This window comes from Delphinus delphis, chromosome 11 (genome assembly GCF_949987515.2).
Source record: "Delphinus delphis chromosome 11, mDelDel1.2, whole genome shotgun sequence".
In the NCBI taxonomy this organism is placed as follows: domain Eukaryota; kingdom Metazoa; phylum Chordata; class Mammalia; order Artiodactyla; family Delphinidae; genus Delphinus; species Delphinus delphis.
Window position 1 is genome coordinate 92,069,721 of NC_082693.1, and position 128,227 is coordinate 92,197,947.

The window sequence follows — 128,227 nt, forward strand, 5'->3', positions numbered from 1 at the left end:
CCTAATTAACCAATAGATCAGCCTCAATGGTTGCGGAGCCACTCACTTCCTCCCCCACCGTAAGCCAATAACGTTTATTAGCTTCCGGCTGAGTCCTGAGACCTTCGGCTTCCGCGTCTCTCCAGCACACCTCCCGGCTGCTGGGCACCCTGGGAAGGCCCTCCCTGACAGTGGGCAGCTGCTGAGACCTCATCACTGCCTGCCACCTGCCACAGACCCAGGGGTCAGGACGGCAGTCGTCCTTCTCAGGGGGAGGTTGAGACGCAGCTGGGGAGCGACTGCTGCAAGGGCGCAGCACAGGGGCTGACACCTGGTCCTGTGCTCTTTCTCCCACGTCTCTGCCAAGATGTCCCCGGCTGACTCAGGCTGCAGCAGTGGGAGTGTTTCCTGGAGGGCAGGGGGTGTGATGCTGCCGCTTCTGCAGCCCCCATTGTGGCCTCTGTCTCCCTGAGGCCATCACTCACACCTCGCCTGGCTCATCCGTGCCTCGTACCAGTACCAACCCCAGCAGGCAAGGGATATTATCTCTGTTTTCAGAAGTGAAAACCAAGGCTCAAGGAGATGAGGTACTTGACCAAAGCCAAGTGGCAAATTCGAGACAGAGCCAGGATTCTAACTGGGCGAGAGGGATGGCTCTCAGGGCAGCCCAGGCAGCACTGGAAGAACATCTAAGAGCATCTGACAAGGTCTGCTACACAACAGTGGTGAGTGCCTGCAAAATACAAGTGGGGAACAAAATCTCCTGGGGTTGGCTTATGCTGGGGTCACCTCTGTGCGCATGGACAGGTGACCGACTGGGAACAGCCTACCTCTAGGATGGGCAGGAGACACTCGCCCAGCTGGGGAGTGGCAGATCCAGTGCCTGAACCTGCGTGAAACCCCAGGCCCAGGGGAGGGGTCGGTCAGTGGAAGCCCTCCACACACAGTGGCCTGGCAGAGGGACATTCATACAGCCCAGGCCCTTGGCTGGACCCCAAGGCCTCCTGCTTCTGAAGGGGTCTCTCTGGCCCATCGGAACCAGATAAAGAAGCCCAGACACCCCGACTAATGGAGGGCAGTACAGCCTGCCCAGGGTAGGCACACGGCCGGTGTTTGATACATGAGGACAGAGGTGCCAGGGAAGGAAAGACGTGACCCTCTCCTTTCTTCTTTCCTTTATCCCTGAAACGTTTGAGCGCCTGCCCTAAGCTACCCCTGAGAGGAAGCCAGAGACAGCGTGAATTTGGCCTGGTCTCTGCCTTCTGGGAGCTCTCAGTCTAGCCGGAGAGCCAAATACCAAAAGAAGAAAGGATAGCACTGTGTTATGGGGCCATAAGGGAAAAGTACACACAGTTTGAAAGGGCCCAGAGGAGGAAACTCCTGCCTTCCTGGGCGATCGAAGCAGGAGTCCCAGAGGAGACGACATTTAATGTGCATCTTCCTGGGAAGAGGTGGGAAGGGCCTGCCAGGCGGAGCAACAGCCTGTGCCAAGGCAGCACAGGTGGGAGCAGTGAGCGGGCTTGCGCAGCTGAAGCAGGGCGGGGTGGGGCCTGGGGAGCCCGGGAGGGTGGGTGCAGTGAGATCACGTGTGTCTCCTAGGCTAGCTGGGGGCAGGAACTTCATCCTTCAGGCAGGCAGTGATGCCATTGAGGGTTTTCAGGAGGGTAGGTGCCCTAGGGTTGCTGTGTACAGGCTGGGTTGGAGGTGCCAGGTGGGCAGCAAGGAGCCCAATCCAGAGGCTGCTCTGTGAACCCTGGGCCAGGAAAGCTTCCACCAAGGGCCGGGCCTAGGACTAGATTAGTTTTGCCGTGGCTTTGGCAGGAAGATTGATGGCCTGCTGCTGGGCTTGGGCTCGGCCCCTGAGGTTCCTGGGTCTGCTTCAGGGGGCTCATGAAATGCTTGGAAGAGCAGCAGATGGTTGTAATCCTTTGGTGGAGAGAGCCGAGTCCTGCAGGGCCGGAGGCAGGCAATGGGGGCCGGGGTAGAGGCTGAGCGAGCCCTGGCTGCTGCCTCATGGAGAATCCACCTGACCTGAGCCTCCTGCAGGGTCTCAGGCCGGGCTCAGGAAGCCTGGAGGTCCCAGGGAGGAGCTCCTCTTAGTTGGGGGAGATTTGAATTCTGCAGCCCTCTCACCCTCCTGTTTGTGCAGACCTCTTAGGGATGGGCCTGCAACATTCATGTCTGAATACCTACTGAGTACAGAGTTCTCCTGCAGGAAAGAAAGACAGAAGCACAGGGGATTGTGGGAGCCCAGAGGAGGGCCCTAACGAGCTTGGGGAGGCAGAGAAGACTTCCTGGAGGAGCTGATGCCCAAGCCAAGTCCTGAAGTGGGAGTTAGGACAGATGGGGAAAGGAGGATGGGAGAATACACACACAGGCCACCCGGGGTCCTCTACCTGCAGTCTGGCACGGCACGAGGAGCCGAGGGCCTGGGACAGGGTACGCGGGAGCCCCAGCAGGAAGTGAGGTGGGAGAGGTGGGGGGGTGGGCAGCCGCAAAGGATTCTGTAAATCCTGTCTGAAACCGAGACTGTACCTTGTCCTGAGGGCGATGGGGAGCCACGAAAAGGTTTTAAGCAAAAGATTGACCTGATCAGATGTACTCTTTAGGGAACTCTTTCTGGCTGCAAGGCAGGCTTTTCCCGGGGAGGGAAAGCAGAATGAGACTGGGGGCAGGGAGACCAGTTAGGAGGCTGGTGTGAGAATCCAGAGAGATGAAGACATCCAAGGCTCCGGCAGTGGGTGGGGAGACGTGGACAGACGGGACAAACCCATACGAGGTGCAGCTGTCGGGACTAAGTGGTGATTAACTGTCATGGGCTAAGCGGTGTCCCAGATGACACCCAGCCTCTGGCTTGGGCTCCTGGGGGTGGCAGTGGGGGTGATGCGGGCAGAGGTCTGGGACGGGAGATGCTGAGCTCAGTTGGAACGCGTTGCGACCAGGGGCCTGGGGACACGGCGGGGGTGTCCGCGGGGCGGCGGTGCACTGGGCACCTGCTGTATCTCAGGCCTTGCACTTGCCTCTGGAAGTTGTGTCTCATCTGCCTCAGAGTTTTGAAGATGGAGAAACTGAGGCTCAGAGAGATTAAGTAACCTGCCCAAGATCACACAGCTAGCCTCAAACAGCTGGGGTCTAAATCAGGTTGGTCCGATTTCAGTTCCACGGTCTTTAGGGAGGAGAAGGGGCAGGTTGGAGTCTTTTGAAGGGGAGGGAGGAACCTGAACATGCAAAGGTGACCTCCACCCACAGCCATCCGCCCTGTGTAGCAAGCGTGGCCCAGGGTGAAACTCAGCCCCGGGGAGGGTGGGCGAGCTGCGGCCCCCGGTACAGCCACGTTATCCAGCACCTCTCCCTGCCTCGGGCCGACGGGAACGGCACCAGCTATCAACTTCGAGCTGTGAACCTGGGGACATAAATACCAATTAACCACCCCGAGGTTTCCTATTAATGAACATCAGTCCTCAGCGCTGATGCAGGGCTCATTTGTGAGTCGCCAGCTGGATCCAAGACGGCATGAGGCCAGAGGGACAGGCTGTGCAGGGGTGGAATTGTTTCTGGCTTAAGAGGACAAGATTGATTTATTGAGGCGTCTGCTTGCTGCCACCTTGCTTCAGAGGCCTGGGCTCTGTGTAGGGGTGAGACTGAAGCAGGAGGAAGGGGGTGAGGAGGGGATGAGGGGCCAGGGGTGTCAGCCTGGAGTTCCTGGGGGTGCTTCGGACGGCTGTGGCGCTGGGGAGGGTGCCGGACTGGGCATCTGGTGGACCTGCCAGGTCAACTCAGAGAGGTGACGTGGTGCACGGGCTGTGAGTCACATCGTTGGGTTTGAATCCTGGCTCCTGCACTTCGTAGCTGACCTGTCTGTTCCTCAGGACCCGTAGAACTGAGCCATCTGAGCCAGGCTGCGTTCTAGGCACACTGCCTCGGGCTGCTCCCTGGTGCTGCCAGCTATATGCGAGGTTTCAAGGGCTCTCCCGGGCGGACCCTTGCCTCCACCAAAAACCCTCACAATCTGGGAATTCCCTGGCCGCCCAGTGGTTAGGACTCCAAGTATCCACTGCCAGGGGCCCGGGTTCGATCCCTGGTCGGGGAACTAAGATCCTACAAGCCACGTGGTGTGGCCAAAAAAAAAACCACCAACCCCTCACAATCCAACTGGGGAGGCGCGACTCACTGTCTCCGCCCCACTGGGCATGCTGACGGCCAAGTGCTTCTATAACACGTGCCGTCCTCTCCAACCTTCAAAGCGGGAGAGTCACCAGGCTGGCGTGGACCAGTCACAGAGACAAGGGACCACTCCGGCCCCTGGTCTGGGGCTTCAGGTAAGACTCCTTTGCTTCCCTGAGCCTGTTTCCTCAACTGTAAAGGGAACTGATCATATCTCCTTGCAGGCACCGAGGTCTCGGAGTTAGCTTGGGAGCCAGCATCAGGGGGTCTGGGCTAATTCACTTTGGGCCCTATTGCTGGGGGGAGCCAGGGACTTCGTTGGGATTATCCAGGCATCAGTCAGTCCAGCTTCCTGACCTCCTAACCCTGCCCTGGGCTCAGCGTCTGAAGCGATCTGGGGAGCTGGTGGGCTTTTGCCTGGAGCCCGTGGTGCCTGCTCTGGGTAAGGCTGCCTCTGATCTCCAGGGTGGAGGTGACAGCTTGCCTCACCTGCTGTCACCAGGGCACATCTTCAGACCTCAGGATCTCCGCAGCCTGGTCTCACCCCTCTCTCTGGCCAGCCCCTCACGCTCCCGGGCCCTGCATTTTTCCAGGCCATCTCCCGGCCCCAAAGCCAGCTTGTGCCTGTGCATCCGCCAGGCCTGGCTCATGCCGCTCCCAGCTCTCCCACCACCTCGGAAGGCCTGCAATAGTTTGGGCAGCCACCAAAGATCAGCAGAGACCATTCCAGACCCAGCTCAGTCCCGTCACCTCATACTGTCCTCTCTCTCCTCCGGGTGGCCTGGTGCAGGCCTTGTCCACCGAGCACACTGTGCAACGTGCTCGGCGAGGAAAGGGCCCGCCCCTCCCTGCACAGGGACAGAGACATTCACTCAGGAAGGTCCATCGGTTTCTACTGTGTCTCAGGAGCACTGGGGACGTTGGCACTTTGGGACCCTTGGCAGAGATTCCTGGGCTGGGCTGGGTCCTGCGCTGCTGTCTGACCCCAAGCGAGTTACTCTCTGCCTGAGCCTCAATCTTCTGCATCTATAGAATAGTGGGAGCAAGGGCACTGGCTACCCCTTTGGCTGCAAACGCTAAATCAAAGGGCTTGTGTAAAGGGCCTGCTGGCACACAGTAGGAGCTCAGCAAATGTTGTCGCCCTCAGTTTTAGGAAACTCTGCTTCTGAGAAAGCTCTAATTTCAGGCGTGGTGGAAACAGCATGAGCTTTGGGGGTGGGTCCAGGGTCTAGCCCAGCTGCCTGGTTGGGTCACCCTGGCAAACCTGCATTTTCTCACCCGTCCAAAGCACCAGCAAGGCCGGTTATCTCACAGCATGGTTGGGAGAAGTTGTGAACATCTCCCAGGCATTACCACCGTCTGCCATGGGCAAAGGCAGGGATTTTAGTTTGCTTTTCTTGTTCCCTGTTGTATTCCTACCTGGAACATTGCCCAGCACATGGCAAGTGCTTGATAGGTATTTCCAACGTGAATGAAATGGGAGGTATAAAGCAAAAGACCCTACCCAGCCGGGGAAATCAGCAAACAGGACTTCTTCTTACTGCCCCCCCAACCCCCTGGCCCCCTCCCTGCTCCCCCCACCAACTCGGTAGCTCCCAGAGCAGCTAGTAACAGAGCTAACTCCCGTGTGGGCAGTTCTGCATCCTGCTGTGTCCAGTTCTCCATCCTGCCCTGCTCAGCCCAGTCTGCTCAGGGCCAACTTGTGTGTTTTCTGACTCACCCTAATGTCAGGCTGACTTTAACTGGCTGGATCTTCAGAGAGATTTGGGATTGCAGGAAAAATCTTGGCCACAAAAGGATCGAGGCAGATTGGCTAGCTGCCTGGCCGTCTGGCAAGTGTCTGATGGCTGGCCCCAAAGCCACCTTCATCTGTCAAGCCTTTTGTTCACTGTCTGTAGGCCAGGGTGGGGCTCATAATGGCCCCCTCGCTTGCCCCAGTGGGCATCCTCCTAGTTCCATGGCTACAGGGCCAGGGACGGGTGGGCGGGGCACCACAGGGATAGAGGATGCTGCAGGGAGGCGCCCCACTTGCCAGGTGGGGATGGCTTGGTCCAGGCCAAGGACTTGTTAGGGGTTAGCCCGTGAGTCTCCGAGGCAGGTTAGTTATCTTAGAAATGCGCAGTCATCTCAGGGCAATTTCACAGTCTCAGCACGCCCCACCTCCTCAGCTCTGCCAATAGAAAGCAGGCTGCCCTAGGGGATAACGGGTCCCAGAAGTGCCCAGGCAGTCCCCAGGATGCCCTGGGCAGGCCTCTCACCTATCTGCTCCCAAAGTTCTGCAGCAAGAGATCCTAACCTCTTCTGAATGTGGGCCCTGCTCAGAATAAAAGCTATAGACCCTTTTATCAGTACCTGCGTACTCTTCCCACAAAATCTTGCATCGTTTCAGGGGGTTCATACCTCTCTAATGGCCCACTAATTGAACCCCTTAGACCTGAGGTTGAGAAACCTTGCCTCAAGGCTCTTTAGGGTGATCAGCCCCGGAGGTGTGCTGGAGGGAGGCCCAGAGAAGCAAGCTCATGGAGTTTGAGGTCCCTTCCCTCCCATCCTGCTTCTCCTCTGCCCCGGGATCTTCCCTGCTCAGCCCCACCCCTGGGGCCAGGGCCAAAGCGGGGCTGTGTCCAGGCACAGGCCCCAGCAGAGCCCCCAGAGGGCAAGCTCTAGCGTGCCCCCTGGGCCTGAGGGGGCAGGCTCACCTGCGGGGGTTAATCGCGTGGGCAGGAAGGAAGGGAGAAAGGCCGCCCCGCCCACCCGCCTGTCCCACTCACAGGTCGCTCCTCACCTTCCTCTGGCACACGGCCAGCCCGCAGCCACCCTGCTCACGGCAGCAGCAGCTTGTGTTGCATGGACACACTTTACTGCTTCCTCTGCCCTCCTCTATCCCCAGTCTTGGGGAGGGTACCGTCCCCAACCCTGGCCACCTGGTGGGGCTTGCAGCCTCCCCTCTCCCAGGGTCCTGGAGGCAGCCCCGGGCCTGCACCTCAGCCCCACAGAGAGACCCTTTTTTTCCTTAGGGTCTAGGGAACAGCTGGGTCCCATGAGTTCAGTTCAGGTCTGATCGAGCTGGGATTTGGGAGACAAGCTCCCCTCCTCTGAAAAGCAGCCAGGATGCCAACTGGGTGAGAGGGAAGGTGGGGCAGAGCCAGAGCAGACAGGGACTGCCGATCTGGAAACAGTCTGTCTTTACTCTGCAGTAGAATGGTTCCTGGGAGAGGGCTGGGCACAGCAGGCCCTCCCTTCAGGCTTCCTGCTGTGGCAGATCCCTTCCAGGAGGGGGCGCCGCCTTTGGCGTGTTGGAGTCCCAAGGGGAATAATGTCTGCTCCTGTCGGGGCAGAAGTGGCAGGGGGTGGCGGGGTGGGGCTTCTTTGCAATGAGTTTTTGGGCCTTCAAACAACACAAATTTATTCTCTTATGGTTCTGGCAGTCAGAATCTGAGATCTCTCTGGGCTAAAGTCAAGGTGTCGGCAGGCCGGCCCCTTCTGGAAGCTCTGAAGGGAGAATCCATTTCCTCGCCTTTTCCAGCTTCTGGAGGCCGCCTGCATTCCTTGGCTTGTGACCCCTTCCTCGAGTTACTCCGATTTCTTGCTTCCGTCACCACATCTCCTGCTTCCTCTCTGAGCTCCTGCTTCCCTCTAATAAGGATCCGTGTGATTATATCAGGCCCGCCTGGATAATCCAGGACAGTCGCCTTGTCTAAAGACCCTTAATTTAATAACATCTGCAAAGTCCCTTTTGTCATTTAAGGTAATGTTCACAGGTTCCTGGGATTAGTACATGGCCATCCTGGGGGACACTCCTCCACCTACTACAACTAGGCTGCAGAATGGCGACCCCCTCCTGGTGTTTCAATGATTGGGAGAAAAAAGGCTGGGGATTCCCTGCTTTGGGTTCAGCCGGGCCCTTCCTAACCTTGTATTTCTAAGGTCTAGGCTTCACCAACCCCCTCCTTCCAACCAGAGAAACTCACTGCCATGTCTCCTTGAAAGTCCGGTGACAAGCCTAAATCTAAGTGCTGGTGAGAGGTGCGGGGCCAGCCCAGAAGCCCTCTAGGCCAGAGGGTGCCCGCCCTAAGCCAAACCCTGCTGGCCACAACGAGCCCACGGTTGGAGACAGAGAAGGGTCTGGGGCCTGCCGAGGGTGCCAGGGAGGCCATGGGACGAGTGAGGCCTGCTAGGATAGCGCGTCGGCCAGAGCTGAGTGAGGCGTGGCTGCGGCGCCGTGGGAGCCGAAGGAAGACGCTGTGGGCTGTGGTCCCGGCCTCCAGGGACGATGGAGACCGCGGCTGGGAGTGGCGCTGAGGTCAGTGAGGGAGCATCTCTGCCTCGCAGCAGCTGGGGGCGAGGGCCTCGGCAGACAAAGTCCCAGGCACTGGGCTTTTCCTTTGTAATGAGAGGGCAGTGGGGCGGGGGAGAGCGGCGGAGCGGGAGGGCAGGGAGCCTCTCTTGCTACCTCTTCTCCATGTTCTGCATCTGCAAACTGAGGGAGGTGAAGCTGGCCAGCAGGTCGGTCACTTCATCCACCTGCGGGATGAAACCGAGGCTCTGTTATGGGGTGCCCCCGGGTCCCCCCAGCAGCACCACAGGCATGGAGGGCAGACACTGTCTCTCCCCGCAGGGCATGTGGTGGCTTCACCATGACTAGGGAGCTGCTGTCTGAGGCTGAATCCTTGCTGCCAGGTGGTCTCAGACCGCCCCAGAGAGAAGGGCCCGGGAAGCTTCAAAGGAAGTGGACAGAGGCTCTGAGGTCCACAGTGGGCGACAGGCCTGCAGCCACGCCTTTCTCCTGCGTCAGAGCAGGGGTGGGCTGGCCCTGAGGCTCCGGCCAGGGCCTGGGTCTGGACCTGCAGCTGCGGCTCACCTGCTCTTTGGTGCTTGTCATCTGGAGGCGGGTGCAGAGGTCATCCAGCCGCTCCCGCTGCTCGTGCCGCCCCAGGCGCTCCAGGTACTCCCTCAGCATCTGGATGATCTGAAACCGGAGGGTGGGCTGAGGGTGTGCTGGGAGGCACAGAGCGGCCTGATGCTGCTGCCGAGGGGCACAGTGGAACAGGTGCCAGCTGGGGTCCGCGTGAAGCCACCCAGGAGCCCTGGTGCTGAAGGCGGGCGTGTCTGTGGTTCGGGCAGCACCTGCCCAGGGTTTGCTCGGGGCCGCAGCTCAGCTGAGGGGGGCGCTCACCTGCTTCACCTCCAGCCGCACGGCCTCCAGGCACTGGGAGTGGCCTTCCTGCAGGATGTTGAGCTTCGACTTGGCCAGGTGCAGGGGCGTGCGGCCCGCTCGGTCCAGGGCATCTACCCGGGCCCCTGTGGGCAGGCAGAGGTGAGCATGCTGGGGGTGAGGGGGAGAGAGGAGGGAGAAGGGGAGGAGACCACTCACCTCCTCGCAGCAGTGTGGTGATGACAGGGACGTGGTTGGTGCAGGCCGCTGAGGGAGAAGAACAGGGACTGAGAGTCCAGGACCACTGGGGCTTGGCCTGGGTGCCCACCAGAGGAGCAGGACTGTCTCTGAGGGTCCCGATGCCAGGTCACGCCCCCTGAGAAGGCATCCCCAAGGCAGCAACTGGGAGGGACTCGGTGATCAAATCCGACTCCCTCCCTGTACAGCTGGGGAAACTGAGGCTTGGAGACGGGACCTGCCTCACCGTGAGCCACAGTGTGAGTCAGCCGCAAGGCGGGAACCTCCCCTAACAGAGCTGCTGCTGAGTCAGCTCAGGTTGTAAAATCAACTCTGCTCAGGGCACAGCCAACTGGTGATGGATGGGGACAGCCACGGGACACAGTCCGAGGGGAGTGTGGCCCTGGGGGCTCAGGCTCCCCCCAGATGACAGCAGAGCCTGCTGGGAGCCTGCAGGACCCCAGGCTCTCCATCAGAGGAGCCTGTCTGTGCTGCAGAGAAGGGTGTCTCGGCAGCTCGCCAGGCACTTACCCAGGTGCAGTGGTGTGTTCCCCAGCCCGTCTCGCTGATTGGGGTCGGCTCCATGGTCCAGAAGCAGCTGCACTGGAAACAGGAAAACCCAAGAGGAGCTGTTGGGGGCTTCTATGAGCAGCACCCTAACCCCACCCGTGACCTAGCTAAAGAGGCTCGCTCAAAGTGGGGGACACTGAAAGCTCACACAGTCCCCCACGCTGTTTCATCCACTCACTCACTGGCTCATTCGCCCCTAAGGCTCATGTGCAGGACTCTAGGGCCAGGAACTGAGGATTCTGGGAGGGCCCCCTGGCCTATGCAGGCATTACGGGACTGAGACTCTAGGGGTTAAAGGAAGTTCTTCCAATAGCAGTGGCTGCTAGTGAAGGCTCTCAGGGCATTTTCTGCTCCTTCCACAGCCAAGCACCATAGTGGGAATTAGGCCAATAGAAGATGCTGAGCACCCCCTCCTCACGAGTCTCTACGTCACATCAGGGGCGGGCTGTGGTATCACCAGGGCTCACCAGTTACCCAGATGGATGTGCAGGCAGACTAACTCACATGAGGAGGCCAATCTGAGCCTCACAACATATACAGAAACTAATTCAGGAGGGACCATGACCTAAATGTGAAAGCTATAACAGTCAGGCCTGTAGAAGAGAACAGGAGAATATCTTCACAACCTTGGGACAGGCAAAGATTTCCTAAACAGGTCACAAAAATACTAACCGTAAAAAAGAAAAGATTGATAAATTGGAATCATTAAAATTAAGAACTTGTGGGACTTTCCTAGTGGCGCAGTGGATAAGAATCCGCCTGCCAATGCAGGGCACACAGGTTCGATCCCTGGTGCAGAAGATTCCACATGCCGTGGAGCAACTAAGCCTGTGCACCACAACTACTGAGCCTGCGAGCCACTACTACTGAAGCCCGCGCTCCTAGAGCCTGTGCTCCGCAGCAAGAGAAACCACCGCAATGAAAAGCCTGCGCACCGCAACAAAGAGTAGCCCCCGCTCGCCACAACTAGAGAAAGCCCGTGTGCAGCAATGAAGACCCAACGCAGCCAAATATAAATAAATAAATAAAAATAAATAAAATTAAAATTAAGAACTTGTGTTCATCAAATGAGAACATTCAGAGAACAAACAGGCAAGCTGAGAAAGTCATTTATATTTAATAAATGATTTATGTCCAGAATATATGAAGAATTTCTACAAATCAATAAGAAAAAGATAGGCAACTTGTTAAAAATAATGGACAAGAGACTTGAACAGATACTCCACAAAAGAGGATACAAAAATGGCCAATAAATACCTGAAGATGTGCTCAACATTACTGACCATCAGAGAAACGCAAGTTAAACCACAAGGAGATACCACTATACTAGAAGGGCTAAAATTTAAAAGAGATAATACCAAGCATTGCCAAGGATGTGGGAAAATGTGGAACTCTCTCACAGTGCTGGTGGGAGTGTATATGGGTAGAACCATCTTTGGGAAAAGTTCGGTAGTACACGCTAGCTAAACATGTGTGTACCCCAGTGACCCAACAATTCTAACACAGATAAGTGCTTATATCCATCAGGTCACATGTACAAAAATGTTCCTAGCAGCTTTGCTCCTCCTAATAGTCCAGACCTGGAAAAAACACAAATGCCCATCAATAGCAGAACAGGTGAACCGTGGTCCGTCACGCGATGAAACATCAGCCAGCAATGAGAGCAAAGAACTACCATTACTCACAACCTTCAGGGATGAGTCTCAAGAATATACTTCCTTTTCTTGTATTTTGGCCGCGCAGCATGTGGGATCCTAGTTCCCCGACTAGGGACAGAACCCTCCCCCATGCATTGGAAGCGCAGAGACTTAACCACTGGACTACCAGGGAAGTCCCTCAAGGATACAATTTTGAGTGAAAGAATTCAAGATACAAAAGAGTGCATATTCTGTGCTTCCATTTATGTGAAATTGAAAAACAGGCAAAACTAATCTATGGTGATCAAGGTCCACGCAGGGGTAAGGACTGGAAGGGGCATGAGGCAGGCTGCTGGGTGCTGAAAATATTCTATATTTTGATCCAGGAGGCGGTTACAGCAGTGTATACACACAGAAAGCTCACTGTTTATAAGTTATACCACGTCCAAAAAAAACTTATAAAAAAGGGGGGGCTGTCCCGCTGCTGCCCTTAGCACTGAGTAAATGCTGCCTGAACGTCTTGAAGGACTGGTCCGACCTCAGAGGCAATCATATTCTTTCCCCTGGTGGACCCCTGGCCCGGTCTGGCAGTGCCAGTTCCACAGGCTAAAGGAGTGAGAGGGGCTGGGTCTTCCTTATATCCAGCACCCGGCTGAGCAGACAGCAGATCCTCCCCCAGCCCCTCTGAAGTGATGCTACTCGCCCAGCCTCCCTCCCTCCCCCTCCCCCTCCCCAGGACTCACCAATCTGGTCATTGCCGTTGCAGGAGGCAAAGTGTAGGGCTGTGCGGCCCTTGTCGTCAGCTGCACAGGGATCCGCGCCATCTTCCAGCAGCTGCTGCACTGACACCACGAAGACAGAGGGAGCAAGTGGAGAGAGTGGCAGTGTTAGCCAGGCTGCAGCCCCAGGGGATAGATGGGGATGCTCAGGGGCCCTTCCAGGCAAGGCATTGACAATGTTTGGGAGAGCCAGTCCCTCCTAGATGCTGGCCCCACGGGCACTGCCATGACAAGGGACTTGTTCTCCTGAGGGCACAACTGAGGGCCCGTATTCTGGGTGCTCAAACTACGTGTCTAGGGATAAAACATCATAGAAGAATCTCGGCCCTCAGGGTCAGAAATTTGGGAGCCGTGGAAGTCCCCGGCGTAGACTCGGGCCCCGCCCCTCTCCCTGCATCTGGCTGCACATCCATTCCAGCTGGACACAGCCGAGCGAGCTGTGGGCTGATTCTTACTTTGCTCCCAGGAGGCAGCCCTTTAGAGTGGACGGAGCACAGGCTCTGCCACACAGACCAAGTCCCAGGCTAAACTAAGCAAAAAGGAAAGGAGTTCATTGCCAACAGCACGGGGCAGTGGGAAGGCCTAGATTTAGGCCCCCATTCACCAGCGAATGGGAGGAATCTCTGCCCTGCTAACCTCCAGAGTTGCTGTAATGAGAATAATGGATGAGCAATTCCTTCCTTGAAAAGTACAAAGCCATTATAAAATGTGAGGCATTGTGCATTACACGTCCACGTCAACTGAAAGGCAGAACTTACCGCCAAACATCATTCAGAGCAAGAAACAAAATGCTCTAGTAAGCCCCCAGCAAAGCTCTCAAGGACTTGAGTCCTTCCAAATGAAATCCAGGTATCTCCTGCTTTGTGAATCTCTCTCATCTCCTCAAGCTGAGTGAGCTGCCCCCTCTCCTGCATCCCCATAGTGCCCTGTTCATCCTGCTACTCTCATATTCATATGCTGTGCTCTTTTAGAGTAACTACGACTGTAGACAGAGCACCAGCCAGGTGTCAGGTACCTGACTGCCAAACCCCTCAACCACTCAGCACAGTATCACATCCATGGTACAGATCAGGAGACAGACTCCAGCCCAAGCCAACAGGAGGCCAAGCTGGGATAGGAACCCAGGTTTCTCTGGCTCGAGAACTTACACCTCTCCAACTAAATACAGGACTTCAGTTTCCTCGGGTTTTTTTTTTTTTTAGAAGTGGTGTTGCTTTATACTCTTCTTCTCCAACTATTCTGTAGGTTTTTTGTTTTGTTTCTTAATATCTTGGACCAAGATATGACTTGCCCTGCTCCATGAATGTTGCTGACTGACTGAATAAATGAATGAATGAAGGTGGTGGGAAAGGGTTATGAGAGTGGAGGAGAAGAAGCTTCCAGTCACCTCTGTGTTCATCACCAAACGAGGGCCAGTATCCAAGAGATAGAGCAAAGCTAAAATAGTCAGTTCCAGTTCTGTGATTTGTGCAGCTACAGTCTTTATGGAAAGCACTTCAGCAACATCTATCAGAAGCCATCAAGATGGGCGTATCCTTTGAGGTAACAACCCCATTCCTGGGAAATTATCTTAAAAATGAAAAGCCAGTGTGCAAACATGTGACTGACTAAATAACTCTTGCTTTGTCCCTCTGAAGGCATCATGTGCGTCCACTACAAATTGTGGTTATAACTGAGGCATGGAATTGCAAGGTGATTTCTACTTTTTACTTTATAAGCTTCAAAAAAATTGTACAGCTACATATTCATTCTATAAATAGGAAAGAATAACGCTTCCGTTTTGAAAAGACAAATGGTTATGAAGACTATGAAAAATGTTTATGATACACAAAACATTATGCGGGCTACAAAATTGTGTATACAGCACAGTTTGCAAGCCCTTCAAGAAACTTCCTCTGTATAGGAAAAAGGACAGGAAGGATATTCACCAAAATATTAACAGAGATTCCTTTGCTGACATTAAGGATGTTTTTCATGAAGATTTTTCTAATTTTCAAAACATTTTAAATGCACATATTATTTTCACATTTAAAGTCTTTTAAATGATTATGAATTCACAGAAAGGCACTTACGATTTAACGATAGCAGGGTATAAACTTTACATCCACGGTAATTGCTAACCTATACCAAAAAAACCAACAAACATGCAGAGCAAGATTAAACAAAATGCTAACCATACAGGAAAAGGAATGAAGAGGCCAATCTACAGCCACTTTCGCTGTCAGAGTCCTGCAAGGGCCTGGTAAATCTAAGAGCCACTTAGATTTGAAGATGGGTGTGTCACAGACTCTGAATGGAAAATTACAGCATTTCCACCAAAATAATAAAACCATCATGTGGACACCTGATTCAAGATAAACTAGATGTGGAACTTCCCTGGTGGCGCAAAGGCTAAGAATCCGCCTGCCAATGCAGGGGACACGGGTTCAAGCCCTGGACCAGGAAGATCCCACATGCTGCGGAGCAACTAAGCCCGTGTGCCACAACTAGTGAGACTACGCTCCAGAGCCCACGTGCCACAACTACTGAAGCCCACATGCCTAGGGCCTGTGCTCCACAACAAAGAGAAGCCACCACAATGAGAAGCCCTCGCACCACAACAAAGAGCAGCCCCTGCTCACCACAGCTAGAGAAAGCCCGTGCACAGCAACAAAGACCCAACGCAGCCAAAAATAAATTAAAAAAAAAAAAGATAAACTAGAATATAGCCAGTATTTTATAATAACTATAAATGGAGTATAACCTGTAAAAATTGTGAATCTCTATACTGTACACTTGTAACTTATATAATATTGTACATCAACTATACTTCAATTTAAAAAAGAGAGAGGGATTTCCCTGGTGGTCCAGTAGTTAAGAATCTGCCTTCCGATGCAGGGTACGTGGGTTCGATCCCTGGTCAGGGAACTAAGATCCCACATGCCACAGGGCAACTAACCCGAGCGCCACAACTACTGAGCTCACGCGCCTCAACTAGAGAGCCTGCAGGCCGCAACCTACAGAGCCCATGTGCCGTAACCTACAGAGTCCATGTGCTCTGGAACCCGTGCGCCACAACTACAGAGCCCACGTGCCCTGGAGCTTGCATGCCACGACTAGAGAAGAGAAAACCCACACGTTACAACTAGAGAGAAGCCCATGCGTCGCAACAAAAGATCCCACATGCCTCAACTAAGACCCAACGCGGCCGGAAAAAAAAAAAAAAAAACTAATTAATAAATCTTTAAGTAAATAAATGTGAGAAAGAAAATAAAAGAAAATAAACCCATTTAAAAAAAAAAGATAAACTAGACTTTCTGTGAAACGGAGGTATAATTAAAATATTCTCTGGCCACACACTCAAGATATTAAAAAGAGAACACATCATCTTTCCTTGAAAAGCTATATAGGTTGCTACCCAAATATTCCACAATATTAAAGTTCATGGAAAAGAGATAAAAGTGGAGAGCGCTGGAAACCCCTCCAGTTTCCAGGCCTGCTCACTATGCTCTGCCAGGGATAAGGGACCCACTCTAGGCCTGTGTTTTAACGCCCAGCTCCCTGAGGGGAACGACCTTCTCTCCACGCCTGCTATAAACGGGCTCTTATCCCTCGGCTGACTTTGAAGATGAAGGTAGAAAACTACGAGCCAAGGAATGCGGGCGGCCTCAGAAGGTGGAAAAGGCAGGGAAACAGATCTCCCTTGAGCCTCCAGAAAGAAATACAGACACTTTGATTTCAGCCTGGTGAGACCTGTGTTAGACTTCCGACCTATAGAACTGTCTGATGATAAACTTGTGTTGTTTTACATTATCTTTGTGGTAATTTGTTACAGCGGCCAAAGAAAACCCATATACCACTTTCCCCTGATTCACAGAAAGAATTGTCAGTGGATACAATTAAAATTTTTTTCCTATAGCTTGTCTTGTAGCTTTGATGCTGCTACTGCCCTGTCAGCTAGCAAATGGTGAAGAGCAACAACAAAAAACAAAGTGGTGTCCTGCTAGGAGCCTCTCCCATGCCTTTCAGATGTTCTGTCAACTAAAGTTTGAGAACCACTGATCCAACTACCACAAGCCCTCAGGGAGCAGTTGAAGGTGGTGGCTCTCCTGGCACTTCAAATTGACTGTTCCTTCCCATTAACCACAAGTTCCAAAAAGCTCCTACTCTGCGGCTGGGTGCCAGGGATACAAAAGCAGACATGGTCCCCACCACCATGGAGCCCACAGGATGATAAACACTATGACATCAGGAAGTACAGGGTGACAGGGAAGCATGGGAAGAGTGAGCATCTGAGCCAGACTTGTCATCTGCAAGATGACTGCAGTTATACAATAAGTACAGCGAGCCTGGTCCTAGGGGTGAGCCAGCAGAATTCAAGCACTGTCTTCCCAGATGTTGGTTACCTGGATTCTTCCTTCCCCGACCAGACCGGGGAGCTGGACTCACTCTGCACACTCACCTGTTTCCACATCGTTGGCATTGGCTGAGTCCCTCAGCCTCTTCAGAGCTGTGAAGACAGTAAGAGTGCCAGTTAAAAAAAAAAAACAAACCAGCAATGGCCATGATGAAGCAAAAAGTGATGGCTTCCTAGCTACCCACCACTCAGCCACAATGGCATCTAAAGAGAAAGAGAGGGCTTCCCCGGTGGCGCAGAGGTTGAGAGTCCGCCTGCCGATGCAGGGAACAAGGGTTCGTGCCCCGGTCCAGGAAGATCCCACATGCTGTGGAGCGGCTGGGCCCGTGAGCCATGGCCATTGAGCCTGCGCGTCTGGACCCTGTGCTCCACAGGGGGAGAGGCCACAACAGTGAGACGCCCGCGTACAGCAAAAAAAAAAAAAAAAAAAAGAGAAAGAGAGGGGCCAGGATACAAGTGACACTACCCCGGGAACCAGGAGAAACCTGAAAGGTGACACAGCTAGTGCAAAAGCCACATTTTGTAGCAAATCCTCCAAGGCCTTTGGAGGCAGGTCTTGGCTCTGCCGCTTGTCGGAGCTGGGTGACCGTGAACAAGTTAGTTAACCCCCTGGGCCTCAGGTCTATCACCTGCAAAACAAGGTTGAGCTCTTTCCTGACAGGCCTGAGTTGTTGCAAAGACCAAATGAGGTGATTTACACGGAAGCGCTCTGTGAGCTGGTTACACAGATAATCTTATATCCTCTTTCAAAACAGACCACTCCCAAATGACTTACTTAAATTTGATGATTCCTATGGAGAAACTTTTTTCTCCACAATGACACTACCTGTATATTAGAGGCTAATAGAAAGCAATGCCTTTATCATCAGAGAAATGGACAAAAATTGCAATTCATATATATAACGATTCCTTACATTCATATAGCACTTTCAAATTTTCATTTAATCTTCATAACACCACTAAGATACAAGTAGGTATTAAAGGGCCCCTAAAAGTCCCCATTCTTAAAACTTTCAGGGTTTCCATGGCATCCATAAAATGTAAAAGACAATATGGTAGAAGTACCAGAGCAGGAGTTCTAATACCAGCATAGCCAATTTCTAGCTATGTGACTTGGAGCAAGACAATTTCTCTGAACCTCAGTTTCACCTTCAGTAAAATGGGAACAGTATCTGGATCTCAGTGAGTTATGACGAGGATCAGAAATGATCAGAAACCACCCAACAGTGTTTGGCACACAACAAAGGCAGAATAATAACTATATATTCCTTACCTTACTTAATAACTCTGGCAACATCCCTGTGAAGCATACCATACCCATTCTACAGATGAGAAAACTAAAGCTGAAAGGTTCTACAGTTTGCCTAAGACCTAAATGAGATAGAAAAGTCCAATTCAGGTCTGTGCACTTAAAGAAGTAAGTTGGTAGGACTTGGCTCTGATATCATAATATTCTCCAGTATCCCATTTATTATCTACAAATAAACACCTGGAGTCAGGAAAAGTTTCTATTCAAGAACTACCAAATGTGAAAAGCCACCGGGACTGGTTCTGAGCGGGAAGACTACTTTTTTTACACTCATGGTCCTTAGCAGCTATAATTCTACTATTGGTACTGAAAGTGGACTCAGGGGTCACTCCAGGTCCGTAACTCAGACGTCGGAGGACACCATCCTGAACGGGCTGGGGAGATCAGGGCCCGATTCTCAGCCGAGGGCCAGCCCCGCCTCCCGCCGCGCTCCTCACCGTGCACCTCCTTGCCCGTGGGCCCGAGCCGGCGGTGGGGCCTGGCGGCGCGCCTCAGCCGTCCGGAGGGGATCTTACAGAGCAGCTCATCGCGGGGCTCCGCCTCCTGCTGCCACAGGACGTGAAGGTAGCGTAGCGGGGACTGGGCCCCGCCGGCCGCTCGGCCCGGGAGCCCCGCGCCGCCGCCCAGCGCAGACCCGAAGTCGGCGAAGGAGAAAAGGCCCTCGGGGCCCGTCAACGGCTCTGGCGCCACCGCGCACTCGCCATCCGAGCTCGAGCGGCCAGAGCGCGACTCTTCGTCCGCGCCCCCGGCGGCGGCTGCCATGGCAACGGCTCCGTGCTGGCCTGGCCGCGGGAGCCTCGTGCTTGTGGGACCGACCGACCCGCTTCCCTCCGCCCTAAGGCTCGCTGTCAGAGGACAAGCGGGCGGGCCTGGCCTGCAACCACGGCAACCGAACGGGGGGCGGGCTCGGGCCGCAAGCGGGGCAGTTCCGGACCAATGAAAACCCTTCCAGCCTAAACCCCACCCCCCTACAGCCAAACGGGAGTGGTACGGGCCGAAGAACCTGGTTCGCTGCAGCGTGACTGACGGATATAAGAACCAATCATAAATTTGAGATGCCCAAGTCTTCGCCGTACGTCCCTAAGCGGAGCCAATAAAACAGCGGAGTTTAAGACACTTTTTTTCTTCCCATTTCTCCCATCGGATCAAGGGAAAGATAACTGGCAGATGCCCTAGCCAGTCATGTTAAGATGATTTGCAGCCAATCACAAAGGAAAGTGAAGAAGGCAAAGGAAAGGGATTGAGAGATAAGAAAATGTGTAAATCAATGACCGTTAAAAAAAAAAAACAAACAACACAGAACTTCCCACAAATACAGAATGTAAGTAGGAAAGTGAGAATATGTTAAAATGTGGGGCTAGCAACACGAACTGTGGAGTGATAGTTCCTAAATGCGATAGATCCCGTTCGTTCTCTCGGTAACTCTGGGGTTGATCACTGATTTACAAAGAATTCTATAATTCAACACCAGAGCGACCGACGCTTGAGTCCGAGAGCCAGTCACTGACCCAGGTAATTCTCTGTGCTAGGTCCTGGACGCAGAATCAGACTCTGTGCCTTCTGAGACGCTCAGGTGGGATGGGAGAAGTCAGAGCCGGAAGCGGAAGTGTACCGCAAACAGCTGATGATGAGCTTAGCAACCACTCCCAGGTGCACTGTTTTGTAGAATTTTCACAACCCTGAATCCCACAAACACTTGTATAAAGTGAGCAAGGAGGACCATCCCTATTTTATAGACGAGGAGCTGAAACCAGAGAGATCACGGACTTGTTCATGGAGGCCCAGCTCTCTTGAGAGGAAGGCTGTGTCCAGGAAAAAGTTGTTCCTTGTCATTCAACGCAGTGAAAATATAATCTTGGGCTTCCCTGGTGGCGCAGTGGTTAAGAATTCGCCTGCCAATCCAGGGGACACAGGTTGGAGCCCTGGTCCGGGAAGATCCCACATGCCGCAGAGCAACTAAGCCCGTGCGCCACAACTACTGAGCCGGCGCTCTGGAGCCCGCGAGCAGCAACTACTGAAGCTCTTGCGCCTGGAGCCGGTGCTCCGCAGCAAGAGAAGCCACCGCAATGAGAAGCCCGCGCACCTCCACGAATAGTAGCCCCCCGCTCGCCACAACTAGAGAAAACCCTGCGCAGCAGCGAAGACCCAACTCAGCCAAAAATAAATAAAGAAAATTAGAAAAACAAAAAGAAAATGTAATCTTTCTCTGACAGTTGAAAAACACTTTCAGATTTTGCAGTGTTCTCAGAACACCACTATGAGGTTTATCATTGTAATGTATGGAGAAAAATGTTTATTTGAACTCTCCTCCTCTGCCCGATGCGGGAGAAGGACATATGCCAACTCCACTTGTAGCTAGAAGGAAACCGAGGAAAGAAATAAACATTGAGCGCGTACCATTTACCAACTGCTTGATATGTATTTTACCATTTAGTTCTCCTTCACAAGAGTCTTAGCAGGTAGATATTATTATACCCACTTTGCAGATTAGGAAATTGTAGTCCCTAGATGTCATATGAATTGTCCAGGGGTACGGGACTAGAAATTTGGAGGACTGGGATTTGAACCCAGAAAAGTCTTCTCTTTCCATCACGCTGATCTCTTTAATGAAGAGCCTACTGGAAATCTGCCTCCAGAAAATTTAAGTGACATCTGGATATGTATACCTCACTCCTGCTGAATGTACCCTGAAATAACTTTATTATTCATTTCTCCTCTTTTTCCATGTAATAACCTCCAAAATAGTCGTCATCCCTCCAGTCCCTCTGTGAAGAACCAAAGGTGTACTTGCTGTCTAAAGTACAATTCTCTTCACATCTCTAGGATCTGCTCGCCCACTGAGCTCAGGCTAAAGTCCAAACCTTTTATCCTAGCAGTCAAGACCCTTGATGATTCTGACCCAGTTGTCTTTGCAATCAGTGTCTTTCTCCTACCAGTGGGTCTTCAAACCATCTGGTCTACAAAGATGTTTGCATTGTCAGAAATCTTTTAATTTAAACAGGATCCCTAAACATCTAGGGGTGGCTGTTACTTCTAATTTTTAAATCAACTTTGTTGAAGTACATAGCCCAACCCTCTGTGTGTTGCAAGAACCACTTGTTATTTTGGACTGGAAGAACGGGATGTGGGTTGAATGTGGACCCAGTTAGCCTCACCAGCAGGATTTTAGACTGGAACTTGGGTGTATGAAGTTGTATTCCCTCAGAATGCCTGGCTCAGCAACTGGCACCAGCATGTTGTAGCTATTTGACTGACTGACTGACTGATTAAATGAATGAATGAGTAAAAATAGTAGCCCAGTGGTTAAGACCATGAGTTTTGTTGGTTTGTTTTAATATATTTATTTATTTATTTTTGGCTGAGTTGGGTCCTCGTTCCTGCGCGTGGGCTTTTCTCTGGTTGTGGCAAGTGGGGGCTACTCTTCATTGTGGTGCGTGGGCTTCAGTAGTTGTGGCTCGTGGGCTCTAGAATGGAGGCTCAGTAGTTGTGGCTCGCAGGCTTTGTTGCTCTGTGGCATGTGGGATCTTCCCGGACCAGGGCTCAACCACTCTGCCACCAGGGAAGCCTCAGACCACCAGTTTTGAAGCCACAAATGAGTGGGTTTATAGCTTTGAGCAAGTGAATTTCCTTTGCTTATCTTCGGTTTCCTTATCCATAAAATGAAGGTAAGAGTACTACCTATATCGGACATCCCTGGTAGCGCAGTGGTTAAGAATCCGCCTGCCAAGGCAGGGGACATGGGTTCGAGCCCTGGTCCGGGAAGATCCCATGTGCCGTGGAGCGACTAAGCCTGTGCGCCACAACTACTGAAGCCTGCGCGCCTAAAGCCCGTGCTCCGCAACAAGAGAAGCCACCGCAAGAAGTTTACGCACTGCAACGAACAGTAGCCCCCGCTTGCCGCAACTAGAGAAAGCCAGTGCGCAGCAACAAAGACCCAATGCAGCCAAAAATAAATAAATACATAAATAAATAAAAGAGTAGTACCTATATCATGTGGTTATCACAAGGACTAAATAATATAATGTGAGTAAAGCACCTAGTACAGAGCTGGGTACAGAATTAGGGCTCAAAATATGGTAGCTATTGTTCTTATTATAAAAAGTTTAGATGCAGGCTAGGGCCCATGCAAATCCTACGCAACTGTGGGCACATAACACTGGCATGAACTTGACCTAAGGGTGCTGCAAGCATGCATACACAAGTCATTTATGTTTGGTCAATCAGCAAATAGAACATGAAGCACTTAACAGGAGACAGAGAAAGTACCTGTAATGTTGCTTTGGGGGAAAAGCTTCTGCCTGGGAATCCAAGAACTTGTGTTCTAAGTCCTACTCTGCTGTGACTCACCTCATGATTTGGGGGCAACTGTTTCCTTTTTTTGGGCTTCAATCTTCCCATCAGAAGGTTTTGTTCTAGGTCAGCTACTGACACTGGCTCAGGCTGGCTTAGGCTTTCCTTTTATTCTTTCCCTCATCCTGTTGGCCTACACAGTATTTTATTTTTTTGCTTTTGTTTTATATTTTATTTCTTTGTATCAACAGGGGCACAAGAGAAAAGATCAAAAAGCAGGTTGTCCCTGCTGTCTCAATGCCACCAGCCGCTTCCTTCCCGTGGCTTCAGATGTGATAAAGAAAGCTGTGGCTTTCTGTAGGTTCATTCACAGTCCTTTTTTTTTTTTTCCAAAATACCACAAATGTACTTTATTTCTTCCCATTCACCTAAAGCAAGTTAATTAATTAATCAAAATAATCAGTGAATTTTCTTTTTTTAATGCCCAAATCACAGTTTATTATGTTTTTTTTAAAAAATATCTTTATTGGAGTATAATTGCTTTACAATGTTGTGTTAGTTTCTGCTTTATAACAAAGTGAATCAGCTATACATATACATATATCCCCATCTCTCCTCCCTCTTGGCATCTCCCTCCCGCCCTCCCTATCCCACCCCTCTAGATGGTCACAAAGCATCTAGCTGACCTCCCTGTGTTATGCAGCAGCTTCCCAGTAGCCATCCATTTTACCTTTGGTAGTTTATGTATGTCTGCTACTCTCTCACTTCGTCCCAGCTTCCCCTCCTCCCCACCCTCCGCCCTCCCACCCAGCCCCGTGCCCTCAAGTCCGTTCTCTATGTCTGCGTCTTTATTCCTGCCCTGCCACGAGGTTCATCAGAAACATTTTTTTAGATTCCATGTATGCTACACAATATTTAAGAGCAATTTGAACTAGTTGCCAACATATAAAAATTGAGAGCTTTAACATAAAACTTTTGATTTCCAGATTCTCTTAAAAATGAGAAGAGGGAATTCCCTGGTGGTCCAGTGGTTAGGACTATGCACTTTCACTGCCGAGGGCTGGGGTTCAGTCCCTGGTGGGGAACTAAGATGCCCCAAGCCGCGCAGTATGGCCGAAAAAAATAAAAAAGAGACAGAAGACATGGCAATACAGGACTAGTTGGCTGGAGCTGCACAGCAACTCTCCTCTTGAGATGGGGCGTGCTGCAGTCCCCACCACTCTCCACTCTCTGTTACCTCCACATTGAGGCCTAAATACAATTGCCATTTATCCTCATACTTTTCATACTTGTGATGTTGTTTTTCTTTTTTTTCTTCGCGCCACACGGCTTGTGGGATCTTAGTTCCCCGACCAGGGATCGAACCCACGCCCCCTGCAGTGGAAGCTCGGAGTTGTAACCACTGGACCGCCAGGGAATTCCCAGTGACGTTGTTTTTCTTAAATGGAGTTAACAGGAAATTAAAATATCGCTTGTCTTTATCAAATGTGGAGTAATGAAAACTAGTGTGGAGGAAAATTATTTAGTGTCTAAAAACATGACATACAGTGATTATGTGACTTCTTAATGTCATGCTAGAGTATTTCTAATAAACCCACATAAGGGACATCTGACTCTCTGGGGAAGTTTAACTTTGACTAACAATTGACTAGGACTCAGTGATGTCTTATAAATGTAAAGTTAGAAGTTAGCTTTTAGGAAACTGATAAAGTGCAATAATTTTTGTATGTCCAATGGAGAAGATAACCCCAAAGGTTATGGTTTTATTATTTTGTAGGGCAGGAAACAGAGTTGGATCTAATTTAGTAATTGTATTTCATCATTCCTTTGCCCATTAACTATTCTCAAATTCTTTTCAAGCCAGCTCTGTCATACTGTTGTTTCCTTTATTAATGATTAAATAAGCTCACTATTGGTAGGAGAATTTACGTTTTTAATCTCTTAGTGGCATTAATCTTTTGTCTATTGTGTAACTTCCAAAATTTTTTGGTTAGTAATTTGTTGTTAATTTTACTTATAGTTTTTTAAATAAATTTATTTATTTATGGCTGCATTGGGTCTTCATTGCTGTGCACGGGCTTTCTTTTTGCAGCAAGTGGGGGCTACTCTTCGTTGTGGTGCATGGGCTTCTCACTGTGGTGGCTTCTCTTGTTGTGGAGCACGGGCTCTAGGCGCACAGGCTTCAGTAGTTGTGGCACGTGGGCTCAGTAGTTGTGGCTTGCGGGCTCTAGAGCACAGGCTCAGTAGTTGTGGCGCACGGGCTTAGTTGCTCTGTGGCATGTGGGATCTTCCCGGTCCAGGGCTCGAACCCGTGTCCCCTGCATTGGCAGGCAGATTCTTAACCACTGTGCCACCAGGGAAGTCCCTACTTATAATTTTTAAATCAAATTTATTGAGGTATAAAGTATATACAGTGAAATCCACACACACACAAGGGGATTAAGTGCACAAGGCTGGTGATTTTTGACAAATGTATACACTTAGGTGACTACCACCCCAATCAAGATACATAGCATGACGATTATATTTTTAACAGTTTGAGAACTGATCTATTGATCTTTTAGACTGCAGAGAGAGGGCACTGTATTTTAAGAAAAGTAAGTGAATATTTATTTGCAGGCAAGAACAACAGTCTTCAATATTCTCTGTGAAAGAAGGCTACAACTTAACATGCACTCAGGAAACATTGTTCTTTTCTATCTAGTGGATTCCTATACCACATCATCCCTAAAGACACTTCTAGCTCTGATTTGTAAAGACTCAGCTACTGGTCTCTCAAGGCCTACATACTCCTGCCCCAAAAGGCAGTGAGCAGAGGCTTCTGAGATCATCTCAGGAGAGGGAAACAAACCAGACAGTACATGAACTACAAACAAACTGGAGATTCTTGGGAAGTGGGGCTTGAAATTTGAACATAGCTGAAGAACCCAGGACGACTATAAAACATAACTAATGGCTTTTCTGAGTCAGAATTTCCTGCCTCAAATCCCAAGCAAAAGAAGATCAAGAGAAATAGGGTAGCTTTTCAGCTGCTGAATCCTCTCAGCCAACTCTCCCAGGTAAAATTATTCCAGGAGCTTTGTTCTGCCCACAGTTTCTTTCCCTTTGAAGTACTGGTTTTCCATTAACCAGGGAGACTTAGAAAATCAAACACCCTGTGATCAAACATTTCATAGTCTACAATGGGGTCCAGCTGCTCTCAGGTCAAAGTTGGATTTCTAAGCAGACTAAATGTGCTGCCAAGCAATGTCCGAAATTTCCATTCAAACGCAATTCTACAAATAGGGAGACCTGGAAGCAGGAACGGTGAGGAAGCTGCTACAATACAAATGAGGTGATAGTGGCTTAGACTAGAACGATAGCGGCAAGGTGGTGAGAATTGAGTCTGGGAACACTTTTTTTTTTTTTTTTTGCGGTACGCGGGCCTCTCATGCTGTGGCCTCTCTCGTTGCAGAGCACGGGCTCCAGACGCGCAGGCTCAGCGGCCATGGCTCACGGGCCCAGCCGCTCCGCAGCATGTGGGATCCTCCCGGACCGGGGCACGAACCCGCATCCCCTTCATCGGCAGGCGGACTCTCAACCACTGCACCACCAAGGAAGCCCCGAGTCTGGGAACATTTTGAAGGTAGAGCCAAGCAAGGGCAGATGCATTGAATGTGTGCTGTGAGGAAGACTCAAGACAAGGGTGGCGGTTTCCCTGGTGGTGCAGTGGTTGAGAGTCTGCCTGCTAATGCAGGGGACAACGGGTTCGAGACCTGGTCTGGGAGGATCCCACATGCCGCGGAGCGACTAGGCCCGTGAGCCACAACTACTGAACCTGCGCGTCTGGAGCCTGTGCTCCGCAACAAGAGAGGCCGCGATAGTGAGAGGCCCGCGCACCGCGATGAAGAGTGGCCCCCGCTTGCCACAACTAGAGAAAGCCCTCGCACGGAAACGAAGACCCAACACAGCAAAAATAAATAAATTAATTAATAAACTCCTACCCCCAACGTCTAAAAAAAAAAAAAGACAAGGGTGGTTCTGAGTCTTTGGCCTGAGGGACTGAAAGAATGGAGTTGCCCTTAAATGGGGAGAACTGTGAGAGGAACAAGGTTGAGGCAAAAAAATCAGAAGCTTGGTTTGGAAGTGTTACGTTTGAGGGCCTATTAGACATTCAGATACTCACATGGGCCATGAGTCCACTTCATGGGTGGGGTCTGGGATGGAGATAAAAATGTGGGGAGTCAATGGCAGATGGAGGATATTTAAACTGGACTGGATAAGCCACCCAGGAAGGGAAGGTAAACAGAGGAGACCCAAGGACCAACCCCAGGGAGGAGGGTCAGTCCACTATTTAGTGATTGGAGAGGAGGAATCCACAAAGGAAAGTGAAAAAGAGTAGCCAGTGAGGAAGGTCCTCCCAGAGCCTTTACTATTCTCTAAGTTAGGGTATGCATTCTGGAAGAGGTAGAAAGTCCTAAATAAATAAATAAAATATATGTTAGATGGTTATAAACAAGGGATACATGTTTCTGGTGACTGAAGCTTACATGAAGAATAAAGAACAGAAAATGACAAAACCAAAACTAGGCAGGAAGGTGAATATTTATTTAGAACAAGAAATCACAACACAAATTGTGGGAGAAATCTTGCAGTTACAAACTGCAATTTGTAATTTGAAAAAGCTGACAACACAAACATCACAAAATCCAGAAACGAATTTAATTTTCTTGAACACGTCCATAATATATTTTTCTTAAGGTTACATTAACTTTGATCACCTCTTTAGAAAACAACAATTTCGTATCATTTTCCACAATGAGAATGGAAAGATAATTTAGTCTTTCGTCTAACATGTCAGATCAAAAATTTTTTATTACTGTATTTTAGAAAAAATTTCTTCTGAGTTCACAATTCTTTTCTAGTAATGTTATGAACATTTGGGGAGTTGTCAAAGTCGAGGGCAAACTGTATCAAATTTTTGTCATAGATTAACTGTAATTTCAGGTAATTTCAAGCCTTCTAGTGCCCTGATTAACCTTAAATACTTATTTCATTGAAGACACTCATTGATCACAGCGGGCTAGGTGTATCTTACACACGGAAGGCCAGCAATAACTATTCACGCTAGAGTGTCACATAAATATATCCTACTAAACTCAAATGTTCCCAACAGGATTTCCTTTAGCTGAATCCCAAACGCCACTAGACACAAGGGGAAGTGTGACAGGGGAGAAATTGGAGTAGAGGAGCACGTTGCTGGGTTACCCTCCTTGCGCCGACGAAGAGTCTCGATGGGTCCTTAAGCTTAGTTCCACGACGGTTATCACCTCTAGGTAACAGACAACGAGGGAACGCAAAGCAAAAACGCGGTACAAGGAGCTGGGGCGTGGCACTGCTATTCTAAATGGCTAAACTAAGGCCCTTGACCTACGTATCGGTTTGTGTTGGTTTGTTTCATAACCCACTCCCTAACTCTACCGTTTCTTCAGGAGCCCAACCCCAGCCCCATGCCCGATTCCGAACACCACCCACAGCGCTCAAGGCTGCACGAGAGGGTGGGTCCCACGACTCTCTCCTCACATCACAGCTGGCTTCATCTTTGCCTGCTCCAACCTTAACGTCCAAAGTCGGCGGGCGCCTTTTCTCAATGCCCTCTCACTGTATTGGACTAAGCCTCAACTTTTACACCCAGTAAGTTTAGACTTTTGAGGGCGGAACGTTTGAAGACTTTTTTTTTTTTTTTGCCGCAGGCAAACCTCTTACAGCTAAATCCACGATCAGGCCCCCCCATATCCGATTTTCCCTTCATGCGAGAGGGCGGCCGAGGAAGCTGTCAGCCATCTTTTGAGTGGCATTACTTCTTGTTTCAACTACTTTGCCCATCCTTTATTACGCCGAAATATTTAATGTGTTTAATTCTAAATTTTTGCGAGTATTATAGAATCACCTTCCTTGTGGAGCCTCTATTTGAAGGAAGAATAATGTATGGGGTTGTTGCTTTCGCCCTTCCAAACATGGCTGCCTTAGATTTCCGGCGGCTCCGGAAGAGCTTCCGGTTTCCCGGCAGCCTCGAGGGGGCTGGACTTCCGGCGTCAAGAGGCAGGCGAGGCCCGCCTTTTCCGTTCTTTCCGGCCTAGGTCCGCGAGCGGTGCAGCCATGTCGTATCCTGCCGACGATTACGAGTCTGAGGTAATCTGGTCTAGAGCGTGTGCGGAGCTCCGCGACAGGGGCAGGGCTCTTTGGATGCTGGGCCCCGCGGGGAGACGGTGTCCGGGCCTCTCCGGGAGCACTCGCGGGCCGCGACCAGCCCCAGCCGGCCTCCCAGCTTGCGCGTTCCTCATGCCGTTGCCACCCGCAGCTCCCGGCTCTTGATCAGCCCGTCTCGGCCCGCCCATCTCGTGTGTCCGGTCCCCTGGTCCTCTCCTTTTCCAAGTCCGGGAACGGAGGCCAGTTATAGGATTCTGTGTGTCTGTAACTGCACTCTGATTTCTAATGGTCTGGGTTCAGTCTTGTCAGGCCCCGCAGATTCCCGCAGCCTCTTGTGCTTTGCTCTACCTTATTGCAGCCGTAACGCGGTATTGTCATTGTCTGTTTATTCTCCCTTTTCTCACAGGCGTGTGAGTTTCTCAAAGAACGAGACTGTGTCTTATCCACCTTTGTATCCTTAGAACCTAGAACGAGCATTTTGGATTCACGAGCTGGTGACTGTCTTGTGTGTGTCTCTTTCGTTTCTAGGCTGCCTACGATCCCTATGCTTACCCGGGCGACTATGATATGCACACAGGTGAGTCTACAGGTTTGTCTGGCCAGCTTCTAGGTATTGACACCTTTTCGGATGTCTCAGAGCAGCTCTGACGGGCACCTGCTTAAAACTCGGTCTTGATGGTCGAGGTTTAGAGTCAGTTACTAGCTCTCACCACGAGAGCTATTAAACCAGGCCTTATTCATGGTCCCCCTCAAAGTCCCAGAGGGAAGGGTTACTGTCCTGACTGCGGTTTCCCTGTTGACGCTATTAGCTGAAGAAAATCTTGTTGTGAAAAATTAAAGTAATTGAAACCAAGTCCAAGTGAAATCTTTTTTGGAAGGTTTTTGATGTTTCCTGAGTTGTTACAGTAACTTGGTTTGATTTAGCACTTATTAAGTGCCATGTGTTGTTCTGGGTACTTGGGGTGAAGTATTTCATTTACCCCTTACAGCAGTTCTCCAAAGACATAAATTAACATCACAGGTGAGAAAACTTGAGGACAGAGAAGTTTAGTTACTTGCACCAAGTCATATGGGTAGAAAATGGCAGTCATTCATTTATTCAAAAAATATTAAGTGCCTAATACTTGCTGCCCTCCGCACAGTTCCCCCCCCCCTCCCCCGCATAGCTGTTCCAGGTCTTGAAGGTACACCTGGGTGCAAGACAGACAGGGTTCTTGCTTTCATAGATGTTAGGTTTTGGTGCGGGAAACAATAAGCAAATAAATAACTTCAATAAGTAAAATGAATAAGTAGTGGGAAAATGTTCTGAGGAAACAGCCCCGTGGGGGTTGGGAGTGACCTGGAGACGATTTATATTTCTGAGTGTTTAAAAGGGAATTATACCCGATTTTATAGACTTGAGTTTTGTTTAGCGGATGGCCTTGCCCTTTTGTTATGTTCTGAATGTGGATTTGAAGTATTTATTGTATCTAATCTCTAGGAGATCCGAAGCAGGATCTGGCTTATGAACGTCAGTATGAACAGCAGACCTATCAGGTGATCCCTGAAGTGATCAAAAATTTCATCCAGTATTTCCACAAAACTGTCTCAGACTTAATTGACCAGAAAGTGTATGAGCTACAGGCCAGTCGTGTCTCCAGCGATGTCATTGACCAGAAGGTATATGAGATCCAGGACATCTATGAGAACAGGTATGGGCCATTGGCTGAAATGATCTCTTCCTGGGTGAGACTGGCTTAGTAATGCAGTCTCTAAAAAGGGGTGATGTTTATTCATTTCTCTGTAAAGAGAGTGCCCGAGGGGTTTCTGTGATTCTTTGGGGGCTAGGGACATGTTATTTTGTTGAACTCATTGCCCAGAACTTGTACAAGGCCTAAAATAATACCATGACTATCAATAATTATAATAGCAATAATGTGTATGATCATTACAGATCAGGCAATGTTCGGAGCGCTTTTTCTGTATTTACTGATTTACCCTTCCCAGTAACCTCATGAAGTAGGTTCTGTTGTTTTCCTCATTTTATAGATGAGAAAACAAAGCACAGAAAGGATAAATCTCATAGCTAGCTAAGTGGATGTGCTGAGTTTTGAACCTGTCCAGTCTGTCACCAGAACCTAATTTCTAAACTGTGCTGGACAACTTCTCAACACAAAACAGGGTGAGCTGAGCTCTGAGTGGTTGCTTCTGGATTTCATTTTATTTTTTATTTTGTTTGCTGTTCGCGGGCCTCTCACTGTTGTGGCCTCTCCCGTTGCAGAGCACAGGCTCCAGATGCACGGGCTCAGCGGCCATGGCTCACGGGCCCAGCCGCTCCGCGGCATGTGGGATCTTCCCGGACCGGGGCACTAACCCTTGTCCCCTGCATCGGCAGGTGGACTCTCAATCACTGCGCCACCAGGGAAGCCCTGCTTCTGGTTTTGAGGGGACGGCCCTTATGTAATGGGCGTTAGAAATGAGACAGGTCAATCAGAGTTGGATAGTCAGGAAAGACTTCATCAAGGAAATAGGGTTGTGAAGCATCTTGGGCATCAGTGTTTGCGTTGGATGCTTGAGGGCTGTTGTGGCATCAGACTGCAACAAATAGACTGATTTGCTTCCATGTTTGGAGAGGGGGAGGAGGCACAGTGCTCCAGGAAGTGGAAGGGGAGGTGGAAAGCTGAGGGAGGGGGGTGGGGGTGTCTAAAAGGTAGTTCTCAAGTCAGGGAACAGTAAGCAGTGAAATATGACTAGAGTTCATGATACAGAGGCAGGAGATGATCCTGAAGAGCTTGGTAGGTGCCTAGCTGATGTAAAAGAAATGTTTCACCTTATTAAGAAAGATTGTGTCTGGGGTGAGGAAAGTTGTAGACTTCGTGGCTCTGGCCCTGGCTCTGTTTCCGTGACTCCTTCCCTTTTCAGAGTTTGGGTACTTATTTATAAAATATGAGGATTGTTTCTTCTCAGATCCTTCCTGTTTTGGAGTTCTAGAATATTTTTTCTTGATTTTCAGCTGGACCAAGTTGACTGAAAGATTTTTCAAGAATACACCTTGGCCTGAGGCTGAAACCATTGCTCCACAGGTTGGCAACGGTAGGTGTGAGTGTTTTGTGTCCTGTGTGTTGGATGGGATCCTATGACTGAGGCTCATTAGAAAGCTCAGGACGATCTGTGTCTGTTTTGGTCGCCGTTTTATTTCCCCAGGGTTTGGTACATAGTAAATTCCTTAGTAAATAACTTGTTGAATGAAAACTGAGTAGATGAAGAGGGGACAGAGGTGTTTCACATGTCGTGAAAACTGAAGTTGGGATTTTTGTCTTGACTGGTTTCCTTTTCCCTCTGTAATTTTTGGGGTCATTACAGTTGCTCCAGAATGGGCTCTCTGGCCTCCTCTCACATTTCACTTTCTGATGGTGTCTTTTATATATGGTGTGAAGTAAGAAGAGCCAACTTCATTCTTTTGCATGTGATTAGCCAGCTGTCCCAGTACTAATTTTCAGAAAGACCATTCTTTTTCCATTGAATTGTCTTGGCACTTCCCGAAATCTGTTATCATGTAAATGTAGAGGTTTATTTCTAGACTGTCACTTTGATTCCATTGATCTATGTCTGTCCTTATGCTTGTACCAACCACACTGTCTAAATGATTGTAGCTTTGGAGTAAGTTTTGAAATTGGCAAGTGTAAATCCTCCACCTTTGTTCTTTTTCAAAATTGCTTTGGGTCTTCTGAGTCCCTTGAATTTCCATGTGAATTTTAGGATCAGCTTGTCAATTTCTGCAAAGAAGCCAGCTTGGATTTTGATAGAAATTATGTGGGATCTGAAGATCAATTTGGGAGAGTATTGCCATTTAACAATATTAAGTCCTGTAATCCATGGACATGGATGTCTTTCCATTTATTTAGGTGTTTGATTTCTTTCAACAGTGTTTTGTAGTTTTTTAACGTACAAGTCTTTCACTTCTTTTGTTACAGCTAACGTTTTTTGAATACTAAACATTAGCATCATCATCGTTACTCAGGTTTAGAACTCATTCTTCTTTTTTTTTTTTTGGCCACACAGTGCGGCCTGCAGGATCTTAATTCCCCGACCAGGGATTGAACCCGTGCCCCCTGCATTGTGAGTGCAGACTCTTAACCACTGGACCTCCAGGGAAGTCCTAGAACTCACTCTTTTTTTTTCTTTTAATTTAATTTATTTTTTATACAGCAGGTTATTAGTTATCTGTTTTATACATATTAGTGTATATATGTCAATCCCAATCTCCCAGTTCATCCCACCACCACCATCCCCACCACTTTCCCCCCTTAGTGTCCATAACGTTTGCTAGAACCCAATCTTAAATGTGTTTCCGTGTTGCTCAGACATTACGCTCTGTTTAATATTTTGCCTATAAAGAATATAATATTATGTATGTTGAGCACAACAGGAGTCCTGTAATACATGTTTTTAAACAGGTAAGGATTCACAGGACTCAAAGTATGAAAGATTTGGTATAAAAATCCCCCTCCCATTTCTATCCCAAGTTGTCTGTTTTTCTCTCTGGAGCCATCTAGTGTTCACCATTTTCTTGTTTATCCTTCCTCTGATACTCTATGCATATATAAGCAATTAGGAATAACTTTTTCCTTTTTTACAAAGACTAGATAGATGCTCCTTTCTTTCCATTTTTAAAATTTATTGTATTTTTGGAGAGTATTCTGCACCTCCAGGATTCCCAAGACCCTCCCCAGGTTTGATTATTTGCTAGGAGGATTCACAGGACTCAGTCCGACAGCTATGGGGCTTTCTATGGAGCTACCAGAGCAGATCATTACAGACTCAATGTCCAGGCATTTTATTGGGGGCTGGTCGTGTAGGCACATCCTCTGCCTAGCATGTACTGAAATTCCAGACTCCCAGAAGGAAAGCAGGTATTCAGTATAAACCATGTTGTCTGCACAAACAGTTTAGGGATAGCAGACCACCCTTATGAGATTGGTGGGAAACCCTCCTGAAATCTAGGTTCCCAGCTGCCAAGCAAGGACCAACTTTACCAGCAGGCCTTTTTAAGGCTAATAGTCTCAGACCTGTATGTTAACTTCTGCACAACATTGATATCCAAAGAGCTCATCCCTGCTTTTTTAAAATTAATTAATTTATTTATTTTTGGCTGCATCGGGTCTTCGTTGCTGCGCGCCGGCTTTCTCTAGTTGTGGCCAGAGGGGGCTGCTCTTCGTTGCAGTGCGCGGGCTTCTCATTGCGGTGGCTTCTCTTGTTGTGGAGCATGGGCTCTAGGTGCACGGGCTTCAGTAGTTGTGGCACTCAGGCTCAGTAGTTGTGGCTCATGGGCTCTAGAGAGCAGGCTCAGTAGCTGTGGCACACGGGCTTAGTTGCTCCGTGGCATGTGGGATCTTCCCGGACCAGGGCTCGAACCCGTGTCCCCTGCATTGGCAGGCGGATTCTTAACCACTGTGCCACCAGGGAAGTCCCCGCCTTCTTTCTTTTTAATGGTTGCATCATATCAATAGGATAAATTCCTTAAAATAGGATGTCTAAGTCAAAGACCCCCATGTATTTGCAGTTTTTTTTTTTTTTTTTTTTTTTTTCTTTGCGGTACGCGGGCCTCTCACCAATGTGGCCTCTCCCGCCGCGGAGCACAGGCTCCAGACGCGCCGGCTCAACGGCCATGGCTCACGGGCCCAGCCGCTCCGCGGCATGTGGGATCTTCCCGGACCGGGGCACGAACCGTGTCCCCTGCATCGGCAGGCGGACTCTCAACCACTGCGCCACCAGGGAAGCCCTGTATTTGCAGTTTTGATCCTGTCATATCGCCTTCCATGGAGCCATTAGTATTTACATCTTGGTTGAGCAACTGTATGGCAAAAATATCTAAGTGGTGAAGGGAAACAGGCCTGAATGAGATTAAGATGAGGTTGAAAGGATAAAGTGGGAGATGAAGTTTCTCGTTGCATGTATTCTTGGGGTGTAAGTGTTAGAATTTTGATGTTGTTTGGTTTCTGAAATCACATTTACCACTTTACTTCCCGCCACAGGCTAAAACTGCCAGAAGACCCCGGTTGTTTGGTGGATTACTAAAGCGCCCCTCTGCCATCTCTTTCAGATGCCGTCTTTCTGATTCTGTACAAAGAATTATACTACAGGCACATATATGCCAAAGTCAGTGTGAGTATCTAAACGTTGCCGGCAGTTTTTAAACTATGCCATTTTTGTCCCTGGCAAACAGTTGCTAGTTTATATTGGTTCAGTGTCCAAGAGTGGTTGGCATGTTTTCTGAGCTTTCTTTTAAGAAAGGATGGAGGGAATGATTGAACCCAGGAAGCTGGGTGTCTGTTTCAGGCAAATGGTACCACTGCATAGCCTGTCCATCCTTTTTAATTTCTTTATCCCCACAGTTCTTGACTGGACACTTATCACATGCACTGGGTTGCAGGACGTCATCCTAAAAGTGTGTTCCCAGGTACCTTCGGATGCCTCCGCTTGGAATGCCCTTGCTTTTTCCCTTCAGTGCATTGCCACTGAGCCTCCTGCCCTCTGAGAAATACATACAACTGTCGCTGTGTGCCAGGCACAATTCTAGGCACTTGGCACACATCTGCATGTCTCTAGTCCTCATGGTGATCCTGCAAAGTAGGCAAACGGAGGCGCAGAGAGGTTGCTTTTTCTCAAATTCATGCAGCTAGTAAATGGCAGAATTCTTTGAAGCTAGGCGGATTCTTTTCTTCCTGATTTCTAAATTTTAGAGTGCCCTAAGTCTCTTAAAATACTGTCTACACTGTTTACAGGCATACCTTGGAGGTATTGCAGGTTTGGTTCCAGACCACTGCAATAAAGTGCATATCGCAATAAAGCCAGTCCCATGAATTTTTTGGTTCCCAAGTGCATATAAAAGTTATGCTAGGGGGGCTTCCCTGGTGGCGCAGTGGTTGGGAGTCCGCCTGCCGATGCAGGGGGCACGGGTTCGTGCCCTGGTCTGGGAAGATCCCACGTGCCGCGGAGTGGCTGGGCCCGTGGGCCATGGCCGCTGAGCCTGCGCATCCGGAGCCTGTGCTCCGCAACGGGAGAGGCCACAACAGTGAGAGGCCCGCGTACAGAAAAAAAAAAAAAGTTGGGCTTCCCTGGTGGCGCAGTGGTTGAGAGTCCGCCTGCCGATGCAGGGGACACGGGTTCGTGCCCCGGTCCGGAAGATCCCACATGCCGCGGAGCGGCTGGGCCCGTGAGCCATGGCCGCTGAGCCTGCGCGTCCGGAGCCTGTGCTCTGCAACGGGAGAGGCCACAACAGTGAGAGGCCGGCGTATCGCAAAAAATAATAAAAAAAAAAAAGAAAAAAAAAAGAAAAGTTATGTTACACTGTACTGTAGTCTGTTAGGTGTGCATATAGCATTGTATCTTTTAAAAATGCACATACCTACCCTGGTTCAAGGCATTATTATCTGTTGCCTGAATGACGGCATAACTGCTCACCTGGTGTCAGTTTCCACTCTTGCCCGCTTACGTTTATTGTCAACCTAGTAACCATGGTGATCCTTTTAAAACATAGTCTCATCAAGTCAACCCCTTCCTCACAATCCTACCGTGACTTCCCATCATACTTAGAATAAAATCCCAAGTCTTAGTCATGGTCCTGCTTGACCTGGCCCCAGACTTCCTTGCCAGTCTCACTTCCTGCATCTTTCCCTCCTTCCCTTGGCTCCTAGCCATACTATGTGACACTTCAGAGCACCTGTCACTCTCTGACATTGTCTTATTTATTTGGGTTTTGTTTGCTTCCCCCACTAGAGGGTAAACTCCAGCAGGGCACGGACTTTGTCTTGTTCGCTGCTCTAATCCAGTGTCTGATCCCCCACGTTGACACGTTAATTGTTGGAGCGTGTATGTGCGTGTGTAAATTAAAGAAACTGCCACCACAGTCTCCTTAGGGTATTTCCATCTAAAGAGTTCCCAGCTTCTCACACTCACTCTCATCCCCCTGAGGATGACTTGACCTGACAAGAGCTCTGGCCTTGGCCCAGGAGCCCCCCACCATCAGTGGCGGTAGGTGAAGGAGTTCTTGTTGCCAAAGTAATGCGGGGGGCCATGTTTTTCTGGCATCCCAGTGAGCTCTCTGACTACCTCATTTGATGGAAAGTAAAGATTCTCTTCTGTCATTGATGCTATGGCTCAGGTACTTTGCAGGCTGGGCTAGTAATCTAGCCAGCCTGTATAACATGGCTTTCGGCAGAACGTGGCATCAGAACCCATAGTATGGCTGGTTGCCACCTCTGATCTTTCCTCTGGTCTGTAGATGAAGATTCAGCAGAAGTTTGTTGACCCTGTGATCTCTTCACTAGGTACCAGATGGGGCAGTTTCACGTACATGATGGGGGGGAGTTGGAGGGGGAGGTTTTCATTGAAAGAGCATTTACTGTATTAGGCACTTTCACTTCATAATCTCACTTTTCAGAGGGATTAAGTACCTTGTCAGACCCCACAGTTAGTAAGCAGTGGGGCTACGACTCCAAGGCAGTGTTCTTTCTACTCCATCACAACATACACCATACATCACGTTGTTCCCCAGCTCAGAACTCTTCAGTGGTTCTGTTGCCAGCCACATGAAGTCTAGATCAGGGGTCAGCAGCCTGCTGTGTACAGGGCCAGATAGAGAGTATTCTAGGCTTTGAGGGCTGTAATGGTCTCTGTCGAATCTATTCAGCTTTGTAGCAGCCATGACAGTACACATGGCTGTGTGCCATTTAAGGTTCTTATTTACAAAAACAGGTGGCGGTGGATTTGCTGACCCCCGGCTTAATTCTTGTTTGGCACTGTAAGACCTCTGCATTTCTGGCCCAGTGTAGCCCAGTGTAGCATTGTCTGCCTTACTCCCTAACCTTCAAGCACCACGATTTTACTTCTTTGCCTTCATTAGTGCTGTTTTTCCTGAAACACCTTCCCCTCACTCTTCTGCCTTGCCAGATCTATATGCCTGGTCTTTAATGGTCAGTTAAAGTTTTTGGTATAAAACTTGACCGTTGGCGTCAGGTATTCGGTGCCCCTTTGAACTACTGTAGCACTTAACTATCTTCCCTGTCACTTGAGTGCTCTCACATGCTAAGAAGGGGAGAGCTGACGTCAATTCTCATATATAGTTGACCCTTGAACAACGCGGGTTGGCACTATGCAGGTCCACTTATGTGCAGGTATTTTCAATAAATATTTATAGTGTTATAGGATCCACCATTGGTTAAATCTGCAGATGTGGAGGGTCAACGATACATTATACACAGATTATACAGAGATTTTTGACCAAAACCCCTGTGTTTTCAAGGATCAGCCGTATTTGTTTTCAACTGTCAGTGGCAGGCCATGAGTAGAACGCGTTTAGATTAAATGTGTCCTCCTTTCTCTGCTTTCTTTACAGGGGGGACCCTCCTTGGAGCAGAGGTTTGAATCCTATTACAACTACTGCAATCTCTTCAACTACATTCTCAGTGAGTCTGAGGTTATGATGAGACCTCGTATGGGCCTTCAGCTCTTTTTAGCAGAATTTTAATGTGCAGGTGGGAAGAGGGGGAAGTCTTGTGGTTCATAGCCCTTTTAAGAGAGAAATTACAAAATGCATTCTGCAGCCTTACTGAATGGGCATATAGTCATTGATCGAATCTGACCTTTCTGTGGTCTCTTGCCCAGATGCTGATGGTCCTGCTCCCCTCGAACTTCCCAACCAGTGGCTCTGGGATATCATCGATGAGTTCATCTACCAGGTATCTGGTCACCCTTGGCCTAATTTGAAATAACTGGTCCAGACAAGGAGCAGCTGTTACCATTGTTAGTGTTGTTGAAAAGATCATGGTGTATAGCCACCCTAGGGTAGTGTGAAATGCCCTGTGGAAGTGGCCTCTATGTTGTGGTGTTTTGAATCAGTGAGGTCTAAGAGCTCCATTCTGACCTCAGAAGTCTGGAGAACTGAGCTCCTGACATTCACCACGTTCTTAACTGACCTTGAGAGGTGATCTGGCAGGAAGAACACAGGTTTCCAGGCTTTGGAGTCAGCTAGGAGTGGGTACTTGTCTGGGGGCTGCCACCTGGTGGCTCTGTAGTGATGATGTGTTACTTAGCTCTCTGAGCCTCACTTTCCTCGCCTACAGGAGAAAAATTCTATATCTTGATTGTGGTGCTGGTGATATGAGTATATGTTGGATCAGAATGAAAGAACATTTTTATCAAAAGGGAAAAATTACCTGTCTCAGAGTGCTGTTGCTAAAAACCGTAAAATAATTGATTTTGGAAAAACATCTTTTCCATGTTTTACAGGGATGGCACAGTTCTTACTAGGTATTTCAGGAGAAATCAGTTTCCTAATAAAGCAGTTATTTGAGCCCCATGGATCAAAGAGACTTTGAGTACAGAGTGCTGATAAGTTGTGATTGGTGAGCTGAGGAAACCTTCCTAGGGCACTTTGAGAAAGAGGCTTCCTGCTCAAGACAGGCTTCAGTCCTTTGTGCAGTGAAGGCCACAAACCACACTGGCCTCATTTGCCCTCTCTGGCTCCTTGGCTTGTTATTTGGCGTAATTTTAGAAGATTGGCTGTCCTGTTGGCTAGCAGCAAGTCAGCGAGGATCATCTGTGCTAAGGTTCTTCATCCGCCTTAAAATAATCCTAATTCCCTGGGCTTAACTGGTGTTCTCTTAAGGAGTTTAAGTGCTCTTGCTTCTAACAAAGACTGGCCAGTGTGGGCCAGGTGTGATTCCACCAGCCAGTCTTTGTGAAAAGTGAGAGCGCTGTAAGCTGCTTAAGAAGAAAACACCAGTTAAACCGCATGGGGTGAGGGGCTCTTCCCCACCGGTCTCTTCTTTATTCTTGTTTTTTGTCTTTTTTAAAATTAAAAAAAAAAAAAAAAATTTTTTTTTTTTTTTTTTGCTCCTTATTCCCCACCACTCTTTCATTTATTTGTATTGATGCAGCAATATATGAACGTGTTGCTATTGTTGAGATTTTTTTTTTTTTAACTGCAGATGAAGTGAAAGTGTCTTCCTTCCTTGCCTTTGCAGAGGCATCAATTACTGTCTGGAAAGATAGTCATCGTATAGAGACCTGCCTTGTTCTTTTGTGCCATGTACATGGTGTACCACTCTTCTGGTGTATGTGTACAGATAAAGTCTATTTCTAGGGATGATTATAAGTAGAATTGTTGGCTGAAGGATATTTGCTTTTAAAATTATTTTATAAATTTGTTTATTTTATTTATTTATTTTTGGCTGCATTGGGTCTTCGTTGCTGCGCGTGGGCTTTCTCTAGTTGCTACTCTTCATTGCGGTGCGCGGGCTTCTCACTGTGGTGGCTTCTCTTGTTGCGGAGCACGGGCTCTAGGAGCGTGGGCTTTGGTAATTTTAGCACGTGGGCTCAATAGTTGCGGCTCGTGGGCTCTAGAGCGCAGGCTCAGTAGTTGTGGCGCACGGGCTTAGTTGCTCCGCGGCATGTGGGATCTTCCCAGGCAAGGGATTGAACCTGTGTCCTCTGCATTGGCAGGTGGATTCTTAACCACTGTGCCACCAGGGAAGCCCCGATACTATTTGTTTATTGTAAATTTGGAAATGTTTTCTCCTGCGCTCTTGGAGGAGGATGATATTTCAGAGTTGAAAAGTAATCTTAGGTCATCTAGAACCTAGATTCTAGGTCCCTGGTTTCCAAACCTGTGTATGCACCAGAAATCAACCAGGGAGCTTTTAATTCTGACAGAGTAACTAGGTCACCTGTGCTAGTCTCTGGGTGACAGATGGAGCCAGCCCAGTGCTGGTCCCAGATAGAAACCCTGCCCCAAACAAATAGCTGTGGTATGTACCCTATATGTGCCTTACACTTGTCCAGGCTCTGTGGTTGGGAAGGGGTGACTCAGACTGGGTTCCTGTCACAGGTGAATTGATGGTCAGCTCTGGAAGGGAAGACACACATGCAGGTACCTGCCCCATCTCTACCACGTATGAGTAGATCTGTCGTAAGCTACCTGATTCTGGTGGCCAGGCTGATGGCACTGTGATGCCCAGAGACGTTAAGTACTTTAGACTATGTTTGACTCCAAATTGAATGTTTTTTCCCACAAATTACCTCTCATTTTAGAGCCTTTTGCTTAGCTGTGGAATAAGTAACATAGTAATGAACAAATCCACAGCTTAATCAAAGATGGCTTTGAAAGAACCAGTAGTGCACAGACTGGTGTAGCGGGAGAAGTGGTAGCAGTAGCGTGTTGTGTGCTGTGCTGTCCCTTTGGCGTTAATGCCACTGCCGCACGTTTCCCTTCTTCCTCAACAGTTTCAGTCGTTTAGTCAGTACCGCTGTAAGACTGCCAAGAAGTCAGAGGAGGAGATCGACTTCCTTCGTTCCAATCCCAAAATCTGGAATGTTCACAGTGTCCTCAATGTCCTTCACTCCCTTGTAGACAAGTCCAACATCAACCGACAGCTGGAGGTGTACACAAGTGGAGGTGAGTGCTGCCTGCCATCTGTGCCTCATGAGTAGAGGCCGCGGGTAGTGCGGAGGAGCGATGGGCTGCTCCTGTTTGGTATTTGGGTGTGAACAGGAGCCGAGGGCTGATTTGGGGGCTGCTGGGCTTGGCAGTCTGTTGGCCGACAGACTGAACAAGCACTTCCTGAGAGCTGCATTTGTAAACACTTCTACTCCCTCTCCAGGGCCTTTGTTTAGATAAGCACTTCTCAAACTTTTTGGTGTGAGGACCACTTTACAGTCTTAAAAGATTAAGAATCACAAGTTTATCTATATACAGATCTTGTTACAGTGAGAAGAGTGGTGTTTTTGCAAACCTCTTTAATGTCTGGCTTCGTAGAAGAGAGCTGGAGTCTCCTGCTTCTTCACTCAGTCTGTGGCAATATGCTGTTTTGGTTGAAGTATCTGTTTTGGTTGAAGTATACTTCTTCACTCAGTCTGTGGCAATATGCTGTTTTGGTTGAAGTATCTGAGGGAAATCTGGCCTCACACAGATATTTAATTGGGACAGGGAAGAGAAACTCAATAGCCTTTACAGGTAGCCTGGCTCTTCTCTGGTTCTGCATCAGAAGTTGACAGCGGGTAGTTTCATACAGGTTAGTTGCAGTGTGGAATCTGAAGCCTTATCAGTGAACTTATACTTTGTTACATTAAAGTTTATTGGTTTATCCTGCAGCTTGAATGAATTTTCTTTACTCATGTGTGATTTTGTAAAATACTGATTCATTGAGCTATCAAGATTTTCTGAAAGTTGACACATTTTATTGTACAGTTTTTTTTGTTGTTGTTGTTTTAATTTAATTTATTTATTTTGGCTGCGCCAGGTCTTAGTTGTGGCATGCGAACTCATAATTGCGGCATGCATGCAGTATCTAGTTCCCCAACCAGGGATCGAACCTGGGCCCCCTGCATTGGGAGCTCAGAGTCTTACCCACTGGACCACCAGGGAAGTCCCAATTATACAGATTTTTGAAACCACATCTGTTACTTTGACCATCAGCCTTATCAGATAGGTCTTCATTGGGGAGCTGGTGAGTTCATAGTGGCAGATAGAAGTTTTATGAAATTCTAATTTTTACTTAAAAGCTCAAGTTTTCATTGGCAGCAAACACTGCCAGTTGTTTTCATTGACATCTTAACAAGCTCACTGCACTCATTTTTGAGAAAATACCCATGTCTCTATTCAGTCTGTGTATCAGTTATTTTTTCAATTAAAAATGGGGTTTTGTGGGGAAAAGGAAGTGGCTGGTTCTTTTATTGCAGGTGAGTGGTGGTAAAGAATACAGTGATGGGCTTCCCTGGTGGCGCAGTGGTTGAGAGTCCTCCTGCCGATGCAGGGGACACGGGTTTGTGCCCCGGTCTGGGAAGATCCCACATGCCGTGGAGCGGCTGGGCCCGTGAGCCGTGGCCGCTGAGCCTGCACATCCGGAGCCTGTGCTCCGCAACGGAAGAGGCCACAGCAGTGAGAGGCCCGCGTACAGGAAAAAAAAAAAAAAAAAAAGAATACAGTGATGACAGTAGAGTTTGGTGCCACTACCCGATTGATGCTAAGTTGTCCATAGTTTTACCCGTGTTGTTTTTGCACCATCAGTGCAAATGTCAACTCAGTGAGAAAGGCAAATAGTATCTTAGGAAGATAGATAGGAACACACCTAAATAGTGTTATTAGGAAGATAGCTTTGATCTCATGGACTTCCTGAAAGGAGGGGCCTTGCCAAGTAACTCTTATTGATGAGAGGGGTCCTCTCATGTTCTTAGGTGTGTATGGTTGGGGGGGGCTGCCACACCCCTTAGGTGACTAGAAATGTAAGCTTAGCATAAGGCCAGGCATGATGTTTCTTGGTATTCTTTCTAAGGCAGTTATTCCCTATTGCAGGAAGCTTTAGAGACTGGCAGTAGATGAAGAGTTTACTGAGGGTAAACTTCAAGGGTCAGGCTTGCCCTCCTTCCACTGCCTCTGCTGAAGTGCTCACAGTGTCCGTGTGTCTCTCTCAGGTGACCCTGAGAGTGTGGCTGGGGAGTATGGACGGCACTCCCTCTACAAGATGCTTGGCTACTTCAGCCTGGTGGGGCTTCTGCGTCTGCACTCCCTGTTGGGAGATTACTACCAGGCCATCAAGGTGCTGGAGAACATCGAACTGAACAAGAAGGTAATTCATTCCCTGTTTCCTCAGGCCCACCTTCCCAGAGCCAGAAAGTCTGTCTGTCTGCTTCAAGAGAGACTCTGATCTATTATTAGGACAGATTTCATGGAGAATAAAAGAGGATTCCTCCCCAGGTCAGTGGAAAATTGAGACAAGAACTGGGAAAACCACTGCAGGGAAAATCTGAACCTGGACCAGGTGGTTCCTCTTTGGTGCTTAACAACACTTAAAATATTCAGCAGTCTTTTGATTCTGTTTTCAGACCAGACTGATGCTGGCAGATTTTTACTTTTCAACTTTTATTGAAGAATTAATGAAAGACTTACTTAGTTCTAAGGTGGCACAGGTAATGATACGTTAGCAGTGGTTGTTTTCCTAGCCACAGAAACTTGGTACGTTTTTGTTTGACGTGTGTGTATCTTATCTGTCCTTTTTCTTATAGGGCTATTTGGAAAAGCAAGGACTAGAAAGCAAGAAAGAATGTGAAAGTGAGGTGTAGATGATTTTAGAGCTGAAAGAAATTTTAGGGTTACCTGGTCCAGTCCTTTTCTGTTACAGCCAGGAAAATGGAGTCCTCAGGTCACATAATCAGTAAGTGGTACGATCTGCACTCAGAGCCTCTGACTTCAGAGCCAGGATTCCTCTGGGTAGTTCAGGGCCTCTGCAGGGAGCTCTCAGTGCTTCCACCTCAGCCGACACTAGGCCCCAGCAATTTTCAGATCCTACCTGGGATGAATTGGTCTTGAGATTCATGGCTGCTGCTTCTGCCTCCTTCCACAGAGCATGTATTCTCGTGTGCCCGAGTGCCAGGTTACCACATACTATTATGTCGGTTTTGCATATTTGATGATGCGTCGATACCAGGATGCTATCCGGGTCTTTGCCAACATCCTTCTCTACATCCAGAGGACCAAGAGCATGTTCCAAAGGACCACGTACAAATATGAGATGGTAAGGAGGCCTCTGACCAGCTGACACACCTGTGCCAACAGTTTTTGGGTAAACGCCTTCCAAAATTTTGCTCTTCTATGTGCTTTTTCAATAGGATGATTTGTTAATGGCTCGCCTACTTAAGTGTTTTCTTCGTTACACCTATTACTTCGGATCATTAACACCCTGATGATAAGGACAGGATTTTTGTTTCACTTTTATTCCCCAGCAGTGCCTAGAGTGTTCACTGGGCTGTGGGTGTTTAAAATCAGTTAGATGTGGGTACTGCCCTCAAGCAGTTTGCCTGGAGGAGGGTGGATTCAAAACATGCATAGAATTGGGAGCAGGTTTCTAAGCAGAGCAGAGGTGTTGAGACTTGGAAGTGTGGTCATGTAGTAGCACAATAAATCATTTTGGCTAGAAGGCAGGAGAACAGTCCGATTGGGGTGTTAGAGTCTGGGGTGACCTTCACGGCCCAGCTGAAGTATTTAATCTTTATTCTGGAGGCGTTAAGTGCCAGCAGAGATTTCTGGGTGAATTGATCATACTTGGTGTGGAACAATTGACCTGCCAGTGATGTGTAGGGTGGATTGGTGAGACCGAGGCAGAGGTACCAGTAAAGAGTCCGGGAAACAACTACAGAGGACCTGGAACTAGGCCAGAAGTTCCGAAGAGCTAGAGGGAGGATTGGAGGAGACATTGGGAAAGTTAGCTGAAGGGTGTAAGACAAAGGGAGAAGTCAGAAGGTCTGTACAGAGTGTACTTGGGAGGATGGTGGGGACCTCAGAAAATCCATTCATCTGACCCTGCACCGATCTCTCCCCCACCCCCAGATTAACAAGCAGAATGAGCAGATGCACGCCCTGCTGGCCATCGCCCTCACCATGTACCCCATGCGTATCGATGAGAGCATTCACCTCCAGCTGCGGGAGAAGTATGGGGACAAGATGCTACGCATGCAGAAAGGTGACCCACAGGTCTACGAGGAACTTTTCAGCTACTCCTGCCCCAAATTCCTGTCACCTGTAGTTCCCAACTATGACAACGTACACCCCAATTACCACAAGGAGCCCTTCTTACAGCAGCTGAAGGTGTTTTCTGATGAGGTGCAGCAGCAGGCCCAACTCTCAACCATCCGCAGCTTCCTCAAGCTCTACACCACCATGCCTGTGGCCAAGCTGGCCGGCTTCCTGGACCTCACCGAGCAGGAGTTCCGAATCCAGCTTCTTGTCTTCAAACACAAAATGAAGAACCTGGTGTGGACCAGTGGCATCTCTGCCCTCGATGGCGAATTTCAGTCAGCCTCTGAGGTTGACTTCTACATCGATAAGGTATGACTGCCCCTTGGGCTAGGTTCTCAAGGCACCCACTGTTCTGGGCATCTGGGACACATCATTGAACAAAATCAACAAAGATTTTTGCCCTTGTGCTGGTATTCTAGTGTTAAAAAAATGACAAAAAGCGTTATAATTAAGCAAGCATGTAGTAGTTTGGAAGTTGCCACGTGCCGTGGAGTAAGTTCGGTTAATGGTGGTGGAAGGCACAGGCTGCAGTATTAAGTAAGGTGCTCAGGGTAGACTTTGTTGAGAAAGTGAAACCGAAGCTAAGACTTGAAGGAGGTGTGGAAATTAGCAAGCAGATACCTGGAGGAAGAGCATTCCAGGTGGAGGGAGCAGTTAGAGCAAAGGCCCTGAGGCAGGAGCGAGCCCAGACAGCTGTAGTGTGGCTGGAGTGGCCTGAGAGGAGGTTGTGGTGGGAGATGAGGTTGGAGAAGAAGGGGGGAGGGTGCTTAGTAGACTGCTGGAAGTCCTTTAGTGGGTGGGAAGCCATTGTCCTGACTTGTACCACCCTAGATTGGTGCTGCCTGGTTTTGAGCTTGATATAATGGGATTATGCAGTATGTGGTATTTTCTGTCCAGCTTCTTTTGCTCAACATTGTATTTGAGAGAATCACCATCCACCGTTGTCCTATGTAGCAGTAGGTCAGTCATGCTTATTGTTCTGTGATGTGTGGTGGGCCAAATTCTACTGCAGTTACTGACCACGGTGTTTCCATTCTTCTACTGGTGGACATTTGGGTGGTTTTTGGCTATTGAACAGTATACATAACGGTGTTTTTTTGGGTTTTTTTTTGTTTTTTGGGTTTTTTTGGCTGTGTTGGGTCTTCGTTGCAGCATGCAGGCTTTCTCTAGTTGAGCTGAGTGGGGTCTGCTCTTCATTGTGGCGCACAGGCTTAGTTGCTCCGCGGCATGTGGGATCTTCCCGGACCAGGGCTCAAACTCGTGTCCCCTGCACTGGGAGGCGGATTCTTAACCACTGCACCACCGGGGAAGCACCTATGAGGCAATTTTTTAAAATATCCTACATTTTTGGTTGCTTTCAGAAAGATGTTGGTCTACAATACACATATGTACTCAACATCTTTTAGGGATACACAACCCTAAGAGACAAATAATCTCACAAGACCTATACCATACATATGTGTGTGTTTATCCATTGCTCACAACTACTTTTTATTTATTTAATTTAAATACTCTTTTTTCACAACGTTGTAAATCAACTATACTCCAATAAAAAATAATTTTTAAAATTAATTTTTGGCTGACAGTTTTTAATGATAAAATTTGCATAACAAACTTCACCACTTTAAAGGGTGTAATTCCATGATTATTAGTTTGTTCACCGTGTTGTGCAACCATCTCTGCTATCTAATTCCACATTTCCATCATCCCCAAAAGAAATCCCTGCCCATTAACAGCATTCCCCATTCCTCCTTTCCCCCCCCATCCCTGACAAATCAGGGATCTTCCTTCTGTCTCCGTGGATTTTTCTATTCTTGATATTTTCTAAAAATAGAATCATGAAAGATGTGGCTTTTTGCGTTTGATTTCTTTTATTGAGCATCTTTTCAAGTTTAATCCAGGTTGTAGCAGGTATCAGTACTTTATTCCTTTTTACAGCCGAATAACATTCCACTGTTTGGGTATACCACACTTTGTTTATCTGTTCATTAGTTCGTGGACAGTTGAGCTGTTCTCACTTTTTGGCTATTATGGGTAATGCTGCTATGAATTTTTGTGTACAAGTTTTGTGTGAACAATATTCTCTTGGGTATATATACCTAGTTGTGGAATTGCTTGGCCAGTTTGGGTAGTTTGTTTTTGGAAGCTCATCTTGCTAAACCAGATCCTCTCATTTTAGACTTAATGGCTTTTTGAAGGCTTGGTGTTTGGCAGAACTTGGCTATCTCTGCCATGAACAGACTCACCAAAAGCAGAAACATGTCTGTTGGGGAAGTTTTTCAATGTTGTTTTTAAGTCATGTTTTTAAATACCAGAACTGTCTATCCCCTGCCGTATCACGTCAGCTAACTAAAGTCCTTTTTGCATTTATTCCCAATGCCTGACATGTACACGTTCTTTGGCAATATCAGTCATTTGCTCCATCCCTCCATCCCTTTTAGTGGCCCAGCTGAACTGGTCCCAACCATCTGGATGGTCTTTAATAAAACACTTCTCCCAAGATTTAGCAACTTGGTTATTACAAATAAAATTTTGCTGTGAGGTTATATTCAGGTTAAATTAATAATATGATTTAAATTTCCTACATGAAAATGTTTTTAATTGCATGTTTTTATTATTATTCCTTATTGGTTCAGGTTTGTCTTTGGCAAATTACTTTCTATTTTTTTTGCCTTTTTTCATCCTTGACTTGAAAAAAATCCTATCAAAGAGATTCAGAAAGTTCTTGGATCTTAACCTAGATTATGTCATAATTTACAAGTAAAATGGTGCTCAACAAAATATTTTGAGCTAAAAAACAATTTAAAATCTAGACTAATTTGCAACTTTATACTCATAAACAGTGTATAAGAATAAAATGCTATTTTAAATGTTACTATAGCCAAAAGATTCATGTTCGTTAAAAAGACTAGAAGATAAAATAAATGAATTAACAAGAAGAAAATAAAAATCAGCCATCTAAACAGAAAGAGCAGCTCTTGACTGGTAGTGCTCTTCCATAGGGGTCTATCTGGCACTTAGCATCACTGCTGTTTGCAGGCCCGAAAGCGGCTCTCCCTCACCGCTCCTGTCTGGTTGCTTTTCTCATAGGACATGATCCACATCGCAGACACCAAGGTGGCCAGGCGCTATGGGGATTTCTTCATCCGGCAGATTCACAAATTTGAAGAGGTGAGAGGTCTGAGAGAGTGGTGTGTGGGCTGGGGACAGAGGTTAGGAACTGGGTGGGGAGTTATAAATTGTTTATTTCTCATTTCTGTTTTCAGGAAAGCCTGAAATTGGCCCTTTAAGTTTCTGAGCTAGACTGGCTGGCTGCTGGGGTTTGGGGAGTGGGGTTGGGCCCGTAGGAGTTGCTGTGTCAGCCTTCTCTGGAGCATCTCTTTCCAAGATCTCCCGCTGCGGGTGGCCGGCTCTCTTTTCCCTCCCTGGTATTTCCTAATATGGGTGGATTCACTGCCTGCTCTGACCCATCCCTCACCACTTGGCAGTTACTCTCTGACTTAGACAGGTCTGGCCAGTTTCTGCAAGCTGAGACCATGAAGCTCTGTTCTGACAGACTTGGTGCATTCCACATCCTGCCCTTGGAGAGGTCTTGTGGGTCACTTATTGTGGCCGTAGCTAGAGCCACTGCGTCTTGGTGCTTTGAGTCCTCCAGCAGAGGTCACTGCTGTGCTGTGGTCCATGCTACCAGACTCCTCCTGCAAGATAATAATAGAGCCCTGACAAGTCTAGTCACCCTGGGTCCCTTTCCTGTCTATAAAATGGGCAGCGCAGTATGGGATGTGTGTTTGTTGAGTGTGAAGGGCAGATAGGACGAGCTGCATGAATTGTGTGACACCATAAGAATGTCAGGTGGAGGACCTAACCGAGCGTTTGCACATGATAGTAGACAACTCATGCTCATGTCAGAGGGGCGGCCTGGCCTGGTGATCGTGCACACTGTAGGGAAAGGTGTGGTGAAAAAGCCATATCTGACTGGGCTTCCCTGGTGGCACAGTGGTTAAGAATCTGCCTGCCAATGCAAGGGACATGGGTTTGAGCCCTGGCCTGGGAAAATCCCACATGCCGCAGAGTAGCTAAGCCCGTGCGCCTCAACTACTGAACCTGTGCTCAAGAGCCCACAAGCCACAACTGCTGAGCCCACGTGCCACGACTACTGAAGCCTGAGTGCCTAGAGCTCGTGCTCTGCAACAAGAGAAGCCACTGCAATGAGAAGCCTGCGCACCGCAACGAAGAGTAGCCCCTGCTCACCACAACTAGAGAAAGCCCGCATACAGCAATGAAGACCCAACACAGCCAAAAACAAACAAACAAACAAATTAAAAAAAAAAAAGCCATATCTGACTTTGCTTTTCTTTCTCTTCTAGCTTAATCGAACCCTGAAGAAGATGGGACAGAGACCCTGAGTATATTCATACTTGACACTACTCAGGAACCTATTTTGATGTCATCATAGGTGGGGAGTGTTTTTGCCACCATGAAGCCTTTACCTAGCTCAGCCATCAGCCAGTCAACTGAGTTGAAGTTTATTTAAATCAGGGAGTGAAATTTTTTAAGTAGGTCTCAATAAAGAATCTTCTTTAGAGTCACATTAGTCATCTCATTATTGTTGGGGAGCATCTGTGGACAAGGGCAACAATATGTAATTTCCCATTTGTCATGAGATACTTTCTCCTGATGCATTCGTTATTGGTGTTTGAATTATTTAATCCCTGGATTCATAAAGCAGTATACAGGACATTTCCATATTCAGTATCTTATCTGCATCTCACAGGACTCCTGTGAGCATTAATGACCTGCCATAATTGGCGTGCATGTTCGTGGAAGTGCTGGGTTTCAGGAAGGAACTACTGAACACCTGCTGCCAGGACCGTGCTGAAAGGAATCCATGTGCATTGCCTATACTTCACAGCGCGGGGTTAGTGGGATCCCCATTTCACTGATGCGGAAACAGACTCGGGGAGTTAAGTGACTTGATCGAGGTCGCATAGTCATAAGGAAAAGCAAAGAGTTGGCTCCAAACTCTACTGTCTTCTGCTCCCAGGTCTCCTGACTCTTCACACTGAAAACTTTGGTTTATGTCGTGGGCAGCCTCTCCCACCCTCAGTGAGGTTCGGAGCTACTGCTTGTCTGCCGGAACCTTCACGGCCAGTCACAGCTGAGTTGTGTCTGTTTTTCCCTCTCTCTGCCATCCCTCCCTTAAACAACCATATGGGATCTGCCATCTTGGGTATTTCTTTGAGATGGCATCTTCCGCATCCCAAAACTGAGCAGCCCACACTGTTATCAGAGCCAATTTCTAATCTTTTCTAACAAAGCACAGATCATACTGATCTATAATAATAACAAACCTTACTGAAACTGGTTGTCTCAGGTAACTCACACAACCTACCCATCAAAGATCAAATGTTCCTGGAGCTGTAGAAACTTTATATTCAGGAGTAAGGCCCTCAGAATGGTCTGAACACTGTTCATGCGTTATCTCACTCTGGAGATGGGTAGATGTGGAATCCTGGTTTTATTGATGAGGAAAGTGAGGCTCAGAGTAATTAAATAGCTTGTCCAAGGCCAAAGCAGTGGGTAGTGAAGGCAGGTCTTTTGTTTCTCAAACTTGTGGTTATACTTTAGAAAGCCCTACCCTAAGACTGGCAGCAAGAGGTGAAACAGCAATAAATACCCCATCAAAATCTGCATGGTCGGGACATCCCTGGCGGTCCTGTGGTTAGGACTCCGCGCTTCCACTGTAGGGGGTTACGGGTTCCATCCCTGGTCTGGGAAGTAAGATCCTGTGTGCCGCGCTGCGTGGTCTATATTAGCTCCAAAGCAAGGGAATATTTCCTGGAACTTGGATGGGTGTAGCTGATGAGGTTGCTACCCCCCACCCAGTGACAGGGTTGCTGTGAATTCTCAAGCTAGGCTTTATGCTGGTTCCTTTTGAGTTTTCTGGTTATAAGGGAGCTTGAGAACATGGAAAGAGCCGCTGGCTTGAAGGCATGACACCTAGATTCAAGTCTGAATTGTCTCACTAACTTACTATGTGACCTCTGGGCACACCTGAGGGTCCCTAGAGCCTGCGGCCAGGCAGAGCTGGGCCTGCTCCAGGGGCTTGGCATGGGGATGGCAGTGGCTGGAGCTGGGTGAACTGGCTTCCTCCTTATCTGGGGTGTCACCTGTCACTCGGGTGGACACCAGTATGGCTCTTGGGGTGGAAGCTCCTGCTTGCAGGAGCCCCATTCCTTGCATGTAAACAAGGATAGTAGAATCTGCCTTACTGGGCAGTCGTGAGGAATAAGTGAGATGCTCAGTTATTTATTTCTCCCCCGTGCTTGGAATTCATAAGCTCTTCTGTATCCTTGTTTCCTAGTAGTTAATGAATGCTGGTCCCCGAAAAGATACGTCTATGTCCTAACCCCTGGAACTTATCAGTGTGACGTTTGGATAAAGATGTGAGTTCAGGATCTCAAGATGAGTGCACCCTGGATTATCCAGGTGGCCCCTAAATCCAATGACAAGTGTCCTTAGACACAGACACACAGGGAGGAGGGGACCACATGAAGACAGGCAGAGATTAGAGTGATGCAGCCGCAAGCTAAGAAACGCCTGGAGCCACCAGAAGCTACGAGAGGCGAGGAAGTGCTCTCCCCTAGAGCTGACACCTTGATTTTGGACTTTTCACCTCCAGAACTGAGAATAAGTTTCTGTTTCAGCCACTAACTTTGTGGTAATTTGCTGCGGCAGCTCTAGGTGTCTAATAGAATGCCTGCTGTGTATCCGGCACATTATAGGATTTTATGCACAGAAGGTTGTATCCTTTTTTCTACAAGTGAGCCAGCCAGGCACTGCTAGGTGAGAGGGAAAAGGAAGTGGGTAAAAAACAAAACCCCTAGAAAACAAATAACAATTTAATTTTTCAGTTATAAAGAAAAAAAGCCCTTGTCCTTATGGGACTTAAATTCTAATGAGTGGAGACAGGTGGTAGAGCATGTATAGTATGTTGGATGGCGACGTATGTTGTGCAGAAAAATCCAGGGTAGGAGTTACCCTTTTGAATTGGATGGTCAGAAGAGATCACACTAATTGGTATCATTTGGTCAGAGACACGCAGGGGGCAAGGAGGCCACATTGCAGATACCTGAAGAAAGTGTTAGGAAGCGGAAACTGCAAGTGCAAAGGCCCTGAGGTCAGAGCATGTTTCGTATGTTGAGAGAATGTAGTGAAAAGGCCAGCTGGAGCAGAGCTAGCAAGGGCGAGGGAGGAAGAGGCCAGAGACCAGTGAAGCTCCCGGTCATGGGGAGTCATATAGGCCTTGTCGAGACTATAAAGGCTGTGACTAAGTCTGAGTTAGGAGGCCGTTCTCCACCAGGGAGGTTACACAACTTGTCCAAGTTCCCAGAGCTAAAGAGGACCCAGGACAGAACCCAGGTCAGCCCAGTTCTAAAGGCTGTGCTGTCTCTGGGATGCCATCCTTCCTCCAAAAGGAAGGAAAACCAAAAGCAGCCTCTTAGTTAATATGTAATAAGTCCAAACATTCATAGAGCTCTTGGTAGCTTTCCAGGCACTTCATCTGTTACCTTGCTGGAGTCTAACGAGTGGCAGCATTGGGATCCTGCCAAGCGTTTGGATCGCCAGGCCAGTGCCAGCCAGGCCTTACTGCACTCCCGCCCCCAGTGCCTGTGTACACCCTGGTTCCCTGGCCTCGTTAAGAATGGCCCATGCAGTACTGTCTCTTCTGTACCCACAACCAGTCCTGACATTTGGCACTGGTGACTCATAGGATATAGACGCACCTGAGCACCCCCGGTGTTAACTTGTTTTGATTTCACCACCAGAGTCTCATAATTCATGTCAGAGTCTCCTGTCTCTGTCACTAAAATTATGCCAGGACAAGGTGTGTTGTGTCTCACCCGGTCCCTCAGCACTCTTTTTTTTTTTTCTGCTTCTTAACAGTAAATTTTATTTTTAAATTTAATTTTATTTTTTTTTAGGTTTTGGGGAAAATATTTTATGTGCTTTTTTTTTTTTTTTGCGGTACGCGGGTCTCTCATTGTTGTGGCCTCTCCCGTGGCGGAGCACAGGCTCCGGACGCGCAGGCTCAGTGGCCATGGCTCACGGGCCCAGCCGCTCCGCGGCATGTGGGATCTTCCCGGACCGGGGCACGAACCTGTGTCCCCTGCATCGGCAGGCGGACTCTCAACCACTGCGCCACCAGGGAAGTCCTTTTATGTGTATTTTATTAATAAAATATAACATGCATTCACTTTTTTTTTCACACACACACACACTGCATTTTATTTTTACAAGAGATAAATAAACTGACACCAAGCATCGTAAGTGGATGACCACAATAAAAGCAACAATGATTGCAATTACCAAACATGAAACACACTCATGCTATGTCATAATATTGGCATTCAGTCCAGTAATCCTCCACTGTAACAGCTCCTTTACTTTGCAGTGAAAATTGATTTGTATATTTTTTGCCTCTGAGTCCTTGTGGGAATTTTTTTTTATTCAAACAGAAAGTCACAAAAATTATAATCATCCTCATCAGTTCACTCAGTCCATGTAATTAATTTTTTTTCATCTTGATCTTTTGTTAGCACTTTTATGAATTCATCAGTTTTCCATTAGAGTTCTGAAAATGCTTATTCATTCAGTTCAGCAGTAGAGTCAGCTACCAGAAACCTGTCCTCGTCAGAGTCTTTTCCATGAATTCCTTGAAGATGGAACCCTTTTATAGGAACATTTTTGCGAAAGCATCAGAGTACACCCAGAACTGTCTGTAAATGACAAAAGACTTAAAAATGACCACGGTTAAAGATTTGATGAAAGTTCATAATAATGCAATTGACAAGGAAATTTAGTTATTTCTGAGATATACATTTTAAAGTAATAACTAGAATTATGACTTATAACATTATACCAGAACATATAAGATTTTTAGAAATTTCATGTAATGTCTGAAACATTTATATTAACATATTTCCATACAAATAACCCAAAGAAAGTTTCGTATTAGTGGTTCTTTTGTTTGTTTGTTTTTTTATACTGCAGCTTCTTATTAGTCATCAGTTTTATACACATCAGCCTCAGCACCCTTCTTACCAGTAGATGGGCCATTTGAGGAGCTCAAGGTCACACAGAGCCAGTGTGTGAGAGCCTGGCTTGGGCCGTTTCCCAGTGTCTTGGCCCGTGTCCCGCGGCAGTGCTGGGCAGCCGGCAGCCCTTGTGAGGGGGCAGGCACAGCTGAACTCCGCCTGGTACAGCTTGAGGAACGCAGGGCTTTAAGCAGCTGCAGCCAGTTCGCAGGGTTTTTATTCCAGCTTGCCTGGAGTGGAAGAAGCAGGTTCATAATCCTCCCACGCATAAAGGGAGTGAGGGTTTAATTAGCAGGGAATGGGGAGCTCTGGGTGGTGCCAGTTACCAAAAGTTCCTGCACCGGCAAGAGAAGGCAGCACAGCAAAGTGTGTGGCTCGGGCTTGGCCAGACCTGGGTTTGAATCCCGACTCCACATACTAGCTGTGTAACCATGGGCCAAGTTACTTAGCTTCTCAGTGCCTCACTTTCCTCATCTATAAAATGGGTAGCATTTCACTTGATTAAATTATATAAAGTACTTAGCACAGCACCTGGCTGTAGTGTGTGATTAGCGAATGAAGTCCATTATTATTAGCTGGCCATGACCTTGGAAATCACAGGCATAGAGTATATGGATCAGCAAGGCTACTTCATGGTGGAGCTGGGACTCGGAGCTTGCAGACTCACCCAGGGGCTTTCTCTACTCCCTGCTCGTTGGTGGACCCAAGGCAAGTCTGTGTAGGGACAGTGTGGAGACCAGTTCACAGAGAGGCTGAGACACTTGTCTAGAGCAGCCCAGCTGTAGAGGAGCTGGGGCTCGTGCAGAGTGGTGGCAGCAGGGGTGGAGAGAGGCTGGAGAATTCAAGAGCCATTTGGGAGGTTACAGAGGGCAGGACTTGGCAGTTGGCCAGATATGCAGGGGCAGGGGCGGGGAGATGCCCAGTCTTCTGGCTTTTGCAGCTGCGGAGACAGTGGAACCACGATTGAGATGGGGTGAGTGGGCAGGTTTGAAACAGGAAGCATGTGAAGGTGGGTAGAGAACTGGGTTCAGACAGGAGTTCAAGGACCCTGTGAGACATCCAGGTGGAGATGCCCAGGGTGTAAGACTTGGGCAGAGGCAGTGAACAGCTGGGGCCGGAACCCTGCTCTTCAGACCCCAAGGCTGGAGCTGGTTCCTCGCCACACAGACCAGCCTCTGGTGGCCTTGGCTTCCTTTCCACAGTGTGGACTGGACTGCAAGCCCCAGATGGGGCTTCTCTTCCCGGAATGGCCTTGGCCTTCGGTGGATACTGACCACCTCCTCATCTGCAAAATGAGGCACTGAGACCTGCTGTTGTCTGAAGGCTGCAGCCCTGCAGTTCTAGAATTCTGGGTAACATTCTAGGATTAAATGGGCCAGGAGCCCCCGTGAATACCTGAGAAAAGGGAGGCAGCAGTTGGGAGCAATGGCCTTTGCAATAAAGAGAATTAGTTGAATGAATGAATGATGAAGGTACAAGGAAGTGAATCAATGGGGTTCATCAAATGAAACGATATAAGTGTATCAATAAGTGATGGTGTGCCTTAAATCCTTTCTAGAAGGCAGATGCATAGAGTGAATAAATGATGAATGTATTCACTCTTCAGCAAATGAAGAGTGTGGGTGTGCTGCACTGGCTCTTCCTCCCGATGGCCTTTCATCCCCGTGCCCACCTGCCCCGCACACTGGAGAGGGGCCGGCCTGGGCTGTGGCTTGGGGTCAGGAGCCAGGCTGTGGGGTGGGGGAAGCACATCAGGAAGAGGTCGAGAGGGAGGCAGGGGGCGGCCAATTTGATCCAAAGCCTGACCAGCAACTTTCCTGATGTTTCTGAGAAGGAGGCGGGTACCGGAAGCAGCAAGTCATCCCGGTTCCCAGCTCCACATTCCTATCAAACCTGCGGCTGTATTCCTGGCCCCGCCCTTGATTAAGGTACCTTCCTCCTGTTCCCACCCCCACTCCCATTTCTCTCCCTGGGGCTGGTGGACCTGGAGGGTGGCCTTCTCCACTCTCTGATCAGGCAGGAGGCCTAGATACAAGTCCTGACACTGCCCTCTTAGAAGCTGGGAGATTTCAGGCAGGTTGCTTAACTCTCTGGGCCTCTGCTTCCTCGTGCATCAAATGGAGTGAGTAGTTCTTCCCCACCCGCCTCCCTGGGCCCCTCTGAGCCTCAGCACATAAAGCTGTCGAGCATGATACAAGTGTTTGCTGTTACCCTTACCCGTCCCAGTTGTGTTGTATTGTGTCACCTGGAGATGAGGTTCGCCCTTGCTAACCTCTCTCTGTTCTATCTACCGGGAAAACAACTCACTCAGAGCTTCTGCAGGAAAGTCTCATGTTCTGTTTCAAATGGGAAGAGCTGCCTTGCTCACAGTTCCGTGTAGACAGTCAGGTAGGTGGGAGACAAACAGTCCTTTTCTAGCGTCTGACAGCCTTGGCAGGTGGTCTGACCTTCTGGCTGACAGAAATCTCTCCAGCCTGACAGCCCCTTCCTTGTCACTTGGTCCTCAGAGGAGAGGTGACCTTCCTGGGGTAGGGAGGCTCAGAAACTGTTTCCCACCTGCCTGCTTTTGACTTGCAGATCGGGCTGGGTTGATACTGAGGGGTAGTTGAGAGGGCTCCAGGCCCCAGGACCTCAACTGTAACCCCAGTCACCCCTAAAGAGTCCAAGCATAAACGAGGGCTGGTTTTGCAGACCCAACTCTAAGTCAGGCCCCTCTGGCCTCCCTCTTCCTCCTTCCTGCCAAATTTCTGCTCCTGAGCCCCACTGCAGAGCCACAGGAACCCAACTTAGGGCCTAGAACATTCCATCTGCATCCGAGCACCAACCCTGTTAGCCTTCCAGTACTAGTCCTGTTTATTGCCATCGGAAGTGAGCTGGGAGTGAAACAGGAGGGAAGGGGGCAGGGCACAACCTTTGTTTTTGTTTTTGTTTTTGTTTTTGCGGTACACGGGCCTCTCACTGTTGTGGCCTCTCCCGTTGCGGAGCACAGGCTCTGGACGCACAGGCTCAGCAGCCATGGCTCACGGGCCCAGCCGCTCCGCAGCATGTGGGATCTTCCTGGGGTTCGTGCCCCGGTCCCCTGCATCGGCAGGCCGACTCTCAACCACTGCGCCACCAGGGAAGCCCAGGGCACAACCTTTGAAAGAATAACATAGCCCGAGGACATGACATAAACTGATTAAAACCAAATGGGTCCAAGAGAGCAGACAAGTCGACTTCCACTAGACCTTGAGCCTCAGTATATGCTCACCGTAACACATCAGCAAGCTAAGGACACATCCACAGGCGCCATGGCAGTTCCAAGATCAGCCATAAAGATCAAAAAGTGGGCAGTGGCCCACTTCCTGGAAATCCCCACCCCTTCCTGAAATAGCTGGAATACTCCTCCCACTCATTAGCCTATGAAATTACCCACCCCTATAAAAACTGACAACCCAGTACCCTGGTGCCTTTCTCACCTTCTGAGATGGCCCACGCTCTGTCTGTGGAGTGTGTTTCTCTCTAAATAAATCCACTTCTTACCTACCACTTTGTCTCTCACTGAATTCTTTCTATGATGAGACATCAAGAACCTGAGCTTCATTAAGTCCTGAAACCAGGTGTGTGATCTCAGTTGGAACACTGTGGGTTTGGGCTGGGTTTGAGTCCCGGCTGCGTGGGTTTGAGTCCCGGCACGTAGGTTCAGGTCCCAATGTGAGGTGCACGGTTTCAGGAGCATTGCTGCCAGGGCTGCCAGGGGCTGCAGACATGGGGCACCTGGGAGGTTCTTGCTCACCAAACTCACAGGTACATAGCAGTGAATGAACTTATAGTGAAAACTAGGTATGCAGGGGTGAACCAGACACGATGCTGGCCTCAGTCCACCAGCGGCACATCCTTGTGGTGAAAGTTCTTTGTGAAGTCAGAAAGAGCCAGACAGCGTCCTGACCATATTTTGACAGCTGTGTGGCTTCGAGAGGGCTTTACCCTCTCAGAGTTTTATCCTTATTAGTAAACAGTGATCATGTGAAGCTCACAGAGTTGTGAGAAACCAGAGGTAATGCACATTAACAAGAAAAACACCACATGGGAATTCCCTGTACGTCCAGTGGTTAGGACCCTGTAATTCCACTGCAGGGGGCACAGGTTCGATCCCTGGTCGGGGAACTAAGTAAGATCCCACATGCTGCGTGGTGCAGCCAAAGTTAAAAAAAAAGAAAGAAAGAAAGGGGATTCTCTGGTGGCACAGTGGTTGAGAATCTGCCTGCCAATGCAGGGGACACGGGTTCGAGCCCTGGTCTGGGAAGATCCCACATGCCGCGGAGCAACTGGGCCCGTGAGCCACAATTACTGAGCCTGTGCATCTGGAGCCTGTGCTCCGCAGAGAACAAGAGAGGCAGCGATAGTGAGAGGCCCGCGCACCGCGATGAAGAGTGGCCCCCGCTTGCCACAACTAGAGAAAGCCCTCGCACAGAAACGAAGACCCAACGCAGCCATAAATAAATAAATTAATTTAAAAAAAAAAAAGAAAGAAAGAAGGAAGAAAACACCACACACACACACACACACACACACACAATGTCTAGCATACGGTTAGTGTCAGTAAAGGTTATCTATCAGTATATTTTTTTTAACATCTTCATTGGAGTATAACTGCTTTACAATGGTGTGTTAGTTTCTGCTTTATAACAAAGTGAATCAGCTATACATATACATTTTTAAAATATATTTTTAAAAATATTTATTTATTTATTTATTTAGTCTGCATTGGGTCTTCGTTGTGGCACACGGACTCATCATTGTGGCACGTGGGATCTCTAGTTGTGGCACATTGGCTCTAGAGCGCGCAGGCTCAGTAGTTGTGGTGTGCAGGCTTAGTTTGCCCCTTGACACATGGGATCTTAGTTCCCCAATCGGGGAACAAATCCAAGTACCCTGCATTGGAAGGCAGATTCTTAACCATTGGACCACCAGGAATGTCCCAAGCCATCAATATTCCTAAGGATTGGAGACTTCCTGGTGGTGCAGTGGTTAAAATCCACCTGCCAATGCAGGGGACGTGGGTTCAAGCCCTGGTCTGGGAAGATCCCACGTGCTGCGGAGCAACTAAGCCCGTGCACCACAACTACTGAGCCTGCGCTCTAGAGCCCGCGAGCCACAACTGCTGAGCCCGCGTGTCACAACTACTGAAGCTCGTGCACCTAGAGCCCATGCTCCGCAACAAGAGAAGCCACCGCAATGAGAAGCCTTGAGTAGCCTGTGCACCGCAACGAAGAGTAACCCCTGCTCACCACAACTAGAGCAAGCCCGCACGTAACAAAGAAGACCCAACACAGCCATAAATAAATAAATAAATAAATAAAATATTCTTAAGGATCGGATCTCACAGCCTAATGGGGAGAGACACATATGCACAAATAAATGCCACACAGTGTGAGCCACTGTTCAAATGCCGTTTCCTCCACACAGCCTTCAGGGATAAAGCCTCAGTCCCCGGACAGGAGATGAGAGGCTCCTTGTGGAAGTGCTATAGCACTTTGTCCATCTCTATATCACCTCCCTTGTCTTGTCTTTCTGTGACTGTTTTTTGTGATTGTTTACATGTCTGTCTCCCACACTGGCCTGCCAGTCCCTCCAGGGTAGGCATGTGGAAATTTCTCTCTGAAATTGGCAAGGATTTCCCTGTAGTTTCCATCTAATTCAAGGCTGGGAATCTGTAAGAAGACCTGGAGTTGTGGCTTCCATCTGGGCCTGTCAGGGAAGGCTTCAGGGAGGAGGTGATGTCTGGGCTGGGCCTTGAAGCCTGTGCAGGATTTGGAACAGCAGCAATACGTGTTTCAGAGGAAGCCAAAAGGGGCGGGGGACAGCGTGGCAGGCTGAGGCCTCCCAACATCCTGTAGCACGGAGAGTAAGGGGCTGGGGATGGGGTTCGGCCCCAGCTCCCCCTCTAACTGCCTCTATCATCCTGGGCAAGCACCTCCCCTCCTCGGCTCCAGTCTCCTGTATACTGAGGGGCTTTGCTAATTACTCCCAAAGGGTCCTTTCCAGCCTGGATATTTCAGTGGCTTCTTTGACCTGCCTCCCCTCCGGGGACAGACCCAGAAGGCAAAGTAGGAGTAACTCCCAGCTCAGAGAGAACCCTCCCAGTGACGGACAGCACATGGTCCTCTCTGCTCTGGAGGGTTTAATTGGAGAGTTGTTTCATTTTGGGGTAAGGATTCAAACTTGCTTGCCCAATCCCAGACCGATTTTCCAGAATGTATATACAGTATGTGGGGAACAGTAGGGTCTGTGGAGAATGGCTTGGCATAGCTGCCTGTCCTCAGACATTGCTGGGATTCCAGGAAACCGAGGCTCATCCCGGCAGGCTGGGACGGGGGCGCAGGATGCTGTCCTGGCAAGCTCAGGGCATGCCTGTGGCGAAGTGAGGACCAGGAGAGCAGCGAAACCTCCCACATGCCTCCAGGCCCCAGCTTCCGAGGTCCCACAATGTTCCTATTGTCCACAGGGCCCTGCTCCCCCAGGGAGCAGCTCAGAGCCAAGGGCCTGGGTAGGGCCCTGAGAGAAAAGCACAGTGGTCAGACCCACATGGATCTTGGAGTCAGAGAAGCTTAGAAAAATGAAATCCTAGAATTAGAAGCTCACAGGTACTGAGGCTCCAAGCTGTCCAGACTGGAAGGATGGTCCACTTCCTAAAGTCCTGCTCCCTCCCCTGTTATTCTTTTCATTATGAAGTTATACTTGCTCTACCTGACTTACCTGGATTTCTTGTCTTCCAGTGACCTGCCGTGGCCCTCTGTGTGAGCAAATCTCCTCTTGCTTATTTGGGGCTGCTTTTGTTTTAAAATTAGAGCCCCTTTCGCTTCTAGCACTGTTAATTAAACTGCAAACGATGTTGTGTTGGTATGAGAAAGTTCATTTGTTTTTTCAAGTGACTGGTTAAGATTATGATCAGAGCAAGAGTCTAAAATTAATCAGCAGCAAATATTGGATGATTCCACTTATAGGAGGTGCCTAGAGGAGTCAAATACACAGAAAGCAGAATAGTGGTTGCCAGGGGTGGGGCAGGGGTGGCGGGCAGGTATTGGGTGTGAGTGCTAATGGGTACAGACTTTGGGGGGTAATGAAAATATTCTAAATAAAATAATGGTTGCACAACCCTGTGAATATACTAAAAACCACGAATTGTTCACAAGAGTGAACTTTATGGTATGTGAATTATATCTCAAAACTGTTATTTTAAAAAGTTATGCCTGCTGTTGTTACAAATTCGGACCATAATGACTTGTAAAAAGTGAATCTGGGACTTCCCTGGTGGCTCAGTGGTTAAGAATCCATCTGCCAATGCAGGGGACATGGGTTCGAGCCCTGGTCCGGGAAGATCCCACATGCCACAGAGCAACTAAGCCCGTGCGTCACAACTACTGAGCCTGCGCTCTAGAGCCCATGAGCCACAACTACTGATGCCCTCTCGCCTAGAGCTCGTGCTCCGCAACAAGAGGAGCCACCGCAATGAGAAGCCCGCGCACCGCAGGGAAGAGTAGCCCCTGCTTACCGCAACTAGAGAAAGCCAGCGCACAGCAACGAAGACCCAACGCAGCCCAAAATAAATAAATACATAAGTTTATTAAAAAAAAAAAGTGAGTTTGCCACACCCCCATCTCACTCCCATAGTGAACCATTGACAGCATTTGGGTAGATTTTTTCCTTTCTTTGTGATGTTTTAAAATTCCATATATCTGCACATGTACATGTTTATATACATAAGTATACATGATATAGATGTTATATATATATAAATTTTGTTTTGCAAAAATGGAATCCTAGTATATCTGTTATTTTACAGCTAGCTTTTTTCACTTCTTTTGAGGATGTATGTCCATGACACTTGTTAAAAAAAATTTTATTGAAGTATGGTTGAGTTACAATGTTGTGTTAATTTCTGCTGTGCGGTAAAGTAACTCACATATATATAAAGTAATACACATATATATATTCTTTTTTTTCATATTATTTTCCATTATGGTTTATCACAGGATATTAAATATAGTTTCCTGTGCTATACAGTAGGACCTTGTTGTTTCCAGGATATTTTTTGTGTGTGTGGCCACACCGTGGGCATGTGGGATCCTAATTCCCCGACCAGAATCTGCGCCCCCTGCAATGGGAGCGTGGAGTCTCAACCACTGGAGCGCCAGGGAAATCCCCCAGGACGCTCTTTTTAACAGCTGGTGGTTTTCTGTTTTCCAGCTGTATTGAAACTCAATTATGCTGTCCCTCATGAACATTTAGGTTGCTCCCAGTGCTTTGCTGTTAGCAAACAATGTCCATCTTTGTATGTGCATCTTGGGGCCCCTGGGATAGTATTTCTGGAGGATAGAGTCCTAGAAACAGGCCTGCTGCATCCCAAGGTGGGCAAAGGCCCACCTTTTATAGATATTGACATTGAACCTTTGACAGGTGACATATTTATCCAGGGTCTCCCAGCAAGTCAGTGGCAAAGAGAGTAGGTGGTGAGTGAAATGGGGCCAACCAGGCATCACCTCCCACACCCAGGAACGCACAGACACAGGTGGACTTCCGGCTCTGAGAGAGAAGCGGCCCCCAGCCCCCGCCTCTGAGCGGGCGCAGAGTCAGGTGGGGACTCAACAGCCAGAGATTCCCAGAGGCAATGATGACATTCTTTTCCCCCTCAGCTTCTCCAGGTCCCCACCATGGCCATTCCTCTCCCTTTCATCTTTCTGAAATTTACCTTGAGATCTGTGTGTGAAAATAAGTGTAAGCTGTAAGTGCTGGTCATTCATTCACTCAGCCATTCCCACCAGTGCTCATTCGACATCAGCTTCTCCCCCCACTCCCCCCCCCACCCCGTGGGGTTTTTCTTCATTCTGCCTTTGCATCTCCCTCCATCACAGCCCTCCTGCAAAGCAGGCTGGCAGGAAGAATGGGAAGTGGAAAGTATGGCATCCTTCCCCAGACTAGTCAGGGCCCTCCTCTGGATGCCTGCTCTTCCTTTGGGCTTCTTTTTCCTTTGCCCCTTATCATTCTGGACGAAGAGTAGTCACTAGCCTGTCTCACTCACCACCCTAGCCAGCACTTCCCTGCCAGGATCCTGCCTCGTGCTATTACTGGGAATAAATTAGAAGGATTCCAACTACCTGCAATGATCTCTCACTGGCTCGCATCCGACTTGCTTTCTTGGGGGATGGGTGTCATTCAGCTCAAATGTTCCCACCACAAAGAGGCCTTCCCTGGAAGCCCCGTCTGTTCCCATGGTTCTCTGTCACAGTGTCTTACTTTATTCTCTTCCAAGCCCCTTTCACCATCTAAAATGATCTCTGTTGCTTTATTTGTTCCCTGCCTGTCTTCTCCATTAGAATGTTAGTTCCATGAGGGCAGGGATCCTGTCTTGTTCACCCTATCTACCCTGGAGCTCCCCAGCCAAGGAGCAGGTGCTTGGTCAATATTTGTTGAATCCATGTTTGAATATAAATCCATGCACAAGGTCTGGAAGGTTCGACTTCATACTGACAACCATGGGACTTCCCTGGTGGTCCAGTGGTTAAGACTCTGTGCTCCCAGTGCAGGGGGCCCAGGTTCGATCCCTGGTCAGGGAACTAGATCCCGTGTGCATGCCACAACTAGAGACCCAAAGCAGCCAAATAAATAATAAATAAATAAATATTAAAAAAACAAAAAACTGACAACCGTGCCTACATCTTAGGAGGGGACTGGGGTTGAGGGAGACAGTCAAGTAGGAACTTTAGCTTTATTTTAAAATTTTTGATAAGGAGAGTGTATTTACTTCTTAACTGATAGTTAAAAAATAAACACATCAAACGAAGGGCCCAAATCCCTTCGTCCTAATCCTGATATTTTGGTATGATTTTGGGCTGGTGACCTGACTTGCATAGCTGTCTGTGGCTTCTGACCTCACCTGTAAACACAGTCCCACCTCCCACCTGAACCCTGGATTTACAGTCTGCACGGCATTTGTCCATTCATTATCTCACCGGATTACCCACAACCTTGGGACGCAGGCAAGGCAAAGATTATTATTCCAATTTTATAGGGTAAGAAATTAGGGTTCATAGGGGTGGAGATGTCTGGCCTGTGGTCACACAGCTGTGGTCATGGAGGCCCTTACCTCCTATCATGATGAGCTGACTCAGATAATGAGTTTCTAAACCCCACAAATGGCTAATTAGGGCCCAGAGGCTGGGCTGGGTGAGCTACTATCATGGCAAAGGGATCAAGGTCAGATCTGAAACTGTCTTCAGGGACCTGAAGGGAGCCCCTTGGGCTGGTGAGGAGAGGAATATAATCCCTCCTGGGCTTTAATGAAGAGTACTGGTGGTCTTTGGAGGCCAAGGTGGGTGTGTGAGCCCAAGTCCCTGATTTAATGAGAGTACCTGGAACCCTCCTTTCTTAGAGTTGCTTTCCCACAGGGACAGGGCCGGAGGCAGCAGCGAAGGGTTGGTGAGGGGCCAAGGGGGCTGGCCAGGCAGCCTGGCTCGTGGCAGCCCCTTCCTAGGTAACCTGAAAGTTGGCATTCTGGGCCAAGATGGTGGCCTCCCAGCTGTGGACAGATCCAGGGTGTGAGGCTGCCCCAGGCTGGCAAGCTGGGGTCCCCTGGGTCATAATTGTATTCCGAGCTGGGACTCAGTGAACCTTTGAGGAGGTGGGATTCCCCAAGTTGGCCTGTTTCCTCCATAATTTACTCACAAAGGTCCAAGGGACAAGCTGGGTACAAAATGTTTTCAATCCATTTTATCACATGTTTACCAGGCACCAGGTATCAATAGTTAGAGTTTATGAGTGAAGACTAATTGTAAGGCACATCTTACTCCTCTCAGCCACTTTGTAAAGCAGGAATTATCCCCATTATTAAGATGTGGCAACTGAGGTTCATGGAGGCACACGGTCACACGGCAGAGTGAGTGGGGAAAGCCAGGATTCGAGCCTGGGTTGGTACACCCCTGTTCTTTCCACTCCTCCAAGGGCTGATGGCTGACAGAGATGAGTAGGATCCCGCTCCTTCCTTTGGGGGGAGTGGTGTGACAGACTCACCCCAGCTAACTATTGCACTGGTCACAGTGATGTCGCTGCCACGGCAGCCTAGTGGGAGCTGATTCATCCGGAGGTTGGGAGAGGCCTCTGGGGAGGGTGGCTACCCCAGGTCTGGAAGGGGGAGCAGGAGAATGAGGCTGCAGAGGTTCCAAGGCCAGACACCCAATGTCCCATTAGACAAGGGCCTGCTTCCCATAGGTCCTTCCCATGGGACCCCAACCCCTCCAACCCTAGTCAGGATGCCCCAGTGGGGAGGGATGAGATCCCTGACCCTACACGGGGGGGGGGGGGTAAGGAAAACTCTGCAGGACCCCTTGTCAGGCTCAATACATCACTGAGTGGACACCTGGACCACTGTGGTGGTGGTGGTGGTGGGGGCGTCCCATGGGAAGGGCCCCGGGGTCCCATGGGTGGGAGCATGGAGTCTCCCGGTCCGGCTCTGGGGGGAGGGGAAGGTGGCAGACAGAACTACCTGTAGGTCAAGGGTGTTTTGGAGTGGTGAGACAGGGTGAATGAAGCTAGTGGTCATCTGGGGGTGCTTTGGGGTCTGCAGGGGAACTGCCTGATTGGCCGGGGGTGGGGAGAATGCCTCCGCAAAGTTTCAGGCCAGGGGAATGTGGGGGATTTGCAGGTCCTTAGAGTGGGAAGCACTCAGGATGGGAGGAAGAGGAGACTTCCCGGTGGGCAGCGTGGTGGAGGAAGAAGTCACTGTGGGGAGGGGCTAGTTTGTGGTGGGTGAGGGGTTCAGGGGCCATCCCAGAGTTCTTTGAGGAGTCCACGGCGGGGAGTGGGAAGGGGTGACCGGGATCGCCGAGGAGAGGGGCGGTGGGGTGCTGGGCACGTGAGGCGGGTGGGGGTGCGGGGTCCGCGTCTGGGGGGCGGAGCCACCGCTGGGTGGGGCGCCAGGCCGCCGCCCCCTCCCCGCTCCCCCGCGGCGGCGGGCGGGGACCGAGACCAGCGGGCCGACCGCGCCCGCGGCCGGCCCACAGCAAGGGGAGCGGGCGGCAGTGAGTAGGCGGCGGCCGGCCGGGCCGGGCCATTCGGGCAGCGGCTGCTCGGGCAGGTCCGGGCAGGGCCGGGCGGGAAGCAGGCAGCAGATCCGGGACCCCGCTCCGGAGCCCGAGCGAGGACTCCGAGGCCGCGGCCCCGCCTCCTCCCCGCCCCGCGCCCGCCGCTAGCGGGTCGCGCCCCGAGCTCCAAGCCGCGCCGGCTGGGCCGCGCCGGAATCATAGCCGCAGCCGTAGCTGGAAGCCGGCCCAAGCCGGGTCCAAGGGTGAAGCCCGGTCCCGGCGGCGCCCGGAGCCGGGCCCGAGCCCCGCGCGGCTCATGGCGGGGCCGCGGGTCGCGCTGCTGGCTTGGTGCCGCCGCCAGTGCGAGGGCTACCGCGGCGTGGACATCCGCGACCTGAGCAGCTCCTTCCGGGACGGCCTGGCCTTCTGCGCCATCCTGCACCGGCACCGGCCCGACCTGCTGTGAGTGCCGGGAGGGCGGGCGGCCGGCCGGGGCGCAGGGCGGCGCGGGCTCGAGCTGGGGACCCCCGCCCCGCTCAGTGACGCGGAGCCGGGGCGGCGGCACGCGCCGCCCCCGGAGGCCGAGACTCCCACCCTCCCGCGGGCCCCCAACGCCTCGCGGAGACCCTCTGACCCAGGGCACCCCTCCCCCACTTGGCCTCTTTGACCCCGCCCACTGGAACACAGCCCGCCTCCCATGCTGGTCTTTCTACTGACGCCCTGGCCCCGCCCACAGGGCACTGATTTCCGCCCAAGGGACACCGAAGCCTCCAAGGCCTTGCCTCTTTGAAGGAGCACCGAGCCCTCCTCGGGGACCCTGGGCCTTTCTTACACTAAACTCTTAAACAGGCACTCTGAGCAGGCCCCTCCACGTGGGGCACTGAGGCCTGTTCCCTCTGTGGGGCCCGCTTGCTTTGATTCCCCCGTGCGATCATGTTTCCAGGGCACTAGCACAGTTCCTGACACAGAGGAATCCCTGGGTTAATAGAGGTCAGATGAATGGATGTAACCCCCTCCCCATTAGGACACAGACCTGTCTCCCCAGGTGTGTTCTGCATGACTCTGCTGTCCTCAGTGGGGCAGGGAGGCTGAATGAATACCCCTAGGGTCTGACCTACAGCCCTAATGGGCTGCTCCAGGGTGTGAAATGGCCTCTTCTTGCCCCCAGGTGCCCGGTGAGGTTCCACGGGAAAATTTATTCAGACCCCAGAACAGTTGACTTGGTGTTTCTATCTCAGCTCCCTCTTCCTTGGGCCCTGGAACCTCTTCATTCATTCATTCATTCATTCATTCATTCATTCATAAAACACTGAGTGCATGTTTATCTGGCAGCTGCCATTCCTTGTACTTCCGGTCTCATCTGCAAACTGGGGACAAGAGTCATGGTCCTTGACTGTCTTGCTTACAGCCCCTCGGACAGGGCTCCCCAAGCCTGACAGGGTCTGGAGTCTGTGTGTCTGTTCCACCTCCTGTGCTCCCCAAAGACAGCACCTGGGAGGCTTTGATGAAGGAGGGAAGGAAGGGAAGGATTGCCTCAAGGATTCGATGGTGTAGATGCATTTATTCTGTACCATGTAGGTGGTGGGGTGGGCCCTGGAGGAGAGGGTTTTGGGGGGTGTGGATGCAGAAGCGAACGAGATGAGGTGGAGATGTAGGTGGGCTGCTGCCTCTTGTGGGGCCTGTGGCACGGGGTAAGGGGGCTCAGGAGCCGCGCCTTGAAGTTTGGAGAAGGAGGGCACCCAGATTGGACCCACGCATTAGAGCGGAGGGCTCAAGGGGTCTTCTGTTTTGGCTGCGGGGCAAGTGGTGAGGCAGGGTTGGCCAGTGTGTGACAGGACTTAGGTGTCAAGCTAAGCCACGCAATGGACCTGAGCCTGCCAGCACAAAGGGCAGGCTGCTTGGTTTCCGGTCAGCTCCTCCATGTCTTAGGTGTACAACCTTGGGAAAATCACTGGATCCCTCCAGGCATCAGTTTCCTGGTCAGTAAAGGGGGGTTGATAATAAGACCTACCTCACAGGATTGTTGGGAGAAATTAAATGGGACAATGAACATTCAATTAACATTAGTTATTATAAGAAGTGTTATTAAGCAGGAAGGGATGATGAAAGAGTCTCATTCCTTCGTTTATTCCACAAATGTCTGCAGGGTTATACTCTGTGCTGGACACTGTGCCTGGTAATGGAAATAGCTACTAACCAACCAAGAGGCAAACCCCACACAGTCCCCCATGGCCTATGCGGGTAACAGATGTATAAGCAGTGTTGGTAACTCCACGTGGGAAGTGCTGTATCAAAGGGCTAGGTTGGGAGGGCCTCCCAGCCGTCACATGGACTTCAGGGAGGTAGTAGGAGCTGGGTCAGGGCTGAGGGAAGGGCATTCCCGGCAGAGGGGCCACCTGAGCAGAGACACAGGCGGCGCTGTTGGAGCCCACAGCACAGGGCAGGGAGGGCTGGGAGCTGTGGCTGGGCCAGAGTGCTTAGGGCTTCCTGCTGGCTAAGGAGGGTGGAGGGGGCCACAGGGAGGGATGTGGCTAGAGTTCGTGTGGAGCGGAGGGGGCTTCCCTCCTGCGAAGAGATCCAGAATCAGGTCCAGGCATTCATTTGCAAGGCAGGCCAGCATCTGGGCTGCCAGCCCATTGCACGGGAGAAAAACCGAGGCCCGGGTCCTATATGAGGCATAGAGAGGACCTCGGTGATGGCTAGGGAGGATCTCCATGAGAGCAGGGCTGGGGTAGGGGCGAGGGCAAGCACCATCTTCTAAAGTGGTTCAGGCTTCTCGAGCTGTGGGCTCATTCCCCCTCCTCAAATCTAGGCATCTTTAAGCTCCCTTGAGGGACCATGTGGGTTTCATGTTTGTGCTCCTCACCTCCCCCAGAGCCAAATAGAACTTCCCAGCCTTCGAAAACTCTCAGAAAATATGTTTCCAAAGCCTAGATGTTGATTAGGGACGAAGGTAGGGGAGGGAGAAGTGGAGGAAAAATTGTAGTATCGTGGGGACCTTTACAGTTTTCACGCTGTTTCCGGCATTTATGCATTCAGCAGACATTTATGGAGTGCCTGCTAAGGACCGGGCACTGTGGAGGGTGTTGAGTGCGCGCCGTGAACAAAATGTGACCCTAGCCTTCTAAGAACACTGCTGGGAGACTGAAATAAACGGCCCAGACAAGCTGCTTTTGTCTCATTCGGCCTCAGAACAAGCTTTTGTTGGGGGCTGGGCTGGTGTCACAGTGTCCCCGAGGTTTAGAGAGGTTGTGTAGCTTGCTCGGGGTCACACTCTTAGGCAGTGGCCAAGCAAGGGGAGGAGTTCGGGACCCAGCTGAGGGGAGAAAGAAGCGGTCTGGCCAGAGGTGGCCAAAGGGGCTGAAGTGCATACACAATCTCCTCCCCAGTCCACTCCGCCTTTTGGCCTTCGGCACCTCCTGGGGTTTGCAAACTACCCCTTCCTGCCTTGGCCCACGTTCACTGTACCTTGATCTCTGCCTGGAGACGTTAGCAGGCAGCTGGGCAGGAGGAGGAGGGCTCTCTTGTGTCTGTGAGGCCGGCCTCTAACAAGCCTGGTCCTCCCCACCAGCCTGGGAGGTGGTACGAGGGCTTCCCCTAGTTTGCAGATGGGAAAATGAAGACCACAAGGACTGCCAACCCGCCCAAGGTCACACAGCCTGACCTGGAAGAACAGGGCCTGGGACCCAGACTTTGGAGGCCGTACTGCCTTCTCCGGCCTCTGGGCCCAGGTCTCAGGCAGTCAGGCTGCAGTTTCCAGCCATAGAAGGACAAGGCTTGGGGCGGGTGCACCCAGGAGGCTGCCGAGCAAGAAGGCTGGGTCTCCTCTGCTGGTTTCAGCCACTCCAGCAGCTGGAGCCAGGAGGTGAGGCGGGGAATAAATAAAAGCTAGGTTACTCCGGCAGGCCCTGCCACTTCTCACCTGTCCCAGCTTAGGAACTAGGACACCCTTCACTGCTCCCCGAAGGATGGTGCCCCCAGGAGTGGCTCAGCAGGGTTGGCCGACCGTTCAGTGCCAGCAGCTCTGGAGAATGTACTATTTCCAGGCTGGTTCAGACTTGTTCTATTCCCGGCCCCATTGGAACAACGTTCCTCTTCGGCCTGGGTTAGGGTTTCAGCAAGTTGGTGTGGCTCTCCAGGTTTGTGACATGCAGTGGAAGGAACAGAAATGTGGATTCCCAGGGCGGCTTCCTCTTCCCGGGGTGGCTTCCTCTCTCTGGGCCTCAGTGTCCCTATCTGTAAAGTGGGGTGAATACCTGCCAAGTAGAGTTGAAATAAATTCCAGACAGGAGCTCAGCCCAGTGCTCCGCGTGAGGCCAGCAATCTGTGGGTGTCCTTGTCGTCACCAGCACTGGTCCTGGTCTTAGTTTTGTCTTTGCCACTGAGTCAGGACATGGCTTCCTGGGGGATAAACTTGAAGCTGGGGCTTTTCAACCCCGCCCCTTCTGAGTGATTTCCAGCCTCTGCTTGGAGGCCCCCAGGGGCCATGTGCTCATTCTCTGCCCCACCTGGCAGCCCCTGCTCTATTAGCACACGTTCCTTGCCTCAGTTTCCTCCTCCACAGTCCCCTCCCCCAACCCTGCTGAGACCCAGGCTGGCTGGGCTGTGGTCACCTCCACTGGTCACGCCCCTGCCCCAGCCCTCTCCTCAATGCTCCTCCCCCACTTTGTCTCTTGCAGAGAGTTTGATTCACTTTCCAAGGAGAATGTCTTCGAGAATAACCGTTTGGTGAGTCCCCCAGACAGATGGAAGCCCACGAGGCTGTGTGTTTTGGGAGGGTGTGTGTCGGAGGGCAGGGGTCTTGCAGGGCAGGAGCTGAGGTGAGGGGCTCATGGACCAGCTCCCAGAGCAGCTGCCTTGCACTGGGGCCCTGGCCGCTCCTCTCCCCACCCCCTGCTCCCCTCTGGCCCACTTGTGCCTGGAGCACCAGACCTTCCCCTTCTCCAGGTCACAGTCACCCCTGCCCTCATCGCCCTCATCCCGCTGAGCAAAGCTGGGTCTGTGCAGAGTGGTGCCCACTGACCCTGCCTCATCTTCCTCTTCCTGCTTGTGACTGCTTCTGTGCACCCCCCATCCTTCTCCCACCCCTGCACCTGCCCCCACCCCACACGTTTCCCCCCCCCCCCCCCCCGCCGCCTCAAACCTTCCCCCACCCTGGCATCTGCACGCCCCCAGGCCTTTGAAGTGGCTGAGAAGGAGCTGGGAATCCCTGCTCTCCTGGACCCCAGTGACATGGTCTCCATGAGTGTCCCTGACTGCCTCAGCATCATGACCTACGTGTCCCAATATTACAACCACTTCGCCAGCCCTGGCCAAGGTGAGAGGGGTGCAGCCCTTCAGGGAGGCTGGCCCTGGGGGCAGGGCATGTGTCACACTGTCTTCTGAGGTGCAAACAGGCACAGGGAGGCAGCTCATCATTCATTCACTCACTGAAATATTAATTGAGTAAAATAACACTGTGCTGGGCCCGGGGGGCACAGCGGTGAAGGAGATCGCTGCCTTCGGGGAGCTCATAGCCTGGCGGGGTAGACAGACAACGAACGCGTGAACCAGTAACTGAGTGAAATAATGTCAGAGGAGGGAATTCCCTGGTGGTCCAGTGTTAAGGACTCGGCGCTCCCAGTGCAGGGAGCACGGGTTGAATCCCTGGTCGGGGAACTAAGATCCCACAAGCCACTTGGTGAGGGGAAAAAAAAAAAAAAATTAATAATGTCAGAGGAGACAAAGCAGGACGAGTTCATCCGCTGTCTGTGAGTTCACCTCTCTGGCACCCACCCTCACTTCCTGTTTGCAGACACCTCCCTGGGGTTTTTTTTCCTCCAGTGGGGAAGTGGTCCTGTAGGGCTGTTGTGCAGCATCTTCCCCAGCAGTGACCTTCAAGGCCTGAGAACTAAGAGGCTGGGGAATTGTGTGGGGTGGGATAGGGGGGTGGGGGTGGGGGGATGGGAGGCTGCAAGGGTATTTCTCGGCCCTGAGTCAGGTCACTGGGTAGCTACTGAGCCTCCTGCCTGGAGAGTCCCCATGTGGGAATCTCTCCTGGGCCTTGTCTTCCGCAGAGAGGAAATGGGCTCAAAGAGGGGAAGGGAGGAGCTCAAGGTCACACAGCAGGAAAACCAAGTTCAGGTGTCCCGACTCCTGCGCTGTGTCACTGCTGTCAGGGGTCCTCTGGGGGTGGGCACCTTGCCCCTCCACTGCCATGTCAGTCCTTCCTCCAGCCTCTGCTCTCCATTTGGACAATCTCAGCCCATCTCTTAAAAGAAAAGTATTCTAGGAAGTACCGATTTTCTTTTTCTTACTAGGAGTAAAACATGCTTACTGTAGAAAATTAGAACATAGAAAACATAAAAATTAAAAGATTAAAATAATCTGTTACTCCCCATCCCCCCCATAATGCTAGACATTAATATTATAATTGAACAAATAACATTATATGTATTTTACTAGAAATAAAAATGAAAGTATTTCTCAACTGCCGAGTGTCTGGTGAGAGGCAGGTGGACTGAACGTTTCTGTGCTGCCGTTTACTGTCTGGGGGACAGTGGGCCACAGGGTCACCTCTCGGCTCAGGGTCCCCTTTGCAGTGAGGATAAGAACAGCATCCGTCTTGCAGGGTTGATGGGAGTAAATGAGGAAGGATGACCTGTGTCTGGTCCTTATTGAGGACTCAAGGTTACTATTATTATTACTTTTTTATTCCATTGGTTAGAATTTAGCTTGCTCACCTAGAATCACAGTTCAGTCGTATCTTCTGGAGGGTGCCCTGTGGCCAAACCCCGATCTCCCTCTACTAAGCTCTTCTCCGGAGGGCCTCCTTCCGGGGACCTGTGGGCTGGGCAGGTGGGGCAGGGCCCTTGGTAATACTGTCAGTGGTGCCCACTTTGTTCCCGGTCCTCACCAGGCACCCTGGGAGTGAGGTCACCCTGGTGGCCCAGCTCCCCGTGTTCTGCCCGGGGCAAGAGCACCCCCTGGGCCTGTGGGGAACTCCTGTTGCTCAAGGCACAGCTTGTGCTACCATACGGCTTGGCCCCTAAATGCAAACCATTTTTATCCCACCTGCTGCTCAACCAGAGGGAAGGCAGCGAGGTGTTCCAACGCTGGAGGCGAAGCTGGCTCTTAGGCTCCCCCAGATGGTCCTCTTCTGTACTTTCTGGGTGAGGGGAGGGATTTCAAGGGTAATTTTGACCAGGCTTGACTTTCACTCTACTGGGTAACTTTGGAAGCTGGCTGTGGCTGAGACAACACCATGCCAACACCGTGCCGTGCTCTCCTTTCATCTCGTGCCAGGCTCCGTGGAGGCCGGTGACCCTGGGCATGTCAGCTGACCCCTGACCTCCAGGAGCCACAGCCTAGTCTGGAACCAGAGTGTGACGGAAGGAAGCCCAGTGGCTGAGGGACTCAGAGGAGGGGTACCTCCCCCCTACCAGGGTGACAGGGGTGGTGTCATCAGGATGAAGCCCAGTTTCTTAGCGGGGCCCCTGAGGGCCTCTCCCCACTTAGCTTAAGCCACTCACTGCCCCTGCTGTAGTCATACTGAATTTCTTGTGCTGCTTTGAATGTATCACATTCCTTTACTGCTAAGCCTTTCTTCTTGGTGATCCTCCAGTCCCTGTCCTCACCCCCCATGCTCTGGCACATTCTTTCCTACTCATCCTCTCACCCCACATTTTGCCTCCTCCAAGCAGCCTGCCCTGATATACTCCAGGTGTTCTTATAGCCCCTTGCCCCGTGGTGAACATATAAGACTCTGGTCATAGTATCTCAATTACTCCCTCTCCCCTGTAGACCTGCTACATGACTCCAGCACCTGGCACTTATTCATTCATTTAACAAATATTTATTTCGCCTCTACTGTGTGCCAGACACTGTGCTAGGTGCTAGGGAGAGAGCTGAGAACGATACAGACTCACAGAGCTTGCAGTCTAAAGGATGGGGGAGGGAGAGAGAGAACAAAGTAATTAATATAATTGCAGGTAAGTCCGATAAGCAAACAAAATAAGGTAATGGTATAAAAAGCAACGAGAGGGGCTTCCCTGGTGGCACAGTGGTTGGGAGTCCGCCTGCCGATGCAGGGGACGCGGCTTCGTGCCCCGGTCCGGGAGGATCCCACGTGCCGTGGAGCGGCTGGGCCCGTGAGCCATGGCTGCTGGGCCTGTACGTCCGGAGCCTGTGCTCCACAGCGGGAGAGGCCACAGCAGTGAGAGGCCCACGTACCGCAAAAAAAAAAAAAAAAAAAAAAGCAACGAGAGGAGGAAGTGGCTACTTCAGGTGAGTAGTCATGGAGGGCTTCTCTGAGGAGGTGACATTTGAGCTAAGCCTTGAACAAGGAGGAGAAGGAGGCCATGTGAAGATCTGGGGAGGAATATTCCAGGCAACGGGGCAGCAGGGGGCCTGTGTGCTCCAGGGGAGTGAGGGGGAAGGAGGAGGTGAGGCCAGGGTTGGGGTGGGGGTAGGGGGTGGGGGGGGTGGGGTAGTGGTGGTGGTAGGGAGTGGGCCCCAAATTTTTGACCATGACTCATGCTAAGAAATATGTTTCCCATTATAATCCATGTTCATGTACACATATGTCACTGAAACAAGTTTCAGGAACCGATTCTTCCCCTTAAAACGTGAGATGCCCGCAGATCTTTCCTTCTAATCCGTCTTTACAGTATTCTGGTTGCAGTGCACTCAGTCGATTTCAGGGTCCGTTAATGGATTGTGACCTGAGGTGCTGGCAATGCTACCTTAGACCACAGTAAGGAATTCGGACTTTTTTTTTTTTTTTTTTTGGCCGGGCCTCACAGCTTGCAGGATCTTAGTTCCTCAACCAGGGATCCAACACAGGGCCCCCTGAATTGGAGGCACCTAACCACTGGACCACCAGGGAATTCCCTGGATTTTATTTTTAAGAATTAGCATAGGGCTTCCCTGATGGCGCAGTGGTTGAGAGTCCGCCTGCCGATGCAGGGGACACGGGTTCGTGCCCCGGTCCGGGAAGATCCCACATGCCGCGGAGCGGCTGGGCCCGTGAGCCATGGCCGCTGAGCCTGCGCGTCCGGAGCCTGTGCTCCGCAACGGGAGAGGCCACAACAGTGAGAAGCCCGCTTACCGCAAAAAAAAAAAAAAAAAAAAAAGAATTAGCATACAGTAGTATTGATTTATCTTTTGGTATACAGGTCTCTGAATTTGGGGGTTTTATTTTAATCACTGGGTACAGAGTAGGTGCTTAGTGGATATTTGCTGAAGTAATGAAGGAGCAGAGTCATGGAGGAGGCGGGTGGGCTGGGCGGTGGGTTTCTTCTGGTTCGAGGGCGTGCAGGCAGGGTTCCGGGCTGCACCTGCCCACTTGGGCTTGGGTGGGGCAGCTCCTCGGCCCCAGGGAGCCAGCCCATCTTCCTGAACCTTCAGGCCGGCGCCATGTGGTTCCTCTTCTTTCCTTCCCTTCACCTGTTCAGCCTCGTGGGCAGGAAGCTACCCGTCCTTTCACATGTTGGGTGCTGATGGTTCTGTGCTTGTCCTGGTGCCTTATTTTATTTTATTTTTTAAAAATAAATTTATTTATTTATTTTTGGCTGCGTTGGGTCTTCGTTGCTGCACACGGGCTTTCTCTAGTTGCGGTGAGCGGGGGCTCCTCTTCGTTGTGGTGCCCGGGCTTCTCATTGCGGTGGCTTCTCTTGTTGCAGAGCATGGGCTCTAGGCACACGGGGTTCAGTAGCTGTGCCTCGGGGGCTCTAGAGTGCAGGCTCAGTAGTTGTGGCACATGGGCTTAGTTGCTCCGTGGCATGTGGGATCTTCCCAGACCAGGGCTTGAACCCGTGTCCGCTGCATTGGCAGGCAGATTCTTAAGCACTGCACCACCAGGGAAGTCCCTGGTGCCTTATTTTTCATGCTGCCCTGTGCGGTGGGAGTCACTGTTCTGCTTTGCGGAGGCCTGGCAGGGTTGGGTAGCTTGCCCTTGGCACTTAGTTTGGAAGGAGGCATCCCCTGCCTGTGTGAAGTGGGAGCCTGGTCCCACTGCGTCGGTGGTCTGCCCTCAGGCGGTAGCCGTGGAGCTCAAAGCTCAGGCCAGGTTGGGCCTCCTGGACCTCCAGGGTCTCCAGCTGCCTCAGAGTCTCTTTCTGGTCTCTTGGCAGCCGGGGTCTCATCACCCAGAAAGGGCCTGGCAGCATCCTCCCCGCCATCCAAAGCACCCACTCCCGCGGAACCAGGAGACAGGGCTCAGGTAGGCAGATGCCGGGTGTGGGCAGGTGGAGTGGGGGACAGCTGCCACTGCCGCGTTCCGCGGGTGTTCTTGGTCCCTTTCCCGTTGGCTTTGGGACTAGATTCTCACAGGCCAGGCCAGGGCGGTAGGGGCAGGGGATGGCAGGCCTGGGAGGGGCCCAGGGCGTCCACAGCACTGACTCCCCATCATGGGACTCACAGGACTCGCCCATGCAATACGGCAAATTCTCCCCTTGGTTCCCGTGAGACAGAGCTTAAACTTCCTGGGGTGATTCTGCTTAATCCTCTCAGCAACACTGGGAGGCGGGTATTGTGTGTCCTGACGTACAGATGAGGAAACTGAATCTCAGAGAGGTTTGGTCATTTGTTCAAGATCTCTCAGCTGGGAAGTGGGGGCCTCACTGCCAGCCCCCTGCTCCAAGATGCTTAGGGGATGACACCAGCATTTCACATCTGGACAACACTTCACAGTGTGCAGAGGGCTTTTCCCACCTGCTCCCAACTGCGCCTTGCTGGAGGACCTCTTGAGGGACAGGGAGCCCAGCCCACGGTGGGTGTCCAGTGAGCACGTGCAGGGCTGAGACAGGCAGGGGTTATAGGATTCCATTTGGCAGGTAGGAACCCAAGGCTCAGAGACGAAGACAGCTTGCTCAAGGTCACAGTGCTTAGAAGCTGCGAAACTTGGCCTTAAATCTGCTTGGTTCTAGTTGGGGGGACAGAGAAGGCAGACGAGGTGGGCCTAAGAGGGCAGCCACCTGTCAGGCAAGGCCCACCTGTGGGGACGGGAGAGGGACAAGAGCAGCTCAGGCGAAGGGGTTATACAGCCGGAAGCTGCCTTCCTGGCGGACAGGGCCCCAGAAACTGGAAGTCTGGATTTTTGTGTTTCCATCCTGACTCAGTGACCTTGAGCAGGTCTTTCCCCCTTTCTGGACTTCAGTTTCCTCATGTGCAAAGCAGTGACAGTCCCCACCCTCTGCCCTTCTGGGGCTCTGACGGAGTGTGTTAGCGCTGCGCACTCTTGGGAGATGGCCACCGTTAGAGCGGGGAACAGGGAGTGTTCTTGAACAGGAAGGCTGGTGACCCCAGCCCCACCCCCAGTCTGCCCCCCCCATTCCCTGCAGGGCGATGAGTGCTCCTCGGGCAGCCTGTCAGAGCAGGGCGCCCACCGGACCCCCAGCAGCACGTGTGCGGCCTGCCAGCAGCACGTGCACCTGGTGCAGCGTTACCTGGCCGACGGCAAGCTGTACCACCGGCACTGCTTCCGGTGAGTGGTGGGGACCCTGGGGGACGGGGAGCTCCCCTAGATGCAGCACCATGGTGTGCCAAGCCCCTTGGCAGGCTCGTCATGCTGGAGCATAAGGCCTAGTGAGGGGAGAAGACTCGGTCAGTCACAGAATTAGAGACAGAAATGGGGCCAGAGCTCTTTAAGACTAAGTACCTGATGATGACTAAGGAGCAGAATGTGCTCTAAGAGCTGTTGAAAAAAGAAAGCATTTTCAAAATCTTATTTTATTTTTTTCTTCCTTTTTTTTTTCTAAAGAAAGCAGTTAAAAAAAGAAATCATAGTAACAACTTGCTTTCAGTGTGTGGTTCCCAGGGGAAGCCAGGTTTAAGAAAAATGGAATAAGAGGCAGGGAAAATATAAATAGCTTAGAGAATGTATGAAAACGTTTTATATGTTAGAAAAAAAATCAGCAAAGAAAATTGAATAGTCCATGGAAACCAGTGACTGGGAGTTATAGTGTGTATTCAGTTGTGGTTTAGAGTATGTGTGTGTGTGTATGTGTGTGTGTGTGTGTGTGTGTGTGTGTGTGTGTGTGTGTGTGTGTGTGTGTGGGTGTGTGTGGTGGCTGGACCTTGAACCCCAGGCACCTGATTGCAGAACTGAGGTGTCATGGGGGAAAAATCTCGAGGAAGGAAACCATTGCACAGTCACATCTGGCCATCAGGGCAGTGTTTTAAATACTTTTTATGGTGACATACGTTTGACACTGTGACCAATTGTAAGTACATCCCTGAAATCAAACTTGTATGAATAGATGCACAACTGGAATTAGAGTTTCATAAAACAAGTGTGATACATTCTGATATATCTTATTTTATTCTATTTCATAACAAAACAAAACAAAAACGCCTGGTTGGTTGAAAACCACTAAATTGATTTCTTGAGCCACTAATGAGCGGCAGCCCGCACACTGGATGGAGCCTCCGTAGGAGCTGGGGGAACCTTTGCTTCCTCTTGCAGCAGAAACTGAAGGCGTGTTTCACAATTTATGTTGCTGATTTCACATGGTTTTATTGTTCTGGTGTGATTCTGACATTTACCCTTTTTCTTTTCCGCTGGGAAGTTCTGGGTACTGAGACGGGATCCAGACTGGCAGTTGGGAGGAGGGGTAGCCAGCACCCTGGGCCGGGCTGCCTGGCTAAGTTGATCCCCCCATCCCACCCCACCCCTGTTTTCCCTGGCAGGTGTCGGCGGTGCTCCAGCACCCTGCTCCCCGGAGCTTACAGGAGTGGGCCAGAGGAGGGCACCTTCGTGTGTGCGGAGCACTGCGCCAGGCTGGGCCCTGGTGGGCGGTCAGGGGCCAGGCCCACACTCCCCCCACAGCCAAAGCAGCAGCAACTTACAGAAGAAGCCAAGGATGTGGAGAGAGGTGGCCCCAGCCCTAATGCGGCTGCAGGGCCCGAGGTGGACGTACCCAAGGCCAGCCCTGAGGGCCGACCCCAGATCCCCACCAAGCCCCAGGTTCCCGGCAAACCACAGGAGCTGGCCAGCACCCCGGGCAGCCGCCCCACACCTGCCCCCAGGAAGGCCTCTGAGAGCACAGCCCTGACGCTCCCCACGCCCCGGCCCCGGTCCAGCCTGCAGCAGGAGAACTTGGTGGAGCAGGGAGGCGGCAACGGCCTGGTGAATGGTGAGCAAGGGCCTGGCTGGGGCTGGGTGCTTCCTGAGGGGTGCCTGGTGTCTAAACGTACACGTGCCTGGGAGTATTCATGGGGCCGTGCTGTCCTTGCCCGTGTGTGCTGGGGATGTGCTGGGGACGACTGTGGCGCTGAGGTTATTAATTCACGCAGCAAACAGTTACTGAGGCCCCTCGGTGCACGCTCTGTTCTCCATGCTGCAAGGACACAGACCCCTGCCCCGTTCTGTGTGCCCAGGATGTGTGTCCTTTTGTGTCCATCTTGTGTGCTTCAGTTTCGGGGTGTAGGGAGTGTACATCATGTGTGCCTGTGTCCCGAGTGTGTCTGGTTCTGTGTCCACACTCAGGTGACCTCCCCTCCCAGTGCCCCAGGGGCCCAGACATCTGGATGTCTGGCAGGGGACAGCTCAGGGGCTGGGGGTAGGGGAGGGTGTGTCCCTGGTCAGATGGGCCCCTGGGGCACTCCCCAGGCTGGCCTGTTCTGTAGTGGAGACCCCTGCCTCACCCCTCATTGTCAGACCTTCCCACATGACCTCCCTGGGCTTCCATGAGCTCATGGAAACATGGTTCCTTGTAACCTGAGACGTGCTGGGCAACTCTTATCAGAGGAGGCCCAGGGGAGGGAGACTTCCAGGGTCTCCCCCTGGGACTTGTTCGTTCTGTTCCGCACTCGTGGAGGCCCGTTCCTGAGCTGGGCGCTGGGGATAGAAAAACTGTTCAGACCTGTTTGTGCCTTTGAGGTGCTGCCAGTCTCGAGGGAGAGATGGACACAGACATGAGGATTTTGGTAGAATGTAGATGTCTGTTAAGATGGGGGAGCAGAGGCTATGGTGGGGTTCACGGAGGACACTTGGGAGTCAGGGGAGGCTTGCAGGAGGAGGTGACCCTGGGGCTGAGTTGAAACAATATTTCCTGTCCACTTTGGGAAAGTGTCAGAGGGGCACTTGGGTTCCCCTTTCTTTTTTTTTAAATAAATTTATTTATTTTTGGTTGCCGCGCACGGGCTTTCTCTGGTTGTGGCGAGCGGGGGCCGCTCTTTGTTGTGGTGCGCGGGCTTCTCATTGCAGTGGCTTCTCTTGTTGCGGAGCACGGGCTGTAGGCGCGCAGGCTTCTGTAGTTGTGGCTCGCGGGCTCTAGAGCGCAGGCTCAGTAGTTGTGGCGCACGGGCTTAGTTGGTCCGCGGCATGTGGGATCTTCCCAGACCAGGGCTCGAACCCGTGTCCCCTGCACTGGCAGGTGGATTCTTGACCACTGTGCCACCAGGGAAGTCCAGGGTTCCCCCTTCTTAACTGAAATACGAATGGGGTCTCTAGGTGTCCTGGCCTTGCCCTTTCGACCTTCTCTACCTGTCACCTTTGGTGTTTATCTAATCTCCCTGAGTGCTGGGCTGGGGAGGTAGGAGGGTGCAGGTGAGGTTGCCATGGCCACCTGGAGTCCATGACCTGCCAGGTGGGACGGAAGGGCATCCTTGGTAAGGCAGGCACTTGGGCTGGCTCCCTTGGTGCCCCACTGTGCTGCCTGGCTCACAGCTGCCCGTGAAGACCTGTTTCATTCTCCTTTCCCATCTAGGGAAGCTGCATGAACCCCCCATCCCCAAGCCCAGAGGGACACCCAAGCTGTCAGAGAGGTATGCTGGCCCTGAGGGGTTTCAGGGCCCCGGTAGGGGGAAGGGGAGTACCCTGGGGTCTGGGCGGGTAACAAGGCCATGTGACCCACCAGCACACCCTCCCGAGAAGGGGTGGGGCTCATCTCTGGGGGCAGGAGCCTGTGCCCACATCCCCTTCCCTGTGGCTCCCCTGGGACCCCCTCTCCTGTGGGCAGCAATGCCTGGTGGAGACGGCTGCCTCTGGGGTCCCTTCACCCCTCCAAGCCTCCGCTGCCTGTGGAACGAGGGAGGCCTAGGCCTCGCTCCTAGAGTCGTTGTGTGAATCAGCAGCAGAGTATAGAAGACCCAGCAGAGCTCAGCTGCACACCTGGCTCAGATCCTCCAGCCCTGGGACCCCGTGTCACAGGCGAGGACATCGGTCGCCAGCTCTTGTTTGGGAGCTGTGTTTCCCCCTGTATGGTCCATGAGAGAGAGGGCCGGGGAGAGAGAGCCAGAGACAGAGGAAGGGGCAGGGAGAGGCCCCCTTCTTTCTGTTTCAGCTCTGGGCCCAGACTGGCCCCACTGGGCTGGGATGGGAGAGGAGAAGGGTGCGGTTTCTCATCCGCCCGCTTTGGGCTGCACTCAAGACTGTCTGGGGAGAGAAGGACATGCCCCCCTTGTCTCCTAACGGTTTCTGCTTCTTCCTACCTCTGTCCAGGACACCAGCCCCCAGGAAAGACCCCCCATGGATCACACTGGTGCAGGCAGAGCCGAAGAAGAAGCCAGCCCCCCTGCCCCCGAGCAGCAGCCCCGGGCCGCCGCCCCCGGGCCGGGACAGCAGGCAGGTGGAGAACGGAGGTGTGCATGAGGTGGCTGGCCCGGAGCCCAAGCCCTACAACCCCTTCGAGGAGGAGCAGGAAGAGCCCCCAGCTGCACCCCGTGCAGCCACCGGCCCTGCCCCGACTCACCCGGAGTCCACACCCAAGTCCCTGCACCCCTGGTACGGCATCACCCCCACGAGCAGCCCCAGGACAAAGAAGCGCCCCGCCCCCCGAGCACCCAGTGCATCCCCCCTTGGTGAGTGCCGTTCTCGGGAGCTCTCCTGACAGTTGGGACTCTGGGGTTGGGCACCTGGGTCAGCCCAGGGCCAGGGAAGGGCACGTGGTGCCACAGGATCCCCTCCAGGCCAGGTGCCGTGTGTGTCATGTCTGTCCTCAATCCTTGAGCAAACCTGTGACGTAGGTATCATACCCCATTTTGTAGGTGAGGAAACTGAGGCACAGAGAGGGTAAGTGATTTGCCCAAAGCCTCACAGCGCTTAAGCAGTGGAGGCAGGATTTGAACCCAGACTCCTGACTATACTCTTAACCCTTTGTAACCCACCTCACAGGGCTCTTGTGAGAATTAAACGTGTTATCCATCAGTGTGCATAACACCGAGTTAGGCTCGTGGAAAGCGCTGGGCAGGGGTTAGCTCCAGCTCTGCCCATCTAGTCACTCTCCTCCAGTTGCCAGGCGCCTCGGGCTCTGACCTGGCTGCGTGGCACGGGTGCTAGTGGCTCTGAGCAGTTCCTTCTCTGTGTCTGTCCTCCGTCTCCCCATCTGGGATATGGAGGTGGTGGGCCAGCTCCCAGGCGCTGTGCCTCCCTCCGCCCAGCCCTCCCTCTCGCCGTCTTGCAATCTTCTCGGGCCCTGTGCCTGGCCACCTTCCACCACGGCTGGGGTCCAGCTGCCTCTGAGACCTCAGTGGGAGCCCCTCAGACAGTGGGTCCGAGGGCACATTAGAGATGACCGGAGGCCGGTGTTCAGGTGGCCCAGGCCCCCCTCTCCGGCCCCTGCTGGTGCCCTGGGACCCTCCAGCTGAGCGTGGTGGGTCAGTTGATTGGAGGTGATTGCCGGGTGGGAGATGCAGCCAATGGGATGAGCTCTGAGTCGGACACAGCTTGGTCCAACCCCAGCCCTTCTCCTCTCTGAGTCTGTTGCCTCCTGGGAAAGCGCAGATGATACTCTGAAGCATGGTGTCCCTCAATGCATGAGGATGAACCTGGTACGGGGCAGTGCCTGGCCTGGCGCCGGCCACCACCAGGGCTGCCTGCTTCTCCCTCCCACCTCTGCTCGGGTCAGAGGCAGAGAAGGCAGACAGAAGCAAGGCTTTTTTTTGGCCTTTTCAGTCTGGCTTTGCTTTGGGTCACATCAGACGTGGGAGGGGAAGTGGAGGCTGCAGCCCCGCTGGATGGGGAAGCGAGGGCCGTAAGAAACCAGGGCTGCGACGTGCCACGAGGCGCACGCCGGGGCCCGAGGAGCGCAGGGTGACTTGGGATGATTTGTCTGCCGGTGACCTTGGTCCAGTCACAGCTTTGCTGTCCTCTGGGCTCTTGCCTGTCTGGATGTGGAGGACTTGGGTTGCCAGGGCCTGCAGCTCTGTCGAGAGTGGAGCGTGTTAGGTGAGGCCGGAAAGCCTGACTGTGCCCCCTCACGTGGCACCCACTTGTGTGTGTGTTTGTACAGCTCTCCACACCTCCCGCCTGTCACACTCGGAGCCACCCTCAGCCACCCCGTCGCCAGCCCTCAGCGTGGAAAGCCTGTCGTCCGAGAGCTCCGGCCAGCCCCCAAGTGGGGAGCCTCTGGAGCCACCAGTCGTGCCCAAGAGCTCCTCAGAGCCTGCTGTCCATGCCCCGGGCAGCCCTGGCACCTCGGCCAGCCTCTCCGCCAACTCCTCCCTGTCCTCCTCTGGGGAGCTGGTGCAGCCCAGTGTGGACCGGACACCTCAAGCCAGCCCTGGCCTTGCCCCCAATACTAGGGGCAGCCCAGGTCCCCCTCCAGCCAAGCCCTGCAGTGGCGCTGCTCCCACCCCTCTCGTGCTGGTTGGAGACAAGAGCCCTGCGCCTTCCCCTGGAACCTCATCCCCACAGCTCCAGGTAAAGGTGAGTGCCTCATCCTCGCTAAAGGCTGCTGTCCTGTCTAGTGGCCGTGGGCCTGGTCTCAGGGCAGGGTCTCTGATCCTTCCATCGTTGCTGGCCCTGACTTGTTGGGTGACCTTGGCTGTGCCCATCTACCCATTCACCACTGCATTCATTGAGGCACGGCTCCCCCTCTCCATCCTTTCATCCATTAGCCAGACCTCCTGTCCATCTGTGCATGTCTCCACTTGCCTGGCCTTCCATGTCTTGAGGCGTCTAGCCCTTATTTACCTGCCTAGCACATGCACGTGCCCATTTGGGACGCATCCACTAGCCACCACTTAACCCACACATCCTTCCGTTCACCCTTCCATTCACTGAGGTCCTATTTGTGCCAGACCCTGGCACAGTGGCGTTGAGACCTTGTCCTTGCCCTCTAGGGGCTCACAAGCTGCTCAGGGAGACAGGCCTAGATGATTGTTCTACAAGGCCGCCTGGGGTAGAGCACAGAGGGGAGGGGATGACTCCCTTCTTGGGGTCATTTTCCTTCTCCAGAGGCCTCAGTCTCCCCTCCTATAGAATGGGGCAGATGGTGTTCATTGAGTCCCTCCTGTGTGTATGGGCTGGCCTGGGCTCCAGAGGTGAGATGACCGTGGCGATCCCTGCCCCCCAGGTGCTCACAGGCAGGTCGGGGTAGGGTACTGGGATGACTGCGCCTTGTGTAGAGTTTGTTTTTGGCGGGGACGGGTAGAGGAGGGGTCGGCCCTCAACAGGCAGAGGGCCGAGGAAACAGCTTTCCTGGGTGCTTCTCTTGTGTGCCACTGCAGGGGTGCGGACAGCCCGTGCTGTGGGCTCCCCTTACCAGGCCCCTTCCCAGGCTGGCCCCGCGCTCCATCCCCTCTGGGGGCTGCAGTGGGCACGAAGAGGGTCTGCTGGACACCCATCCCTGGCAGCTCGTTTTCCACCTGACCTCTGTGGCTGGTGAAGCACTTGTTTCTCAGTGTCACGCCAAGAACCAGGGGTCACCAGGGGTCAGGACAGTCCTCTGGGCACCTAGTTCATGAGGGGGCCTCTCCTGCCACCAGAGTCCCTTTGCACCACCAGGTTCTGATTCTACCTTTTTTCCCGTACTCTGCAGCCCTCTGAGGGCCCGGCTGTAGTCCTGGTCTGACCTACCTGACAGAGGATAAGTCTGGGGAGGAGCCTGAGCTGTTGGTCTGTGCACCTTTCAAATGCCACTTAACCTTCCCTGGCCTGGGCAACTGCCTCCTGTCCAACTCTATCACCACCTGCTGTGTGACCTGGAGAAGGCCCAGCCCATCTCTGGGCCTCAGGATGCTCTGAGGAGCCCCAGGGCTCCTTGCTGTGGGAGGTGGGGGAGGGAGTTGATTTTGGACGCCCCTCCCTTTCCCCCTACAGGCAGCTGCCTTTCTGTCTGTTTCCTGTCCTGAGGTCTGTGAAAGGTTGGTCTGAAGGAGTTCCGTGGCTGAGAACCCTTGAGGGACTCAGGGGCCTTTGGGCTGTTTGGCCCTGCTGGGCCCCTCTGGGTGTGACTGTGGAGGGTGTGGGCAGAGCCCAAGAGGACTTCCTCCTGGGGTGCTCCGTCCCTTACCCTAACCCCAGGATTCGGGGAGAACCCGAGACACTGGGGACAGGAGACAGGCAGGCCCGTTGGGCGGGTGCTGCCCTGTGGGGCCCAGACTATCACCCTGCGGCGCCGGTGGCCTGGGACTTCCCTTGCTTCAGATCCCAGAGCAGCCGCCAGCCTGAAGGATGGCAACCTGAAGGCTGGCACAGGTGAGGTGAGCGGGCTCCTCCCTCCCCCAAGCTGTTGGAAAGCCCGGTAAATACTCCTGGGAACACTCCATGGCCTCCAGTGATGCCTGGGGAGGGTGGTTGGAAGGTGCTGGCACTGCCCACGTGGCAGGCAAGGCCCGTCCCAGTGGGGGGCCTGCCCGGCTGTGCTGGCCTCAGGACAGGGATTACCCCAGAAGGACAGAAAAATGCAGAGCTAGGGGGCAGCAGAGGATGGGCAGGGGGAGCTGGGCAGGAAGGGAGCTACCTACCTTCTCCCTCTACTGATAGTGGGTTCCCTGTTTTTGCTCTTCCTGGCTGGGGGACCCTGGGCAAGGAGCTGAACCCCGGCATCCCCGCTGGAAAAGGGGTGGTTGTGAGGCCTGGATGAGCTGCTATAGCTCTGTCCCACCCTACACTGCATGTCCTGACCACTGCCCCCAGCGCCGGAGGGCTGCCCCAGCCCGAAATAGAGTCTCACTGCAGCTTGGGCCCTTGGGAAGAGCGTGACCTTGAGCCAGTTACTTAACCTCTCTGAACTCGAGTTTACTCAGCTGTAAAATGGGCACGACACTACCCACCTTGTGGAGTGGTTGTGAGAATTGAACAGGAATGTAGAGAAGTATCCAGTGCGGCGGCAGCACACGGGAGGCGCTGGGAAGTGGAAGTGTTTGTTGAGTGACTGAGTTCCTCAGAGACTGGCTGCTGGGGGATTCTGTCTCTGCCTGATTCCTACCGCCCCGCTTTCCATGGTCCCATGTGATCAAGCTGCCTGGGTCTTACTGACCCCTCCCTGACTTATCTTCTGCCACGTCTCCCTGCCTTTAGTCTTCCTGCAAGGAGAATCCTTTTAACCGGAAGGCATCACCCACAGCGTCCCCAACCGTAAAGAAGGCCACCAAGGGCTCCAAGCCAGCGAGACCGCCTGCCCCAGGACACGGCTTTCCGCTCATCAAACGCAAGGTACAGCTGGGAGCCCCAGACAACTGGCTGCCTGGGCCCCGGCCCCCTCCCTTGGCCGCCTCAGGCTTCCCGTGGGACTCTGCCACAGGATGGGCTGCCTGGGCAGCTTCCCTCAGATGCTGGAGGGGGGGCATGCTTGGGAGGCCCAGCTGGGAGATTTATGAACTTGCAGCCAGGGGGATTCTGAGCAGATTAGCTGCTCTGACCAAAAGCATTGGGTGATGCATTTAAATCGTTACTAATAATAGTTCAAGGCTCTGAAGCGTTCACGTGACAAACAGCTTAGAGTGTTCTCAGGTTTCTCTGTCTAATAGGGTCACTTTCGCACGTTGTGATATATTTTCTCGAGTGGCAGAGGAGGGGAGGAAGTTGCCAGAGAGAAGCAGGAAGTTGTATCGCCCTCTGGGCATGCCTGTTGGAGCTGGGACCAGGGGCATGGCAGGGGCGTGGCTGTCCCTACACCCATCCCTTGCCACACCGGGGTGTGGGACGGAGCCAGGGCGCAGGGCCTGTGGAGGCCAGTGCTGGCCGGAGAGAAGAGGGAAGCTCCTGTTCCTGGCGGCCAACAGGTGGGAGGGCGGGCTGACCTCCAGATAACTGGGCGCTGTCGGGCAGGTTCAGGCTGACCAGTACATCCCCGAGGAGGACATCCATGGGGAGATGGACACCATCGAGCGTCAGCTGGATACCCTGGAACACCGTGGGGTCCTGCTGGAGGAGAAGCTGCGTGGTGGAGTGGACGGTGCGGGAGCTGCCGGGGGCCTGGCGGGTGGGACTCGGGTAGGGGGAGCCTCTCTTCCAGGGTAGGAGCCGCCGTGGCCCCTTTGAGGGTGGGGACTGCCTCCAGCCCTGGCCTCAGTGGGCATCTGGTTTCCAGAGGGCCGTGAGGATGACATGCTGGTGGACTGGTTCAGGCTCATCCACGAGAAGCATCTGCTGGTTCGACGGGAGTCCGAGCTCATCTATGTGTGAGTCCTCGCTCCCCTTGGCTCCTGGCTCCTCCCCCCAGGATCCAGAGAGCTTAGGACCGGGAATCTTCACCTTCCTCCCTTATCAGTGACAGCACAGGGCAGGCAGCTGCAGAACTAACAGTCACCTCATTCCCACCTTCCAGCTTCAAGCAGCAGAACCTGGAGCAACGCCAGGCCGACGTGGAGTATGAGCTCCGGTGCCTTCTCAACAAGCCAGGTGAGTGTGGCCACACCCACTCCCCAGACACCTGCGCTGGGGCCTGGTGACATGGAGGAGTGGGCTGGGGAGTGGACAGACCGGGCCCTGATGGGGATGCACGGGCAGAGCCTGGGAACAGGGCAGGGGGTGCTGCCTGGGTCATAACAGGTGAAAACTAAGCTCAAGCCACGACGGGAGAGGGAACGGCATGGCCAGCGTGGGGCTGTGACGTCTGTGGTGTTGGGATGGCAGGCCTGCAGAGAACACCAAGACCAGGAGCAGACTGGCTTGTTGTTTTTAGATGTGGGGGGTAGGAGTTTATTAATTAATTTATTTATTTTTGCTGGGTTGCATCTTTGTTTCTGTGCGAGGGCTTTCTCTAGTTGTGGCAAGCGGGGGCCACTCTTCATCGCGGTGCGCGGGTCTCTCACTATCGCGGCCTCTCTTGTTGCGGAGCACAGGCTCCAGATCCACAGGCTCAGTAGTTGTGGCTCACGGGCCCAGTTGCTCTGCGGGATGTGGGATCCTCCCAGACCAGGGCTCGAACCCATGTCCCCTGCATTAGCAGGCAGACTCTCAACCACTGCGCCACCAGGGAAACCCCCTTTTTTTTTAATAAAGTAATTTTTTAAAATATTTTTTTATTTTTTAAAATTTTATTTATTTTTGACTGCATTGGGTCTTTGTTGCTGCGTGTGGACTTTCTCTACTTGTGGCGAGCGGGGGCTACTCTTCGTTGCGGTGCACGGGCTTCTCATTGCGGTGGCTTCTCTTGTTGTGGAGCAAGGGCTCTAGGCGTGCAGGCTTCAGTAGTTGTAGCACTCGGGCTCAGTAGTTGTAGTGCACAGACGGGCTTAGTTGCTCTGAAGCATGTGGGATCTTCCCGGACCAGGGATCCAACCCATGTCCCCTGCATTGGCAGGCGGATTCTTAACCACTGTGCCACCAGGGAAGTCTCGATTGGCTTGTTTTGGTACCCTCCTCTCCTGGAAGGTGTGGGTGGGCTCCTGGCGGGGAGGGGTCAGGCTCCAGGGCCCAGGGCTGCCTTGCTGCGCGAGGCAGAGCAGGTACCTGTCCAGAGGCAGCTCTGGGCTCATGGCCGTTAGGCCAGAGCATGGCAGGGCTCTGCTGGCGGGGGGAGGGCCAGTGGAAGTGCCCCTGCACAGCGTGGCTCAGGGTGACTCTGGGAGGGAGGGATGGGATGTGCTGAGAATGGAGCGGGGCCATGGGAGGATAGGGTGTGGAGTCACACAGCCCTGCGTTCTGCCGCTAACTTGCTGGGGGCCCTTAGGCGGCTTCCTTAGCCCCACCGAGCCTCAGCGGCTTCATGTGTAAGACAGGGATGAAGGTGCCCTCCTGGGAGGGTATTCTAAGGCCCAGGAGCCGGTGCATGTGGAAACACTCTGTGCCCTATGAGGGGCTGATGGCTGATGGTTTTTATGTGGCTGAGCTGGGGTCTGGCCATGACATGGGGTGAGCACAGCTGTGGGCTGAGAGAGAGCACAGGACTGCGGAGTGTCCAGAGGCTGGAGCCAGGGCTTTTGACCGCTTCCTCTGGCCCAGGTGGTAGGAATCATTGTTCCCATTTAACAGAGGAGGAAATGAAGAGCCCGCACATTGGTGGTGGAGCTGGGCTTCTAGCCATGTCTCTGACTTGGGCATGTCCCTGCACACCCAGCCCCTCCTGCCGGCTGGGACAGTGGCCCTGCTTTTCCACTGACCAGGGAGCTTGGGAGGCTGGATGTGACCCAGAGGCAGGAGTGTCCCTGAGGAAGTCACAGAATGTCCCAGCTCTTTGCTGCCACCTATGAATCACTCCCAAATCTCTGGAGGCTGGGGCGTGGCCGCCGCTCAGAGGAAGCCGCAGCGACACCTTGTGGTCGAAATGGGGACAGCACCTCTGTACCCCAGGCCAGCCTGGCCCTGGGCTTTTTGTGTTGCTTCTCCAGTCCTCTGTGTGGTGGCAACACATCGGGGCTTGTCATCCTGTCCTGGTTGTTGCCTTTGGAGGGTGAGACTGGCTTATAAGGCCCCAGGTGGGCTGGAGATCCATAAGACACTGTAAGGGCTGTAGCTTGGATCAAAGCATTCCAAGGCTGGCCGGATACAAGCACTGGCTCCACCCTTGCTGTGTGACACTGGTCAAGGACTTAACTTCCGCAAGCCTTGGTTTTCCCACACGTAGGTCGGGGACATAACTTACCCAGGCCCCAGATTTGGGAAGCAGCAGAGTAGGATTTGAACTAGGGTGGTGACTGAAACCCATGTTGTCCCCAGAACTATGCTGGGTCAACGGTTCCAGTTTTGGCAAGAGGTGGTGGTAGGGGCAGATGTTGTGGAGGGAAGGTCAAGTGTGGGCATCCCTCCCCTGGGAGCCTGTGGGCTGGGTGAGAGGAATACCCGGGTGCAGGTGGGCCTCTGAGGGTGGTTCTGTAGGATAGCTCAGGTTCTTGAGAGGAGGCTGGAGGGGCAGCAGGTGTCTGAGACATCAGGGACACCTCCTGGCAGGGCTCCCTGCCCCCAGGGACCCCTCTAGTCCACCCTCCTTCATGGCATTAGATGAATGTCCCAATATGCCCCTTGGGTCACATTGCTTCTCCTGCATGAGGACCCCTGGGGTTCCCTGTTATCTCCCCACCCCTGCCCCACTTTGGCCAGCTCGCCATTGGAGGCTCTCAGCAGACCCAGCCTGAATCCTTCCCCCAAGAAACCATCTAGTGAACATTTGTTGAATGAGTGCATGAACATAGCAGGAAACTCTTTGGCACGTGCTCTTCTCTGTTCTCAGAACACGTATTGTGCTGGACCTCCCGGAGCCCCCTTGGAGAGTTTTTTTGGTAGGCAGACTGGTATCCTTGGTCTCTCCTATGACAACCTTCATTTCTCCAAAAATTTGTAATCCCCACCCCTCTGGGCCCCCCTCCCCAGAGTGTCCAGCGTGGGGCTGGTCTGCAGCCACCCTTAGCACTTAGACGTTAGTTCCTCGCTTCCTCGGACTCATGTCCCCAGCTTTTCTCCTTGGGCAGAAAAGGACTGGACAGAAGAGGACCGGGTCCGAGAGAAGGTGCTGATGCAGGAGCTTGTGACCCTCATCGAGCAGCGCAACGCCATCGTCAACTGCCTAGATGAGGACCGGCAGAGGTGACGTGGCTGGGGGAGGGGTTCCCCGGGGCTTCCTGGGGGCGGGGCCCTCACTGCCAGTCATCCCAGCGCCGCCTGCTCAGCCTGCAGGAGTCTGGAGGGGCCTGAGAGATTACCTCGTCCTTCCTCCCGTGGGACACTCAGCTTCCCTTTCTCATTTCAGGGAGGAAGAGGAAGATAAGATGTTGGAAGCCATGATCAAGAAGAAAGGTGAGGCCCCTCCTGGGGTTCTGGCCCACTTGAACTCCTGGAGGGTGGGGGGTAGGTTGGACAGAGGGTTGGAGTGGGCACTACAGGGACGGTGTGTGCAAACTCCTAGCCCCTGTTTTGCCAAGAAGGCCGTGTGTAGCAAGGCAGGTCACCCTACGGCCAGGAGAGTGGGCGTGGGATGCCCTGGTGCCCACAGGGAGGACGGTGGCATGTGGGAGCATTTCCCAGGGCGCGTCTGCCTTAAACTGTGCGTTCCTCCTTGAGATCTGCAGCTGGTCTAGGAGGGGTCTGTGGGACCAAACAGCAGGCCCTCCCGCAGATACGATAGTGCCCAGCATGGTTAAGAGAGCACTGGACTGGGAGGCATGAGCCCTGGGCCTAATCCTGGTTCCACCAGTGACTCATTTGGTGGCCTTGCGGTTAAGTCTGGGCTCCAGTTAGACTGGATTCCGGTCCCAGCTCTGGCACTTCCCAGCGGGGTGGCTTTGAGCCGCTTCACCCCTCTAGGCCTCGCTCTCCTTGTCCGTGGAATGGGGGACAAGGCACGCACCTCCCGGGCATGTGCTGAGGATGACTGAGGTAATGTGTATAAGGCACTTAGTCCAGGGCCTGGCCCCTGCATAAAGCTCGGTTGGTGCCAGTCTGTTTCAAAACTCCCATTTTCCTCGTCCATAATAAGCTAGGGGCTAGGCGAGATGATTTCTGAGGTCTCCTCTACCTCTGACAGTCAGTGTTCGTGTTGTAACCCACAGAGCTGTGAGCACCAGCCTAGGGGAACCAAGCCTTTTAGAGATGAACGTCTGCCACGCTGTAGGGCTCCCCCATTGCTTTCACGGGCGCTCGTCTCCCGATCCTGCCAAAACACTGGGAAGGGGTAGGGTCTCGTCCTAGAGACAAAGAACTGGAAGCTCAGAAAGGTGAAGGGGCGCACGGTTCCAGGAGAGGGGGTAGCGGTGGGCTGAGCCTGTTGGCCGGCGCTCCTAGGCCATCACCACCACCCCCCGGCCTGCCCCGATCGACTCTCCTCTCCCTTCTGCAGAGTTCCAGAAGGAGGCTGAACCCGAGGGCAAGAAGAAGGGGAAGTTCAAGACCATGAAGGTGCTGAAGCTGCTAGGAAACAAGCGTGATACCAAGAGCAAGTCCCCGGGAGACAAGAGCTAACAGTGCGGGCTGCCAGCTGGGGACTCCACCGCTCCTGGCTCGGCCCCCGGGCTGTGCTCTGCCAGGGACGCCCAGCTTCCCTGCAGGATCAGTCGAGGGGAAAGATGACTTAAGGGGAGGGAGCCTCTGGGTGATGGCCTCTCCCTCCTCAGGGTCCTCTGGCTCGTCTGGGCCAAAGAGTTTTCTTCCCTCTCCTCTGAGCCACCGGCAGCTGCGCCTCAGCCCTGCCCAGCCTGGCTGTGATGACCCCAGATGCTGGGACTGACCCAGGGAGCGAGCTGGCTCCTGGGTCCGGGGAGCAGCCGCAGCCGAGCACACCCGCCCTCGTCCCACCCAGCACCTGGCCTGCCGTGCCGGGCAGCTCCTCGGTCCCTCTTCCCTTCTGTGCCACGTGCAGAGGGGAGCCTTACCTGTCAGAGTCTCTGGGTCTTTCTGCCCACGAGGTGGGCCCAGGGTGGGCCTCTGGCCTGGGTCTCCTGCCCCGGCCCTGGTTCTGAGTCTCTGTCTTCCTTTCGGTGCAGGCGGCCCTGACTCTCTTTCTCCTCACTCAGGACCTCTATTTATGAAGTCTCTTAATTAAGTTCGAGGTAGTTACTGTGTCCTCAGACACGAATGGGCCTGGACAGATCCCTCCCTGTGTTGCTCGGAGTTCTAGGAGCTTCCCTCGTCTCCCCTCATTCTGTAGGAGGTCTCTCTGTCCAGGACACCGTGCCGGGGCGGGTGGGAGCCAAGTGCTGAGCCCCCGCAGGGAGGGTCCCGGGGACGCAGGCCCCAGCTGCGGTCTGGCCCCGCCCCTCGGCCAGGTCAGCAGCAGGCGGGGCTGCTGCCGTAGGTGCTAACCCTGGTCCTTTACCGCACTGCGGCCCGGCCCCTCCTTTAGGCTCTCCCCGCCACCCCAGGGCTGGGGCGCAGTGGACCCACTCCGGGTGGTCATCGCCAGCCTGTCTTCTCACACTCGTCTGTTGTCTGTTCTCTCCCGACTTGTTGCTGCCGAAGGACTCATGGTCGCTCGGCCCCTGGGATGGCTGTGGGAGCGGAGGAGCCGATGGGGGCCACCACCTTCCCACCACAGAGTGTGCCCAGCAGCTCTTGGTCAAAGCACTGTTGCTGTAAGCTATTTCCGGGGTGCCTCTAGGGCCCCCTTCCCTCAGCCCACCTGTGGGGAGAGGTTGTACTGTATTAATTTGAGAGGGTTTTCCTCCCCGACAATAAATGGAGACCACCTCAGTCGCCAGTGCCCTGCAGCCTCGAGGCGCCTTCCCCTCGCCAGGCCTGCCTTCTTCCCTGCCTCTGCCAGGCCTTGAGGCCGGCGTCTCTGCTTGCCCAGGAGGGCGTGGAGGGGCTGTCCACCGCTGGGGGCCCTGGCCCTCACTGCCTGCCCCCCGAGCAGGACCCCTTCCTCTGCAGGGACAGGTGGCTCCCGCGCCTGTGCAGCCCGCGGCCGCCTCCTTCCTGACATGCCTGTTGACCTGCAGCTGGGGTCACCAACTCCAGCGGCAGGTGACGCACGTGAACCGGGCTGGGTGTGTCCTGAGGGACGGCCCCGACACCCGGGTGGTGGGGACTGGGGTGAATGGGGGTGGATACGCCACAACTAGAGGGGAAGTTCTTCCTCATTTAAGTCAACTGTAGCCTGTGGGATGTGGGCCCAGTGGGGCCAGATCTTTCCATTTTTCAAGAGAAACTGGAAATCCAGATGGTGCGTGTGTGTGATTTGTAAATGTCGGCAACCGATGCGAATTTAAATCGAGGGCAGGCTGCTGTGGTGTCACAGGGGGGCCGACTTTGTCCCGGGCTGTCCTGGGTTCTCTGGTTCGCTGCCCCTGGGCCACGTGCTGGGGCCTTCGAGGTGGAGGGCGGCTGTCCTCGTCATGTTGCACCCTTGGCCCTCAGGTTCTGGAGGGTATGTGGATACAGCTTCTCATGGAGTGTTACAGAGCCCAGCCCTTGGTCTGGTCCTCTCTGTTTGTCTGTTTGAGGCTGCAGGGCCGTGTTTATTCTGCAAACCCAGACTTGGGTCATGTGGCCTGAGAAGATTATATGAATCCCTCCAAGTGGGATGGTTGGTTGAAATTTCTGAAATACTTTGATTTATGGGGACAGAAAAATGACAGAATACTGGAGACCATAAGGCTTGTGGTTGTCAAGACACGGGGACTGCCGTGTGCCGTGCGCCAGGCCTGGGGCGCTGCTCCTGGGGGCGGATGTCTCCTCAGCAGCCCTTTGAGGCAGGCCGCACAGGCGAGCCATCGGAGATGAGGCTGCTGGGCTCAGACCGCACAGGCTGGGAGTGGACTTCCAACGCAGGACCCCTTCCGTCTGGGTCCCTCCTACCCCTTTGGGTTTCTTTCTATGGGCTGTGCGTTTGGTGGAAAGACAGAAAGCTAACTTTTAATCCTGAGTAGGCTACTTGCTAGTTAAATGACTCTGGTCATAGCATCTTGGTGAGCCCCGGTTTTCACATAGGGATAATGTACCATCACAGGCATTTATTGAGAATCAGCTGAGAGTGACACCGGCACCTGCCGTCGTGCCCGGCCATGGGGTGCTCCAGGAGCCTTCGTTCCATTTTCACTTGAAATGTGCAAAGCAGCTAGAAACCAACTGGGCTTGGAAAATTCTAACCCCTTGAACAAATAAGGTTTATCCCTCTGAAAACAAAATGGTGTGTGTAATGACCTACGTTAAATGTGTTTTATTAGCCTGTTAATCACAGTGGTTAAATATTTGCCCAAAGCTGTAAGAAGTCAAATAAGTAGGTCCTAAGACAGGTAGGAAGAAAGGAATCATATTCATTACTAAGTTCTGAAAACCTAACGTGCCAGACACAGGGACACGCAGTGGGTGAGGCCGTGGGAAGGGAGCCCAGTGGATGCCCTTAGACATACACCCAAGATGGTGAGACCTGGATCCTTGCTTTCACTGTGTGTGTGGCGCTTTCCCCAAGAAAAGACTCTGTGTGTGTGTATGTGTCTGTACCTGTGACTGGTCTCAGAGGCTCAGCTGACTGAGGATCCCTGGGCAGAGTCTCAAGGAGAATCAGCTCGTTTTCTGAGACGTGGTCCATTTTCTAGGGTGCTATGTGCAGGGTGCCCTAGGTGGGGGCAGATGCTATACAACCATTTACATGGCTGAAGGCTGGGGTGGGTGGGCTGACCTGGGGGTGACCCTGCTTGGCAAGGGGGTGGGCTCCAATGGTAGAGGTTGGGCTCCCCCGCCCCCCTCCGGAGGCAGATTAAGTGGTGGCAAGAGCCTTCCTAAGTTCCTCACTCCTCTTGTGGTCAAGGTCTTCCATTTCCTGTAGTTTCTGCAGAGGGCATCAGGGAAAGCTGGGGATCAGGGAAGGAACTCCAGGAGCCATCGCAGATGGGAGGCTAGAGCCGGACTCCCGAAATGGCCGCAGCTGACCCTTTATTCCTGCTCACATCTCGTCCTCCACACTCACAGGGGTGCATCGCCCCCTCCCCGCCGGCTCCATTTCCCTGTTGCTTCTCCTACCTGCGAGATTTCAGTAAGGATGATCGCTTGGTACTGTCTGCCCTGCCCTAGGGCCTCCATGTCAGCCAGGAATTCTTTCCTCTCCTGGATTTCCTTTACCACTGGAAAGGGAAAGGGCCGTCAGTGTACAGGGCAACGGGGGCCCTCAGGCTCCCAGGAGGGATGGCAGGGACGGCAGGTTGCTTTTCTTGGGAACAGGAAGCAGTTCTGCGGTTGCCCCTCAGGGATTCCCCCCTCCACACACACTCCCCTCCCCAGCGTAACTGGCCCATCAGGGGCTCACGTTCTTCAAACCGGTCCAGCTCAGGGGCTGGGTTCTCCTGTCGCACAGGAGGGGGCTTTTTTTTCCGTTCCACTGGCTCCTTCCCGGTGGCAAAAATATTTTGGAGTCTTCGCTTCTCCTTCTCCAGATCTCCTGTTGGGCCCGGACATGGCCTAGTTAAGGCGTGAAGAGCACCCCCATTCATGGTCCGTGTTCCCAGTTGGGCAGGCTCGCTCCAGGGTAACGTGGGTAGGGCTTCTGCAAACCCAGCACCTTCTACCCTAGGTGCCCCTGAGCTGGTCAGTCATGATAGGCAGGAAGGGGTTGAAAGGACCCACAAGAGAACTTCGTCAAAACCCACACGTTGCCCGGGCGCAGAGCAAGGCTAAGAAAACTCAGTGACTGCCGCAGTGCAGCTGGGATGGGGAGGCTGCCTGGGAGCTGTCGGAGGGGCTAGCCCAAGAGCCATGTCAGGTGCCAAGTAGAAACGGGTTGGGGGGAACGACTCCCTGAAATAGGCTGCAGCGCAGAGGAGCCCTGGGTTCCAGGCACCGTGTGAGCTTCAGAGAGCAGTGGCCGTGATGCCTGACCGCCGAACGTTCATCAGAGATGGGCGGAAACCAGTTAATGGTTAAAGAGAGTTCTGGAAAAATGTATGAAAACGAGCACCTAACTGGTTTCCCGTGCACCCTGAATGCCCCCAAGCTAACATGTGCTGAGGTTCAAGAGCATCGGTATAAACAACGTGAGAATTTGATTAGCTGCCCGCTCCGCGCTCTGCGGGCTGCAAGTCTCCCTGCCCCCTACCCCCTCGGAGGGCGGTAGGAGAGGGGCTCTAGTGGAGGCCCCTCACTTACGGGTGGCTTGGGGCTTGAACCGCTCCCGGCTGTAGGCCCCGTTGGCTTGGCACATGCTGGCAGGCCGGAGGTGGGACCGGACGGCCAGGATGGGAGGCAAGTAGATGGCTGGGGCCGGCTGCTTGGAAGGCAACACCCTCTGGCTGGAAGTTGGACTGCACTGTAGGGGGAGAGTGTCTCCTCCTGCGGAAGGAAGGGTCAGGGTGGGGGGGCCCTCCTGGCTTTTTGTTTTTAGTTTATAAAAGTGGTCCCTACCTGTTATAACAAGTCAAACAGTACAGAAGGGTCTTCCCTTCTCCCCTCCGAGCCCCCCTCTACGAGAAGCCATGGTAACAAGTTGGTGGTCTCGGCCCATTCTTTTTGTTGCTTACATAAACATGTTCAAAGATACGTGTGCATATGTAAGATTCATGTTTCAAACACTGGGTCATACTGTATTCTATTCAGTAATAGACTCTTAACAGTCTATCACGGACATCTTTCCAGATCACTCCATTTATATATAACTTATTTTTTATAGCTGTATACTAGTCCTTAGAGTGGAAACATTATTTATTCAATGAGTCTCCTAGTTTCAGAAATGCAGGCAATTTCCAGTTTGTTTTTTTTTTTAAACTATTTCAAACAATGATGTAATAAACATTCTTGTACATCTAGCCTTCGTCCTGGTGCTTTTGTTTCTATAGATGGATTCCTAAAACCTGCTTGCTCCATGGGCAGGGAGGGGTGGTTTGGATGGTCCCTCCTGTCCATCCCCACTGCCTTGACCCACCCAGACCTGGGGCTCCTCCCCCAGGCCAGCCAAATGTGTCACCTCCTACCTGGTTGACTGGCCCCTCCTCTCAATTGCCTTAAAGCCCAGCTCAGCACAGTCCCCAGCCACTGTTCTGATCTGGCCCCTGTCTACCTCCCTTACATTTCCAGCCTTCTATCATCCATCTGGCAAATACGTATTGAGCGTGTACTCTGTGCCAGGCCCAAGGCACTGGGGGTAAAGTGTGAGTAAGATGAAGCCCTGCCCTCGTGGCACGCGCATCTGGGGTGTAGATGATGATAAAACAAGTAAAATATATAGTACGTTAGTGACAGTACAGCGATGGGGCACAGGGTGTGTCGGGGCAGGATTTACAGTTATAAATAGGGTAGCCAGGGAAGGACGCACGGAGACAGAGACATTACCCAAAGCGGTAAGAGGCCAGCCCTGCAGGTATTTCAGGGAAGAGCATTCCAGGCAGAGGGAACGGCAAGGGTAAAGGACCTGAGGTGGGAATGTGCCTGGAGTGCCTGAGGAACAGCCAGGAGGTTAGGGTGCCAGGAGCGGACTGAGCAAGGGGTGGGGTGTAGTGGGACTAGAGGTCAGAGGTCACGGAGGGCAAGAGACATACCGGGCCTCGTAGGCCTCTGGAAAGACTGGCTTTTACTGTGTGTGTGGTGGGAAGCCATCGGAGGGTTCTGAGCAGAGGAATGACATGAGCCCTTTAGGTGCCCTTGAAAATACAGCGTTGGGACTTCCCTGGCTTCCCAGCGGTTAGGACTCTGCACTTCCACTGCAGGGGGCATGGGTTCAATCCCTGGTCCAGGAACTAAGATCCCACAAGCTGCGTGGCACGGCCAAAAGAAAAAAAAAAAAATACAGCATTGGGGGTCGAGGGTACAGGTAGTCACAGTCAGGATATGGTTTGAAGGTCAAGCAGACAGGACTGCTGATGGGTTGGATGTGGGGTCTGGGAGAAAGAGAAAGAGGAGACAGGATGTCTCCGAGGTGTCTGCCCTGAGGAACCGGAAGGATAGAGCTGCCATTATTCCCCACTACCCTTCCCTTCTCACGCCCTCTACCTAGGGCCACACCATGGTTTATCTCTCTTCTCTGAAGAGATGCTGTGCTTTCTAGAATGTTCCTCCTACTCTCTCTGCTATTTTTACCTGTCCAGTACCAAATGCTACCTCTTCCTTTGGCTCAGTCTCAGTAAATAATTATGGCCCAAGTAATTCTGGGAGTTCAGGTGAAGGAGAGGAATTTGTGGCTTGCAACAGAATTTGAACCAAGCCTCAAACCAACAAGTAGGACTTGGTTAAGAAGAGAGGAATAGGGCTTCTCTGGTGGCACAGTGGTTAAGAATCCTCCTGCCAATGCAGGGGACACCAGTTCGAACCCTGGTCCGGGAAGATCCCACATGCCGCAGAGCAACTAAGCCCATGCATCACAACTACTGAGCCTGTGCTCTAGAGCCCGTGAGCCACAACTACTGAAGCCTGCGCACCTAGAGCCCATGCTCTGCAACAAGAGAAGCCACCGCAGTGAGAAGCCCGCGCACCACAAGGAAGAGTTGCCCCTGCTCGCTGCGACTAGAGAAAGCCCACGCACAGCAGACCCAATGCAGACAAAAATAAATAAATAAGATAAATTTAAAAAAAAAAAAAAAGAGAGGAATAGAGAGATGATTCTAGGAGAAGAAACCAGACTCAACACCAATGCTTGGAGGCAATATTTTAAAGAAAAAACTTTTAAGGAGAACAAAACTTCCAGGCAAACTGGTGACTTGTGTTGCCCTAACCACTAATGCAATTAGTCCTTCAACTAATGTTGAGCGCCTAGGAGCCAAGGTACCATGGTGAACAAGGCAGACCCAGTCCTTGGTCTCCTGGTATTTACTTTTAGTGGGATTTCTAGCATATTCTTTGTAGTCATGTTATAGGGGACCCCAATGATTAGTAGACTGCTGAGTATGGAGATTGAGTTACGTGACTCAGCCGTGTTGTGGTGATAGGCAATGGCGGCCTGAGTTGTCCTTGTCTACAATGAGGAAGGAGATCTGACTTCTGAACTGGTCTGACGGAGCCTCCATCCCTCTGCCAGTGCTGGGCAGGCACTGTCGATATTTGTCTCTCTGACTTTCCCATCCCTATGCCTCTGTGGTTGACCAGATGCCTCCTGATAGGTACCTTCTTTCTGGAGAGACGGCAATAGCTATTGGTAGATTCAAGTGAGATTTGGCAGGTTTGGACCTTCTGGCATCCTCTTAAAGGTAACTCTACAGATCTCTGTTCTGATCCACTACGTGTTGATTCAGTTAAATCTCAGAAAGCAAGGTTGTTTTTAAGATCTTAGAGAGCACCTTGTTATTGTGCCCATGTACATTCACTTTTTTGTTTTCCTTAAAAATAAATAATACAATGTGTGGTTAGAGGTGAGCTGTAGAAAGGTTTTGCATACTTTTCCTAAGTTGGAAGCCTGCCAGTAATCTTGTTCCTGCCAGCTAAGCTATGAATGAAAAAATCTATGAATGAGACACACACAGTCCTCTCCTCTGGCGAGCTCATATGGTATGTGTGTAAGAGGGCGGGATTAGTTTGTAGACTTGACAGCGTTCAGAGTATTTGGCTGGGCAGGAAGTCTCGAATGGGCTGTGATCTGTTGGGAAGGTTGGCTGGAGCCAGACTGCAGGAGGGGCTCATGTGCTGTGACCCACGTCGGGGGAAGAAGCAAAGACCCTGCAAAGTCAGTTCCCCGGGAGCAAGAGTCAGAAATACTATTCAATTTTTTTTTCTCTTTTAAAATGAGGTCCCCTACTCCTTAATATGGAGAAGCATGAAAAATGTGGCATAGGATCCCTCTGCCCTGGAAGCTTCTGCAGATGGCCTCTTACGTTTCATGGTGTCCATGATGTGGCGCCGTTGGAAGTTTGTCAGTTTGGATTCCTTCATCATCACTGCAGGACAAAGCACTTCAGTGAGGCTTCCTGAGCTGCAAGCAGATGCCTTTATCTCACCCCACTGAAATTTAACATTGTATCACCTCCTGCCCCCATTCAGCACTTGAGTACTTGGCCGCCCCCGCACTGCGGCTTGTGGGATCTTAGTTTCCCGGAACAGGGATTGAAGCCAGGCCCCTGGCAGTGAAAGCGACGGGTCCTAACCACTGGACCGCCAGGGAATTCCCTTCCTTTCCTGCTTTGTTTTTTTTCTATAGCACTCATCACTACCTAAGTTCTATGTACCTTATTATTTGTTACCTTCCTACTAGAATATTAGCTCCATGGGACCAAGAATTTTTGCTTGTTTTTCTTTTCTTTTTTTTTTTTATTGCTGTATTTTCAGCACCTAGAACAATGTCTAAAGCACATAGTGGGCTTAAATTTTTTTTGTTGTTGAGTGAATGAAGGAATGAATGAACAAGAATTCATTAAGCATGTGCCAGGGGCTGGAGCTACAATTGTAGCTACAAATGTAGCCAAAACAGGCATCCTGTCCTGATGGAGTTCATGAACTAGAGGGGCAGATGGATGTTGATTCAATGTTAATTCAACGGGACACACTAGGTATCTGACTACAGGTTGCCAATGAAGGAAATTGACTACTAAGTATCTGACTACTAAGCCCACAAAGGAAAAGGTATTTGGTAGAGTGCTGGCGCCTAACAGTTGGTTGCACTGTGGTGGCGGGTGGGGAGGAAATAAAGCTTCCCTGGGGAAACTGAACGTGTCATCTAAGGGACGCAGGGGAGTTAACTACTCTAAAATTCTTAGTTCTTTGACTTTTGGCCACTTCCAAGTTGTAGGACCCCTGAATCTTTCTGAACTCCAGGCTTCTTATATGTAAAATGGAAACAGCAATTACTAAACCATAAGTCATGCAGGGGAGAACTGAGTTACAGAGAGTAACTGTGACCACCGCTCTTCTTGTGTCCTTTAACGCACTGACCTCTGAGCAGCTCGCAGGTCTCTGGGGTGTAAGTGGCCGGCTTGGGGCAGCGCCAGAACCCTGCTCCTTTGGTCACTGTCTCCACCCTCTCCTGGGAAGCCATGGAGGGCTCTGAGGAGGGAAAAACGCAACGACACACCCACTGTCTCCCAGATCCAACCTCTGCTCCCACACCCCCAACACCACCCATAGTTTGGGAGCAGGGATCGGGTCGCAAGAGAATCGTGATGCCGTCTGTGAACATCGCGAGAGTGCCCGATCCTCCCACCCAGAACAGATCCACTGGCAGATCCACACGCGTACAGAGACCTCAACCTGACCTGGCGCCTGTGTCAGAGAAGTCCCCTCGGGAGGAAAGGGGAGTTAGGGTAACCGTGCCCGCTGGGTGACACGCCTAAACGGAAACCTCACCCTAAAGTAAGACCCCGGCTGAGTGGTCCCTCCCCACAGAGAGCGGAGGCTGCGCTCAGCAGATCGTAACCAGGGCTCTGAAGCAGCACCCGCGCCGGGGCGCCGCAGAAATACTTTTGAGATCTCAGCGACTAGAGCCCGCAGCTAGCCTGTCTGGCTACCATGGTAACGCGCACGCGCCGCTCGGCGCATGCGCACATTTATCGCCTCGCCTGCCTCCCGGAAGTGATTACCTCTAGGTCACGGCGCAGGCGGGCGCAGAGTACGCTTGGCGTCGAGCGAGGCGGAGGCGTGCTCTTTGCTGGTCTCCGCTCGGGTCTGGGGCGCAGAACCCGGTAGCTGTGGCGCGGGTGTCATGTCAGACAACGAGGACAAGTGAGTGCGGGAGCGAAGTGACTTTTGCGGAACCTCGCAAGGGGCGGGTGAAGCGGGAGCCTGGGTCGAAGGAAGTTGAGGAGCCAGGTGTCGGGGGGCAGTGTCTGAGGGCACTGGGGGTGCTGAGGGGGCCCGCGGAGCTGGAGAAGGGTAGGGCGGTGAGCCGGCAGCATAGACCCGGCCAGAGGCTGGGCACAGAAAGACCCTGGCTCGAGGGTCCAGAGAGGATCACTGAAAAAGGTATCTTTCAGCAAACTTCCGCTGAGTCGGGCTCTCTGTCAATACCTAATAGGTGTATTAGGTATAGTCTCTGCTCTCCAGGTGGGGTCCCTTTCTAGAAGAGGGGACAGGCCCATAGACATAATGCCGGGTCGTGTGAATTGCGTAGTAGGTCTGTAGTATAGAAGTAATCCCGAGGAGGGTCTGGGGAGACTTTGAGGTCGTAAAGATCTGGGAGGCTTGCAGTAATCCAGGTGAGAAAAGGTAGTGACTTGCACTAGGGTGATAGTAGTAGAAGTGGTGAGAAGTGGTTTTGAAGTCTGGATTTATTTTGAAGCTAGAGCCCAGGAGATTACCTGACGTGTGGTGTTGGAGGAGAGGTCTATCCTGAAGATAAAAATAGGGGAGTTCTCAGCATAAGTATATTAGTCAAAGCTGAGAAACAGAGGAGATCCTCAGGCGGGTGTCAGTAGAGAAGAGGAGATGTCTGCGTGTCAGAGCATCCCAACATGGAGTGCTTCGGGGGAAGAGAGGAGAAACCGGCAAAGGAGACTGAGAAGGAGTAGCCAGTGAGGTGGGAGGACACCAAGAGTGTGAGGTGTCCTTGCAGTCAAGTGAGGAGAGTGTTTTGAGTGAGACGAGTGGTCCTGTGGGCCAACTGACACATCAGGCTAAATGAGAACGAGAATAGTCCATCACATTTAGCAATGTGGAAAACATTAACAAACTTGAAAGGATGGTTTGGGTGGAATCATCGAGGTGACAGTCTTTGGAGTGAGATGATGACAGAATGGGAAGAGAAGAATCGGAAACAGTGAAGATGGACAACTCTTGCAAGAATTTTGCTCCCAAGGGGAGCATGGAAATAGGGCTCTGTGAGGAGGGAGTAGAAAAGTAAGCTCTGTTTGTTTTTTTAGACGAGGAACTCAAATGACTTAATGATTTATTAAGTGATTCACTCATTAAGTAGATATTTATTGAGTGCCTCCTATGCTAGTAACTCAGATGAGACACAGATCTCTGCCCTCTTTGATTCTACTAAGTGGTGCTCTAACTGGCTGCTGCTTCTTGTACAGTTTTGATGGCGACGACTTTGATGACGTGGAGGAGGATGAAGGGCTAGATGACTTGGAGAATGCCGAGGAGGTCAGTATCTAGCCTTGGGCTCCCCTCTCTGCAGCCCAAGCTGCTGCATAGCCCAGCCAGTGATGACTGACTGACTGAATGCATCTGCCTCCCGTCTGTGGTCAGGGCACCGCCAGTTAGAGTGAGGAGAGATCTAGTCCTGGGTAGTGGAGGAGCCCCTCAGGGTGGGCCTGAAGGCTTTTGTCCACTTGGAGCACAGCACAGCGCATGGCTTCTGGGGCAGTTAGCTCACTGACCGGCCACCTGCTCCCTCTGGGACCTTATCTCTTCTCGCTGTCCCTGTCATGCCAGGGAGACCCCAGCTCAGAACGTTTGACTGTGCTGTTCCCTCTTCCTTTTCCTGAGATATGCACGCGACCTGCTCCTCAGCCTCATCAGGTCTTTGTTAAATGTCACCTCAGTGGGGCCTTCCTGACCATCCTGTTTAAAATTGCCACATTAACCCCTTCCTCCAGCATCACACCCTGGCACTCCCTGTCTTTTCTCTGTTTTTATACTACACATTGTACTTAACTAATTTTGTTTACTGTTTGTCTCATCTCATTATAGTGTAAGTTCTATAGGAGAAAGAATTTTTTTTTTTTCTTTTTTTTTTTTTTTGCGGTACGCGGGCCTCTCACTGTCGTGGCCTCTCCCGTTGCGGAGCACAGGCTCCGGACGCGCAGGCCCAGCGGCCATGGCTCACGGGCCCTGGCTCACGGGCCCAGCCGCTCCGCGGCACGCGGGATCCTCCCGGACCGGGGCACAAACCCGCGTCCCCTGCATCGGCAGGCGGACCCCCAACCACTGCGCCACCAGGGAAGCCCGGAGAAAGAATTTTTATCTGTCTTACTGCACTATCCCAAGTGCTTAGAATACTATCTGACATGTAGTAAGCACTCAGTAAATATTTGTTGAGTTAATTCTTTATTATAGAATTTATTCTTCTGCCTATAACCCTGTACACACCTTTTGCTCTAATCACACTCCACAATTAGGTGTCCAGACCTAGTACATCCTCTCCCTCCTCTGTGCCTGTTGCGCACGCATTTCAGCCTGCCTGGGAGGCCCTTTCCTTCCTCGTTAGCTTGGCAGCTCCTACTCATCCTTCTAGACCAGCCCAAGTCTCATCTCTGGACTGTGTTCGTAACCCCCAGTATGAGGTAGATGTCTCTCACTTTCTTGTTAAGTTTGTGGCACACTTGCATACTTTTTTTTTTTGTTAATTTTTTTTGAAGTGCTTTGATATTCCATTTTATTTATTTAAATACACAAGCTCACACACACAATTACAACTCTGTAAATTAGTGAAATGGCACTCATTGGATGAATTAAATTACAACCAGTAAATGAGTGAACAGGAAAGACAGAGTTAAAGAAGATATTTGCAAAACATATAACTGAGAAAGTACATCTATACAATGAATTCTTACAAATCAGTCATAAAAATGCAGAAAATCCAATACAAAAAGGGGCAAGGGATTTGAACAGGTACATCACAAAAGAGAATATCCAAATAGCTAATAAATATATAAAAAAGATGCTTAACATCATTAGTCGTCAGGAAACTGGAAAGTAAACCACAAGACACCACTCCACACCCACCGAGATGGCTCAGATTAAACCAGACAAAGCAGACATCTCACAGTGACAACACCAAGTGAGAAGAAAGATGTGGAGCAATTGGAGCAACGTTTATATTATTCTGGTCCGAGTGTAAATTGGGCCAGCGCTCTGGAAAACTCTGTGGAGTTATGTACTAAAGGGGAGTATAGATGTATATTTTTTAGGGACCAGTGATCCCGCTCCTGGGTGTATACCCAACACAGATGCATACTTATGTTGACCAAAAGACATGTACAAGAAAATTCATAGCATAATAGCAAACTAGTCCAAATGCTCATTATAATTGAACGATTATATGGATTGTGGTATATTCCAACCATAAAATCCTAGATGGCTGTGAAAATGAACAAAGTACTGGTAGATACAACAGAATGGATAAATCTACAAATATAACATTGAGTGGAAGAAGCTATATAGAAAACAGTACATAAGGTGTGATTACATGCACAGGAACTTCTTTTTTTTTTTTTAAATTTTTAAATTTTATTTTATTTTTTATACAGCAGGTTCTTATTACTCATCAGTTTTATACACATCAGTGTATACATGTCAATCCCAATCGCCCAATTCAGCACACCACCATTCCCACCCGCTCCCCCGCGGCTTTCCCCCCTTGGTGTCCATATGTTTGTTCTCTACATCTGTGTCTCAACTTCTGCCCTGCAAACCGGTTCATCTGTACCATTTTTCTAGGTCCACATACGTGCATTAATATACGATATTTGTTTTTCTCTTTCTGACTTACTTCACTCTGTATGACAGTCTCTAGATCCATCCATGTCTCAGCAAATGACTCAATTTTGTTCCTTTTTATGGCTGAGTAATGTTCCATTGTATATATGTGCCACAACTTTACCCATTCGTCTGTCGATGGGCATGTAGGTTGCTTCCATGACCTTGGCTATTGTAAACAGTGCTGCAGTGAACATTGGGGTGCGTGTGTCTTTTGAATTATGGTTTTCTCTGGGTATATACCCAGTAGTGGAATCGCTGGATCATATGGTAATTCTATTTTTAGTTTTTTTTTTTTTTTTTGCGGTACGCGGGCCTCTCACTGCTGTGGCCTCTCCTGTTGCAGAGCACAGGCTCCGGACACACAGGCTCAGTGGCCATGGCTCACGGGCCTAGCTGCTCCGCGGCATGTGGGATCTTCCCGGACTGGGGCACGAACCTGTGTCCCCTGCATCGGCAGGCGGACTCTCAACCACTACGCCACCAGGGAAACCGTATTTTTAGTTTTTTAAGGAACCTCCATACTGTTCTCCATAGTGGCTGTATCAATTTACATTCCCACCAACAGTGCCAGAGGGTTCCCTTTTCTTCACACCCTCTCCAGCATTTGTTGTTTGTAGATTTTCTGATGATGCCCATTCTAACTGGTGTGAGGTGATACCTCATTGTAGTTTTGATTTGCATTTCTCTAATAATTAGTGTTGTTGAGCAGCTTTTCATGTGCTTCCTGGCCATCGTGTATGTCTTCTTTGGAGAAATGTCTATTTAGGTCTTCTGCCCATTTTTGGATTGGGTTGTTTGTTTCTTTAATATTGAGCTGTATGAGCTGTTTATATATTTTGGAGATTAATCCTTTGTCTGTTGATTGGTTTGCAAATATTTTGTCCCATTCTGAGGGTTGTCTTTTCGTCTTGTTTGTGGTTTCCTTTGCTGTGCAAAAGCTTTTAAGTTTCATTAGGTCCCATTTGTTTATTTTTGTTTTTATTTCCATTACTGTAGGAGGTGGATCAAAAAAGATCTTGCTGTGATTTATGTCAAAGAGTGTGCTTCCTATGTTTTCCTCTAAGAGTTTTATAGTGTCCGGTCTTACATTTAGGTCTCAAATCCATTTTGAGTTTATTTTTGTGTATGGTGTTAGGGAGTGTTCTAATTTCATTCTTTTACATCACACTTGCATACTTTTATAGCACTTGTTGTTTTGTTTACTCTTGTCTTTTTCCCCAGACTATGTATTCTTTGAGAGCAGAAACTCTTAGCTTTCTGTCTCAGCACCTATTATGATGTCTGGCACATGACAGATGCTTAATAAGTGATTGTTAAATATATGAATATGTAAAGATGGAGTGATTGTTCCTCTTCCTCTTAGGGTGATTTGTTGTCTGTGCTCAAGGACTTCTCTTCTGGATGAGGCAGCTGGCTTTGGACTCCCTGATCATGAGTCCTTTTTTACTAGGTCTGAGACTTTGGCCAAGTTAGCTAACCCTCCAAGCCTCTAGAATGGGCATTGTAATCCCCACCGCGTCAGGTTATTGTGAGGATTAAATGAGGTGTTAATAAGGCAGTTGCAGGTCACTGGCACGTAATAAGCAGTAGCGTAGCGGTGGTTACAATCGCTGTCGTCGTCATCCTGCCCCTCACCCCCGATAATGCATCCTGAGATTTTTCCCTCTTTCTTCCTTGGTGTCCAGGAGGGCCAGGAGAATGTTGAGATCCTCCCTTCTGGAGAGCGACCGCAGGCCAACCAGAAGCGAATCACCACACCATATATGACCAAGTATGAGCGAGCCCGTGTGCTGGGCACCCGAGCCCTTCAGATCGCGTGAGTATGAGCCTCCTCACCATCTTTTCCATCAGACAGGCTACAGGGAACCTGCACGCTGTTGGTGCGGCTCAGCCTGGCACCTGACCACAGACCTTCCCTCTTCTCACACGCTGAACAAGGGTGGTGCTCTCCCTGTGTGCCAGGCACTGTGCTAGACCCCCTGCCCGCAGAGAGTTTGTGATCCAGTGGAGAAACCGGACATAAACATCTGAGAAGTCAGATAACAGTACAGTAGAAGAATAGTGATAAGAATACGGAGTGTAACGAGTGCCTGTCAGTTAGGGAAGCAGAAATAAATAAATAAATAGAATAAGATCAGCCCTCGACCGTTGTGGGCTGGTTAGTTGGGGGTGCTGCGGCAGCACCCCCCTGGGCTTAAGGTGGTTCTTGAGTCGATAGACAAGGGCCAGCCCAGAGGAGTGGGGGAGCCCTCCATGTAGAGGTCCCGCTGGAAACGTGAAAGCACAGAGCAGTGAGGCGGGGGTTGGGGATTGGAAATTAGCAGCCTTTCCTTTGTCTCCTAAGCTTGGAGCTAGTTGAAGACTAACAGGATTCAGAAGCTAGCAGTAGGCAGGTGGGGATCGCAACGTGCGACGCTTCCGTGTCCACCCCAACAGCTGTGGGCACTGCCGTCGCCAGCGGCCCTGTGTGCAGGTGTCAGCCTGCCTGCTAAGCTTGTGGGCATCATGGAGGACAGGTCAGGCGGCTTTGAGGAAGCAGGGACTCTTGAAGAGGCTGGACCACAGATGCATGCTTTCCCCACCAGGCTCCCTTGTCAGATGAGTTCCTCCTCCGTTGTGGCGAGAGTAGGTGGGAAGACAGAGGGGACGGGCATGTTACTGTGGCTCTCGTGGAACATCCTCCCCGGGGAAACGTGATGCCGGGGAAAGGAGCCCTACCCCAGACCTCTTATAAGCTGCTGTGGGAAATGGTGGGTACCTAGAGGAGAGGGTGCTTCAAGTAGGGAGTAGTCGAAACTAGGCTTGAAATAAAAGCTGGGGCCAGAGTTGTGGGACGACGCGTGCTGGCGGCGTGGTGATGCTCAGTCTATGCATCCGTCCGTCCCCGCCCCGCCCAGGTTTTTAAACAGCATTGGGCTTCATCTCCTCCAGTCGTGGAGTGAAGGTGGCCACCGTGTTCACCTCGACAGAGGGCTTTATGGGCGGGCAGCGTCGTTCCTCACCCACTTGGCAGCAGTAGGCGTCCTGCCAGCCTGGTTGTGCTCCTTGCTGGTCTGGGTGAAATGAGAGCTGCACTCAGTTTGATGATTTTGGTGTCGCTGGGGTCAGGATCCTCTAGGCCTGCACCGCAGTTATGGTTGCCACTGGCTACATTTGGTCATTTAAATTTAAGTAAAACTAAATAGAAATTCAGTGTTTCGGTCTCATTAGCCACACTTCATGTGCCCAGTAGCTCCCTATGGCTACCGTAATGGGTAGTACAGATAGAGGACATTTCCATCATTGCAGAGCACTGACTGGGCAGTGCTTACGTCTGCTAAACATGATCAAGCAGAAAGAATAATTCATAAATTATTTTTCAAACAAACAGACTGTATGCAAGTTAAAGTCTGTCAGCATCGAATAAGATATAGTGCTTGCACCTGTCGGGGATGCAGAGATGATCACAATTCCCCAGGTCTCTAGGTGTTTACAGTCTGGTGGGAGAGATGGACCCGTTCTAAATACCCAGAACCCAAGGCGGATGGGATTGCTGCTTTACAAGAGAAACAAAAGAGAGAAGGGAGTAATGGCAGGGGTGACTGGGGAAGCCTCATGAAGAGATTAGAATTAAAGCGAGGTGGTTTTGAACGTATCCCAGGTGCCAGAAACAGCACTAGGAAAGGTCCAGGTAGAGGCAGGCATGTATGGATTGTAGTGGGGGAATGGCAAGTAGCTTGGGGCACAAGACTGGAAAAGATGTCACTGGTTCATTGAGTGACAAGTTCAGAAGATGGGCTTGCATTTGGTGGACAGTATGGAGCAGGCATTTCAAACACTACCGAGGCCCAGGTCCTGCTTTCCTCGGGGAGCAAGCCTCGGTCTAGCTTAGTCTAGTCTATAGTGCTCTTTCCGACTGAGGGCTAGGGTGCTGTCTGGTGGTTCCCCGGCTGCTGTAAGCCCTTGGACAGCCAGGGCTGGAGCTTATCCTGAGTACGAGGCCTGCAATTCTGTACTTAGTAGATGCTGAACAGATGTTTCTTGGATATTTGTGGATGAAACCTCTCTCTGGTTCACTAGCCCCACCTGGTGGCTGAATGGTTGCCACAGGTGGAGACGTTCCGGGCACACTCTCCCACTTCCTGTGCACATAGTAGGGCTGGATGAATTAATGCTGTTGAATTATCTGTATCTTGAAAGAAATAAGGCATATGCAGATCAGGGAAAGCATTTTGCCCCATTCTTTAAAGGTTTACATTTTGGGGAAGTTCAAATAATTATTGAGAGAGGATATAGAGAAAGTTAAAGAACTTGGTCTCTGCCCTTGGGAAATTTTCAGGCTTTGGGGAGTAACAGACATCAGAATATTTAGCAATGAAATTAGTAGATTATTTAGTGTGAACTGGTGGCTGTCAGACTGGCTGGTTATGAGAAGCACCTGGGGAGCTTTGCTAATGCAGGTTCTCAGGATCCTTCACTAGAGAGTGAGGGGAAGGGTCTGGGGAAGGACCTGGGAACCTGTATTTTTAGCATACTTTCCCAGTAATTTTGATGATTATTAGGTTTGGGATCCATTAGTGTAAACTTGAGCTGGAATCAATAAGTGTGGCTTCCTAGAGGAGGTGGGCCTAGAACTGGCCTGTTTGTTTCTAGAGCCTCTGCTGCGGGCCAAGTGTTGTGCTAGGGCTTGGGGTCCTGGGCCACCAGGTCTCGTTGGAAAACTTCAAACAAGTAGTCACAGTGTAGTGGTAGTGGTGCCAAGAGAAGCGTATGTAAAATGAGTCAGGGCACTGAGGCCTCAGCAAGTGCTTTCCCGAGTGGAGACATCTGAGCCTCTTGCAGGCCTGTAGGGAGAGGAAGAGCTTGTACGAGGATGCAAAAAAGGAAACAACAGGGTATGTCTAGGGAACTGTAGTAATTTGGTATGGCTGGAATGTGGGGTAAATATAGGCAGGTAGCATGAGAAGGTACTAGAAAGGTAAGCAGGGGCCAGGTGAGGTTCTGCCTGCCTGATGGCTGTGGGGTGTCATGGAAGGGTGGCAAGGAGGTGAGCGCCCCACCACAGGCCCTGTGTAGAGGCTGGAGGAGCAGGACCCTGGGGGTATTGCCAAGTCAGAGAAGGAAAATGAGGCGAGCTGGGCCCCGAGGCAGGGCTGGGGGGTCGAGTTAGAGTGGTCAGAAGGGCGAGCTTTTGCACGTGCGGGTCCTTTGTGCTGGAACACTCTGCTGTGGCTGCAGGCTCAGGAGTCTGTGATGGGCCCTGGGGGAGGCCCTTGGCAGGGGAGCTGACATGACGCACGTCACACGGCCCAGTGATGAAAGCCCACACTTGTCCCGTTCACAGTACCGGGCTTCAGTTTGTGAATCACCAGCTTTTAAAAATAATGGGAGGTGGTGGAGCACAGTAGGGAGGAGCCTTCGGGGTTCAAACCTTGGTTCTACCACTTACTGGCTGTGTGTCCTTAGGCAAGTTACTGACCGTCTGTGCCTCAGTTTCTTCATCAGTGAGACGGAAGTAACAAGCGTGCTCACCTCAGATACAGTACTCTGAAGGGCTGAGAGCAGCCATGCCACCTGCTCTTTGCTTGTTCCAGTAGTGCTTTAGCATCATTGTTGTGTGGGCGTGGCAGGGCTTTTTGTCTTCATTTTCAAATGAGGATAGTGAGATTTGGGGAAGAAACTCAGTATCTTTGGAGGCAAAGTTTAAGTCTAGCGTACAGGCTCCCACTCGCGTACCCTCGCTGTCAGTGCCCTGGAACTGCCGCTCCGCATCCGCTGTGCCCGCCTCCCTGGAAGGTGCCCTTTCTGGGTGAGGACTGGGATGCTGATCTGATCCTGTTTGTGAAGCTCCCCCCCGACTTCATGCTGGGCCTTTCTCCCTGTGTTTGTAGTCTCCCCCAACACCTGTCCCTGTACCTACAGGATGTGTGCCCCCGTGATGGTGGAGCTGGAGGGGGAGACAGATCCCTTGCTCATCGCCATGAAAGAGCTCAAGTAAGTCGCCCAGATCATGGTTCACTGCTCCAGAGCCCTGGGAGGCAACCCTTGGGTTCTCTGCTGCTCACCCTTCCCCCACTTCCCTGATGGGGAAGTGTGGTTCTTGTTCCTGTAGACCCTTAGTTTGTTTGGGAGTCAGCCCTGCAGGGAGGAGGAGGGAGGGGGAGGAGGGGGCAGGCAAAGGCGGAGGGGAGGACATTGATGAGACCTTTGCTGTCTGTCCGAATTTCCCTGTTCCTCCTGCAGTTGGCCTTACCAACATCCCTCTACGTTTCCCCCTCCTCCCTTCAGCCATGGGATGGCAGAGCCCTTCCAGACTCAAGTGCCACACTCAGAGATGCAGGAACTTTTTTTGTTGTAATTCCTTTCCTACAAAGTGCATTCATAGTCTCAAGAGGATGCTGCTGAGACTTCTCTTGCCTTGCATTCTGCACATCTGTCCCTCTGCTGCAGGGCTGGGGTCACCAGCCCTCATGTACCTTGACTTCTCCCCTGCCACAGGGCCCGAAAGATTCCCATCATCATTCGCCGCTACCTGCCTGACGGGAGCTATGAAGACTGGGGGGTAGACGAGCTTATCATCACCGACTGAGCCGGAATCGTCTTCCTGACTGTGCCTCAGCCCCAGTTCCTAGTCTCATATTCTTTATTCGTGTAAATAATAAATTCTTCAACATTTCAACCCCTCCGCCTCCAGCTGCCTGGGAGGCCTACCCACTTCTTCCGCCCTGCTGCCTGGAGGGTGCACCCATCCCAGTGGCCCTGCGACTGTCAGCTCTTTAGGAAGCACCAGGGGCCCTGACCCCCTGTGGCTCCCCCACGTCCCTCCCTCCATCTCGTAGTCCACCAGAGCAGAGGCTGCTGCAGGAGACACCTCAGCTGCCTTCCCAGCAGACAGACAAGCCTTTGTGCCCAGGGAGCTGGTTGCCACGGAAACCCCCAATTTCCTTTCCAGTGGGGACTGGCTGCAGGGGCTTCTCCCTTCTCAGGAGTATCACAGAGCAGGTCTCATCAAGCCACCCATTGTTTCCTAAGGACCTGCCTCGAGCCTCTTATCGTGGGCTCGGATCCCCTTTCAGGAGCCAGTGCCCCAGCAGGAAGCTTGGGGATGCAGTGATCTCCTGCCCTCCCCGAGAGAGCCCTGCCGGGCAAGTCAGCAGCTGGACCAAGGGCCGAGCACCTGCCCACCCCTGCCTCCCCTCCCCCGCCCCCCCCTCGATCCCCGCTCGTCAGGCCACTCCCCACACACCATCCTTCATGACCCACCTCTCTGGTCTGCCACACCCATACCCTCTCCTTCCCAGCTTCTGGAAGATGTCCTTCCCCTTCTGTGTGGGGCCCCTGCTCCTCCGAGGCCTTCACTAGGATGGGTGCTGGGATGATGGTGGGCAGGGGAGCAGGGCTTCTGGGTTCAAGGCGTGACATTAAATCAGGACTGGAGCTCCCCTTTCTCTGCCCTAGGTTCTAATGGGTCCTGTTCTCTTCACTCTGCTTACCCAATCAATCATGCTGGTTCCTCCCTTTCTCGGGGTTGGCGGGTGGGGGGAACAAATGACAGGGAGAGGGTGTATACTGACACCAACAGGGATAGAAGGGAAAACGGGCTTCCTGAATATTCCAGCCTTGACCTCCCTTCTGCTGCCAGCTCCCCTTCCACGAAGAGGAGGAGCTTGCCTGACCTCTGCAAGAGGCAGGGACCCTGGGTGTGGGTGCCCCCTGGACAGGGTGGGAGTGATGAGCATCCCCAGGAGCGGGAGGGGTGTTTGCTGCTCTGGAGAAGGGTTAATTTGGGGGAGCAGTGGACTTCGCACCCCCTTCCACCCTCCTCCAAGCCTGTGGAATCCTTTAATCAAGTTGGGTGCTGAAATTTCAGCTCTGAAATGCCGCCTTTGTGCTGGCATCCAGGCGGCCGCCCCAGAGTGCGGGGGTCACTTTCTTGGCCCCGTTTCTCTAAATGGTCTCTTTGTTCCTGCTGGACCGCTCAGTATCAGATGTGATTAAAGGGAGATGGGGCTTGGGTGGAGGAGGAGAGAAGCGGTTGGGAGAGGGAGGGGGTTAACCCTTAGGGGATAGGGTGTAGAGGAGTTGGAGAGAGGGGTGTTTTTCCTCCCATTTCCCCCTTCCCATTCTGCTGCTCTTTCACGGAGTCAGCCCCTTCCAGCTCAGCTGGCCAGGCCAGGGCATGGTCCCCTCAGCCCTCTCCCGATACACCTGCCCCTTCTCTGTTTACATGTGGAGCCGCTACTGAGGCCTGAGCTCATCCAGAAGCTCAGGTCTGAGGCATGAGCACAAGCTAGGTCTCCCGACTTCTGTCGGGTTATTTGTTCTTTTGGGCCATTTCCCCTTCTCCCGTATCCCCAGTGACTTTCCAGTGAGCCTCACGAGGTCCTGGAGGTGGTGATTTCATCTTCTTGATGTAGCCCCTCCCACCTGCCCTGCCAGCTCCACGTCCACAATCCCACTGAGCACAGGAGAAGACTGGAAATACTGAACAGACCAGAAATGGACTAATGTCCTGCTTGTCAGTAGAGGGAAAGGGTGGGTTGTAAGAATTATGAGCACATAAGGTTGGTACTGATTGATCCCTAACAAAATTCTAGAATAGGCTATTGCATATTTGAAAACACTTGGATAATAAAAGGATCCTGGAGCTAGCATAGGGTTTCTAAGAATATCACCAAGTGAACCAAATTTTCTGTTTTCAATGGTTACTGGTCTGGTAGGTTGGAAGAATGCCACAGGTACAGTGAACCTTGATTTTAACGAGGCATCAGGCAGTCTTTCTGTGCAGCTGTGATGGAGAAGCGTGTACTTCAAGGTGATAAAATTAGATTCAGAATTGATTGGACAGTCTTTTCCCTAAGAGTATAGTTAACAATGGATGGAGAGGTTTTTAGTGGTGTACACAGGGCATGTCCCTCTTCATTCCAACCTTTTTTCATTAGTGACCTGAATGAGGATATTCAAGTTTCAGACATAAAGCTCAGGAAAACTATAAGTTGGATTCAGAATTCTGAAGGATTTAATATAGGTGGGGAAATGGTCAGATGCAACAAGATGAAATCTGTTAAAGATCAATATAAAATCCTGCATTTATCTACAACACACAACATCAACAAAACACTAGAAAACCACTTGTGTACAGGTGGTCTGACTTGGCCGCAGGTTTTATCTACAAGAGCAGGGGTTTGTATTTACCACTCCGCTTCATGGGAGCCAGCGGTTTTGGCGAAGTGGCCTGAAGAGCTTGCGTGACATAGCTTCCAGATGGCAGTCTGGCCACTCGGGAGGACTGGGCTAGTTCTTGGTGCCCCCTACCCCGCCCAAGGTCCTGACTAGGAGGTGAGGGGCTGGAGCCCACAGACAGAAGAAATAGATGCAAGATCTGGGGATGCTGGCCTGGAGCCGTGAAAGCATCATCGCTTTAGATTACAAGCGGAAGTAGGGCAGGTGGAAGAGATGGTTAAGGGCGCAAGCTTTGGAGTCAGCTGGCTTCAAAATCTGCACCAGCACTTCTCAGCACCCACCTCGCAGTGTCAGGTCCCCATCTGGGAAATGGGGATAACGACTGGACCCACTCCCTCATAGGCCTGAAGGATATAAAGCACTTGGCCAGGGAGCACCCAGTACATGGTAGCTATTACTGTTACTATGAGCTGAGTGTAAGGAAGGACTTCCAACCATTGGAGGTGTCTATCAATGGAGCACGGGGAAGAGGGGAAGAGATTTCCCTGTCCCTGTGGTGGAGGAGCTCCTGGCGCCAGAGTGCAGGTTGGAATTCCGTTGAGGAAAGAGCTTTTGGCGAGGAAACCCTGAAGGATTAGATGGCATGTCTGCCATCCTGGTTTACACGTAGACACAGGCACCTGCTACGAGGACTCGGCTAGATCCTGGTGTTGGACAAGTTGTGTGTGTGTGTGTGTGTGTGTGTGTGTGTGTGTGTGTGTGTTGGGGGAGGTGGCAAGTGGAGGGCACAGTGAGAGAAGGCCCATCCACCCATCCTAAAGGACCAGGCCTGCTGACTGCAGACAGCAAGACATGAGGCCTGATCTCCCTTTCAAATACTTGTTCCTTGAATTCTGTGCAAGGCCCCTCTCCGCTGGGCGAGAAAGGGCTGCTTGCAAGGCGCTCTCGCTGAGTTCCAGCTGGGTCAGCAAGTGGCCCACCTGCAGTGTGGGCACAGCTGGGCTGGGGGCAGAGCTCGCATCTGAGGCCTCAGTTCTGAGCACACACTGACCCCACTGTGATGCCAGTTGTCCTAACCTGCTGCACTGGGAGAGAGGAGACCTTTGGATTGTCTGTTCTTTGCATTCTACCCCTAGCTTCTTTCAGAAAGTGTTTGAAAAAGCACAGGTACAGGGATAAGAGACCAAGAGACAGGCCAGGTCAGGCCCACCAAGCAGGTAACCGGAACCTTTAATTTTATTATGTAGAATGCTTAATGCAGAGTTAATAGGGGCTAGAGTACCTAGCAGAGGGGAAGGGGGAGAGGGAGCTACTGAGATAAATAAGAGGGGGGCAGTAATGAGTTACATGTGGATTGGGGGGCTGCAGAACAGGAAGATAGGGGCAGAACAGAGCTACATACTTTATTCAAATACCATTGGGAGGCAAAGGGCAAAAGGCCAGGGCAGAATGTACATGTCAGGAGTTTAGTGTCTTCAGCCTGCTGCCAGCAACCTGGGTGCTGGGCCCTGGGTCTCCCCCTGTAGCCGAGGGTTTGGGCCTGAGCAGCCTATAACTCTGGGAAGCCCAAGGAGTTGGGGCTGACAGAGCAGGGGCCACAGAGCCTGGTGAGGGGAGAGGGAGTTGGCGGGGAGCCGGGAGGAAGGCTCTGTGAATTGTCTCCGAATCCTGGGGTCCCTGCCTCCTCATCTCCTGGGATGTGCCTCAAGATCTGGGAGCTTGTAGTGGAGTAGGACCTGGGTCCTCTTTCTCCATTAGACAAAGAATGAGGTTACTGGCATGAAATTGGATCTGGGGGCCTCTGTGCCAATCCCTTCCTGTGTTCAGGAGGGGAGGGGGCACTGAAGGGTTGAGGAGACCTCCCTCTGAGCTCCCCCCCACCCCCTCTCCCTCGAGGCTATTCAGAACTGTCCTCGGCCCCTGCGGGGCAGACGGAGCCTGCTGCAGGCGCTGACGCAGGCCTCTGGCTGGCCTTGCTCTTAGGCACGTGGCGCAGGTGGCACGGGTTATGTCAGTCCCCTTATTGCCCACGAAAGAGGAAACATGGGCACAGGAGTGGCAAGGCCTCCAATTCCCATCTGACCCTGGATGCTTCCCCTCCTCCCAGAGGAGGGTGAGCGGGGCCTGCTCAGATCCTGGGATCGAGGGTCATTCCTGGGGGGAAGGTGCAGCCCCTCGTTTTTCAGTCTGGGGCAACAAGCAACCTCCTTCTCCTCTGCCCAGCCGAGTAGCCCAGGGCTGTGCCTGGGCTGGAGTCTGGATAGGACGGGGTGGGGTCATCAAAGGCAGTGGGCCAGACAGAAGGCCTTCCCTCAGCTGTCAGCCTCTGCAGCTGCCTCCACAGCCGCCACCGGGCCTGAGATGGGCGAGGAACAGGGCGCGAGGGCTGGGGGAAGGGGCAGGGCGAGGGTGGTGGTGACAGGGCCTTCTTTAAGGCCGGGACAGCGTCGTATATACTGGCTGCTCCCAGTGTGTGGGGCTGTGGGACTGGGGCCCTGAGGGGCTGGGGTCAGAGATGGCCGTGTAGAGGGGCCGCTGTGAGGGCCCCATGTAGGAGAAGGCCGAGTAGAGGCCAGAGGTCTGGCCTGAATGGCCATAATAGGGTCCTGAGGGCTGATGGTCAGAGTAGTCAAACTGGGGGCGGGAGATGGAGGGGAAGGCGGAGCCATAGTGGGGCAGACTGAGGGAGGTGTAGGCGATCTGCGAGGTGGACGGCTGGTCAGTGTAGTGCGGGGGCCCCTGGGGCCCCGCGGTCTCCGTCTTCACCTGGGCTTTGGCATCCACACCAGGTGGCGAGACCGTGGGCAGAGCCACACCTGGAGGCTTGGAGATCCAGGCAGAGTGTCCACTGGCCACAGCCAGGGCGCTGCCCAGCCCGTAGCCAGCTGCCGAGTAGCTGCCCACATGGCCCGGGTGCCCGTTGGGCGGCAGGTACTGGTCCAACTCAGCCACATCAAAGGTCTCCATGTTGGACATTACCTCGTGGCTGATCTCACCGATGTCCACGTTGCCGAAGTCGATGTGAGGCTTCCCGCCCTCCCCCATGGAGCGCCCATCCCGCTTGGGGTCTGCCTTGCCCGACTGCAGCTCTGTCTTTGGGGTGGTCGGAGGGGTGGGCGGGCCATGGCTCTGGCCTGCAGGGGAGGGAGACAGAGAGAAAGGAAGCAGGAACCGAGGTCAGAGGCTGCTGGATTCTGATGGTTCACTTTCAGACAAGATGCCTCCAGAGGCTGAGGACTGATCACTGCGTGACCCTGCAAGTTTTACACGTTTGGGCAGCCCGAGGTGGCATGTAATTATGTAATGATCTTGGGTTGATCTCCAGTTATTTATGAAGTGCCCCAATCTTAGGAATGAGTCCTGTCTCCTACCAAAATAGGACTCCCGCGTCACCCACCTCCTGGAGAAGCCTGCTTCATTCTGCAAAGCCCTTCCTCACACCAGCTGAAGTCGGCTTCCCTGCCTGCTCCCATTGTTCCTTAACTGTTGAGCCCGATGGGGTCTGGCCTGTGGGTCTCGGCTCGCCTGTTCTCTCTTAAGCACACTCAGCCTCTGCTGGCCGCTCCCTCTGCTGACCTCTCCCGCCCTCATCGCTTTTGCTGGCTTGCCTGGGCCTCCTCCAGCCCTGGGCCCTGAACAGCGATGTGTCACCTCCAACCCACTCCTTCCTCCCAAGGCCACCTCAAGTGCCCCTTATTCAAGGAAACCTTCCCTGTGACCCAGTGCCCCCGACCATGCTCTCAGCTCCCATCACACACCGCGCTGTCCCATTGTTCCTCCAGCTTTCTCCCTGCCTGTTCAGGAGAGCAATGAGATAAGTGACCTGCTCTACCCCGTTCCTTTGTCTGTCCATTTGCTCATTCACACATTCATTCAGCAAACACTTAGGGGGCACTGCTAAGTGCCAGGCACTGTGCCAGGCGTAGGGGATACAAATGTAAATCAAATGGGTCCTTGTCTGCACAGCTCCTAGTCTTGGGGGAGATCCAGGGACCCACACATGGCTAGAGGGCAGCATCCGAAGTGCTGTGATGAGGGGATGTGTGAAGGGCTCAGGGGACCAGCGCAGGAAGCTGCTCACCCTGCCCTGGGGACGTGGGGAAGGTCTCACTGAGGAGGAGTAGCTGAGCTGTTGAAGGGGAAGAGAAAGCCCAGGCCTACAGTAATATAGTGAACTGGTTGTTCTGTACAAGGTCCAAGGTCTTCTGGTGTGTCTGTGTCCCTGAATCTCCAAAGGAGTGTGAGGGCGGAATGGCTGGATTGAGGACCCCATCGGAGAGAGAACATGTTCATGGTCTCGGAAACCAGACGCTCCTCGAGGGCAGGCCTGTACCTCCATCAGACCAGAGGCAATGCTGAGTCCTGTGCTGGCCAGAGTGTCTAGACTTTGAGTTTGAATCCTGGCTCTGCCACTTACTGTGTGACCCTGGGCAGACCCCCTATCTTCTCATCACTTTCCTTATTAGTAAAACAAAGGTGATAGATACCAAGCAGCTCAGACATGGCCTCCTTCTGGAAGCTTTCCTTGACCAGAGTCTGGTGGGTAGCTGGGTATCTCTGGAGACCGACTGGGTGGACAGGTCGATGCCTCCTCCCTAGAGGTCATGCCCCCTCATGGGCTTTGTGTGCACTTGTTTCATCCTGTACTTAATTCAGTTGTTTCCATCCCTCTAGAGTGGGCTCCTGAGGCCGGGGACCGTGGCTTCTCGTTTGTATGCCTGGTGTCTGCTTCCAGGTCTGGCACAAAGGAGTACTCGGAGCGTGTCTTCTGAAGGCAGAGCTCTGCTCACTGAGACTTGCCAACGTGCCTGACCCCAAGCACGGTGTTCTGTATGCTACGAACACAAGTGAGGCCGCTGTGGTGGAGCAGAGGCCCGGGAGCCAGACCACCTGGGCTTAGACCTCAGCTGTACGGCAAGTTACTCTCAGTTTTCTGTAGAGTTTTCTCTCTGTAAAATGAGAGTGATTTGCCAGAGCTGAGGTCTGACCCCAGGCAGTGTGACCGCCTCGTCACAGCTTAGAGTGATTGCATGTGTGCCTGGCACACAGTAGGTACTCAGTTAATGTTAGCTGCTGTCATCATTCATGAGAAGGAAACAGGATAGATACCCTGTGTCTGGCTCATCCATGGCACGTGCTCAATGTCACATGCCGTGTCTCCCCCATCAGACTGGGAGGTGGGAAGGAGGCAGTGATCTCCCCTTCATCTGCTCTCCCATTTCTCAAAATCGTCCTGTCCCACTTTTCTTTGGTGTAACTCCCCCACTGGCCTCCATGGCCTCCTTAACTGGTCTCTTCACCCCAAAGCAGTGCCCCTTCTATCAGTCCTGGTCAGAGCCCTCTTGCCCGGCCGCCTCGCCTGACACCTGAGTCCCCACTGAGCTCCCTCTGGGCCCCTGCACCCTAGCTGGGCAACCACCCAGTCGGGCCAGCCCTTCCCAGAGCCTCGGGTCTCAAGCCAGCCAGCCTTTGCCTCTCCCCACCGCCCAGCCTCCCCCAACCCAAGCTCCCAGCTCCGTGCTCACCCGAGGGGTGCTCAGGGTTTCCATCTGACATCGGGGAGCCCTCGCCCGGGTGCCGGTGGTCCAGGTGGGCGCTCTTGTAGTGGGCCTGGATGGCAGCAGCACTGCCCTGCTCGGCCTCCCCGCCTGGGCACTCTGACTCTCCCTGGGCCGCCTTCCCGTTCTTCCGCCTCCGCGGCTGGTACTTGTAATCTGGGTGATCCTTCTTGTGCTGCATCCGGAGCCGCTCGGCCTCCTCAATGAAGGGGCGCTTGTCACTCTCATTCAGCAGCCTGGGGTGGGGTGGTTGGGGGAGGCAGCAGAGGGGGAGACATCATAAGTGTCTGCCCTAGAAGAAATGAGGCCCCGGGACGGGGAGCCCAGCGGGCAGGGGGCTGTGCCGTTTGATTTATGGACTGGAGGATGTGAGCCCAAGGCACCACAGCCTCAGGGGGCAGTGATCGCTGCCCCAAATCTCTCGGGGGCTGGAGTGTGAGAGAGGAATCAGCCTGCTGCTCCTGGCAGCCCCTGAGCATGGAGTTAGAATAGAGCTTACAAGAGGCATAGAGCTTCCTTCAGTTCAAGGAAGAGAAAATGTTTCTCGTCATCAAAGCTGTCTGCAAGTGGAGCTGGCTGCCTCGTTAGGGGGTGAGCTCCCTGGGACTGGAGGTGTGCAAACAGAAGCAGCATGGTGAGGGGGAAGAGTCCAGTGTCTGCTACTTACTAGCTGAGTGACCGTGGGCAAGTCACTTCTCTGAGCCTTAGTTTCTTCACCTATAAAACGGGGATGATAATACCTACTTCACCAGGTGTGGGATTGGCCAAGATAATGGCTGTGAAGCGCTGTGCACGAGACCTGGGGATGGGGGACTGGCACCTTGAGTAACAGGTGCAATTCTAATGCTGCTTGTGGGGTGGGTGGACAGGAGGACCTGGCGTGGAACCCCTCAACTCTAGAATCTGGATTTTTGTGAATCCCAGTGTGGTGGGACCTAGGGGGCAGGATGTGAGTGTCCCTTACTATGTAGGAGCCACTGCCTCCTGGGGGAGATCAGATCTCCTTGTCCAGGGGGGTGACAGAGGGTAAAGGAAGCTAGACTCTCTTCTGAGACCCTGGACAGGGGCAGACAGACCTCCTCCCCAGTCCAAGCCCAGCCAATGGAAGGCAGCCCCTGAAGACAGTACCCCTGCCCACTTCAAGCAGGGGTACTCCAGCCTCAGGCCAGGGCTGGGGCAGGGGGAGTTCAGGGCTTGGCTGCTCAGGGTGAGGAGGGCAGGATGGGGTACCTCAAAGAGGGGCTCAGGGGAAAGAACACACACTCAGACTCCGAGACATAAGGCACTCTGTGGGAGCAGCTCTGTCCTTTGGCCCAAAGGGCCTCTCTCTCCAGCTGCCCGCCCCCCCCCCCCACAGTGGGCGCCCTCTTCACCCAGTCAGCAGAAGGCTGAGCCCTCCCTGCCCAGGATGGGAGGGGGTGGTCATACCAGGCACCTCCTAGCGGGCAGCGGCATTCCTCTGCAGCTTAGCCTCCCCTGGCTGCCCTCCCCCTAGGCCACCCGGCCCAGCCCTAGTGCAACTTTCACTTTCCAAGGGTCCCTCTAGCTGAGTGATGGGATGGAGACCCCAGACCAAGGCCTCAGGAGTGAGGGAGTGGGATGCGGCCTTTTTCACCCCAGCTGGCCCACCCCCCAACCCCAGCCAGCCTAGGGGAGTCGGTGGGGCAGGCCCAATGGTGTGTGTGTGGTGAGGGGAGAAGCTGCATGTGAGGGCGCTCAGCCAGCTGTGGCCCCAGCACAGAGGCTCCCAGGATGTCTGGGGACACTGCACTCCCTCTTCCACCCCAAACCTTCCCTGTGCCCTCTGTCCAGCTGGCAACCGGATGTGAATCAGCAAGAAAATGGCAGGGGGCACGGAGCCAGGCACAGGCCAGAAGAGAGGGAAGATTCCAACACTGCATCCCATTGGCACCTCCCATGCTAGTTCCCAGCAGTACCCTAACCTCGATAGAAATCTAGCCCGGGGGCGGGGTGGGGGGATGGCCAGCTTTAGGCCAATGCTAACCTCACCCCCAAACCACCCAGCCGCACCCAGACCTTCAATCTTGGCTCTTTTCAGGCTCTCTCCTGACCCCAGACCCGCCCTGCCCCACCACGTAAACCCAATCCCAAACTTCATCTTGCCTCCAGCGCCAGCCCTGTCACCACAGCTCTAACTACAAACCTCATGCTATCTGCACTTCGCTTCATCTCTGGGTCTCCGAGGTCTGGAATAGGGATGGGGAGGGGCTAGGCTGGTTCCCCACCCAAACTGGAACCCCATGTGGGGGGCTTCCACGGTGGGGCACTGGCTGCCACTTCACCTGCTCCTGTCAGGGAAGGGACCTGGGAGTTGGGAGAGGCTCCAGCCTGCTGTCATTATTCTCTCCAGGCAGGCCAACCTGTATACCCCCAGCACCACGTGAACAACATCTAACAGTCCTTTCCCAGGCGGGCACCGAAGGTTAGCGTGACCGTCGGCGCTCCCCCAGCCATTTAGGAGCCAGGACCCGGACGCTGGTGTGTCTGACCCCAACCCCCTTCCAGCACCCCACACAGTCTGTATGCATGTCTTTCTCTTCTCAGGTATAGGGCCCCTGATTTCCAGTTCTGCCCAGATAACCATACCCCTTCCTGACAGCCTGGGAGTCATGAGCCTGGGCCGGGGGTGGGGGGGATTTCAGGAGGAGCCCCTGGAGAGACTGGCCAGCCCAGTGCATATACAGATGTCTCCTGGGGCCCCCACCCAGGCTCTAGGTAGCCCGCCCCCTGTTGGCGTAGCCTTTGATCCTTGCCATTGTCTGGGGTTGGGTCCTGAGTAAGCAGTGCCTACTTTCCTGATTGCCCCACCCCAGGTTGGCCCCTGGGGGGCACCCTGGGCCCCTGTGCGCACAACTTGAGTGGCGGCCAGGAACAAGTCCTTCTGAGGTAGCCCATGCCTGGGCTAAGGGAACAGGGACAGACAGGGACGTTGGAGGGTCCAATTTTAAATCCTTGGCAATGGCATGGGGGAGAAGCAGGGTGTCCATCCTTGCTTTGATGCCCTCACTGTGGTCTGCTCGTGGTCCCAGGGCCTGTTTTGTCTGCCTGTCTCCCTCCTGGTTGTCCGTCTCTCACTTGCTCTTCTCTGTCCCATGGCACCAAGGGTACTGGCCTGGCTGAGCCCTGCCACAGTGCGATGGACCTTGGGCAGAGGAGCTAGCTTTGACCTCTGCTCCTGGGCAGGGTTAGACCCTCTGAGTCCATGCAGCAGGTTGGCCACTGAGCCCAGCGCCTGCTGGGGTGAGCAGAGCGCTGAGAGTGGGACGGGAAGGAGCACCAGGCCTTTAGCAGACACATGGCCAAGGACGGGGCCAGGGGGCTGGATGGGAATTCCTCTAGGTCTCTTGGGGGCCCTCCCGCGCCTTCCACCACCTTAAGCCTTTGGCCTTCTAGGCCAATCTGCACTGTGCTGGGGCTGGCAGGGGGAGGGCAGCGGCAGGAGGGTGGCAGGCCCCTCTGACAAAGCCCAAACTTTCTGCAGCTCAGAGGCTCCTCGCTCCTGCTCTCCTCTGCCCTCACCCTCCCTAGCTCCTGACCGTGTCTTAAAGTGCAGGCGTGACCCACTTCTGTCACCAAGGATGGTGTGTGGGAAGACCACTGGACGAAGAGCCAGGAGACCTCGGTTCTGGCCCTGGCTCTGCCCCAAGCTGTTACGTGGCCTTGGTGGTCCCTGTGCCTCTCTGGGCCTATCTCTTGGGCAGTCCAGTGGGGAATCAGGTAACCTCTGCAGACGCACATCTTCTGGAGCCCTTGCTCTCGATCTGAGCTGCCCAGGACTTCTTGGGGGGCGGGGTTGCCCTGGTCAACAACATATTCCCAAGGGGCCAGCCTAAGCCCCAGACCTGAGGTGAGGCCGCCTGCCTCCTCGAGGGCTGTTTTTCCCAGAGGTTTGGGCTGCTTCCAGAGAACCTGGAACTCTGAGGGACCCTGGGTAGGCAAGGCACCAACGTTTCCTCCTGGCCAGGGCTCTCCGGTCTAGGGCTGGAGGAGTAGGAGGTTACTGCTGGGTGGGGCCCTGGAAAAGAAGATGGCGCCTGGACTGGGAGAGGGAGGGAGGGGAAGAGTCGGGCCTGGCAGCTCTGGGGCCGGGTGGGAGGGGCAGGCTTCTTTCCATGTGTCCCCTTCCCTGGGGGAAGAAGAAGCCCCCGGCCTGAAGGAAGGGTGGTCAGAAGGGCACAGAGAAGGCAGCTGGGGTAGGACAAGATCCTGCAGTGGCCGAGTTGTCCTCAGCAGTTCTCCATCCCTCACCCTTTCAAAGACCCGGATCTGAATTCCTTGTCTGCACCCCCCCACCCCACCCCATCTCACTCCCCCAGCCCTCCACCTGGCTGCCTCAGTTTCCCTGCCTCTCCAGCCTGGCCTTCAGTTCCTTCCCAAGCGTTTCCCCCGAATCCCCCTGACCGGCGGCAGTGGCACCCTTGAGTGGCTTGCCTGTGGAAGGGGTTAGTGGAGCCCCGTGGTGTGGAGTCCTCCACCAGCCTTCCCTCCCTTCCGCCTTCACTCTCGCCCCAAGAAACCCAGGCCCGAGCGCCTGCCACCGACAGAATTCCAACCGCGAGGGGGCGCCTTCCAGCCCGCTGCCCCGGCTGGGGAGCCGGGCCTAGGCCGCTGGAGATCCGAGCGAGCGCAACCACAAAGGGGTACTGGGGGAAGGGCGGGTCCGATGCACCCAGCTGGCCTTCCAGTCCCACCATCAAGGCGGTGGCTGCCCCAGGAGAAAGGCTCAGGCAGTGCCCGTCTAGCCCGAATCCACCCGCAGGTAGGGGGCCCGCGGGAGCTCCCCGGAGGCGGGTCGGGGGCGCTCACCTCCAGAGCTTGCCCAGCGTCTTGCTGAGCTCGGCGTTGTGCAGGTGCGGGTACTGGTCCGCCAGCTTCCTGCGCGCTGCCTGCGCCCACACCATGAAGGCGTTCATGGGCCGCTTGACGTGCGGTTTGCTCTTGCTGGCGCCGTTGACGCGCACGGGCATGGGCACCAGCGTCCAGTCGTAGCCGCTGAGCACCTGGCTGACGGCCTCGCGGATGCACACGGGGAACTTGTCATCGTCCGCCTCGCCGTCCTGCTGCTCCTTCTTGACCTTGCCCAGCTCGCCGGGCCCCGGGCTGGCTCGCAGGCCCGATCCGCCGCCTCCACCGCCGCCGTCGGGCCCCAGAGAGGGCGCGCTCCCCGGGGACAGGCAGCGCGGCTCCTCGGAGCCCACGGGGCTCAGCTCCACCTCGGACAGGTCCTGCTCCTCCGCCATGTCGCCCCCGGCCGCCGCCGCCTCGGCCGCCTCCCCGGGGCCCGCCGCCGGGGTCCTCGCAAAGAGTCCAACGCCCACCTGGACGGGAAGGCGGGTGCGATGGGAGGAGTGCGCGCAGCCCCGACGGCGTCGCGGCGCGGGACGCGATGCAGGCACGGCCCCGAGGTGGCGTCTGCCCGGCTCCCCCTAAACCCACCACAGACCCTGGGCCCCGCGCACATGCTAGACCCTGGCTCGGCCTCCTAGCTCCCGCCTCCGTGTCTTCCCGCCACCTGGTCCCAACCGTCTCTTGGTGTGGGTGGGTTTGGGTTTTTTTTTTTTAAAACCTCCTCTTGGGTGGAGGTTTGTTGATGGAAAGGAAGAAAAACGGACTCTTTATTCTGCTCTAATCCTGGCTCCTGGAATTTCCCACCTTTTCTCTCACCTTTCCTTCTTCCCTTCCGCCTGCCCCGACGGTGCCTGGAGGAGCTGGGTGGGGGGCAGATGCGGGTGTCAGCCTCTCGCCACCCCACGCCCCACCGCAGGGTCCCAGGCCTGGGCCCCGGAAGGGAGGAGCGGGCTGCGCACTTACTCACCTCGGACCTCTCCTCCAGTCTGGGGCTCGTCCTTAGGAAGTGGAAAACCGTGTCCCAAGGTGTGCGGTCCAGCTCGGGGCTGGGTGGGGGACGCTGGTGGGCTGGGAGGGAGGGGCTGGGGGCCCTGAGCTTCAGGCCACGGCCTTGTCAGGACGGAGCCTGAATCCTCACCACCAACCACCCTGGCCGGACAGCCTGAGACTGACTGAGCGCTGAGCTGCTGCCGAGGGCTGGGGAAGGAAGGAGGGGGAGAGGGGGAGGGGGAGGGGAGGGAGGGAAGGGCAGAAGGTGGAGCCTCCAGCGCTTTCCTTCATCCCCAACACTCAGGGCTCCTCCGCCAGCCCCCCCACACGCCCGCTCCCTGCGCTGCTGCCCCAGGCCCATCCTGGGAGGTGTAGGAGTGGGGTGGTCAGGCCAGGAAAGCCAATGGATGCAGGTGGGCAGGGTCACAACCTGTAGCTTGAAGGAAAATTGGGCTCAACTGGGACCCCCCACCTCTGCCTCAGGTGGAGGGATGGGCAGTTGGCAGAGGATTGGGGAGGAATGAGGAGAAGGCAGGTGAAGCCTCTGTCACATGTGGGGCGCTGGCCTGTGTCGCTTCACCTAAGACCTCTCGTTGAGTGCCAGCCTGTCTCACCCCACCTCCTGCCCGCACCCGGGCTGCCCTCTCTTTCTCACCTTAAACAGAAAGAGAGGAAGATTGCAGTCCATACCTGGTGAGGCGGGGAGAAGCTGCGCACCCCCTGCCCAGTGCAGATGCCCCAGCTTGACCCCTGGTCCCCTCTCACTGGACACCCAGCACCGCAAGGTAGAGGGACAGGACTAACGTGCAGGAGGCTGGGCGTGAGCTGGGCTGGGGTCCCTCTCCAAGTAGGTCTGAAAGGCTTCTGGGGCCCCACTTCCTGGCACCCAACTCCCTCCACCCTGGTAGGGTGAGTCTCAATCCTGGTTATCATGATGTCCCCCCCATACCCCGAGAAAGAGTGGGGAGTTGCCCTGCCTCTCTCTTCCTCCTCTCTGCTCCCTTCTCCCCTCAGCCCCGTCCCCAGCAGGGTGACCCCTCCATTTTTCTGTCCTGCTCATCATCTCAGGCTTCCCCAGGCCTCTCCTCCACAGATCGCAGCCCCTCTCTCTTCTCAGAAGGTGGGTGTTGAGGCAGAGGTGAGGGTGTGTGTGGAGGACAGATGGAGCCTGGGCCGCACTGGCGACCATGGATGGCTCTGAGCTCCTCAGCAGCTGGGCGAGGCCCCAGGCCCACCCCAAGGGAGTCCTGTGTGGAGTGGGGCTGGGAAGGGGGCCTAGGCAAGGCCTCATGCTTGGGAAAGGCCAAGGGGGTGGAGGGGTGGGTAGTGGGACACAATGAGGTAGTCACACGAGGCGAAGGCATGTTGGGGGTGGGAGGAGCGG

General features: G+C 52.4%; 6 protein-coding genes and 1 long non-coding RNA gene across 12 annotated transcripts; 3 read left to right on the forward strand and 4 right to left on the reverse strand.

Moving 5' to 3' along the window:
- Nucleotides 1-7,529: 7,529 nt before the first annotated feature.
- Nucleotides 7,530-19,063, reverse strand: ANKRD54 (ankyrin repeat domain 54). The gene is made up of 8 exons (XM_060025636.1): nt 18,661-19,063; nt 16,960-17,007; nt 12,483-12,581; nt 10,064-10,135; nt 9,515-9,562; nt 9,317-9,441; nt 9,002-9,109; nt 7,530-8,664 (listed from the first exon to the last, which is right to left on the reverse strand). Exons 1-8 carry the CDS (start codon nt 18,983-18,985, stop codon nt 8,590-8,592), a joined length of 900 nt encoding a protein of 299 aa, XP_059881619.1. The 5' UTR covers nt 18,986-19,063; the 3' UTR covers nt 7,530-8,589.
- Nucleotides 19,064-28,631: 9,568 nt separating this feature from the next.
- Nucleotides 28,632-49,843, forward strand: EIF3L (eukaryotic translation initiation factor 3 subunit L). 2 transcript variants are annotated; one of them, XM_060025638.1, is made up of 13 exons: nt 28,632-28,684; nt 29,231-29,279; nt 30,183-30,393; nt 31,695-31,774; nt 34,785-34,846; nt 38,079-38,148; nt 38,348-38,421; nt 40,967-41,138; nt 43,154-43,308; nt 44,083-44,253; nt 45,066-45,563; nt 48,345-48,425; nt 49,622-49,843. In XM_060025638.1, exons 1-13 carry the CDS (start codon nt 28,652-28,654, stop codon nt 49,658-49,660), a joined length of 1,695 nt encoding a protein of 564 aa, XP_059881621.1. In that variant the 5' UTR covers nt 28,632-28,651; the 3' UTR covers nt 49,661-49,843. The 2 variants fall into 2 exon arrangements, with proteins under 2 accessions (XP_059881621.1, XP_059881622.1); XM_060025639.2 differs by lacking the exons at nt 28,632-28,684; nt 29,231-29,279; nt 31,695-31,774 and having other exon boundaries at nt 30,187-30,393.
- Nucleotides 49,844-53,516: 3,673 nt separating this feature from the next.
- Nucleotides 53,517-61,214, reverse strand: LOC132433333 (uncharacterized). The gene is made up of 3 exons (XR_009521121.1): nt 61,091-61,214; nt 54,360-54,582; nt 53,517-54,034 (listed from the first exon to the last, which is right to left on the reverse strand). It is a non-coding gene; the product is annotated as an uncharacterized lncRNA (long non-coding RNA).
- A 5,183-nt stretch (nt 61,215-66,397) lies between these two features.
- MICALL1 (MICAL like 1) lies at nt 66,398-94,458 on the forward strand. 5 transcript variants are annotated; one of them, XM_060025653.1, is made up of 17 exons: nt 66,398-66,873; nt 71,091-71,139; nt 71,587-71,728; nt 76,524-76,612; nt 77,733-77,875; nt 79,081-79,526; nt 81,102-81,159; nt 81,836-82,194; nt 83,625-84,040; nt 86,639-86,773; nt 87,389-87,515; nt 87,651-87,741; nt 87,888-87,961; nt 90,970-91,084; nt 91,248-91,294; nt 92,334-92,392; nt 93,452-94,458. In XM_060025653.1, exons 1-17 carry the CDS (start codon nt 66,728-66,730, stop codon nt 93,566-93,568), a joined length of 2,613 nt encoding a protein of 870 aa, XP_059881636.1. In that variant the 5' UTR covers nt 66,398-66,727; the 3' UTR covers nt 93,569-94,458. The 5 variants fall into 5 exon arrangements, 4 of the variants coding, with proteins under 4 accessions (XP_059881636.1, XP_059881638.1, XP_059881639.1 ...); XM_060025655.1 differs by having other exon boundaries at nt 83,625-84,034; XM_060025656.1 differs by having other exon boundaries at nt 92,334-94,457.
- Nucleotides 94,459-94,846: 388 nt separating this feature from the next.
- C11H22orf23 (chromosome 11 C22orf23 homolog) lies at nt 94,847-102,212 on the reverse strand. The gene is made up of 7 exons (XM_060025660.1): nt 102,185-102,212; nt 101,774-101,884; nt 100,720-100,782; nt 97,073-97,255; nt 96,237-96,368; nt 95,954-96,054; nt 94,847-95,762 (listed from the first exon to the last, which is right to left on the reverse strand). The coding sequence occupies exons 2-7, from the start codon at nt 101,874-101,876 to the stop codon at nt 95,691-95,693; spliced, it is 654 nt and encodes a 217-aa protein (XP_059881643.1). The 5' UTR covers nt 101,877-101,884; nt 102,185-102,212; the 3' UTR covers nt 94,847-95,690.
- A 217-nt stretch (nt 102,213-102,429) lies between these two features.
- POLR2F (RNA polymerase II, I and III subunit F) lies at nt 102,430-112,981 on the forward strand. The gene is made up of 5 exons (XM_060023952.1): nt 102,430-102,559; nt 103,855-103,924; nt 107,950-108,080; nt 112,166-112,237; nt 112,742-112,981. Exons 1-5 carry the CDS (start codon nt 102,540-102,542, stop codon nt 112,830-112,832), a joined length of 384 nt encoding a protein of 127 aa, XP_059879935.1. The 5' UTR covers nt 102,430-102,539; the 3' UTR covers nt 112,833-112,981.
- Nucleotides 112,982-116,653: 3,672 nt separating this feature from the next.
- On the reverse strand, nt 116,654-126,915 carry SOX10 (SRY-box transcription factor 10). Its single transcript, XM_060023951.2, has 4 exons — nt 126,821-126,915; nt 125,812-126,323; nt 120,952-121,220; nt 116,654-118,560 (listed from the first exon to the last, which is right to left on the reverse strand). Exons 2-4 carry the CDS (start codon nt 126,243-126,245, stop codon nt 117,857-117,859), a joined length of 1,407 nt encoding a protein of 468 aa, XP_059879934.1. The 5' UTR covers nt 126,246-126,323; nt 126,821-126,915; the 3' UTR covers nt 116,654-117,856.
- Between the last annotated feature and the right edge of the window lie 1,312 nt (nt 126,916-128,227).

Excerpts from the sequence above, each read along its gene's own strand:
- MICALL1 (XM_060025653.1), top strand. The coding sequence starts at position 66,728 with ATGGCGGGGCCGCGGGTCGCGCTGCTGGCTTGGTGCCGCCGCCAGTGC. Across the intron at positions 66,874-71,090 it reads CGGCACCGGCCCGACCTGCT|AGAGTTTGATTCACTTTCCA; the intron begins GTGAGTGCCGGG and ends TGTCTCTTGCAG. Across the intron at positions 71,729-76,523 it reads CTTCGCCAGCCCTGGCCAAG|CCGGGGTCTCATCACCCAGA; the intron begins GTGAGAGGGGTG and ends GTCTCTTGGCAG.
- ANKRD54 (XM_060025636.1), bottom strand. The coding sequence starts at position 18,985 with ATGGCAGCCGCCGCCGGGGGCGCGGACGAAGAGTCGCGCTCTGGCCGC. Across the intron at positions 9,563-10,063 it reads GAACACACCACTGCACCTGG|CGGCCTGCACCAACCACGTC; the intron begins GTAAGTGCCTGG and ends CTTCTCCCTCAG. Across the intron at positions 9,110-9,316 it reads TGCGGCTGGAGGTGAAGCAG|ATCATCCAGATGCTGAGGGA; the intron begins GTGAGCGCCCCC and ends CTCCGGTTTCAG.
- POLR2F (XM_060023952.1), top strand. The coding sequence starts at position 102,540 with ATGTCAGACAACGAGGACAA. Across the intron at positions 103,925-107,949 it reads ACTTGGAGAATGCCGAGGAG|GAGGGCCAGGAGAATGTTGA; the intron begins GTCAGTATCTAG and ends CTTGGTGTCCAG. Across the intron at positions 112,238-112,741 it reads ATCGCCATGAAAGAGCTCAA|GGCCCGAAAGATTCCCATCA; the intron begins GTAAGTCGCCCA and ends CCCCTGCCACAG.
- EIF3L (XM_060025638.1), top strand. The coding sequence starts at position 28,652 with ATGTCGTATCCTGCCGACGATTACGAGTCTGAG. Across the intron at positions 28,685-29,230 it reads CCGACGATTACGAGTCTGAG|GCTGCCTACGATCCCTATGC; the intron begins GTAATCTGGTCT and ends TTTCGTTTCTAG. Across the intron at positions 31,775-34,784 it reads TGCTCCACAGGTTGGCAACG|ATGCCGTCTTTCTGATTCTG; the intron begins GTAGGTGTGAGT and ends CATCTCTTTCAG.
- SOX10 (XM_060023951.2), bottom strand. The coding sequence starts at position 126,245 with ATGGCGGAGGAGCAGGACCTGTCCGAGGTGGAGCTGAGCCCCGTGGGC. Across the intron at positions 121,221-125,811 it reads ACGCTGGGCAAGCTCTGGAG|GCTGCTGAATGAGAGTGACA; the intron begins GTGAGCGCCCCC and ends ACCCCACCCCAG. Across the intron at positions 118,561-120,951 it reads AAACCCTGAGCACCCCTCGG|GCCAGAGCCATGGCCCGCCC; the intron begins GTGAGCACGGAG and ends CCTCCCCTGCAG.
- C11H22orf23 (XM_060025660.1), bottom strand. The coding sequence starts at position 101,876 with ATGGCTTCCCAGGAGAGGGTGGAGACAGTGACCAAAGGAGCAGGGTTC. Across the intron at positions 96,369-97,072 it reads GTTCAAGCCCCAAGCCACCC|GAGATCTGGAGAAGGAGAAG; the intron begins GTAAGTGAGGGG and ends CGGGCCCAACAG. Across the intron at positions 95,763-95,953 it reads TCCTTACTGAAATCTCGCAG|AAACTACAGGAAATGGAAGA; the intron begins GTAGGAGAAGCA and ends TGCCCTCTGCAG.